Here is a 132,959-nt window from a genome sequence, read left to right on the forward strand (position 1 = left end):
GTGACCAGGCTGGGGATAATACCTGGTCAGTAAATTTTATAACCTGCTTGGCTTTGCCTCACCAGGTATAAAATTTACAAACCAGGTATCATCCTCTATACTCGGTCACTACAAAACTATGTATCTAATAGCACTAACTGGAGTACAAAAATTTAGATATTTCATATATCCTGATGCTTGATATATGTACTTGCATCAGTTGTCAGGAACAACTAACACAGATTTGCCATTTTAGTACAATTTCATTAATATTTTGGACTTTCATTAGGCAGTGTTAAACTTGCATTGCATCAACCTGGCAATAGCTCCATATGAAATAGGACACTGATATAGATAACACATAGCTTTATTTTAATCATTGTCTAGAAATCAAGAAAATCAACTGTCAGACTATCCAGTAAATGGTTTTCAGTTTTGCATGATCATTCTTTTTTTTTATTACAGAGCATTTTGAATTCACTGAAATAAAGCTAAGCATGATAAGCCATACAAAATCATAATGCACATTTTAAAGTATCTACTTATTGTGCTTTTACTTGGAATGACATTAGCTGTTCTTTAAGAAGAAAATTTTTTGAAATGAAATTTTCTATACATGCAAAATTTTGCAAGCAGTAAATAAAGAAATTAAAAACACAGTTCTTTTGGGGGTGGTTTTGTTGGAATCTTTCCAAGAGTAAAATGTGTAGCCTGAAATTCTGCTAACTCCTCAGCAGTCAATTTATCCATAGGAGTGTAGATACTAGACTCCATGGACACTTGTTGTGGACTGTGGAAAGAAGCACTAGCACCTGTATTATGTCCTATTGTCTGATTAGAGGTTCCTCCAAATACATTTGTTCCTTGGCTCTGGAATCCACTGGATGATGCACTGGCCGAGGAATTTGTTGCACTGTTATCAAATATACTTGGAGTTTTCGTGGAGTTATTTCCAAATGGTGTGGGTGTCACACTGGAATTTCCAAATGAAATAGGACTTGGAAAAGCAGATGGTTGTGCTCCAAAGGAAGATGTGCCAAATCCACCAACACCAAAGCTCCCAGATGAGGCAGGATTTGCTCCAAAGCCTGTACTTGAACCAAAGTCTCCAGATGTTTTTGCTCCAAAAGCACCAGCTGATCCAAAGACCCCATTTGACTCAGAGCTTGCACCAAAACCTCCTGCTGACCCTGAAGACCCAAATCCTTGTGTTCCAGATGCTCCAAAGGTTCCAGAGGCTCCAAAGCCTGTGGCCCCTATCAAAATTTGAATACCCATAATAAAAAATAATCAGAAAATACATTTACCAGTAAAATCAACAGGGCATAAAGTTGATCTTTCTACTTATAAAACCTTACCAAAGGACCCTCGGCTTGAGTCACTTCCAAAAGATGCAGATTGAAAAGAATTTTCACTTGGGGTTGGATTACTGAATAATGACACTGTATTATGTGCTACAAAGTAAAATGTAATTAATCATCTGATTTAGGTAAAAAGACTTAAAAATAAGATTAATGACATACTTTCATAAACATTAAAACCTTCATCAGAGAATATTCATGCAATTTAAATTTGAAATATTTTTTTTCAGATCTTCATAACGTCCATCATAATGGTCTCAACAGATTGGCATATTGTAAATTAAAATATCTTAGAAAGATATTTTTAAATAAAAATGTTAACTTACTAGAACTATTTCCAGACCTGCAGTGAAGAAAATAAATATAAGTGCATTATTTGTAATAAAATAAGCAACCAAAGGGCCTTGACAGTTACCAGAGTATCTGGAGCAATTCTACATTATCTCAAAGACACAAACCAGTTTTACATAACACACAAGTTCCTCATTCTGCTTTTCTACAAATTCATGCTCCACACACAAAAAAAAGTCAATTTAAAAAAATTCAGATTTAAAAAATTTTATGCACAATGGATAGTAATCATTTCAGTGAATCAAGTAAGATATTTTCTCTGGTACTCTGGCTATTTTATGGCAAGTTCCATTTTTTTCTATAGCTGTCACATTATGTGTGAATACATGTTTTCTACTTAAAATATTCTTTTTCTTATACAAAGATTTCAAACTCACCTGTGTTTTCGTAATCGATAGTCATCAATCAGTGATAGCTACAAAATACACAGTAATGACTTAATCAACATACAACCTATGTGATGAATGCAACAGAATATAGATATTCTTGCACATTTCAACTTGCTAAAATTTTCCTTGCTGCTTATAGATGTCAAAAAGTAAATAAAATGAATTGGATTGTATACAGACTTGTTTCAGCAAAGATTCTACTATTAAAAAATTGTAAAATACGATGTAAAAAACATACCATTTTCTGCTTTATACGCATTGGAGGGTTTGCAAGCATTTGCCGCTTTTTATTGACCTCATTCTGCAGATTTTGAACATAGTCTATCTACAATATATAATATTAAAATATATCAAAATCTACAATATACAATATTATAAAATATTGAAAGTTTTCATTATCAAGTTTAACTTTGATGTTAGATGAATTATTTTCATTACCAGCAATATTTCAAAGGTATGTATCAATGGAAAACAATTATATTCTCTTGAATAAGTGTCTTTGAGGAAATTTATATTTACTTACATATCCTTGAAAATTATTTGATTTTTGAGCTTCATAAGCAAGATGTCTCAACTCCTCTGGTGAAGTGTCCTCAAAATCTGAAAAAATATAAGTACAGTTGTACTTCGATATATTGAAATCTTGAATGCCATGGCTGTGTCGAAGTCATTTGGATGTCCCAACAACTTTTTATCTGTGTACTTGATTTTACCCTCAATAAATCAAACCCTTGGATATATCAAAGTTTTTCACCAGTCCCCTTGAGTTCCAGGTTTGCCTGTGTATCTTTATCTTCAGTGTTAAATAAATACTAACAATTTACTTCTCATCTCCTACTTAACATAGATTGAGAGATAAATACTGATACCTGGCACACAGGGACCATCTTTTTCGAATCCAATGCATGAAAATGGCCACATTTTTGTCTTCTCCAATTCTTTAACCTCTGATATTAATGTGTTTCTAAGGTAAACAAATTAATACTATACTTAATTTTTTATGTCAAATGAACACAAATAGAATAAGTCCAAACAATTAAAGAAAAGTATTGGAAAAGTGAAAGTATAAAGTAAAATTGTATCATCTGTGAAATTAAAACCTTTGACAAAGACAAGAGGTCCAAGGGCCTTAACGGTCACCTGAGTATGATGTAACTCTGTAAAGGATCCATAGATTGAATATAAAATAAAACAAAATAAGCTGATAAATGAAGCTATGTTGCCCAAAAGCAAGAGAAATAGGATGATCAGGGATCAGAAAAATAGGATCTAATTTAGTGCTCAGTAAAACAATAACAACAAACAAAACAATAATTCTTGAGCACTATTAGTAAACCCATCTCATTCCCTCTCACCTCACACTGGTCTCTCTTACTCTTAGAAATACATTTAATGTATAAAGATAAGGTATTTTTGTCCCGTTTTTATTTATCTATTCTTTAAAAGTTTACTTGACCATTAAAAACTATGAAAGTACTTTTAGTATTAAACAATATAATTTTTTTTGTTGAATTCTGTTATGCAATTGACCTTTCAATTACATTATTTTCAGTGATTAGTTATCATTGGTGAATAGCAAAGGTGAATAACTTCTTTCAGTTGAATAGAAATTATTAAATTGACCAAGTGGTGCAAAATTTCAAAATTCTGGTAAAAATACCCTTGCTTATTACAACTTTATATTCTGTGTTTGCCTCCTAGATGCCCAGGAGCAGAGAAGAAGATTTTCAAAGAAATAGTGCATTTTTACTATAGATTCAACATAGCCCAACTTTAACACCAGACCCCTGACCAAGGGGTCAAGAAATTAATAATTTTGGAAGAGGCACCCTTGCTCATCATAATTATGCACTTAATATATTTGCTAAATACCCATGGGCACAGAAGAAGATTTACAAAGAAATAATGACCCAGGGGTTATAAATTTAAAAATTTTTGAAAAGGAATTCTTGCTCATCATAACCATGCAATTTGTTTATCTGCTAAATACAAATGAGCAGAGAAGAAAATTTTCAAAAGAATTTATGCAATTTCACTTTGTAGTTAATAGAGCCCCTCCCCGCTCCTCCTGAAGAACCCCTGACCCCTGGGCCACAAATTTCCCAATTTTTGGAAAATGCATTCTTGATCATAACTATGCACTTGGTTTGTTTGCTTAATACCCAGGAGCATAGAGGAAGATTTTCAGAGAAATAATGTTCTTTCACTATATCATCAATAGAGCACCCTCTCCTTCGCACAGAACCCATGACTCTGGGGCCACAAATTTCACAGAATTTTGGCAGAAGCACTCTTGATCATTATAACCATGCACTTAGTTTATCTGCTAAATACCCAGGAGCAGAGAAGAATTTCTATGAATTAATGCATTTTCACTATATAATCAATACTAGAACCCCACCTTAACACCAGAATCCCTGACCCAGGGGGTTACAACAATGCCCAAGCAAAGAGAAAATTCAGACTACTGCACAATTTTTTTCTTCAGAAAACCTTGATACCCACAATGCAACACAAATAGACTGTTTTTCCATAACCATGGTACTGCCCTTTATCTTATTTTCACAATATTCAAAAAAAAAAGTTCACAATTAATAAAAGTAACTCACCTTGCTTGAATGAAATTGCAGATAGATAGTAGATTAAACTCTTTGTTAGATATTGCCCTTTTTAGAAACAGTTACACTTCAAAAATGCAACTACAATACGATGTCATGTGACATCAGTCTAAGACCCTCCAAAAGTCTTCTGCGATTTGAAGAGGTGGATCTATGTGAAAAGGTATCCAGTAATAAATACACAACTGCACTCACCCCAATGGTCAAACCATCAACATATTAGTAACTTAGTAATTATAATGTGTTAACAATGGGCAACATTTACATTAGGTCATTAGGAGAAGTCTGCTGGGATACGGGTTTGTTTTGTGTTCTTTGTTGATCATTAGCTGTCCACTTGTATGGATTTGGTCCCGCCCCACCTCCAAACCTTGATCCACTGCCTCCACCTCCAAAGAGCTGTCTCTGTGCAGAATATGCATAACCTAAATAAATAAACTAACAGTAACTTGTTATTCTGAAATCCCTGCAGGGGGATTGCCTCGATCCCTGGCTTTCTAACTTTTTAAACTATTAGATATAGGGAAAATGAACATCTAAGCCAAGGTAGCAAATTTTTTATGCTTTGATTCCCCCTTTGGTGGTCAAAAAGAGATCATGATGAACCCCTTTGATCTATGGACAATATTTTGTTTTCTGTGAGTCGTTTTAACTTCAACTTGCCTGCGTTTCCTCCTCGTGGATGTTCAAATTTACAGCTATCACCAAACCTACAGTATCCTTGCATAAAAAATTTGCAGACTACCATGATAGTGTATTCAGTTATTCAGTGTTTTCATTTCACAACCGGATGTTAACATTGCTTTCAAGAACGTTCCGTAGTGCTGTAACTTGTAAGTAAAATGTTTTAATAGATTAAAAATTCTCATGAGCATTTTTTGTGAATGTGCCTATAAGTACAAAAATATTGGTTCATAATATCAAAGACCGTAGACATTTGATAGTATTGTTTTTTTCTCTGTTTTTACATTTTCACAATTCGGAAATCGGTAATAGGTTTTAAATTTAGCATTATTTATTTACGTCCGGTCCTATTTCGCAGATGACAAAAACCCTGATAAATTTCAACGGCCAATTCTATTTCAATGGTAGAATATTAAAATTGATTTTTAAAGAAAGCATTTTGACTTCACTACTGACAATTCGAATTTCTTCATCTGGTAGGTAACTTTATATGTAACTGAGTTTTAAGTTAACATGCACTTACTGGCCTGAGGCTGAAAATGAGTCATGTATCAACAATGTCAACAATGAGAACGAAATATAAACATGTGCAAACATATGTCTGATCAGAATCATTTATTATAAACGATTAGACAAACTGGTAGGGGCTGTTTGATATCTACAAGTATTGTGAAGTAAGTCAGCTTTCTATTCCACAAGAAATAATCATGGTAATACAAAGACTCTTTTGTTTAAAAGAGGTCTGTGTTCTAGTGGGGGTGGAGGTCCAAGGTAATTTTTGTGTCACCTGCAGTGCAGAGCGACACTTATGGATCACTTTACCTGTTGTCTGTCCGGCTGTCACACCTTATATCTCTAGAACTGTAAGAGCTAGGTATGGATTTGATTATTTTGCATATATAGTTTGGCATTATGGCTTTTGTAAAATACCATGGTTACCGACCTCATGACACTTAAACAAGACCTTTGCCCTTTTTATCAAAATAGTTCATGGTGCTGATGTACAGCTTATTTTTACATTTAAGAGGCAAGTCTATGCTATTTAGCATGTGCACCATTTGTCATAATACATATTAATGAAAAATACTAGTGTTACAGTCCATTCGACCTTGACCTTTGTCCTACTTTGCAAAAATACAGAATAATTTCATTGGTGAAGAGATTCTAGTGTCATGTAATTAATATTAAGTGATTCATTTACAAGAATAAGCAAAGTTGGCAATAGTCAGCCATGGATTTGTGGAAATGGAATGGACACAAAACATGGCTTGCGACTATGGCCTCGCAGAAGATGCTATATTTTCCAGGAGTATGACTGAAATAGTGTAATGAAGAAAGAAAAAAGTGAACCTTATTAGACATGCATTTGACTTGTCTTTGTCTTGTATGTAGGTAAGACTCATTGTTACACCTGTAAAAGTTGTTTTCTATATAATTCTATACTTAGACTTTTTTAGTCTTAAAAAAGTCTAACATTTCCAATGTTTTACTGAGCGGTCATAAAAAAATCGATGTTTGACCGCAGAGTGAGATATAAGACCTGTCGATTAGATGTTGGACCGCTTACGTCACAGTGTGGGTGGGGTCAGCTGTATCTTATTTGCATTTGATGGAGTTCAACAGAACTTAACGGAATTGACCAAGTTTAAACTGCAGTGTGGGTAAACAAAATTTACATCATGTTATGTCAAAATAAAAAGTAAAAGGTATAACAAAATATTTATTGACTGTGTTCTCGGGCAAAATGCATTTTGTCGACCCCTCGAACCAAACTGTTTGCCTTCAGCCTAACGACCTCAAGCAAACAGTTTGGTTCTTGGGTCCGACAAAATGCATGTTGCCTTTGAACCCAGTCAATAAATGTATATTATTGACCAACTGCATTAACCGCCTGAGAGACATAATTTCTGCTATTCTACAAATTTGCTTGTTTTTGCACTAATTAAAAATTTACAATAATAAATGTCACAAATCAACTGACTGTACCGAAAAATTGTCTTTTGAATAACTTGCCAGCTGCAAGATAAAGGACGTTACAACTTATATGGTTTTACATATGTTATGAAAATAATTTTTAAAAACGGTACCCAGTAATTATTTTCTCAGGCCAGTAGCACTTTTGCAGGGCTTATAACTTTCATTAGCAATCAGCCCTGCATGTCTAGCTAATTTTACGGTCAGCTTCAAACACTGGTTTATTGCCGATATATTTTGTTATGTAGGTTAATAAGCAGTATGGACAGGGAATGGCAGCTAGGAAAGACTCTTGCCGAGTGTAACAACTACATGCTTGATAACCAGATAGACTGTGATGTGACCTTCAGAGTGGGGGAGAGTAGAGAGATGATCAGGGCACACAAGTATGTACTGGGAAGTCGCAGTGCAGTATTCTATGCTATGCTATACGGACCTTTAGCTGAGAAGGAGGACATCTTTATCACAGATATGGAACCTCATACGTTCAAGAGTCTTCTCAAGTATATAAATAATTCAAGTTCATACTTATTTTCTTTTTTTATTTTAACAAATAAAAATCAACATAAAATTCATCAAAAAGAAGTCAAAATGACTTATTATTCAAATCTGATCCTAGCATTGTGCTTTTGACAAAGAGTGCTTGGAGCAGATTTGAATATAATCTTCAAAAGGACATTTTCACATTTATTGAAAATTTGTAGCCTTGTTGTGAGAGTTTTCTTAAATCCTTTTAATGTACACATACTACAATATAAGCACTAACCCCCTGCTTATTCTGTGGTAGGGGCTTTCATTGGCATAAACATTATTCCAAATGTGTACAAATAAGTAGATCAACAAAATTTGCTTTGATGAAAAAAACACAGATTTGAAGTTAATATTTTCTAAAATTTTTGGTATAATCACTGAGAATATCATGACTTAAATGTTACTAGAACATTTCAGTCCAATATATTATAAGCATGTTTGGAAACTTCTTTTATCTGAAAATTATTAAAACTACAATTTTTGGGACACGTTCGATTAACACATATCCTTGCACTTTCACAAAGTAAAATATATCCTTAATATTTAAGAAAAGTAGAAAATTTGTGTTGCATTAGTGAAAAATATTAAAACTATAATCCATAAAATAAGAGTAGAAATGGGAGAAAGCAAAACCAATACACCAGTGTTATCATTTCGTGTTCAGAGATGTGTGCAGAGTTAACAAATTGAACACACCTGAGGCCTGTTCAACAGAGCGAATGTTTGCGAGTGCTCGCCAAAATTCCTTTTCCCTCCAACAGAAATGTTCGCGAGCGCTCGCTCTGTTGAACTGGCCTCTGGTAAAATGTAAACATTAACAATAACAGAGCTCTTGCTTATGTTCACAAACACAGGTGTTTGGTGTTAATAATGTTATGAAGAATATTGTGGTCACTGAATTTTAATGCAAGTTCAATTCATTAAAATAAATTTAATATATTAATTGAATGAAAATAGGAATTTAAAATTGTAAACAAAACAACAATGAAACCACATTCAGGCCCATGTCCTGGTCCCTTTATGGTCCACAGGCATATCGTTCAAAATTTGTATCAAGCATTGTTAAGCCATATATTTTTTAACAAAATGTGATTTCAGGTATATCTATACAGATGATGTTACCTTATCAGGAGATGATGTTCTCGCTGTAATGCATGCTGCAAACAAATATGCCATGGTGGGACTGGAAGACAAATGTGTCAACTTTCTCATGCAGAATCTCACAGCAGAAAATGTCTGTTCTGTCCTGGAGAGTGCTCATTGCTTCAATAAGGAATCAGTAAGGAGTCATTGTGTAGAATTTATAAAGGACACTCCAGGGGCATTTGAAGCTGAAAACTTCCTCTCTCTGTGTAGTGAATGTCTTCGCAAAGTCCTTCTGTTGGATGATTTGGTGATGAATGAGGAAGAGATTTTCCATCGAGTGATGGACTGGGCTTCAGTGCAGTGTCGGAATTCACAGTTAGAGGATAGTGGCCTAAACAAAAGAAATGCTCTTGGAAGCTGCCTATATTGTATTAGGTTCCCCATCATGAATATGCATTTCTTTAATGAGACAGTGTGCAAGTCTGACATTTTGTCTGAGAGAGAAATACAAGATGTGACACGACAAATGGCAGAGGTTAAAATTTGTCAGACCAAGTTTTGTGTCAGAAAACGCCGAGGAACAGACCAGTACATCTGCAAACGGTTCTCCTATGACAGAATTGATGTAAAATGGGGCCGTAAGACAGGGAGGATAGACTTTTATGTTGATGTCCAAATAATACTGACAGGGCTTTTATTGTATGGAGGGCATGGGGCTGGTCTGGGTACACTTGATGTTTACGCAGCATTGGAAGACTGTGATCATGATAGAGTGTTAACAGATGTGACAAAACAAGTCAAAATTGAACCAGAAAAAACTATTTTTAAATTGAAATTCCCTAATTCAATTAAATTAGAGCCAGATGTTCGATACTCTGTGTTTGTACAGAAGAATGGCTGGGATAGTCATTGGGGGGATGCAGGAATGGCCAGTGTTGTGACACAGAATGTTAATTTCTACTTTTTGACTACATACAAATCGGAACAAACAAACAGAGCACGGGGTCTTATTCCAGGATTGTTGTTCACAAAGGGTTACCCCTTGGACCATGAAGAACCATTGGGGGTTAAAAGAAAGCATGATGACTCTGCACATTTCAATAACTGTAAAAATTCTGCTGCCAATAAGCCAGTTATATAAAATTTTCTTTTTTTTTCATGTTTCATGTCCAGCTGTGATGAAGAAGAGGTCCATGGGCCTTTAAGGTCACCTGAGTAAAGTTAAAGTCCTTATAATTTTTTATAAATTACATTGTAAAAATAGCTCACTTTTTATCTTTGACAAATTAAAGGAATTTTTATTTATTTATGAAAGTTTTGATTTGGGAGTGTAATTGCTGAGTAGAATGTGCAAGCAACAAGATACTTAATTAATCTCGCAAGTAAATGCAACACGGATTGAACATAAATCTACATACCTGTATTGTATATGAAATTTACAATCTTAAATGTGTAAAATATTTTTGCAGGATACTCAGGCGACTTTTTAAGTCCCTGGGCCTTTTTTGAGAATGAGAAACATGAAGTTATATAAAAGGCAAAGTTTTCATAGTACCATATGTATTTTTGTTCAAAAACATGTACGATATTATTTATCATAACCAAGTGTTAATTTGCTTACTCTTGCAAGTACTAGGTATGAAAGTTGGACACTTGATCAGCTTGGATAGTGAAAATGGTACTGTTTGCAAATCTTATTTCTTGCCTTTGTTTTTCTACTGCCTTTTATTTATACTGCCAGAATCATTAATTTCCAGACCTTATTATTTAAGATATGAAGTTATCATTTTTCTTGTTTTAGTTGTTTTATATTTTTATTTGTTTTCGTTTACGATTGTGATGTGTTCTAGGAAAAAGTGTTGTTTAGAATTTCATTAGAATACAGTATATCAAGTTTTTTCTGTGTATCACATTTGTTTTGCAAAAATATTCCAAAACACAGTTATTTTTTATTTGCTTTAATAATCCTTTTTTTGCATTTTTCAAAGCAGTTCAGTAAAATTATCATTGTCATCTATATGGTTCACGATTGGTGACAATTTATGTGAATCAATTTTTTGCAGTCTTAAAATGCCCGCAAAGAAAGCGAATATTAGATTATAGCGAAAATGTGTTAGTGGTAAGTCCTACACACAATCCAGGTTAATCCCTGCAAGTTAAGTGAGGACAGTAGTTTTAGTAAAATGTGTCACCAATGTTTTGGTTAAAAATTGATAGTCCCAGATTTTATGCTTATTTTGTGTACTGGTAGAATGTGTTTTTCAAAGGAATTTAAATTTAAAGCTGTGAAGAGCTATTTGCTGATTATTTAAATGTTTTCCTTATGTTCCCAAATAAAGGCATTAATTCATAGAATCGACAATTTTGACTTGTATTAATGATTTATTGATGTACAATTTCCTTCTATGAATTAAGAAATGCTCTAAAAATAGTTACCAATATGTTCTGAAAATCCCACTATGACATCAAGGGAATAAATTTTTGTTCAGTTTTATTTATTGTTCTTGTATATTAAACCTAAACCTCAATTACAATTTGTATATATTTAGAAATAAGACCTGCCTTATCAAAAAAATTGACATATCAGACTATTGTGAATACTAGGATACAGATTTATTACATACAAGTACAGTGGCTTCCATTTTATCGGATAGCGGTTTAACGAATATTTCGGCTATTTCAATATAATATCAGAGCACAAAACCATTTCTTATATATTTATAAATAATTTCACCTGATATTCTGATGAAAAAATAGTGGAATTTCGTTTTATCCAATACAAAAATTTGGACTATCATAGTGTTTTTTGATAATCAGCACCTTGTTCACACCTCCACAGAGCTCGACATTAACGCTTTTCCGGTACCAGCGAAAAAAAATTACGGACAAGTGAATATTGCTGGGCACTTGTCCGATTGGACAAGTGCATTTTAATATAAAGAAGTCTTCAAATAATAAAAAGAACGACTATTGAAAGTTCATCGGTAAAGACGTAAGCAGTACATAAAAAAACGAACTTCGATCCCGATATGGATCGCTATATAATTGAGTTCACACTCGATCAGGATCGAAGTTCACTAATTGCATCCCAGGTAGCACAAAACATTTTCAAAACATTTTATTGCAGTTATAAAAATGTTTTTTCAAAACATTTCAGAGTAAACATTTTTAAAATGTTTTAAAAACATTTTTCTTTCCCATTGTAACATTTTAAAAACATTTTTGAAAATGTTTTTAAAAGGTTAAAGTAAAATCTTTAAGGAACATTTCTAGAAAATGTTTTTGAAATGTTTTAAAAATGATTCCAAAGGTATGTCTTCTTTACATATATCAAACAGTTTCTTATTACGTTATAATAATGTTTTTAAAACCTGAAATAAAACATTCCTCTTCTACATATATGAAACATAGTAATGTTACGTTTTCAAAACATTTCGAAAGAACGTTGTCAAAATGTTTTTAAAACATTCTCAATATTGCTTAGAGTTTAATATTTAAATGTTTCAGTGTTGGTCGTGAAAATGTTTTTAAAACATTGAACAAAACGTTTTCTCCTCCTACAACTGAAACATTTTATTTATAATTTATGCAACATTCTATAGAAACTTTTTCAAAATGTTTTCAAAAAGGTTAAAGTAAAATCTTTAAGGAACATTTCTAGAAAATGTTTTTGAAACGTTTTAAAAATGATTCCAAAGGTATTCTTGTTTGCATATATTAAACAGTTTCTTATAACGTTATAAAAATGTTTTTAAAACCTGAAATAAAACATTCCTCTTCTACATATATGAAACATAGTAATGTTACGTTTTCAAAACATTTCGAAAGAACGTTGTCAAAATGTTTTTAAAACATTCTTAATATTGCTTAGAGTTTAATATTTAAATGTTTCAGTATTGGTCGTGAAAATGTTTTTAAAACATTGACAAAACGTTTTCTCCTCCTACAACTGAAACATTTTATTTATAATTTATGCAACATTCTATAGAAACATTTTCAAAATGTTTTTAAAACATTTATATCATTGTTAATATTAATGATTTGTTTATTTTCAAAGTATGTTGTAAAAATGTTTTTAGAACATTGACTATAACGTTTATCCTTTTAAGGACTAAAACATTTTATTTAGCATTGATGCAAAATTTTTTAATGTAATTTCCAAAATGTTTTAAAAATATTCATGACTAACCCAATTTTTTCCCGAGAAAAAATATTATCCCTGTATTTTTCTTTCTTTTTTCAAAAATTCTTATTGAGTTGACAGACATGTAATCAATACAAAGTTCACTGAATAAAGTAAAGATACTTTAATTTAAAAAAAAGAAAAAATAATAAGCAAACAGTTTACAATAATTAACACAGCCTGATTTTTGACGTCGATCTTGTCTGTTTGCATCATATTTCTTAAACTCCAAGACAGCAGATTAGGAGTGGCTACACTGGTCAGTTTCAGTGTCATGATAACCTTGTTATGCAATTCTCCTGCTGGGCAGCGCGTTAGAGAGTATAGTGGTTTGCAGCTTATCTACGCCAAAATTTGAATTCTGGTAAACAGGATGTGTGCGTTTTCTTGTTGCTGATTTTCAAACAAGATTTTTGCATCATATAAGCCAGAATTAGCGCTGGATTATTAACACCTGCTTTGTGAGTATAATTTCTTCAGAGATTTCAAAAGATAATTTTTAAAAGTGACTCTTCTGTTACCAGTACATCATTTTATTTCTGAATACATGTATACATATGAGTAGCAGAACAAAGCTATTATGTATTTGAATTTGAATACTTTAGAAAACAACAAATATGCCTCCTTGTCTTATGTTGATCAAAATTCAAAATATCTTATTATTGAAACATGAAATCATATTGCAGTTAGATGACAGTTCCATCAACAGACTTGAATTTCATTCAAATAGCCACGTTTGAAAGAACCGCCTCTAGCTGATAAAGGCATTTTTTTGTACGTAAATATCATTGCTCTTCAATAATATTATTGTGTTTTAGTTATGAACATGCAACAACTCTAATTCTTTTCATTAATGCAAATGGAAAATTTTATGTGATTTTATTATTTAAAAAAATGTTCGTGTACATTTTCATTATTTAAAGATCTGATGTAGACGGATGACTTTAACACTGTTGCCTCTATGTTTACAGATTCTGCTTTACAGAAAAGAGCTTCTTGTTCAATTCTTTCCTAGGACAGACTTCTTGTGAACTTTATTAATGTGTGCGATTCCATTTATATAATAGATCCGCCACTCTGTGGAACCTACACATGTACATGTAGATACATGCTTTTTGGGGGATCGTAAATGATAACAGTGACCTAGGTCTGTTTATTCTTTCTAGTTGGAAGGATTTATGTGATTCTGCTGTTTTGAAATTCAGAGAATGGATTTTTTCCTTTAAAAATACCTGTTGGATTAAAACAGAATAACTCAAAACTTGTACTGGAAATAGAACTAAAATATGTGTTTCATATTAAATAAGGATTTGTATTAAAATTTGTAAAAAGTGAATTCATTCAGATGTGATTAATTAATTAAGCTGGAATGTATGAAAAGCGCTTTGAAAAATCATACAAATGATGTTGATATCATTTAATGAAAACGTTAAGTGACATTTTAGGAAAGAGATGTCATTGCGACATTAGGGTAAAATGTTTTAAAAACGTTTTAAAAACCATACAAAATCACGTGACTAAAACATTTTCAAAAATGTTTTCATAACATTTTAATAAAATGTTCTGATAACATTTGCTGAAACATTATGCTAAAATGTTTTAAAAACGTTTAAAAAACCATACAAAATCACGTGATTAAAACATTTTTGAAAATGTTTTCATAACATTTTAATAAAATGTTCTGATAACATTTGCTGAAACATTATGCTAAAATGTTTTAAAAACGTTTAAAAAACCATACAAAATCACGTGATTAAAACATTTTTGAAAATGTTTTCGTAACATTTTAATAAAATGTTCTGATAACATTTGCTGAAACATTATGCTAAAATGTTTTAAAAACGTTTAAAAAACCATACAAAATCACGTGATTAAAACATTTTTGAAAATGTTTTCGTAACATTTTGAAAATGTTTTAAAAACATTTTAAAAATGTTTTTGTGCTAGCTGGGATACTACTGCAAAGGAGGGCATGAAGTTACGTCGAGTTACGAAGTTTAGGTTCTGTTTGATGTTTGTGAACATTTATGTTGTTGTCAGGATAGAAAGTCTAGATAAAAGTTTGTTTTCATGTGTTTGTTGTATTTATCAATAACATCACGAATGAATCACATGTAATGGACTTTATATTAGTTTTCAAGTTGACAGTATTGTATCTTTATTGAACAAATTTCAGACCAGTGAAGTTGAAGTTCGGACAAGTAAATGTCTTGGTCACTTGCCTGATTGGACAAGTAGGGGAAAAAATTAATGTCGAGCCCTGCTCCATCTTCGTATGTGAAGCCTTTGTTTACAGTTTGACACCAATTACCTTGACTGGCTTGAGTACGACAATGAGGGGATAAGTTACGCCTGGACGCACACAGGCACCTTACCTGTGTCAATAGTGGGCATAGTAAATAGATATGTTTTGATTACAGTTGTGGTGATCAGCTTGGGTTCAATGATGCACTTCTTAATTATGACAGTTATCTGCAATTTTTTCGGCATGAAATTTTAATTATTGAACTGATTAGCTTGTGTATGACAATTTGCTTGGATAATGAAATAACCCTATTCAATCATTTAACTTGGTAAATTGGCTTAATATTTATTCACTTTTCAGTGCAAAATTTATGGTAAAAATCACAAATGGCTCGTTCTATAAAAATACGTCTCAAAATTCATACCAACTTTCTCGACATGGCTCTCAAAATCTCTCTTCAGCAGACAAGAACGAGACTGGTAAACTCACACACAGTATAAAATACGTAACCGTATTAAAGAAACAAATCAAAAGGAAACAATTACATATATTTAATATTTTTGTTTATTTTCAATTTACAATCTATCCAGGGAAAAATAGTTTACGGTTATTAGTCAAGCATTTAGTCTACTTCCTTTTCCAAAATGGCGACCATCGAAGAAGGAATGTAAACATGTGCTGAAGAAAGATGGCAATAACTATCAAAGAATATACTCTATACGTCAATTTATTTGATAAAAAATTTCATATTAAATTCATAAGTAAGTGAAATAAATTATTTTTAGTAAAGTCATTAAGTAAACATGTCAAAAGAAAACAAAAGTGCAAGCTTGAAATTTGCTAGCAACGATGTATTATCAATACATGTAGCTCTATACATCTATCTTTGGACTCGGTATGGAGCAATCGGCTATTCTAATTTTCGGCTATTCGGATAAAACTATGCTGACAACTTGACTATTCGATAAAACGGGAACCACTGTACTGTACTATAATGGTAAACCTGAATTTTCATGGCATTGGTTTGAATATATTTTTATTGTATTAATTTATAATTACAAAGGAATTGGAGACAAGTTCTAAAAACTTGTTACCCCCTCCTCTACATTTATATTACAAGTTTATATTAAGTCACAGTTACACATTCAAATTTAAACTTTACAACTACTCTTTTCCATAGCATTTTATCAGAACTTGCGCAAGAAAAAAAAGTTGTCTGCTTATACAGGTTAACATGTTTAAGAGAAATTATTCAGAATTTGAAGATGACATTTTTAGCTCACCTGAGCCGAAGGCTCAAGTGAGCTTTTCTGATCACATTTTGTCCGTCGTCCGTCCGTCCGTCTGTCCGTCTGTCTGTCTGTCTGTCCGTCCGTCTGTAAACTTTTCACATTTTTGACTTCTTCTCAAGAACCACTGGGCCAATTTTGACCAAACTTGGTACAAAGCATCCTTGGGTGAAGGGGAATTTAAATTGTTAAAATGAAGGGCCAAGTCCCCTCACAAGGGGAGATAATCAAGAGAAGACAAAAATAGGGTGGGGTCATTAAAAAATCTTCTTCTCAAGAACCACAGGGCCAGTAAAGCTGAAACTTATATGGAAGCATCCTGGGGTAGTGTAGATTCTAAATTGTTCAAATCATGACCCCCGGGGGTAGGGCGGGGCCACAATGTGGAATCAATGTTTTACATAGAAATATATAGGAAAAATCTTTAAAAATCTTCTTCTCAAGAACCACTGAGCCAGAAAAGCTGAAACTTATGTGGAAGCATCCTGGGGTAGTGTAGATTCTAAATTGTTCAAATCATGACCCCCGGGGGTAGGGCGGGGCCACAAGAGGGAATCCAAGTTTTACATTGAAATATATAGGAAAAATCTTTAAAAATCTTCTTCTCAAGAACCACTGAGCCAGAAAAGCCGAAACTTATTTGGAAGCATCCTGGGATAGTGTAGATTCTAAATTGTTCAAATCATGACCCCCGGGGATAGGGCGGGGCCACAATAGGGAATCCAAGTTTTACATTGAAATATATAGGAAAAATCTTTAAAAATCTTCTTCTCAAGAACCACTGAGCCAGAAAAGCTGAAACTTATGTGGAAGCATCCTGGGATAGTGTAGATTCTAAATTGTTCAAATCATGACCCCCGGGGGTAGGGCAGGGCCACAATAGGGAATACAAGTTTTGCATTGAAATATATAGGAAAAATCTTTAAAAATCTTCTTCTCAAGAACCACTGAGCCAGAAAAGCTGAAACTTATGTGGAAGCATCCTGGGGTAGTGTAGATTCTAAATTGTAAAAATCATGACCCCCTGGGGTAGGGCGGGGCCACAAGAGGGAATCCAAGTTGTACATTGAAATATATAGGAAAAATCTTTAAAAATCTTCTTCTCAAGAACCACTGAGCCAGAAAAGCCGAAACTTATTTGGAAGCATCCTGGGATAGTGTAGATTGTAAATTGTTCAAATCATGACCCCGGGGGATAGGGCGGGGCCACAATAGGGAATCCAAGTTTTACATTGAAATATATAGGAAAAATCTTTAAAAATCTTCTTCTCAAGAACCACTGAGCCAGAAAAGCTGAAACTTATGTGGAAGCATCCTGGGATAGTGTAGATTTTAAATTGTTCAAATCATGACCCCCGGGGGTAGGACAGGGCCACAATAGGGAATACAAGTTTTGCATTGAAATATATAGGAAAAATCTTTAAAAATCTTCTTCTCAAGAACCACAGAGCCAGAAAAGCCGAAACTTATGTGGAAGCATCCTGGGGTAGTGTAGATTCTAAATTGTTCAAATCAGAGCCCCCGGGGTAGGGCAGGGCCACAATAGGGAATACAAGTTTTGCATTGAAATATATAGGAAAAATCTTTAAAAATCTTCTTCTCAAGAACCACTGAGCCAGAAAAGCTGAAACTTAAGTGGAAGCATCCTGGGATAGTGTAGATTCTAAGTTGTTCAAATCATGACCCCCGGGGGTAGGGCAGGGCCACAATAGGGAATACAAGTTTTGCATTGAAATATATAGGAAAAATCTTTAAAAATCTTCTTCTCAAGAACCACAGAGCCAGAAAAGCCGAAACTTATTTGGAAGCATCCTGGGGTAGTGTAGATTTTAAATTGTTCAAATCATGACCCCCAGGGGTAGGGCGGGGCCACAATAGGGAATCCAATTTTTACATTGAAATATATAGGAAAAATCTTTAAAAATCTTCTTCTCAAGAACCACTGAGCCAGAAAAGCTGAAACTTATGTGGAAGCATCCTGGGATAGTGTAGAATCTAAATTGTTCAAATCGTGACCCCCGGGGATAGGGCGGGCCACAATAGGGAATGCAAGTTTTACATTGATATATATAGGAAGAATCTTTAAAAATCTTCTTCTCAAGAACCACTGAGCCAAAAAAGCTGAAACTTATGTGGAAGCATCCTGGGATAGTGTAGATTCTAAATTGTTCAAATCATGACCCCGGGGGTAGGGCGGGGCCACAATAGCGAAACATTGAAATATATAGGAAAAATCTTTAAAAATCTTCTCAAGAACCACTGGACCAGAAAAACTGAAACTTATGTGGAAGCATCCTGGGATAGTGTAGATTCTAAATTGTTAAAATCATGACCCCTGGGGGTAGGGCGGGGCCACAAAAGGTATTACAAGGGGGGAAGTCTGGTAATGAACAGCATGGCCAAAGTTACTCAGGTGAGCGATGTGGCCCATGGGCCTCTTGTTATTTAAGTAATCCATGAAGTTCTCTTTGTACGATTATATATTTGTAATTTGGTGTATATTTAAGTTTTTTAATTGTTGGGGATACCCTTAAAGGTGCTTGGACACAGATTTGAAGTTAATATTTTCTCAAATTTTCTGTATAATTTCATGACTTATATGTTGCTATAGTATTTCATGAACATTTTTAATTACAATTACCATAATCGGCTTTAATGTTCTGCAAGTTATATAAAATAATATTAATAAGTCAGAAAATGAAGAATTTACAATTTATTAGGCATGATATCAAACACAATACTAGATTTACCATGGTAATTTTACATGATGTGAAATAAAATAAAGTACATATAAAAATCCCTCTCATATTGCATTCAAAATATGCTTGCCACTGTGTGTCACAAATGTTTTATACAATAAAAAGGTATATATGTACATGTATGTTTTTGTCTATGTCCTGTGATTTATTCTGTGATGTAAATGAGTTGTACTGTATGTGTTTTTAAAAATATATGTGCTATTTCATGTAATTTAAAGTTCAATAAACTGACTGCAGATTATTTTTTTGAAAATTACATCTATTTAATATATTATAAAGTTTTCCAGTGAAAAAATTTCTTCCACTTCAACTATCTAAAAACAAAGTTTGTATGACCTAAACACTTTTCTAGCAACTGCTGTTGTCAAATTGTAACAAACTGATCTGTTCAGTCTAAGATCTTGTTTGAGAAAAGATTGGATTAAGCATGACCATTACATCCATTCAAAACACTTGCACCCCTCCAAGGGGGTTTTGCTTGCTGTCTTCAAAATATCCTTTCAATTCTAGTACATGAGCACCTTAGAGTCACACAAACATGGGTGTACATATCATGTAAAATCCTCATTTCACTTCCTCCATTTTTCTGCATGCTGGAATGAGGTCATTGGCCTACCTCCCTGCCCACATGTGCCCACTCCCACTTTTCCATTGGCTGCATCTGGAGTAGCAAAGATACTCTTTTTCACCTTTCCTTTGTTTGTTTTGGCAAAAGTCTGAAAAAAAGAGTTTGTACTCATAATGCTTGAGTTAAAACTTAAGTACCTTCGAAGTCTTGACAAGAAGTATTTTTACATACAGTATAGCTCCTTACCCCATCCTTTCACTACAGATTCTGCTCATGTTCTAGCAAAAATCTTGACATATTTTGATGACTATCAAGCAAAAGCAAAATGAATTGGCCAATATGCAAAAGAATGCAAGAAGAACAACAAAAGAAACCTGCTGTTTTGATGTGAAAATTTATGATGACAAGGTCAAATACAAGTATTCATAATGGGTAGAACAGAAAATCAGGTGATCTTTCACCTGAAAAATCATTTGTTTTCTACTCTGACCAACCTGTGTATGAAATGCGGATTACTAAGCACTGACTTTTGACGATGTATTTTACTGATCAGACATTTGGAAAGAAAGTATAGCAGAAAAACAAGAGGCCCATGGGCCACATCGCTCACCTGAGTAACTTTGGCCATGCTGTTCTTTACCAGATTTCCCCCCTTGTAATACCTATTGTGGACCCGCCCTACCCCCAGGGGTCATGATTTGAACAATTGAGAATCTACACTACCTCAGGATGCTTCCAAATAAGTTTCAGCTTTATTGGTCCAGTGGTTCTTGAGAAGAAAATTTTTAAAGATTTTTCTTATGTATTTCAATGTAAAAATTGATTCCCTATTGGCCCCGCCCTACCCCCGGGGGTCATGATTTGAACAATTTAGATTCTACACTACCCCAGGATGCTTCCATATAGGTTTCAGCTTCTCTGGCCCAGTGGTTCTTGAGAAGAAGATTTTTAAAGATTTTTCCTATATATTTCAATGTAAAACTTGGATTCCCTATTGTGGCCCCGCCCTACCCCCGGGGGTCATGATTTGAACAACTTATAATCTACACTACCCCAGGATGCTTCCATATAAGTTTCAGCTTTTATGGCCCAGTGGTTCTTGAGAAGAAGAGTTTTAAAGATTTTTCTTATATATTTCAATGTAAAACTTGGATTCCCTATTGTGGCCCCGCCCTACCCCCGGGGGTCATGATTTGAACAATTTAGAATCTACACTATCCCAGGATGCTTCCACATAAGTTTCAGCTTTTCTGGCCTAGTGGTTCTTGAGAAGAATATTTTTAATGACCCCACCCTATTTTTGTCTTTTCTTGATTATCTCCCCTTGTAAGGGGACTTGGCCCTTTATTTTAACAATTTACACTCCCCTTTACCTAAGGATACTTTGTACCAAGTTTGGTTAAAATTGGCCCAGTGGTTCTTGAGAAGAAGTTGAAAATGTGAAAAGTTTACAGACGGACGGACAGACGGACGGACGGACGGAGGACGGACAATGGGTGATCAGAAAAGCTCACTTGAGCTTTCAGCTCAGGTGAGCTAACAAGTGTTCTTTTGAACTAAAAATTATAAAGGATAATCAACATTTTATACTGGGTTGCTAAGAAAGATGACTATGAATCAAATGGTTTTTCAATACATGTATATGTATGAATGTGCATTGTTTAAGACAACATTTGTTTTCTCACAGGTGTTAATGTAGTGAATTTCAGAAAAATAAAGGAAGTGATGACATACATGTACATGTAACTACAGATCTACAGTGTTGGTATCCTCGGTGCTATGTACTAATGAGTTATTGAAAGCTATTCTACAGAGAGAAAGGTCTTTTTCAAGTACTGTCAAACCTCGTTATCTCGAACTCAATAGGACTAAGAAAATACTTCGAGATATCTGAGGGTTTGAGATATCCAGGGTAAACTACTTAAGGAATAAGCAATTGGGATTTCCAAATCACTTCGACATATTCATGATATTCGAGATATCAGTGTTCAAGATACCAAAGTTCAAGTGTATGTGTGTGTTGGAGGGATAATGTAATGCAATGTTCTTTAAATTTGTGATGGAAAACTTGCTATTTAAATACAGAATGTGTTTTCTTTTTTAACCACTGCTGCCTCTCATTAAATTTTCCATTGACTTCTATTGTTCTAATTTCTGACTTGGTGTACCTTTGCGTTAAAGTCCAGCCACTTATTCTTTTCCACTTCCCTTTCCTCCTCCATCTGTTTGAGTCGCTGAGCTTTCTTCTGTTGTTTCTTCCTCCTATATTCCTTCTGTTCTGCTATTATATCTCGTCTAGAATTTATAGATGACCAAATTAAATATTCCAAGTGGACATTATTATAATACATGTACATGTACTTATTATATTTGTCCCAATCAAACATGAGAGAAAATAAAATTCTCATATACTGTAGAAGCACAAATTTTTGTGGGGGACCTTTTGACTTCAAAATCAATAGGGATCTTTTTTCACCCATAGGGAGTTCTGACATAAAATTTCATTGCAAAATCTAATAGGCTTCTTGAGATATTGTCCTGAAATGAAAGTGTTACACACAGACAGAAATACAGACAGATGGATGGACGGATAGACAGACAGTACCAAATTAATATCCCCCACTTTCAGTGAAAGTGGGGGGAAATATTACCAAACATTGAATTCCCAAAAAAGTACATAAATCTTTGTATATGAAGTTGCTTTTACTTATTGTATGTAGTAAATACTCAGAAATTTTTAGAATCTCTCTGCACAGAATAGACAAAAATAATGTATATTTCTTACCTCATTTGCAAAAAAATTTAATTAGAGCAGATATTGAAATATTGAAAGCTTCAACCCTTGACATACAGACAGACAGAGGGTCTAAACAGGAGATTGATATTTCAGATATCTAGATATCTGTTCTCAATTAATCAGGTAAATAAAAATAATAGTTTTATTTTCATTATTTAAAATTCTTCTACTTACTTTGATTTAGTTTTCTTCTCTGATTCCTTTTTCTGCTGGGATGGATCAACTTTTCGTAATAGTTTAACCTGAATGTATATTACTGATGTGATCATCAACATAATGAGTGCAATAAATATACCGGTACATTTGTGAGAAGAGATGAGAGGCCCATGGGCCTTAACTGTCGCCTGAGTATCATAATTTTTTTTCAGACTATGACCACTTTGAGCCCACTTGGAATTGGCTTAGACTTATGTCAAATACATTTTATAGTTTGACAAGGTTTTTGTTATCAAACTTATGCAGATTGCCCCTATAAATTCATGAATAAATGAAAGGAACATTGTGAAATAAATTTCAATATATGACCCCCCATGCAAACAATTTTTAAAGATTTTTTCCTATTTACGCATACATTGTAAATTTTTATCCTCAATTGTAGCTCCAACCTTCACCAAGACCATGACTGCTGAGTTGTCCCTAAGATCCATGGGCCAAGGAATTTCCCAGCTATTAAGGACATAATTCCAGTTATTCTGGTATTCCCCCTCAAACCCTTGTTAGGGGAAAAAACTCAAACCCCTTTTATAATGTCCCCTTTTATTTCAATCCTTAGGGACAACCCTGAATTGAATGGAACAAACTTGGATCTGCATTACCTGATAATGCTGGCATATCATGACCCTGCTGTGCTCAAGAAAAAAAAATTTGAAAATTTTTCCTATGTATTCCCATGTAAAATATTTTATCTCTTATTGTTGCCCCTACTCATCCCCAGGGGTCCTGATTTCTACACTCTCTGAGGATGTTACCTTATTAATATAAATATAGCTCTCCTGATCTTGAGAAGAAATTTTTAAAGATTTTTTTCTCCTATATCTTTCTACATAAAATTTTGGTCCATAATTTGGTACCACTCTTCCTAGGGGAGAATGACTGGAACAAATTTGAATCTGCATTACCTGGGGATGCTTGCATATTTACATTTCTAATCATGGTCCTGCTGTTCTTTTTTCAGTGATTTTTAAAAAAAATTATTTTATATTCCTAGGCAAAAATTTGCCCATTGTGGCAGCACCCAAGTCCCAGGGGTCATGATTTGAACAGAAAATCACTACCTGAGAATGCTTCCATATAAATATTACTGACATGGTTTTGTTGTTCTTGAGAAGTTAAAGATATATCTTATATATTCCTATGTAAAACTTGGATGCCCTGTTGTGGCCCACCCTACTCTCGGGGATCCTGATTTTTTACAAACTTAAATCTACACTTCCTAAATTAATATGATTCATCATGGTTTTGCTGTTCTTGAGAAAAAGACAACAGAAAGACAGACAGCTAGACAAACATCAGACACTTTTCGATCAGAAAAGCTCACTTGAGTCTTTGGCTCAGGTGAGCTAAAAATAACTAAATTGTAAAAAAAAAAACTTTCATATTATCTCATTACTCAGCAAAGATGCATGCAATTATGCATAGCATGAACAAAATTCCACAAACCTCTGTCACATCTGTGTTTCCATAGTTCTCAAAAGTGACTGCACATGTTCCATCTTCCAATATCTCATCAATTTTTGCTTCATAGTATCTAAAAATATGTGGAAGAATTTGCAAGGCTATAAAATTATTTGTGATCAGTTAATCAGTGCTGACTCCTACCAAGATGACATGATGACACAATATGTTTGCCTTACATCACAGTCACATTTGCAATCTGTGTCTCCATTAAATAAGTACCTCTATTTCATCTAACTGTTGGTGTGCACATTTTTTAACAGAAACAGTTGAACTTGAAGACTGGATAATATATGTACAATAACTTTGTTATAGAATAAAATTAAACAATCCTGAACAAAATGTAATAACAATGGAAGCCACAAGTCTGCACTGAACACCTTTTCTTTGTAAAATTAAGTATGAGCGCATGTTTGTCGGTTCATATCCTTTTAATATGACATTATTTTGTTCAATATACAACTATGGTTTTTTAAAGAAAAGTTGACAAACTTGCAATGACTATGTAATAAGACAATGAAAAAAGTGTGACCCTGATCATCTATTGATATTCAAAAAATCTTCATACCCTATGCCTTCAATATTTATTTGGTTTTCCTTGAAAAAAGTGTTTAACATTCATATATGTATCAAGAATACACAGTTAAGATATCCATGATTTAAATTATGGAAAGAAATAAACTTTTTAAAACTTCAATTTACAGCTTTTTTTTGGGACTCTTAAGTTCACTCATTCTTTCACCTTAATTAAAGGTCATAGTGAACTTTAAGTAGGATGCAACACTCCTTCTACCTATTATAGATGCATTAATTGACAAAGTTTGATGATTCTAGGCCTAATAGTTTTCCAGTTATGAGCTGGACAGGATTTTGCAATATTTGGCCTTATCATCTTAATTAAAGACCGCAGGGACTTGCCTTTTAGGTGCAACAAATCTACCCAAGATGTATCTGCTGACAAAATTTGATTATTCTAGGTCTCATAGTATTTTAGTTATGAGGTGGACACGAAAAAGCTAACAGACAGACAGACGAACGGACATGAATGCCATACCATAATACTTCCTGTCTTAAGACGAGCATAAAGAAAGTCTGATAACACATAAACTTACTGTCCGTCTTTAGACCAAATGGCCAGACACGGGTCTCCGACTTGCCATTCTACAGGACCAGTATCCTCTGTTGATCCCAGACTACTTCCTGAGATACTGGCATCAGCTGCAATCGCTGCCAACTGTTTGTTTCCAATGAGTTCTTCTGTCAGATCTATGACCTCCTGGAAATTATACATCAATCTAGACATATTAGAAAATTGAATATTAAACAATTTACGATAGATCACTCACAAGTTTTTAAATGCAAATTAGGCAGATTTTTTTCATCTTAACAATACTTCATTTTTTAAAATCAATTTTAATTTATACATGTAGTTTTACTCTTTCCTTGATTTGCTGTACCATGAATTATGTTTTCATTCTCTCAACAATTTGAAACTATAGTGAAGGATGTTTTCTTGAGCAAAAAGCTTGAAATTATCGCAAGATTTGAATTTATTTTAAGCACATACCATTTGAATGTTTAAAATCAATGTTGTATACATTTAACAGAATCTAAATGTTTACTACTTGTATGTCTTTTTTTCAAAACATTTCCACCGAGAGAAATTCAATCCCCAAATTTTGGTGTTTGAACTGTTTTATGTATGAAACATACAATGGTGATAAGAAACAAAATCTTGCTATTTATGGAATTGCCTTTGTTATGTCATAATTAAATATATCAGGCTTGAAAATTTTTGTATATTTAATATTTTAAGTTATGTCTTAATTAAATGTATCAGGCTTGAAAATTTTTGTATAGCTAATATTTTAAGTATTAATTAAGAGATTCTCAATTATATTAAAGAGGTTTATACACTAAAATATACTTGTACTATAACACTGTTCACTCAAGGTAAACTTCTGTAAAAATCTATTTTCATGTTACAATATTAATGATTGTAAGCTGTAATTTAAATATTAGAGAAAAAGTCAAATAATAATAAAAAAGAAATCAATGTGTCTAAGCTCAAGAAGAAACACATCTACCAATTTTATTTCAGTGTGATTATGAAATTCTTCACAAATCAGATATAAAACATTTCTTTTTTGTGCAAGTGATTAAACCTACCTTAACAAAGATTTATCAGGGGAAAATTATTTTAAACCTACTTAATGTGCAATGCCAAATAAGACATTGCAATCTTGAACCTGTATCATACCCAACTTTGGTACAGAGTTGTGTCCCCTATCTGTACTTACTCATCAGGTTTCTCTTGACACAACGGAATTACAAGAAAATCCATGTAGCGCTCGTCTAAAAATATAAGACTCTAAACACATTAAGATGTTTTGGATTGATAATGTATCCTTTAAGACATATTACCCACCCTCCATAAACCTACTTTCAACCTTCATCAGAAAAGATATGCCAATGGCCATTACCATTTTGCTTCTTCTTTTAAAAATGTAAAATGAACATCAATTATATAAATTTGAAAATGATGTACCAAAATAATTAAAATCAAATGATTTCGATTTCGAATTCTCAAATTATTATTTTATTTTATTAATTTATACAGTGCCAAATTACATATAGTTTCTTTGCGCTGAATTTTAAATCTTAAAAACAATTCAATTTTTTTGTAAAAATTTTTCAACATAAGCAGTACAATAAGAATTTGGATATGTTCAGTTATTCACAATCTGTTTTCTCTTGTATATTTAGACAACAGTTTTCATACCTTTGGTTCTGCATGTACTATTTTGATTTTTTGAGAAAAAAGTTTGATTTGAAAATAACATTTTCCCAACCCACTTGCACCTTGGTTGATGTCAAATATGTGACAATAAAAGCTCACCTGTAGATCTTTCTTGAGCTTGTTGAGGTCTTCATTATCTGGATCTGTTGTCAAAGAAGCTTCAACCTAGAATGTTAAATATTTTGTGTCTTAGATTGAATTTCTCCTAGAAGAGTTTGTGCTTAGAGAACATTGACTATAAAAAACATGTGTAAAGGCTTAATCTGGCATCAAATCTGCAGTTCATGGTCAGCTAGTCAAAGTAAACAAGAGGCCCATGGGCCATACTGCTCACTTGAGTCTGCTTTTTTTCATCATTTAAAAATTTTTTTTTTATCTTTATACTCCTTTGAAAAAAGTTAAACTCTATTTTAGCTCCAAACCAGCAACTGAAAAAGTTTTGATTTTACCAAACTTGAACCCACATTTAATATGTTGGTGCCGTTGAAGCTGAATTGAGATCTTGCAAAAAATACAGAAGCAACTGAATTTCTTAATTTATCTAAAAGAACGAGTCACTAGCCCTAATCTCTTGGATGGTATTTGAGGATGGTATGCGTTACCCTAATCTCCCGGGCAGATGCTAGACTAACCCTAATCAGTCAAATAATGTGCGAGGACTAACCCTTATCTCATGATGAATATGAGACTAACTCTAATCAGTTGAATGCTACCATTCAAGTAGTGTGCAAGACTAACCCTCATCAGTTGAGTGACGTAAATCTTATGTCATAGTACAACGAGATCGTGGATCCTGTGGATCTGGGGACCGGTAAAGTAATGTCTACCCGAGTTGACTCCTTGTGTTTGAGTCTGTTTGTGTACGAGTCGAGTTGTGTACAAGTTGACTGGACACCTTACATATTTATAGCGGCGCAGAGTGCCGCTCGCGAAGTGAGCTCAATAGACTAACGTGTAAGAACAGAGAAAATTCGGAATGAAATCTGTACATACGTCAGGCAAATTTTCTGGTGCAACATTCTCAGAATTCCTTCGCTACCAGGGTTCCATGCGAAATTCTTATAAAACATACAAAAGACCAAGGATAATTATTCATTACCGAGAAATACATTTACTTCGCAGAGAGCTAAAAAGAAACAAAAAATAATTACATCTACTCTACAACGTATTTCATTTATTATTGCACAAGATCTTTAGTCTCATTCAACCAGACGCTCGGCTGTCTCCGTAAATTCCGATGCCCTGTGACGTCACAGTCTAGACTGTGTCTCGTGCGGTTTGACGTTTGAAGAGGCGGATCAACGTTACAAGTGTAAGCTGCTATAGCTTTTTGATGGTACAACTGCGCTCGCCCCAACGGTCACACCGTAAAACATATTAAACCAAGACCCAAGTACCTGTGGTTATTTTAGCAGTGATCAGGTCTAGGAAAATCACTATATTTAGCTATATAGCTAAATCTACCTATATAGCTTTATTTACCTATATAATATAGCTTTATTTAGCTATTTCAGAGTAAATTTCTGTTTTATGAAAAGCAGACCAAAAAGTCGCATAATGAGGCAGTATTAGTTTTCAACTTTGAAATGGACTGAAAACAATTCACCAAAAACCCACTTTTAAAAATGTTTCTCCTTTTGTGCAATTGCAATAAAAGATCTAAGAGTTTTGGGGCTATGTATAACAGTTAATCTGTGAATAAGCAGCTACTTTAACAAAGAAAAGCAGTTTTGGTCAACAAGATAATTGATTGGTAATAATTCAGCACAATGCAAGGCAATCACACTTAGTCATGCCTCATCGCACTTCCAATAATGGACAGCTATCCAAACAATAGAGATGCATTTTTTGGTTAAAAAGTGTTTAAAAGAGGCAATGTTTTTACTATCTATGCAGTGATTGTTTTATTTAACATCATCAAAAAATATCATCCATGAACTCTTTGTTTTTTTTTTTTTAAAGCGACTGGAATGTGCTAATCGATCTTGTCTCCATTGTGAATATGTCATCAATTGCAAGTAATTTATGTAAAGAAAAAAAGATACCCAAACAGAAGTACTGAAGAGAAAAAGAATAGGTCTATATCTTGTACATACTCATAACTTGCTATTCTGAAACAAATCTTCGACTGGATTACAAGTTTAAAAAATGATTTTAGTAGGTATCAGTGATAAAAGGTGTTTTACCTGCTGTAATTGCAATCTATAAGTTGATAAATTTTCTTGCTGTTCATCTGCCATTTTACTTAACAGGAAATGTCGAGAATGAGTTATATACAAAAACCATAATGGTACAATTCCGGAAAAGTTAGTCAACAACAAAAAAAAAAGAAAAAGAAGAAGAACAAAACTGGTCACTAAGTATGGGTGATTGATAACATATAAAAAATAAATATACTTTTTAATTGCTTAAATTTTAAGAAAATTAGACAACGGTCTAGATGCTCGATGCTCGTGAGTAAACACAGATCACGTGATATGTCATTTTTCCAAAATGGCGGAAGTTTAAGGGGTGGAAAATTTTATGACGAAAACACTGCCATGAGTTGTGAGGTTTTTGACAGAGTTTGATAAGCAACACACGAGGATGCATTTTTCAATACCAGATACACAAGATCTTAAAGACGAAACGGGGTCGACATACACGGTAAATGATCACAACATGTTTGTTTATCAGGTCCAGGAAAATCACTATATTTAGCTATATAGCTTAATTTACCTATATAGCTTTATTTACCTATATAATATAGCTTTATTTAGCTATTTTAGAATAAGTTTCTGTTTTATGAAAAGCAAACAAAAAGTCGCATGAAAATTATGGCTGATACTTTTTTAAAAAGGTTTGATAAAAACAACCTAGGGCATAGATAGTAAAAACATTGCCTCTTTTAAACACTTTTTAACCAAAAAATGCATCTCTATTGTTTGGATAGCTGTCCATTACTGGAAGTGCGATGAGGCATGACTAAGTGTGATTGCCTTGCATTGTGCTGAATTATTACCAATCAATTATCTTGTTGACCAAAACTGCTTTTCTTTGTTAAAGTAGCTGCTTATTCACAGATTAACTGTTATACATAGCCCCAAAACTTTTAGATCTTTGACTGCAATTGCACAAAAGGAGAAACATTTTTAAAAGTGGGTTTTTGGTGAATTGTTTTCAGTCCATTTCAAAGTTGAAAACTAATACTGCCTCATTATGCGACTTTTTGTCTGCTTTTCATAAAACAGAAATTTACTCTGAAATAGCTAAATAAAGCTATATTATATAGGTAAATAAAGCTATATAGGTAGATTTAGCTATATAGCTAAATATAGTGATTTTCCTAGACCTGTTTATAACGACTTGAAATAGGGGCCTATTAGATTTTGACTACAAGCACTTGTTTGATTTTTTTTTTGAGACCCCAGCGTTTTCTCAATAAAAGCATATGAATGTAGTTCTGGGGAGGGAGGAATGTCACATAATTTGAAGTTAAATACATTGTGTTATTATTTAGTAAACTTGAATACAGAAACAAGTTGACACAGAATATGCTTTATTAATAAGAAGTTGACGAATTAGGCAGTTATGCATCAATGATCTCAACTCAATAAAGTGTCTGAACCAAAAATGAACTAAATAAAGAATAAAACTTCTTAAACATGATGAAAGAGCCACAACACAAAGCAGCTAGAAGATTGTTATAGTTTGCTAATCCTTTTTTTTAAAATTTGGCAAGTTTAACCACTTTCAAAATTAATGCAGCCTTGATAAGAGTTCTTTTTTCCTTGATTGGGGGAGGGGGTTGGGGGGAGGCAATTATGTACAAAGATTTTTCTTTTTATTAAGGAAACATGCGCAAAATATTTAAATTGAATTATGAATTAAAACATGCGATAAATCTTTCTTCTTAGTAATATTAAAGTAGAATTTTTATTTTATTTTTTTAAATTAATTTTATTTTAGAAGATAATCAGAACTTTCATTCCTGAAATGCTGTGAGAGAGAAGTGTGATTTCTGTAAATTTGGGGTTTTAATTGGTCTATAGATATATAGTATTTGCAGACCATGAAACATGTCAGTTTTGGTTGTAAAATGATAGTTTGAAAGTATACAATGTTTGTGTACAATGGTAAAAAGGATTTTTCATTTTGACTTTCAGAGTTTCAACATACACATTAATGGAGTTTTTCACTGTAGTGTTAGATATAGTGCTTTACACCAATTTCATGAGCAGGTAATTATTAATGACTTCTGTTTATTATTTTAAATTGTTGCTTCTTTTAAACATGTAATTAAAATTAGTACATCTATTAATTTTTAATTTTCTATTTCTTATATTGTTGTTTTGTGAATTAAAAAAATGAAGCACAGTTTATCTTCTTTATTAGCTTAAAAAGGAATTTGGTGGATTATCGATGCCCCCATTCCCGCCAAAGAAATTCTTATCTTTGACGCCTGCAAAAGTGGATGAAAGAAGACAAATGCTAGAGAGATTTATTCAGATCAGTAAGGAAGATGATGTTATATAGATGAATTATCCAATTAATGAACAAATAAAACAAACTGAATGAATCATAATTATTATTATACATGTACGGTGTTTTCCCTTTACTGGTATTTCAAGGAAAAGGGTTTGAGATCAATTGTAACAGGTTAAGGGTTGAGGTTTATGAACAAAATCTCTGTGGACCTTATAACAGTTATGTTTTAAATTTTGATTTCTAAGTGGCATTTATATCAATTTAAGTGGTCAATTTGGCTGGTAGCCAGTTCTTAGGGAAAACTCTGCATGTACATGTTTATCATTGTTTTTATTCTCTACAAAATATATAAATGATTGTTCCATGTTTGTCTTGAACAAGATAGAAGATTGCAAAAGTTGCAGAAGTTAACTTTGAAAAAAAAATAATTTGGTTTTTTAGCTCACCTCGACGAAGTCGAGATGAGCTTATGCTATACCCCCGGCGTCGGCGTCGGCGTCGGTGTCGGCGTCGGCGTTAGCGTCGGCGTCCCAGGTTAAAGTTTTAGGAGCAAGTCCCATTCCCAAGTAACTATAAGCCCTACCTGGACCAAACTTGCATGGATGATGCATCTAGGGATGGACACTACCACACTTGCTTCGGATGCTGGATCTGACCTAGATTTTCCAGATGAGTGACCAGGTTAAAGTTTTAGGAGCAGGTCCATTCCCAAGTAACTATAAGCCCTACCTTGACCAAACTTGCATGGATGATGCATCTAGGGATAGACACTACCACACTTGCTTCGGATGCTGGATCTGACCTAGATTTTCCAGATGAGTGACCAGGTTAAAGTTTTAGGAGCAGGTCCATTCCCAAGTAACTATAAGCCCTACCCGGACCAAACTTGCATGGATGATGCATCTAGGGATGGACATTACCACACTTGCTTCGGATGCTGGATCTGATCTAGATTTTCCAGATGAGTGACCAGGTTAAAGTTTTAGGAGCAGGTCCATTCCCAAGTAACTATAAGCCCTACCTGGACCAAACTTGCATGGATGATGCATCTAGGGATGGACATGGCCACACTTACTTCGGATGCTGGATCTGACCTAGATTTTCCGGATGAGTGACCAGGTTAAAGTTTAAGGAGCAGGTCCATTCCCAAGTAACTATAAGCCCTACCTGGACCAAACTTGCATGGATGATGCATCTAGGGATGGACATGGCCACACTTGCTTCGGATGCTGGATCTGATCTAGATTTTCCAGATGAGTGACCAGGTTAAAGTTTAAGGAGCAGGTCCATTCCCAAGTAACTATAAGCCCTACCTGGACCAAACTTGCATGGATGATGCATCCAGGGATGGACACTACCACACTTGCTTCGGATGCTGGATCTGACCTAGATTTTCCAGATGAGTGACCAGGTTAAAGTTTTAGGAGCAGGTCCATTCCCAAGTAACTATAAGCCCTACCCGGACCAAACTTGCATGGATGATGCATCCAGGGATGGACACTACCACACTTGCTTCGGATGCTGGATCTGACCTAGATTTTCCACATGTGAGACCAGGTTTAGATTTAGGAGTAGTCTCGTTTCCAATTAACTATAAGCCCTACCTGGACCAAACTTGCATGGATGATGCATCTAGGGATGTACACTAACCAACCTGCTTCGAATGCTGGATCTGACCTAGATTTTCCACATGAGTGAATTTTAGCCATATTTTTACCAAATTAGCATGGATGATGTATCTAGGGATGGACACTTCCAGACTTGCCTTGGATTCTGAATCTGATGTACATTTTCCAGATGAGTGACCAGGGTAATTTTTTGGAGTAGCTATATAATATTATGGCCTGTTATGATTAAACTTGCATAGATGGTGCATCTAAGAATGAAAACTTCCAGACTTGCTTTGGATGTTGGAAGTGACCAAAATTTTCTTGATTACTAAACAGGTCAAAAGTTTTTTGAGCAGGTCTATAATTAAATCAAACTTGCATGGACATTGATCTTGGGATGTACCCTAACTAGAAAAAAAATATGATGTGAAATTTGCTTTACATGTAGATAACATTCGTCGAGGTGAGCTTCGTAATCTTTGATTACCTATGTTGTTGTCTAAGTGGGGGGAAAGTTTATTTATTGGCATCTTCAAGTGTGTGTTTGGAGAAGTTTTTGGAGCAGTTTTAACAAAGTACCTACCTGTATACACCTTATCTGGACCACACTTGCATGGATGATGCATCACTACCAGACTTCTATGGATATTGTATTTTATATTTATTTTATGAACCAATGTCCATTCTAAACTTTTTAATGAAGGTCAGTTTCTGAGTGCAAGCCAGTTACCAAACTTGAAATGAATGGATAATGAATGCATCTAGCAATTAGAGATACCAGACATTCATGAAATATTAAATTTATAAAATGACCTATTTTCTTATTATTTATTCATTTGGTATCAGACATAGTCTCGCAGGGTTCGACACTAACGTTAGTCCGTTAGTCTCAGACTAACACATTTTCATTCGGACTAATAAAATCTGTGGCTAATTAGTCCGAGCGGACCATTAAAAATTTCTGGAAAACAATATGAATAAATAACCGATGTCCGATTCTCGACAACTTTTACTGGAAAACCTCCGTGTATTTTTAGATTTCTCGCTTTTGGCGGGTAGTTACGCAATTCTGAGTCATGATCGATATGAAGTAAATGTTTTTAGCGATCATGATTTAGTATGACACTTTAAAGAAAGATGTTGGACGTTTTGGATGTAATGTAAAGACAAAAAAAAAAAAACGAGATCGGGAATACGATCGTACTTGCTGATTGCGAGATTTCAACGAATCTGTGGAATAATGTATTTCACGTAAATGCTTTGTTTATTTCAAAAAAAAAGTATAAAACGTCTATTAATCATGTTAATTGTCAATTTAAATTAATGTTTAAAAACATTGATGTTTCTTTTTCTGTTCTTTTTTTTTTGATGGACTCATAAAATCGTGTGCGTACTAGTAAAAGTAAAGAAGCACTAGTCTGGCCAGACTAAAGCCTAAAAATGTTAGTGTTGAACCCTGGTCTCGTTATTGACAGCATTCAAAATACATATGAATATTAACTATATTTATGTATTTTTTTAATAATAGTAAGCCAGGATCCACAGATTTCAAATTCTGACACATTTAATGGATTTTTTCTGAAAGCACAACAGGTAAGGAAATTGTCCATTGTTTTGCACACCACATTATAGCAACATTATCCTTTCCATTTTATGGAATGGATTGCTTGATAAAACTATAAAGATACATGTATATCATTTTGTTAAGGGAAAATGCATAAAAAAACATAGTTGATGGCCTTTACATCTATTTATAGTACATATATTGAATTCTTTAAGTGCAAGAATTCTATTATTTTCCCTACTCTAAAGATACTGCTAGAGTGTGCTGCTCTTGTTGATCCCATTATAAATGAATGGAGAAAAAGATAAGGTGCAATTTGATATCTCAACAAGTGGCACTTCCTACTTCATCATTTGAGTCAGTTGAGTGGGTAATTTTTAAGTGGGCTAAGCCTTTTATAATTGTTTCCTCAATCCAGAGTATTTTTAGTTATACTTGTCATATTTAAGTATAAATGAAACAAGTTATATTTACACCTGTTATCACATAGGGTACAGATTAGGATAGACCCAGAGATTTTCTGCATTGTCACCTGTTATACAAATTAAAGTGAAAAAAAATCGGGGGATAGGATGAGGCTTCATTGTTACTGAAAATTGATACATGTATAATAAATATAAAAACCATGGAAAAATTAAAATAATTCACGTTTTATTTACATGTAACAAATTCTGCACAGCTTTTATTAAAAATAACTAGACATAGGGAAGTAAATGGACCATACTGTTTAATTGCTGTACAATTTTACCTTACAAAGGAAGTTATGTAATACATAGCTTTTAGCTCACCTGAGCCAAAGGCTTAAATGAGCTCGTATTCGAATGTGTTCATTGCCCTCTGTTCATTGTGTATCTTTAACCTATCCTTTTCTCCAGCGACACTTAGCCAATTTCATCCAAACTTGCCACAAAAACCTTGGTTAAAGTGGATTCAAATTTGAGAGTAAGGAAAGAGATATTGAGAATGTGGTGAGATAATGTAAACATCTTCTTAAAAACTACTTGGCCAGAAAAGACAAAACTTCCTTATTGAGAGTAATTCAAGTTTTAGCAGAATATATAAGTTTGTTCAAATCATGACCACCAATGGGTAGGAGGGGGCCACAATAGAGGGTGAAAGTTTTATATGGGGATATATTGGAAAAATCTTTTTTGTCAAATAACAGGGCTATAGTTATCCATAATATAATATAAGCATTTCCATGCATTGTAGAAAATATCAATTTCATTTAAATCATTACTCTTGGGGCTAAGGTGGGGCCACAATAGGGGGGTTAATTTTTGACATTAAAATATAGATAAGAAAAAATCTTTAAGAATAAGAGGGATACCATTAGTCATATAAATATTGATGATATTAATCAATAATAAATATAAGTAATTCAATATACTTAATTTCTATATAGTAAATATTTAGGTTTGTTCAAATCAAAGCCCTTGGAGTGTATGCCAGTAAGGTGTCAAATTGATTAGGAGAATTTAAAAAAAAATCTGATGAAAAACATCATGGTTGTTATTATCATTTTGATATAGAATCATCCCTATGTATAGTAGATTCAAGTTTTGTGAGGTGCAATTGTACAGTCACAATAGGAAATCAAATTGGCACAGAAAAAAAAGAAAAGACTTAAAAGATCTTCTAAAGCAGGGTCAAGATGACTTAGTGGAATGCTGTGACCCATGGGCATCATGTCAATGGCTCTTTTGTTGGATATTTTGAAAATTAAGGAATTCATTTGGAAGTACATATTTAAGATTATTTTAGCATTTCTGATTTAAAATGAAAGGATTTGTATTAAATTCTTTATCAGATAATCAACTTAATAAAATAATGGTTCTATAGGCAGAATTACAATTAGAATTGTGTATAGATGCTGTTCTACCTATCTTTCTTGGATATTTTGGTGGCATATTCTGACACAACTTCTTTTTTGTAGGAGACCCAAAAGGAGCCATCTGAGGCAGTGTCCCTTGATGTCTACCTGATGAATGGTCATAAGATCACGGTCAAAATCATGTCCACAGACCAAACAGAGGATGTTTTAGAGGTAGAGAAATCACTATTACTTTTGTAATAGAGGATTCCCTATTCCTGAAGTGTAATTTAAATTAATACACTGATCTCTAATGCTGATTTCTCGAATACTATGGATATGTCGATGTGATTTGGAAGTCCCAACCACTTATTCTTAAAGTATTTTACCCTTGATATCTGGAATTCTCGGATGTCTCAAAGTTTTTTCTTGGTCCCATTGAGTTCGAGAAAATGAGGTTTGACTGTATACAAAAGAGTAGGTAATAAACACTACAGACCTTGATTCATGCTACCATCCCAGTAATGTAGACATGCTACAAGGTTTGAAACTGAACTGTGAGAATGAAATTCCACATGGTTTGAAGAAAAGGCACAGGGATTAAGTAGATGTATGCTTTGAAGAATTAGTAGCACATTTCAGGGTCTGTAGATTTATAGTTAACAATTGAATAATCACTTGGAAAATTTTGTATTTTTAGACAAAGGATGTATTTGGTCTTTATCACCTCTAATTAAATGCTTTAATTAATTATGGTAATGTTTATTGTACTTTTAGTTGTAGAATTTCAGTCATTATGAATATTTGGTTTTTATCATCTTTAATTAATGCTTTAATTAATGTTAACTGATAACTTTGGTTCCTGTTTCAGGCTGTTGCATCACAGATAGAACTGCCCGATGAGTTTGTCTATTACTTCGGTCTATTTCTAGTTCAGAAAGAGGAAGGTGGAGATAATTCTAGTAAGAATCCGATGGTCACTTTATTGATAACCAATGCCTTACTTTATACTTGTACTTTCACTTCCGTCTTAGAGCATTTTTGAAAAACTAATTATTTTTTATCAATTGATTTTAATTGAAGGAAGTCATGTCAAAGATATATTTTTTATTCCAGTCATCAGAAAACTACAGGAATTTGAATCACCTTACATTTCCTTGAAGTATGCCAACAATGTGGGCTCACACAGAATTGTCCTGCGCAAAAGGTAAAAACTTCAAATCCCACAACACCCACCAAATAGGCAGAAATAAAGTGTATTTATAAATATAATATAAGGTACAGTGTATATGTAGCAGTACCATTCTGTATATAAGTCAAAAGGTTTCTTATAAGAATAATACATACATGTACCATATGTGTAGTATATGGACACAAACATGGGATGAAATTACACTAATATTCTAGCAGAAATTAAGGAAACTGATAAAATATGTTTGAGAAGTATTTTAGGAACTTTCCAAGTACACATACTTATTTGGATTTAACGATACCGGTAATTATTATAAGCCTAAGGGCATTTTTTCCTGTTTTTGTTGTTGTTTTTTTTTGCATAATTGCATAATGTGTGTACATTTAGTTAAAGTTTGATCCCTATTTTTCAGTATCTGGGACTTGGCCTATGAAGATGACTTACTCGATAATAAAATTGCAATGAATCTCCTCTATGTTCAGGTACATGTATTCTGTATATGTTCATGTAGTGGAAGTTTTCAGTGTTTGGTACATGTATATGTTCATGTAGTGGAAGTTTTCAGTGTTAGGTACATGTATATGTTACTGTAGTGGAAGTTCTCAGTGTTGGGTACATGTATATGTTACTGTAGTGGAAGTTTTCAGTGTTAGGTACATGTATATGTTCATGTAGTGGAAGTTTTCAGTGTTAGGTTTATGTATATGTTCATGTAGTGGAAGTTTTCAGTGTTAGGTACATGTATATGTTACAGTAGTGGAAGTTTTCAGTGTTAGGTTTATGTTCAGGTATATGTATATGTTACTGTAGTGGAAGTTTTCAGTGTTAGGTTTTAAAGTCACTTAAGTACACATTTATTGTAAAGTCTATGAAAAAATATATACATGTAACTTTTATTTTTTAACTTTGATTGTAGGCAGTGAGTGACATTGAAAGACAATGGACACTGGGAACAAAGGAACAACTCCGTCACCTAGCAACATTACAACAAAGGGGATCCAAAAGGGAGGTGAGATATGCTAAGGTGTAGGTAAAATAAACAGGTTGAAAAGAAAACAAATGTGTATTTCAGTATTAATACATGTAAGTATTAGTCCATGTACATGTATTTTAATTAAGTCCTTTATTACACCGAGCTTTTTTGAATCTGTAGATATTCAACTTTGTGTAGAAAATTAATATATATGCATAAGTGTTGAATCTACCGTAGCTTTCTCTTTCAGTACTTGCGTCTTGCAAGGACCATGAAGTACTATGGTTATATACAGTTTAAACCTTGTGTAACTGACTATCCTCATCCTCACTCTCGTGTGTTCGTGGCTGCTGGGCATCGAGAACTCAATTTCAGGATACAGACAGATTCGGTAATTATCTGCTTCAATACCATCATAGAATGTATATGATTTGCAAAGAAATCTCACCTTGAATAACCAATGTTAAGATTGTTATAGTCAGATACACATCATTCTACTGAATTATGTCAACTCAGTAATTTCTGAAGAACAGTGGAGCCATAGTGACTTAGGTGAGCATTGTGGCCCATGGGCCTCCTGTTTTTTTCTGACACTTCAAAGAATATACAAAGGAAAACACAGTAAAGCTTGGTTATAGCGAAGTCCTGGGAACCTCAGTATATCTGTAATTTGTTATAACCATATGATGATTGATTGTATATTCTTTTACGTCCCATTCTAGAATTTTACACTTATATAGAGACATCACCAAGGACTTTAAATTTAGACCTATGCTCAGCCATTGAGCAGTGAAGGTTTTTTATTGTGCCAGTGCCTATTTGACACAGGGCCTCAATTTTAAGGTTTCATCCAAAAGTCCCGCTACTTTCACTTCTAATGCTGGGTGCTTGGGCGAAGGAACAGTCACATCCTATGTTTACGTCTTATGTTTGATGTAGTATAGTGAACAGAATCGAACCCAAGCCTCCAGATCACGAAGTGAATGCCCTACCACTAGGCTACTGTGACCAGTTCTATGTGACTAATTTGTTAAAGTATATATTATCACAAATTTGCAATATACATTTATCTATTTTCTTCAAATGTGACTCCCCAATATGTTCAGAGAACTATTAAATACAAAACTTACCTTGGATTACGGGTACTAAAGTTTTTTGATGAATTGAATGTTAAATACATGTATATTAATGTCAAATAATGTCAGTTTTTCTTAAAATTTTATAATCTAAAAAAAATTGTTATAAAAAACAAGGCAAATTTTTTTACTTATAACCTTGAAGGAACACAAAATCAGTTCACTATATCCATAACTTCGCTATATCAGAGTTCATTTTAACCATAAAATTTTGCAAGGAATTTGTTTAGAACTCAAAAAACTTTGTTTTATCTGTGAATTCCCTATATCCATGTTTGTACTAAACAAGTTTTACTTTTAATTAAATAATTTGGGCATGTAGAATGAGTGAGCCTCAAACTAAAAGTACACTCTATCTTACTACTTCATGAACTCTTTTGTAGAGCACAATGAAGGAAGGAAGCTTTAAGATCACCAGAATGAGATGCTGGAGAATTACTACCTCTGTGAGTAATGTACTTATTACTACCTCTGTGAGTATTGTACTTATTACTACCTCTGTGAGTATTGTACTTATTACTACCTCTGTGAGTATTGCACTTATTACTACCTCTGTGAGTATTGTACTTATTACTACCTCTGTGAGTATTGTACTTATTACTACCTCTGTGAGTATTGTACTTATTACTACCTCTGTGAGTATTGCACTTATTACTACCTCTGTGAGTATTGTACTTCTTAATACCTCTGTGAGTATTGCACTTATTATTACCTCTGTGAGTATTGTACTTATTACCTCTGTGAGTATTGTACTTATTACTACCTCTGTGAGTATTGCACTTATTACTACCTCTGTGAGTATTGTACTTATTACTACCTCTGTGAGTATTGCACTTATTACTACCTCTGTGAGTATTGTACTTATTACTACCTTTGTGAGTATTGCACTTTAAATTGTGTAAATTTGTATTTGATCTTTGACCTCAAAATAAGGTTGTTGCTTTTGTATAGCTTTACAGTTATGACCAAGGATAAAGGATGGATAGAAAGAAAAATTACTATAATGGGGACTTTAAATAAATGCCTACAAATCTTGTATATTTAGCTTAAGATAACAATTCAGCTGTTTGGTATTGATATTGATGATTTCAGTATAGGCAATATCATAAATTTCTTGTAGAAATGAAATTTAGATGTGTTATATTTTGAAATAGAGTGAAAATGTACCATTGGATAAATATCACTGATGAAATATTTTTATTAATCATCTGTACTGCAAGATTATGCCTCCTTTGGTCAGTTAAAAAATCCATTTGTATGACTGATTTTATAGATGCCTGAATCCAATGGACAAATAGCCCTAGGTGGTCAGTCAAGCAAACCCAAGCTGGAGTTGTCATTTGAATATTTAATGGCAAAGGACACATTGAAATGGATCACTATAACCACAGACCAGGTATGTGTAATTAAAAAGAAATGGTGTATTGTCAGTTTAAACAGCAATGTCATTTGTGTGTCATTAGAGAGGTTGAGATTCCATACGTGTACGTGTACGAGTACGTCTAGTAGGGGAATTCCCTAAATTTCTTGCGTATTACGTCATCAGTTTTGGTGTTGATAGGTTTTCTACACGTTCCTACAACTTGTAAAAAGGCATCTACACGTAGGTGTAAACTTGTAGCTTTTTCAGTAAAAACTAGTCAATTTATGTGTGAAACTGTTATTGTTATTAATTATTTAGGATGTTGAGTTTCATGAGCACTTATTTTAACCATGTTTTGCCCACTACATGTAACTAAAGTCAAACTAATTTCACGTAACTACAAAATAGTTGAAACAGAGACACCGATTACAGTCTACACGTTCATGTTACGCGTCATTGAATCTCAACAGACAAATTTCAAACAACGTGTACGTGTACGTCAAAGTTTGTACACACGTACACGTACGCGTACAAGTTTAAAATCTCAAACTCTCTATTGTAAACAGCAATGTCATTTGTATGTCAGTGTAAACAGCAATGTCATTTGTATTAGTTTGAACAGCTATTTCATTTGTGTGTCAGTGTGAACAGCTATGTCATTGTGTATCAGTGTGAATAGCAATTACATTATGTGACAGTGTAACAGCTATGTCATTGTGTGACAGTGTAACAGCTATGTCATTGTGTGACAGTGTAACAGCTATGTCATTGTGTATCAGTGTGAACAGCTATGTCATTGTGTATCAGTGTGAATAGCAATTACATTATGTGACAGTGTAACAGCTATGTCATTGTGTGACAGTGTAACAGCTATGTCATTGTGTGTCAGTGTGAATAGCAATTACATTATGTGACAGTGTAACAGCTATGTCATTGTGTATCAGTGTGAATAGCAATTACATTATGTGACAGTGTAACAGCTATGTCATTGTGTATCAGTGTGAACAGCTATGTCATTGTGTATCAGTGTGAATAGCAATTACATTATGTGACAGTGTAACAGATATGTCATTGTGTGACAGTGTAACAGCTATGTCATTGTGTGTCAGTGTAACAGCTATGTCATTGTGTGTCAGTGTGAACAGCAATGTCATTTACCGGTATGTTAGTCATTGTGTATCAGTGTGAAGAGCAATTACATTTATATTTCAGGCAATTCTGATGAGTATGTGTCTACAGTCAATGGTGGATGAACTGATCATGAAAAAGCAGGGAAAGAAAATCAAAAAGGTTTGCACATAACAAAGCAGAAATTACAATGATAAAGCATATATGTGATACATCACAGATTGTCTGAAAAACTTGCAGAATTTGGTAACCAAAACGTCTTCTTGAATATTCAAGATAAAAATCTCTGACACAGAAAACATACCCCCCTCTCCCCCCCCCCCCCCCCCCCCCCCCCCCTTAAGAAAAAGAAAGAAAAAGTAAGTTAAATGTACGGATAATGAAAATACATGTTAGTATGAAAATCATTGTCCTTCATGTTTATGAATTATGAATTCCTAGGCTATAAGGAAATAAACATGTACATGTATGAACTACATACAGTCATATCAGGACCCTGGTAAAAATGTGAAAACTTTATATTGAATTGTCATGTAAAACCATTCATGCTTGTGATTTTTACAGCCACAAGACAGATCCAAGATGGATTCTCGGACAGCCCAGCAAGAAAACAGTTATCAGCCAAGCAAAGCTGTGGATGTAAGGATGCTACTTTAATAATGATTGCTGAATTAAAATTTCTATAACAAATAAAAAATGTTAAGTGTTTAATGCATAATTACATGTTTCTACATTAGTTTTGTTACATTTTATTACTTATAATTTCATTAGATACATGTTAAATGGTACATATTCTTTTTATCAGGAAAAGCCCAAAGGAAAGAATAAGACTTTTGTTGAAAACAATGCATTTGATACTATTGGTGATGATGACCTTTAACCTACCTACTACGTCAACCAATGAAAAATCACCTCACAAAAGAGAGAGATAGAAGATGATATTACAATACAGGATCTAGTCAGAGATAGAGAAAACAAGCGATTTATGAATTTCAGATAAAAAGGTGCTCAAGTTGATAACCACATTATTTGAAATGTATAATAGATTGTACAATATACACGTTGGCAAACTAGCATGTTTGCTTATTTGTTGTTGAAACTGTACATATCCTTTTAAGGCACATTACACCTACATTGTATAAAAAAACAAAACATTCCAATTTTTAGTGCAACCTTAAAGGTTGTTAATCAAAATATCACTTTCTGTTACACCCATGGTATATTTTGTACAGTGACCAAGTTTTATGTTCTTGGGCCAGTAATTTGATTTTACATGTATATTGATGTTTTAATTACATGTATGTTGTGTACTAAATGTTACTTCCATTCCATAATATTCCTAAAGTAATGCCATAAATAGCTTCACTCATCAGCACTGAATTTTTTCAGAACAGTCACCCTGGTATATTGTATATTACATGTGTTTGTTTTCTACCAGTAATCCATAACTTAAGCAAAACCTATCTTTGGCACTTCTAATTTCTTCTGTGGATTCACAAATGATTCCGCACAACAAATTATTGTGGGATGTACTGTATATAGTTGTGTATGTTTCATACATTTTATTCTCTGTGGTTGCTTTCTTGAAAACAAGAATGTTTTGCATGATGTTTAGAATGCATGGTTCCAAGACACTGCATGTATCATGTAGCTGTTCCATGGCATAAACACATGTACATGTACCATAAAATCAAGCATTTATCCAATGCATTTGAGCATTTCATTTACACAACAATGGTCAGATTTGACACTCGTTAACATAATTCTGTAAATACCGGTAAAATATTTAATCATATAAAAAAATTCAAAATGAGCTTTTGATTTAAAATGCATATTTGAGTGCTTGCCTAAATTAATAAGGTAGTGCTAAACAGAGTTATACCAATGTGTAAATACATGTATTAAACTGCGTGTCATTTTAATATTATCACTTGTTTTTCTTCATGACATATTAAACTGAAATTTTCTGTGCAAAACTGCAGCATAAATATGGATTGTCAATCCAAAATAGACAACTATATTTTCACATCTTTTAACTTAATGGATAAGAATATACACATATTTTTAGTATTTAATCACTAGTAAGAGAGATTAATGTCAATCTGTTCACAAATTTTATTTAAAGCCCATTCTGTTGAAGTAAATGAGACAACAAATTTACAGTAGTTCATGTTCAAGCTAATGTTCAGTTCATATTCAAGCTAATGTTCAGTTCATGTTCAAGCTAATGTTCAGTTCATGTTCAAGCTAATGTTCAGATAGAAATTCACAAGACTTTGACACTGATTTTAAAAATTCTGTTTCTGTTCACTCTTGTTGATATGTTACCTTGACTTCATGTATTTGTTTTATGTGCAATATTTTATCCTTTGTGAAATAAGGAAATCTCACATGGATTAGAGTGTCTGTATTCTATTCATAACCAAAGGCAGGCCAAAAAATCATATCTGTCAAATTACAACTGCAAAAATTTTATTCCCACCAAAGTTGTTCACCCCTTGCATACAGAAAACTAAACAGCATTCCGTAATGCCAAGACATTTCTGGTGATTATACTAGGTTTTCTTTTGTCTCAGTGGTTCTTATTGTACACAATGAATGAATTGGAGTATTGTTTCACCATCAAGATACTAAATCCTTATGAGGCTTTTACTAGTAGATTTTTAAAAAAACCCTTAGGATATAATTCCAAGCAGAAACATTGGGAACAAATTTGAGGAATTGGTTAGGTGTTGTTTGAATGCTTCTTGTTTTAGAACAAAAGATCTTGCCCCCTTAAACACTGAAGTATTCAAACAAAATAATTATATGTTAAATATTGATTTTAAAGAAGTATTATTAGTAGTATTTGATTAAGTTGTAGGTTGTGTTTAGAACCATGCAGCTGTGAAGTAGAAAGTCTAAATTCAGCAATACAGTTATTTTTAAGATAAATTTGTGGATTGATTTGTTATTTAAAATCCTGTATGAAATGATTTTTGTTATCTAGTTCTGTTAATTATATTGTTGGAGATACATTAGTCTAAAATATGTTGTATTGTCAAACATTTTTTAAAAGTTTTGAATACCTAATATCATGAGAAAAGTGCCATAAATAATTGTTAAAATCTAGAAAGATTGTAGTCTTTGTACCAAATAACTACCTTTGTTCATTTATCAATAACTTTTTAGCTCACCTCGACGAAGTCGAGATGAGCTTATGCTATACCCCCGGCGTCGGCATCGGCGTCGGTGTCGGCGTCGGCGTTAGCGTCTGTGTCCCAGGTTAAAGTTTTAGGAGCAGGTCCATTCCCAAGTAACTACAAGCCCTACCTGGACCAAACTTGCATGGATGATGCATCTAGGGATGGACACTACCACACTTGCTTCGGATGCTGGATCTGACCTAGATTTACCGGATGAGTGACCAGGTTAAAGTTTTAGGAGCAGGTCCATTCCCAAGTAACTATCAGCCCTACCTTGACCAAACTTGCATGGATGATGCATCTAGGGATGAACACTACCACACTTGCTTCGGATGCTGGATCTAGTGTAGATTTTCCGGATGAGTGACCAGGTTAAAGTTTTAGGAGCAGATCCATTCCCAAGTAACTATAAGCCCTACCTGGACCAAACTTGCATGGATGATGCATCTAGGGATGGACACTACCACACTTGCTTCGGATGCTGGATCTGACCTAGATTTTCCGGATGAGTGACCAGGTTAAAGTTTTAGGAGCAGGTCCATTCCCAAGTAACTATAAGCCTTACCTTGACCAAACTTGCATGGATGATGCATCTAGGGATGGACATGGCCACACTTAGTTCGGATGCTGGATCTGATGTAGATTTTCCAGATGTGTACCAGGTTAAAGTTTTAGGAGCAGGTCCATTCCCAAGTAACTGTAAGCCCTACCTGGACCAAACTTGCATGGATGATGCATCCAGGGATGGACACTACCACACTTGCTTCGGATGCTGGATCTGACCTAGATTTTCCAGATGTGTACCAGGTTAAAGTTTTAGGAGTAGGTCCATTCCCAAGTAACTGTAAGCCCTACCTGGACCAAACTTGCATGGATGATGCATCCAGGGATGGACACTACCACACTTGCTTTGGATGCTGGATCTGACCTAGATTTTCCACATGTGAGACCAGGTTTAGATTTAGGAGTAGTCTCGTTCCCAAGTAACTATAAGCCCTATCTGGACCAAACTTGCATGGATGATGCATCTAGGGATGTAAACTAACCAACCTGCTTCGAATGCTGGATCTGACCTAGATTTTCCACATGAGTGAATTTTAGCCATATTTTAACCAAATTAGCATGGATGATGTATCTAGGGATGGATACTTCCGGACTTGCCTTGGATTCTGAATCTGACGTACATTTTCCAGATGAGTGACCAGGGTAATTTTTTGGAGTAGCTATATAATATTATGGCCTGTTATGATTAAACTTGCATAGATGGTGCATCTAAGGATGAAAACTTCCAGACTTGCTTTGGATGTTGGAACTGACCAAAATTTTCTTGATTACTAAACAGGTCAAAAGTTTTTTGAGCAGATCTATAATTAAATCAAACTTGCATGGATATTGATCTTGGGATGTACCCTAACTAGAAAAAAATATGATGTGAAATTTGCCTTACATGTAGATAACATTCGTCGAGGTGAGCTTCGTAATCTTTGATTACCTATGTTTTTAAAATCATATTGATTTTTTTCATATTTTAACAGATATGTATACAAAAATTATAAGAAACAAACTACACAGTATCCTAACATTTAAGATTTTTTATCACTGTTATGTCATTCCATGTACAAAGAGATAAAAATAAAACTAAGAAATGCTACTGTATTTCAGCTCATGTCAGTTAATATATTATGTCCTGAAGATCACCAAGTTTTTATGACATATTATTAAACAGGTCAAAGAATCTACCTTGTATGGCTATTGTGATTATGGTGCACAGGATGCTTGCCACAAACAATTGTTCAATCTGATAAATGAATAGCAAAGTTTACTACAAAGTTTACATTTTACAACATTTCCATTTTCTTGCTCTTGGAAAACCATTTTTAGCTCACCTCAACGAAGTTGGGGGAGCTTATGTAATACCCTCGGTGTCGGCGTTGGCGTCCCAGGTTAAGGTTTTTGGAGCAGTTTTCTTTTAAAGTACTTCTATGGCCTATATTAGTCAGAGATGCATGGAGGATGCTTCTAGTGTGTTTCATTGTACCAGTCAAGGTTTCAGATGCTTCAATTTCAGCTAAAGAATGACCAGGTTAATGTTTTTGGAGCAGGTTAAAGTTTTTGGAGCAGGTGTCATTTCCAAGTAACTATAAGCCCTATATTGACCAAATGTGCATGGATGATACATCTAAGCATGCACACTACTGAACTTGCTTCGGATGCTGGATCTGACCTACATTTTCCGAATGAGTGACTAGGTTAAAGTTTTTGGAGTAGATCTCATTTCCAAGTAACTATAAGCCCTATATTGACCAAACTTGCATGGATGATACATCTAAGGATGCACACTACTGGACTTGCTTCGGATGCTGGATTTGACCTATATTTTCCGGATGAGTGACCAGGTTAAGGTTTTTGGAGCAGATCTCATTTCCAAGTAACTATAAGCCCTATATTGACTAAACTTGCATGGATGATACATTTAAGGATTCACACTACTGGACTTGCTTCGGATGCTGGATCTGACCTACATTTTCCGGATGAGTAACCAGGTTAAAGTTTTTGGAGTAGATCTCATTTCCAAGTAACTATAAGGCCTATCTGAACCAAACTTGCATGGATGATGCATCAAGGGATGAACAATCTCAAACTTGCTTCGGATGCTGGATTTGACTTACATTTTCTGGATGAGTGACTAGTTTTAAGTGTTCTGATAAGTCTATTCCCAAGTAACTGCAAGCCCTATTAGACCAAAATTGCATAAATGTTGCATCTAGGGATGCACACTCCTAGATTATTAGTTTAGTGTGGGACTTTGCCTTACTTAAAGACAACATTTGTTGAGGTGAGCTCTGTAATATCTGATTACCTATGTTTTCTTCATGCATTTCACAGATTAAATTCTGGTTATTTTAACAAGATGCTCATGGACTACAATGCTCATCTGAGTCACCATAGTCCAGGTGTTCTTCAGACAATTAAATAATCCTCCCCTTCTTCATTCATATAAAAAAAATTCTGAGCCCATATTGTGGCCCACTCCATGGCCAAGGAGTCATGACATAATTGAACTTGAATTCACACGTCATGGGGATGCATCATTATCTATATGACTAGCACAGCCTTGCTGTTCTGGAGAAAAAGATTTCTCAAGATTTTTTCCCCTTATCTTTGTATACATGTACATGCTTTATGTAAAAATTGATTCCAATTTTAGCCCTTCCCTACCCCCAGGGTTCATTATTTGAAAAACAAAGTTGAATCCACACAACTTAGGAATGTTTGAATCTGCACAATTAACCTAATTGCAGGCGTATGACTAATCATGGTCCTGCTGTTCTCGAGAAAATGATTAAGAAATTTTCCTACACATTCCCATTTAAAACATTGATACTCTATTGTGGCCCCACCCCTACCCCCAAGGACCATGATTTGAAAAAAAAACAAACAAACTTGAATCTGCATTACCTGAGAATGTTTGTATATTACATGCTTATAACAAAGTGCCAGAGACAAACAATTTTGCTTTGTTATAAATGCAATTCGTAATATCTGTTTAGTTCACAATATTTAATTAAAGTGACTGGGAATGAAAAATGCTTCACTGTAAGTGTTAATTTATTATAAGTGTGTTCACTACAAGCATGTTTTACTCTTAATTTCTCTGATCATGGCCCTGCTGTTTTTTATGCCCCCACCATAAAATGGCCGGGAGCATATAGTGTTACCCTGTTTTTTATCATTCTATCATTCTATTATTCCGTCATCATTGACTTTCCGTTCATTATCTCAGCAACAGTTGCTCATATTCAACTCAAATTAGTTTGATATATGGATACATCATAGGAATACGCATGTCAAGTTCGAATTTGGTCATTGTCCGATGATTTTTGACAGAGTTATCCCTCTTGATTGTAGGAAAAAATAAGAAATTTTCAGTTTCCACTTTTTAGCTCACCTGAGTTGAAGGCTCGAATGAAATTTGTCCGTTGTCTGTCGTCGTCATTGTAAACTTTTCACATTTTTATCTTCTTCTCAAGAACCACTGGGCCAATTTCAACCAAACTTGCCACAAAATGAAGGGCCACACTTTCTTCCAAGGGGAGATAATTATGATTTTGCAAAAAATGAATGGCATCATTTAAAAATCTTCTCAAGAACCACTTTGCTTGAAAGTATGAAACTTATGTGGAATCATTGTAAGGTAATGTATATTCAAGTTTATTCAAATTATGACCCCCCGGAGGTAGGGTGGGGCCACAATGGGGGATCAAAGTTTTGCATAGGAATACATAAGAAAAATCTTTAAACATCTTCTCAAAAACAGCAAAGCCATGATTAGCCATATTTATGTGGAAGCATCCTCAGGTAGTGTAGATTCAAGTTTGTACAAATCAAGACCCCCGGGATAGGGTGGGGCCACAATGGGTGATCAAAGTTTTACATAGGAATACATAGGAAAAATCTTTTAAAATCTTCTCTAGAACATAGAGCCAAGATTAGTCATATTTATATGGAAGCATCCTCAGGTAGTGTAGATTCACTTTTGTTCCAATCATGACCCGGGGGTAGGGTGGGGCCACAATGGGTGGTCAACGTTTTACATAGGTAGAAAATCTTTAAAAATCTTGTTCTCAAGAACAGAAAATTTGTGATTAATCATATTAATATGGAAGCATCCTCAGGTAGTGTAGATTCAAGCTTGTTCAAATCATGATCCCAGGGGTAGGGTGGGGCCAAAATGGGAAATCAAAGTTTTACATAGGAATACATAGGAAAAAATCTTTAAAAATCTTCTTCTCAAGAACAGCAAAGCCATGATTATTACGGTAGACATATTTATATGGAAGCATCCTCAGGTAGTGTAGATTCAAGCTTGTTCAAATCATGACCCCTGGGGGTAGGGTGGGGTCACAATGGGCGATAAGTATAACATTGGAAAAATCTTTAAAAATCTTCACAAGAACAACAAAGGCATGATTGGTCATTATAATATAAAAGCATCCTCAGTTAATGTAGATTTAAAAATTTGTTCAAATCATGCCCATCCCCCAGGAGAATAGAGGGGCCATAACAGGGGATCATAGTTATACAAGGGAATATAAAGGATATACCAAAAATTTTCATCTTAAGAACAGCAAAGCCATTATGTGTCATATTAATTCAAAAGCATCCTTAGGAAGTTTAGATTCAAGCTTGTTCAAATCATACCCCCCAACCATTTTTATATTTAAACTTTTCAATACTGAACTGATTTCTGCTTTTTCCTAGCCAAAGTGCTCAGGTGAGCGATGTGGCCCCTGGACCTCTTTTGTAGGGATGTATGTATGAGGTTGAAGTTCCACATGCAGGTATTTTACCAGAAAATACAGGTCAAGTTCAAATTTGGTCGTGGTCCAATGATTTTTGACAGAGTTATCCCTCTTGAACTTAGAAAAAGATGAGAAATTTTCAGTTTCCGCTATCTAACTTCTGTAGGGATGTATGTATAAGGTTGAGATTGCATGTGCAGGTATTTTACCAGAAAATACAGGTCAAGTTTGAATTTGGTCATGGTCCAATAATTTTTAACAGAGTTATTCCTCTTGAACTTAGAAAAAAATAAGAAATTTTCAATTTCTTCTCTCTAACTTTTGTAGGGATGTATGTACAAGGTTGAGATTGCATGTGCAGGTATTTTACCAGAAAATACAGGTCAAGTTTGAATTTGGTTGTGGTCCGATGATTTTTTACAGAGTAATCCCTCTTGAATTTAGAAAAAAATAAGAAAATTTCAGTTTCAGCTCGCTAACTTTTGTAGGGATGTATGTATAAGGTTGAAATTCCATATACAGGTATTTTACCAGAAAATACAGTCAAGTTTGAATTTGGTTGTGGTCCAATGATTTTTGACAGAGTTATCCCCCTTGAACTTGGAAAAGATTTAAAACTTCACAGTTTCTAATCATTATGTCTGCTACAGATGTGCAGTTTACAATTTGCAATTTGAAATTATTGCTGCCTGAGGGAGGCATTCATGGCGTTACAACACATATAGTTAAAAGATTGTTAATTTCCTATATATTCCATGGTTCTAGAGAAGTAGTAGTAAGCGTGTCAATTTTACAGACAGAAAGATGGATAGATAGACAGACAGACAGACAGATACCAACAACAGGTATCAGAAAAGCTCATTTGAGCTAGTACTATGTAGCTCAGGTGAGCTAAGAAATATAACAAATATTTTATGCTATCAATTTCTGTTTATTTTTTTCTCTTCAAAATTAGAAACATAGAAAAGATCTTTTCCTTAAGATAATTGCCTTTCAAACAATATTCAAGGCACATGAACTTACATGTACAATATATAGTATTATGCCTTACATGTATGCCCTACATCACAACATGTACCAAAATCCATTTTTATATGAAATAATAAATGCTTTATGCATGCATATTATGCAAATAAACTTTGGTCTAGATCTGGAATGTGTGAGAAAAGTATGTGACTTACTTCATAAAGAAACTACATGGATCAACAATACATCAGTATTTATAAAACATATCACATAAAACAAACATATATCACATAAAACAGACATATATCACATAAAACAAACAAGCAAACAAACAGAACATATCAAATAAAACAAACAAGCAAACAAGCAGAGCAGCTGTTAATAAATGAAGTTATCTGTAAAGCACAGTGATGTCATACATAGCACTTATTGTATAGAGATGTCAATTCATAGGTGTTTGAGTTTTCATATTTTCTATCATGTTTGTTTGAATCTGCTGTAGTGTTTAACAAGTCTTTGAAGTCAAAAATCATAATTTTATTTTACAGAATATTAACTTTTTAAAAAAGTTTTATTGAGACTGTGATTTTTTTTACCCTCTGGAGAATAAAGGCAAGTACCAATCTGATCAGGAACAAATGTAACATCATACAGAAGTAGGAAGATTAATTTTTTTTAAAGCTATCAAGAATATTGTGTAATTAGAATGTGCAGGATTAATCATCTCGGGCTTTGATTGCATTTGCCTAGAATTTTCATACTTTCAAATTATGAGTAAGAGAAATACAACTTAGGTTTTTGTTTATAGTTTCACACAAATTGTTTTCTCATTTGTAAAGAATTCAAGAGAATCGGTATTGCCCTCAAATCCGACCCCTGAATTCTTGACTCCTCCAAATGGCATGTTCAGGTCCCTCACAAGCCAACAGTTAGCCCACACTGTCCCAACCTGTAAAATGTTAAAACAGCTTGTAAAATACATGTAATGTCTAATTCTTGTAAAACATCAAAATGGCTGCTATGTATTTCAATATACATGTACAAGAATCAGAATTTTTTCTTTAGTTGGGTTGGTTACACAGTACCATACCGTAAGCTTTGTAGAATTTTAGCCTGACATATTCCTCCAATCTTTTGATTTTTTCATGGCTTCTGGGGTAGGATACACCAATACATAGTAAATACTGATAAAAACAATACCTGTAGAGACTTGGAGACTCTGTGAAGTCGAGATGCATTCTCAGTCCACACAGTGGCTGATAAGCCATACTCCACGTCATTGGCTCGTCTTATTGCCTTCAAAGGGAGAAATAATCATTTCACATGTCTAAGAGGCAGAACTAACACAATGTAAATCTCATACACAGTGTGTTTACCATATACTGCACATGTACGTAGCACACTGACTCCATGTAAATCCTACCTCTTCCTCTGTGTCAAATGGCACAATACAAGTCACTGGGCCAAAAATTTCTTCTTTCATCAAACGAGAGTCATCCTTCACGTCAGTTATGACAGTGGGTCTCATGAAATATCCCTGTAAACAGATAAATTATATTAATTAAACAGTCATCTTTACTAGGTCTCATGAAATATCTCTGTAAACAGATAAATAAACATTGGTCCTTACTACGACTCATGAAATATCCCTGTAAACAGGTAAGTTAAATTAAACAGTGGTCCTTTCTATGACTCGTGAAATATCCTTGTAAAGATATAATTATATTAAACACTGGTCCTTACTACAACTCATAAATTATCCCTGTAAACAGATAAATTATATTAAATAGTGGTCCTTACTATAACTCATGAAATATCTTTGTTAAAAAAGAGATAATCATATCACTTGTCCTTACTACAACTCTTGAAGTATCCCTGTAAACAGATAAGCTTTATTAAACACTGGTCCTTACTACAACTCATGAACTATCCTATTCACTGGAAAAAGTTTACTAGGTATTTTGATAATTTTCTAATGAGTTGTGCAAAGTAGCATTCAATTATGATGTTTAAAGACAATTCTGTTGGAGGAAATCTAGCTTTCCCAATTCACTGTATAGGTGTTAAAAATTTGCCACAGTAGAACAGAAATAATTCCCTTGTTATTGTAATTATTGGAGAAAATACCCTGATAGTCAAGAGATTTCGTTTGAAAATAAAAACCTTGCCCAAATTCTTATGACAAGGAAATTCTTTCTTAAATAAAAGGTGAATAATAATAGAGTGAAGCAATTAGTATCCTTCCAGAGATAAGTTAGAGGAAAGGAAAAGAGCTCAATTAATGGCATATGCTTATAATTTTGACACTTACATTCTTGTTGCCATCTTCCAGATTCAAATCCTCTTTACCACATGCAATTGTTGCTCCTTCTTTTTCAGCCAAATCCACATAACCTTTGACCTTTGTCAAATGTTCTTTACTTATCAAAGCCCCCATAAATGTCTTCTCATTTCTTGGATCACCAACCCTTATTTTCCTAAATTTATAAAGAAACAGAGAATTACTTTACTTCACGAAAAAAGTAATTACTAGCATTATACCAGATGGAATAAATTAAATGCAAATTAAGTGTTAATCAAATTCTGACACTTGATCATTCTTTCCACATTCTGCTCCTTTTCAAGTGAAACTGCAATATATCGGTATGTATATAAATGCATAGGATAACATATTTTATTATACTTTTGTATTAAATACCGAAATTTGATTGGTTTAGAAGCATTAACCAATTTTTAATGTTACCCTCAGCATTAGCAACACACATGGCAATGGACAACATAATGGAGACACATGCCTGTGATGTGTCGGTTGACAATAGTTTTCGGAGGGATATCAATTTCAGCTGTTACTCTTCAAAATATGGACTATTTATACATGTGTATATTATCCTCCTAAGGTGTTTTTAAACAAAAATGTAGCTGCAGATCTGTAGCTCAATTACCTGGAAAAAGTGAACTACAGATCTGTTGCAAAAAAATGTTGACAATTTGATTAAAAAAAAAACAAACTTTGTAACAATTGAATTCATGAAAGTTCACATACATGCTACTGGTATATCTGGGTTTTTTGTAAATCAGTCCTTACTTGGTTTCAGTGACAAATTTCTCTAGAAACTTTGGATAAAGTTGCTTCTGTACGTAAATCCTGCTTGTACAAAGGCAGATTTCCCCTTGATTAGCAAAACTTGATCTGAAAAATACCTGCATGTTTCAGAGAGTTATCCAAAAAACATTCTGTCATGCCAATACACTGTACTTCATAAATAAAGAAAAATAAGTAACTTGCATACCTAAGTGAAGTTGATAAACATTTCTCCAAGTCAGCATCATCAAAAATTACTGCAGCATTTTTTCCACCAAGCTGAAATGAGGATAGTCATACATGTATCTAATGAAAGATAAAACAAGTAAGAATCTAGAAAATTAGCTACGTAAAGTACATGTAGGTAGGGCATGCAGAATCTCAAATTTTTTAACTTCCTATTAAGTGACCTCAAAGTGTATACATCTCTATCTTTCTCTAACAATCTTTGTTTGATAATATTTTAAAATATTGTAAGTAGGCCAATATGTTTTTCATATGTAAATATTGTAAGTTTATGTTTTTCATGTGTACCCCTTCTTTACCTCCAAGGAGAATTTTTTGCAGTAAGGAGCAGCAGCTTCCCGAATTTTTTTGGCAGTAACAGTCCCGCCGGTAAATGATATCAGGGGTACATCAGGATGTTTGACGAGAGCTTCTCCTGCCTGGGGACCAACTCCAAATACAATATTAATCACTCCAGGTGGCACACCTGTCAAAAAAGGGGGGTAAAGATATACAGTTGAATTCATTATCTTGGACTTGAATAAGTTGAATACCATGGACATGTTGAAGTGGGGTGAAAGTCCCAACTATTTTTCATTATGTATTTAAATCTCGATGTCTCAAATTCTTGGATATCTGTTTTCTTCATTCCATTGAGTTCGCAATAACAAGGTTTTACTGTCCATGTAACTTAAGAATTTAAATGTTTTATTCTTCAAAGTAAAATGGTTAGGGTTATAATGCAATGGCCCAAACCAGGATTTCAACCCTGGAACCCTTAAATCTGTATAGGAGCTTATTGAATTATCTTGCTCAAGTCAAGGGGAAGGTCTGACAGTCACATCCCCTACCCTCCATTAAAAATATCTTTACACCTTAAAGATATCACTCAAAGTTTCTCCTCATGTTTTTTGACTGTCTGTCATGTTAATGGCAAGAACACTAACCATTATAGAAAAGGAAAATTAATATACCAAGCTTAAGCTTATCTTTATCAACTATATCTCTTGCCAAACTTGTAGCTATAAAAACCTGCTTTATTTCCACACCTATTCTAAGCATCTTTACAGAATAAAAACAAGAGGCCCATGGGCCACAACTCTCACCTGAGTAACTTTGGCCCTGCTGTTCTTCACCTGATTTCCCCCCCTTGTAAACCTATTGTGGTCGCCTACCCCCAGGGGTCATGATTTGAATAATTTAGAATCTACACTTCCTCAGGATGCTTCCACAAAAGTTTCAGCTTTTCTGGCCCAGTGTTTCTTAAGAAGATTTTTAAAGATTTTTTCTACATATTTCAATGTAAAAAATGGATTCCCTATTGTAGCCCCACCCTACCCCCAGGGGTCATGATTTGAACAATTTAGAATCTACACTACTCCAGGATATTTCCACATAAGTTTCAGCTTTTCTGGCCCAATGGTTCTTAAGAAGATTTTTAAAGATTTTTTCTACATATTTTAATGTAAAAATTGGATTCCCTATTGTAGCCCCACCCTACCCCCGGGAATCATGATTTGAACAATTTAGAATCTACACTACTCCAGAATGCGTCCACATACATGTAAGTTTCAGATTTTCTGGCCCAGTGGATCTTGAGAAGAAGATTTTTCCTATATATTTCATGTAAAACTTAGATTCCCTATTGTGGCCCCACCCTACCCCTGGGGGTCATGATTTGAACAATTTAGAATCTACACTACACCAGGATGCTTCCACAAAAGTTTTAGCTTTTCTGGCCCAGTGGTTTTCTTGAGAAAAAGATTTTTCCTATATATTTCAATGTAAACAAGAGGCCCATGGGCCACATTGCTCACCTGAGCACTGTGGCTAGGAAAAAAGCAGAAATAAGTTCAGTTTTAAAAAGTATTAATGCAGAAGTGGCCCTGACCTACCCCTTAAAAGGAGGGGGGGGGGGGGTATGATATGAAGAAACTTGAATTAACACTAAGGATGCTTACACATTTCTTTGCCAAAATGTGGCTTTTTTCCTATAAGTTTGAACTTTCATTGTGGTCCCACCCTATCCCCATGGGGGCATGATTTGACCAAATCTGAATCTACACTACCTGAGGATGCTTCCATATAACTAATCATGGCTCTGCTGTTCTTGAGAAGAAGATTTTTAAAAAATCGTATGTATTTCCATAAATAACTTTGCTCGACCATTGTGGCCCCACCCCCCGGTAGGGCTGTATCAATATATTGATATATATCGATACGTATCAATATTCAAGAATGTATCATATTGAAGAAATAACTTCCAATATGTATCGGGCAGGCAGTTTTTCTTATAATTCTGTGAAAAAGTTAGGAATTTCAATTACCAAAGATTATATTTGACTGTTTTGAATTAAAACAGATCAATAATGATATAAACATTAAGGAGATAGGACATCTTAAATAATTATTATAAAATGCATAGATAATGTTTTTTAAACATGTTGGTTTTACAGTCATTAAAAGTTTGAATTTGAAGTGTATTTTGTAATGACAGTAAGACAAAAATTTGGAAATGGTTTATAAAACACTCATTTTTTGATAGACTTGTTAAAGTATCCAATATATTGCATAATGCTTTATAAAATATTGTATCGTATCGAAATTTTTTGCTCAATACACAGCCCTACCCCCCAGGGTCATGATTTGAACAAACTGGAATCTACATTACCCGAGGATGCTTCCAAATAGATAATGACAAATCATGGCTTTGTTGTTCATGAGAAGATTTTTCCTATATATTCCTATGTAAAACTTTGCTTGTCCATTGTGGTTCCACCCTACCCCAGTGGTCATGTTTTGAACAAATTGGAATCTACACTACTTGAGGATGCTACCATATAAATATAACCAATCATGTCTTTGATGTTCCTGAGAAGAAGACTTTTAAAAAAAAACTGCTATGTATTCCTATGTATAACCTTGCTCATCCATTGTGGCCCCACCCTACCCCCAGGGGTCATGATTCGAACAAACCTGAATCTACACTACCTGAAGATGCTACCATATAAATATGACAAATCATGGCTTTGCTGTTCTTGAGAAGAAGACTTTTAAAGATTTTTCCTATATATTACTATGTAAAAATTTGCTTGTCAATAGTGGCCCCACCCTACCCCCAGGAGTCATAATTTGAACAAAATTGAATCTACACTACCTGACGATGATTCCACATAATTTTCATCTTTCCTGGCCTAGTGGTTCTTGAGAAGAAGATTTTTAAAAGATGCCATTAATTTTTCACTAATTTGTAATTATCTCCCCTTGAAAGAAGATGTGGCCCTTCATTTGAACAAACTTGAATCCCCTCCACCCAAGGATACTCTGTGCCAAGTTTGGTTGAAATTGGCCCAGTGGTTCTGGAGAAGAAGATGAAATTGTGAAAAGTTTACAATGACGCTGCCGCAGACAACAACAATGATAGAGAACGGACAAATTTCGATCAGAAAAGCTCACTTGAGCCTTGGGCTCAGGTGAACTTAAAATGAATTCCCTATTGTAGCCCCACCCTACCCCTGGGGATCATGATTTGAACAATTTAGAATCTACACTACTCCAGGATATTTCCACATAAGTTTCAGCTTTTCTGGCCCAGTGGTTCTTGAGAAGAAGATTTTTAAAGATATTTTTTACATATTTCAATGTAAAAAATGGATTCCCTATTGTAGCCCCACCCTACCCCTGGGAATCATGATTTGAACAATTTAGAATCTACACTACTCCAGAATGCTTCCACATAAGTTTCAGATTTTCTGGCCCAGTGGACCTTGAGAAGAAGATTTTTCCTATATATTTCATGTAATACTTAGATTCCCTATTGTGGTCCCACCCTACCCCTGGGGGTCATGATTTAAACAATTTAGAATCTACACTACACCAGGATGCTTCCACAAAAGTTTCAGCTTTTCTGGCCCAGTGGTTTTCTTGAGAAGAAGATTTTTAAAGATTTTTCCTATATATTTTAATGTAAAAGTTGGATTCCCTAATGTGGCCCTGCCCTACCCCCCGGGGATCATGATTTGAACAATTTAGAATGTACACTACTCCAGGATGCTTCCACATAAGTTTCAGCTTTTCTGGCCCAGTGGTTCTTGAGAAGAAGATTTTTTAATGACCCCACCCTATTTTTGTCTTTTCTTGATTATCTCCCCTTGGAAGGGGCTTGGTCCTTCATTTTAACAATTTAAACTCTTCTTCACCTAAGGATGCTTTGTTCCAATTTTGGTCAAAATTGGCCCAGGGGTTCTTAATTGAGAAGAAGTTGAAAATGTGAAAAGTTTACAGACAGACAGACGACGAACAACGGGTGATCAGAAAAGCTCACTTGAGCTTTCAGCTCAGGTGAGCTAAAAATTTTTATTATGCTTCTAATGACATATGTGTACAATTGCTATAAGTTATAAAGTATGTGATATATTATCATATTCTCTGATAAGGCATAACAATATTTTGTCAGTCTTGTCTTATTTGTGAGATACGAGGGGTGATCAAAAAGTTCGCAAACTAATTGAATTACTTCCCTAAAAGAAATAAAATGAGGTTTCAGTGTTCATTATTTTTTAAAGTAGTCCTCTCCGATTTTAATGCACATCTGCCATTGTTCTGCCCAGGTGTGAATCACGTGATCCAGGTTGTCATGTGACATGCTCTGTAGCGGTCTGTTCACAAAAGCTAAAAAAATTTTCCGAGTCTTATACTACTTACCGTGCAAGTTATTTTTTAACAAGAATAGTCCATCTGTCAGAAATGGCCATCGGCAATAGGATGGGTGGATAAGGATATCCCTTCCAAGAATTAGTATGGTGACCTTCATAACCCGAGTACTCTGTCTCAGGAGCGTCGTTTATCCAATGTGGATAAAGTATGGACGCCTTCTTTTTATCATATCTCATATGTTTAAAGTCTAAAGTAAATGATATTTTAGGGATTTAATAATTATATTATTGTTAAGATACTCAACTATTTTTCTAATTGTAACTTGGCGATCTTTCATAACAAATTGCTCTTGTAAGGACACATCTTTTCCCCGGCTTGCTTTCGCAAGGCACAGAACAAACATCATTTTTAACCATCTCCCTGCCTTCACTAAAACAATCAACCCAATTAATGATTGAACTTCTGGTAAGTCTTTTGTCTTCATAAACCTTGTACAAATCATCATACTCAACTGAAAAGGAATTTCCAAGATATACATTAAACTTTACAGCTGTTCGTTGCTCGAGTACAACTGAGAACCATTTTTTGTCACAAGTCACGCAATATTGACATCATTTTCACATTGTGACGTCACAAGCACAGAGCAAAACATTATATAGCATCAGCTATTTATACAACATGTGTATGACTATATGTGTGCCAAATTTCATTCTGATATGAATTGTGGCTTTTTAAATATAGAGATAGTTCGTGAATTTTTTGATCACCTCTCATATTACAAAATATTTATTTGCCTGCTTCCTCAAATATCTGACAAAGCTTCCAAGCAGTGACTGATGTCATCTCACTGGGTTTGGCCACAACAGTGTTACCACAGGCAATGGCGGGGGCAATCTTAAAGGACAGGAGGTATAGGGGGAGGTTCCACGGACTGATGAGTCCAGCCACACCCACTGCCTCCCTCACAGTGTAATTAATGGCTCCCACAGGCTCCATCACTGTGGACCTGTCATTAAGAAAATGTTCCATGTTTTACTATACATATATTCTGAACATTGTATTAAAAAATAATTAATCATCTCTGAAAGATAATTCACTATGACTATTCTCTAACAAACCATGCAAGTCTTACACACCTCACAGACACATTACAAAGAATAAGTGCACTTTAGAGTGTCATCTGGAACCTTTTCGGCCACCCATTTTAAGCCTTAAATTAGACTATATTGCTAAATTAATCTATGATTATTGTGCATACATATGCGTTTGATATTTATACTTCGAATTTTTTGTTAAACATATTCCTATAATTCCACACAACGTCATTGAAAATAACATGTATAAGCCTTAAATTCCGGAAATTTGAACTGGACCACTTTCGAATTTAAGGTACCCACAAATGGGCGGAGTTATTTAAATCGCATGGAAGTGGAATGTAAACATTTGCACATCATTTCAAGATTGATTCCTCAGTATGAATTTAAACGGAGGAGAGAGAGATTATGTAGTTTCATGATTCACACAAATAATACATAATTCATGGCCATACATATTGACCATTTTCATGATTCATATCCATAAATTTGCTGCCTAGCACCGAATCAGCTTAATCTCAAGTTTTCTTACATATATATGTATTAAAAAAATGCCCCCCCCCCTTTTTTTTTACTTTAGCTTTATCATTTTTCATTTTATATTCTGAATGCTTTTCAATTTAAAGAATGAATGTATGTATTAGGAAAGATTCACATTTACATGACTTCAATGTCACACTAGATTTAATCGTTATTCACTGTACATGTAATACGTAGTAATACAAACATGTGTAATGAAACAATTAAAGTATACATGTATGTAGTACTCACGATGATACATATTTTATTATATGCATGTATAGATAAACAACATTCAGAAATGAAATATAAAATTTTAACTAATAATTTGAGTTGCTAGGTTAACTTGACAATTCCAAGAAATACAAACTATCTGTAAAGATAATGCACTTCATGTAATGCTATTGATGATGAATTTCATTTCTTTTTTACAATGTAAATTGAATATACAAGCAAGGAATATACTTATAAAAACCATGCTAGATAATTATTGTTCCTCATTCTATCTCAAATCACCCATACAGAAACTTGAATATATACTTAGTCCAACATTTGAAGTTATACTGACTGTTTGCACTTTTATAAAACAATCATTAGAATTAAGAAATAAAAGGTCCACATCAATGTAACATATATTGAGTAAATTACTTAAATTGTACCTATTGTTTATAAACATTCAATGTTCTCTGTTTTTTTTTTTTATTTTGTATTGTATTGCTTGACCCATATGGGTATATTATGCAATAAAGAAATTATAAATGTAATTTAAATTAACATTTTATTGACGGAACAAGTATATTCGATATTAAAAACCATGGTCAAAGAAAACTCTACAACGTTACTATGTTCATAATCATTTCAATTTCTGTTTCATTTCGGCAATTCAAATATTGTCAGGTATGATATAGTGTTTAGGGATGTGTCTGTAGATGCCTGCAGGCCATAATACGGAAGCGACATGAGCTAGCACAGCTACCTACTAATCGTGCACCTGATTTGCACTGGCAATACCAGAATTTCCTTCAAAATTCCAAACGAAAAGCACAATTTAGTGAAAAAGACAAGGTACATGTAAACTTTAAGACCCTAATAAAATTTTCGCAAAATTCTTCAATAGTTTGAAGTCGGTACACGTTGCAAGATTTGTAATATTATGCAAGTATTGCATTTGTATTATTATACTTTCCTGTGCCCATGTTTATACATGTCTTATTAGATTGTTAATAGACTTTAGGTATTTTCTACATGTTTCCCTCGCAATATATTTTTTCTCTCTCTCTCTCTCAATAATGGATGAAAAACGAGGTTCCGTCAGCATTATCTGTTATAGTATTATGCACTGCATTAAAACTGAAAAGACCATCATAATGGAAACAACAGCGGAACACTCGTAAATGTACTTGGTGAACATAATGCATCGCAAGATGAGGTACAAAGAGAAGACCCCAGAAGTTATAAAAACTTCTTTAGAATAGATAATGCAGCATTTGAGCAACTTTTACAATCACATGTAGTTACTCCTTTTGATCTCCTTCCCATAAAACGTATGTGTACTGCTGAAGTCGAGCATTATGTACCATGTGCTTTTTTGTTATTATAAAAATAGGATGACCCCAATGTGAGTACTTTTGATTGGTTTAAAAATGAAAGGGTTAAGACTTGTACAAGAAATAGAGCATTGTCCTATTCTTAATACAGTTTTATAAGATTAAAAAAATCTTATGATTCACTGTATTAAAAGTCTATACATAGTAAGATTTTGTACTTAAATACATATATGTGTGTACAGCCCTCGATTGACAGACACAATGAAAGTATAGCGAACAGTGGAATGTCACATGAGTAAAGTGATTATGATATCAAACGGTTGACTCTCTTGACCTGCTAATTTAGTAGCCAACTCGACCGAAGTTTGGAGAATTTTTCAAAAAATTACATATGAGCCGCAATTTGTCCAACATTGACCTTTGGATATGTATAAGTTTAGATCAAAATACACATTCTGTGCAAATGAGACAAATGGACAAGTTGCAGCTCGATGTAAACAATGTCATTGAAAACTGCCTATGAATAACAATAGAAATGTGACAAAACTGCTAGACCCCCGTCGCAAAAACCAGTGTCGCTCGGCATTATTTAATATTTCCATGTGATATAATATATCAAATCCTGCTCTTAAGATATTGTTTAATAATTCTGATTCAAAAAGTTTATAAATTTCGGAAATTTATTTTTTGAAAGATTCTCATGAGTGGATACCATAAACTATTCTTTATTTCTTTATTAACTGTCTAATAAATTTTGATTTTATTTTTTTTTACGATGACAGTATTACATATTACCTGTTCACATCATGTAAAACTGATGTTGCGTAGCTTCGAAAATTGTGCATCAAGCGTGGAATGTCAACAGTTTTAGCCAACCACACTGGCTTTCCTTGGTCTTTTGACTCAAGTTCAGCAAACTCATTTTGCCTTGCCTCAATCAGATCAGCAATTCTTAGCATAAGTTTAGACCTGTCTAAAACTGGAGTGCTGGACCATCTAAATGAAATCAAAAAGCATTAGCATGTGACATGGAATACACATGTGAAATAAGCCCATCAACCATTTAGAGGTTATGGCCAAGTTAAGAGTAGGTCAAACTCAAAGGTCAAGGTCACGAAGTAAAAAAAAAAAACTAAAGAAAGGTCTTGTCATAAGGAATACACAAGTGAAATACAAAAGCCATAGCTCCAACCATTCAAAAGTTTTGGGCAAGGTTGCAGTTTTGGCAGAAAACAGACAGACCAAAAACAATATACCCTGAATATTCTAGATGTCATAACTGCCCCCCCCCCCCCCCCAAACCAATAGCAACAACAACAAGTATGTCAAAATCTGAATCTTCAATACTAAATTAAAATTTTATAAGATCTATACTTTGTATGATTACTTGTAATTGGGTTTTTTTTTCAGTTTGAAGTGTGCACGACAGGCGATCATCTGATTGACTACTGACATACATGAAATTTTAATTATAGCCAAAATTGCGCACCATATTAACATAGATCAAGTAGGTATGTGGATTTTCTACATTCCGATTGGTCCATCATTTAGTCAGTCACCTATGACCCTATTGATTAACTCAGAAAGTTATCAAAACTATAATCGCCGTCTTCTTGCAACAAACTCTAATTATACAGGTCACTACGGTATCGTGGATCATGTATATATATATACTTCGGACATGGAGGAAATTCGGTTCAGAATGCACGAAAAAGTCTACTTTCTTACTTCGGAAACGCTGCCTTGGCGGCGGTGACAGCATCGTTAATTTCTTTCTCTCCACTGTCTGGTATCTTTGCCCAAACTTCACCTGTCGATGGATCAAAACTATCGATATATTTTTCCGTCGGAACAAACTTTCCGTTGACAAAGTTTTGAACGATCACCTTCTCCATTGCTCAAATTTTCATACGGTGCCTAGTTATGGACAAAAACTTATAAGCATTACGAAAATCTTGGATACTATAAATCAAAGTTGTTACCAGCATTTTTAAAATCCTGTCTCACATGATTTTTATTAAAATTTATTTTAAAAAAAATCCCTTTCGTAGAACCTTTGACATCAGAAAAATGAAGGGATTTTTTTCCACATAAAAAATTTATTTAAAATATATCAGGAAGCATGGGAACGGAGGAAAACTTATGGCTGGACCGTGTTGCTTTAGTATTACCGTATACGATTTTTTTAAATAAATAATTATTACACGCCGGGAGCAAGCCCCTGTGGCTGGACGGAAATTGAAACCGGGACCCCTGCATTACTAGTCGGCCATGCACTCAGGCCGATATCCACGGTCCTTATAGCCCAGACAATACATTCCTCCCATTAATGCACCCTCGAAGACAACCAACCATTTTCTTTAGTACAAGTTGAAGGAACTTTCACCTGCGAGTCCAGGGATGGTCAACTGCTCGAAATGAAACAGAAATGAAGGAAATTCATAGCTAGACCCGGAATCGAACCCGGGATCCCTGCATTAATCACTAGTCAGGTGTACGAGGGACCGTTTTACTATCACATATTCGAATAAGTGACATCACCCCCCATTCAACGTGGCATCACCCATTCGAATAGGTGATATCACCTATTCAGCTTTTGATCTGCGCAAGTGAGTTAAGGCTATAGGTATAGGCATTTCTATGTAAATAAACTAATTGAAATGCCTAAGGACTATATATATATATCATGTATATATATATATATATATATATATATATATATATATATATATATATATATATATATATATATATATATATATATATATATATAGATGATATTCAATGTTTTGTAGATGAATATGGAATTTATTTCACGAGTGGGACAGCATTTTTTGATATTTTCACGAGTGCGAAGCACGAGTGAAAATATCAAAAAATTCTGTCTCACGAGTGAAGTAAATTCCATATTCATCTACAAAACATTGAATTTTCTGTTTATTACATTTTCTTTGATTTTCCCTTTGCCTCTGTCTTTTCTTAAAACAGTCATAGGCTTGACGTCATAGTTAAGCGGTTGAGACGTCATAGCTTAGCAGTTGTGTGATTGAAAGCATTACATAGCATGGATTTTAGCAACATATTTGGGAAGAAATTTGCAATTTTAGCTCTATCAAGATGCTTAGTTGCTATCTCTATCTTATGACAGGCCAGAAATTATTTTTTACTTACTTTGATATCCTTTCACACTGTGAGAGAATATCATTTTGGTATCCTTTCACACTGTGAGAGAATATTACTTTTATTCAATAAATAAATCACGGTATTTCACTGTTGAAAATGTAATAATATATATTATACAGAGAAAGTTAAAAACTGATACTTGGTACCCACGACATGATATAGCCAGTACGCATTATGGCGTCATATTATGACGTCATTGGTCTTTGCTACACAAGATTATCAAGGACATCAACAAAAGTGCTTCGGCACAAGAGTATGCTCTATTTTATTTAATTGAAGCAAGGTATATTTAGATGCAAAATATTCCAAGGAATGCTGGTATTGCTGCACAAATATCAACAGCTCAGTTGTTCAATTATTACTTGTAAAGTTTTAAGTTGAATCAGGATAAAAACAGCCTCCGGTATAATTTTCCTCAAATTCTGATCAAATGAGAAAATGCCTAGGATTTGTGAAGCAGTTTTATTAATCTAAATAATATTCTTCTGAGCATTATACAATTTTTGTGTAAAAGTAAATAGGGTAATCCCTTGCACCGAAGCTGTTTTGAAGTCATTCTACGAAAAATAGACCAACGAATTCAGGGTATCAAACATGAAAAAAAAAATTGTTTAGAATAGCAAAATGAACATCATAATATTCTCTAGAGGACATATCAGAGAACTTGAAAAAAGAGAATTGTCTACAAATCTGGTATCGTTAACATTTTACAATTTCAATATTCTACCATTGATTTAAAGGTAATGTTACGGAAGTTAATGCTCCATCAAGTCTTTTATTATTTTTAAATAAAGCTGAATTTGACCAATTTTTCGTTTCTGATGTTCAGTATAGAACGCTAAAGTATGATTCATGAAGTCTCGCATGAATCCGAAATTAAGTTAAAATTTTGGGGAAAATATCGTTACGGAAGTTAATTCCCAGCAATAAAAGTTAAAACTATCGGTAATAGTTAAAATCAAAGTTTGTTTTAGGATATTGAAAGTATGAAGCATTTCTTTAATGCACAAACTTTCCTGAATTACCGTTACGGAAGTTAACTTCTTAAGAATTGGAATTGAGGATGATCATCAATTTGAATAAGTGATATCACCTAGATTCAATAGATGATATCTATGGGAAGCCATAGGGGACCCCCATGTCATGTTCTATATATTTCATTGTAAATCAATCCTGGCCAGTCAGGATGGTAATCATGACCATGTCAAGATTTCAAACATGACCAAGCCATGATTTTCATCATCTTAACCAAGTCAGGATTGATAACATGACCAACCTATCTTGGCCAAGTCAAGATTTATAACATGGCCATGCTATCTTCACATGGCCAAGTCAGGATTGATAGATATCGCCCATTTGAAAAGATGCTATCTTCTATTCTACGAAAAATAGACCAACGAATTCAGGGTATCAAACATGAAAAAAAAAATTGTTTAGAATAGCAAAATGAACATCATAATATTCTCTAGAGGACATATCAGAGAACTTGAAAAAAGAGAATTGTCTACAAATCTGGTATCGTTAACATTTTACAATTTCAATATTCTACCATTGATTTAAAGGTAATGTTACGGAAGTTAATGCTCCATCAAGTCTTTTATTATTTTTAAATAAAGCTGAATTTGACCAATTTTTCGTTTCTGATGTTCAGTATAGAACGCTAAAGTATGATTCATGAAGTCTCGCATGAATCCGAAATTAAGTTAAAATTTTGGGGAAAATATCGTTACGGAAGTTAATTCCCAGCAATAAAAGTTAAAACTATCGGTAATAGTTAAAATCAAAGTTTGTTTTAGGATAATGAAAGTATGAAGCATTTCTTTAATGCACAAACTTTCCTGAATTACCGTTACGGAAGTTAACTTCTTAAGAATTGGAATTGAGGATGATCATCAATTTGAATAAGTGATATCACCTATTCAATAGATGATATCTATGGAAAGCCATAGGGGACCCCCATGTCATGTTCTATATATTTCATTGTAAATCAATCCTGGCCAGTCAGGATGGTAATCATGACCATGTCAAGATTTCAAACATGACCAAGCCATGATTTTCATCATCTTAACCAAGTCAGGATTGATAACATGACCAACCTATCTTGGCCAAGTCAAGATTTATAACATGGCCATGCTATCTTCACATGGCCAAGTCAGGATTGATAGATATCGCCCATTTGAAAAGATGCTATCTTCTATTCGAAATGAATGGAGAATATCACCCATTCAAACACCTTTGCTAAATGTAAAAGGAATTCTGGGAACCAGGGTCTTTTTGTATAAAGACGCCATTTTTTGACCCCCATTTGACCCTTTTAGGACACCACTTATCATATTCCAAAAGATTAATTGAATTCTGCTTAAAATGTAGGAGTAGTTAGATTAAGAAGAAAGTGTGACAGACGGACGGGCGGACCAGGGTAACAACAATATACCCGAACTTTCTCTTTTTTAGAAAGTGCGGGTATAATAAACGTTCTTTCATTTTAAAGCAAATCTAGTTGAAATAAAAAGAAAAATGACAGAAAAATTCTTGATTAAAATCTATTTTTCATTTGAAAGAGAAAGATAGTGAAAAATGCGTTTTGATGGTTTGTAATAAATTTTTCTACATCAGCAACGGAATAAATCACAGACATTTATCCTTGCCGTCTTTCCAACCTTTTGCGCTGATCAAACAAAAATGACTGAGCATTGCTAGTATCAAAAGAGTTGATGAAATCTTGACCTATAAATTCAAGATTACAAAGAAAAGAAATTATCCAAGTAATTCTGTTTATATGAAGCAGGATTTGTTTTTCGTTTTTATATAGAACTTACGGCAATGACACACATTCAGTATTTCCTCTCGCGATTGGTGCCGCGAGATTTTGAATTGAAAACTATATCGTTCAAAGTTAACAGGTGTTTAGATTCATAAACTATATTTAACAACTCTTAACTATAGTTTACGAGTGTGAAGTATAGTTTAGGACGATAAACTATGATTGGCAAATGTGAATTATAGTTTATGAAATGTATGGAGATAACGAACAATATTCAAGCTCAAAAGTCCATTAAACAATACAAATTTTGGAGGAGCGCAAACACGGACCTCCAAAACATCAGAGGTGGGGTCAGGTGCCATGGAGAAGTGAGCATCCCCTGCCGACCGGTCACACCCGCTGTGTGCTCCTTGTCATGATCGGGAGATAACGGAAAAAAGCCGTCGACAATTCAGTGTGTAAATAATGGCCTAACAATAAGTATGAAAAACGTCAGTCAGCATTTTACTTAATGATATATTGTATTTGCTGACAAGGTCATTGTATAGATCATAGAACTTACGAAATGACGACTTTAAACGAGACTGCTGATATTCTTGTTTCATCAACTTGTTTGTCAATAACTTACCTCGTTTTAAAAATTGTTCATACGTAGAGTATGCTCTGGCGTATCGAATCAACTGAGAGATATAAACCCCGTATGCAGGTGATGAAGGTATATTGCTGCATAAGTAAGGGAAGTTGACGATTGAAAAGTTAAAGTCATCAAGTTTATCATAAAGGTATAATAAATGTTCTCATGTTCATTTACCTCTCATAACTATAATAGTATACGATCCATAAGTATAGTTTACGACTGTTAAATACAATTTATATGTATTAATGACAGTTAACTATAGTTTACGACCGAAATCTATGATTAAGGAATGTAAAACATAGTTTATTAGTCCGAAATATCTGACATTTTCCAGGCTTTTTTTCACGGTTTTGATATTTTACGTGCCAGAAAAACGTCAGAACCGGCGCCATTACGAAAACTGGAAATTCGCCGCCTCCAACTGGAGGCGGCATTCTCGGGTTGATTTTCGATACTTGCGAACCGAATTAAATACTGAATTCACAACTTATTAATAGTACAATGCCCTTTTGTATTCACCAACATCGGTTTTATGGGTTTGTTTATGAAATATACAATCTGGTGAAAACATTTTATCAGACGGTTCCAAGAGTTTTCTTTTCATTTCGTGCATTTTAAAATCTTGCAAGATCTGTATCAAAATGTGGAGTGATATTTTCTTTTCATCGACATTTGTGAGTACTAGAAGCATTGTACTACTGATTAATTGTAAGTTCGGCGTTTAATTCGTTTTAATCGCGCAGCATAAGTCACGCCAGGCGGTTTTCAGTTAAATAGATAAGGGAATTTTAATCATATGTGACCAGTAAACAATTATGTATATATAATTCTATTTTTGCAAAAATCTCCGAACTTAACAACTCTTAACTCTGGTTAACGAATGTAAATTATAGTTTACAAATGAGAATCTATATTTATCAGCAAAATATATTTGTTAACGTTTATTTACAGATAGATAAACTTAGATTAGAATTCGTAAACTACACTTTACAACCGTTAAATATAATTTTGCAGATGAAAACTACAGTTAACGAATCGTTAATTATAGTTTATAGTTCGTAAACTATAGTTTACAATCGAAAAACCTAGTTTATCAAATATTAAACTATGCTTATCTAATTTTTGTGAATTTGGCGTGCCATACATATTGCAATTGAACCATTTCAACATATTAAACTTGAGCTTCAATGTGCATCCATCTCCTGTGCACTGTGATGTCTTCAATCCGTTACTAACAGAAATCATTCCTTGGAATGTACTGCAGAATGAGTTATGACCGAATAACCCAATTCTGAGCGAAAAAGATAGCTAATTCAGGACAAAGGTTGATTCATATTTTTTAAAATTTTATTCAACACATCGAAGAGCACAAAATGAAGCAACCACCTCTGGTCTGGTAGTCAAACCCCTGCAAAAATAAATGATAAATAATTAAAACAAAAATTAAAGGGATCGTATAAAAACAAAAAGACTGAAACGACTTGAAATAATTACATGAGGTATTAGAAATTTACATAATAGTTGTGATAATGGTTTAGTCCATTTGATATAAGTATACTATGTTTCCTTATTTTACGGAAGTGAACGAAAGTACTAGCATATGGCCGCACCTGTCAGATGGACTTTCTAGATTATCTTGACAGCTTCTTAACCAGCAAGGGTTCCAGTAGTGTTGGTGGCGATCATTGCCAGACCAAACAGAGAGACTGAAAATAAAAAAAAAGGTTTATTATTAACCAAAATCTTTCAATTATTAGAGTTTACAATATCTAAATTATAAAAAGGAATGTTTACACACGTTTGCACTTTTGATAGCAGAGAATGGTAAATCACCTTATAACTCAATTTTAATTTTACATCATTTGCAAAGAAAAATTGATTAGAACACATTATTACGAAAAATTTGTGTTTTTCTGCTGAACACAAACTTACAAAGACTGAGGAGAGCTGAGGTCTGAAGGCCGTTAACAGACTTGTTGATAGTTCTGGCGGCCTGGGCACGGTTGTAGCGCTCGTATTGTCGGTAGTAGTTGTCGTAGTAATTGCTGCGAGCGGCAACATTTCCTACACCCCCGACCATGGAGGAGGGGTATCCCACACCGGTGCCGAGCATCATTGTGTTGCCATAGTAAGCGGACACCTGCGCAATGGCAATGGCAAGAAGACAAGTTGTGCCGATGAGGATAATTGCCTTGTTCATGGTTGTTGTGTTTGGAGACTGGACTGAGCAAGTGACGATGGTTCGATGGTTTACTCTGTTTTTATACCATTCTACCTTCCTATAGCAGACGACCGTGATGTAATTTGTACGTTACGCGAAAAAGGCGTAATGGTGTGAAGAAATGTCTGCTGCTTGCAGATGTCGTAATATACTGGTTTCATAGCTGTATACTTTGCTTGAAAAAGGGCATTCAGGATGTGTTCGTTTAATGCCGCTGGACATAAAATGGGAGCGTTATCACTTCCCGGATTATTATTTGTCAAACAAACTACCCAAGTTTTTTTCATCGGTTTATAATACAAGAAACGATCATTTTTATTTTTTATTAATACTGATTTAAAAAAGATTCTACGGGTTTTTGTGCTTTATGGAATCTGAACATTTTAAAGTGAGTGATAAAAACGTTTACGTTGTTATTTACAGTTTATGTAAATGAATTTTCTGCAATTGGACTTTGATACCTTTCATAAAAATCTGAATCAGAATATTTGATATGCAAATGAAATGCTCCAATCCAATTTTTATTTATTTATTTTCTTTAAAATATTTAATAAAATATATGTAGTTCCAGAGAATTTGCAACTTTTCTAATTAATTCTTGAAAATCGTGAAATATATGCTAAATATTACTATAAATAGATCGTTTTATCTTTTAGACATAAAAAAATGACCAACTATTTTTTCATAATTTTTGTAATTTATTATTCAGTTTTAAAACCTATTTCGACAAGAATAGCATGCTTTTTTATATGAATAAAATTGAACGAATTTTATTTAGTGTTAACTTAATTAAGGTACACCCGGCCCCCTTCAGGTGCCATCATATAGTATAGATAAAGGAATTAATAATTTTGGTAACAAATTGATAAATTTATGTCAAACTACAGGATTACGCATTGCTAATGGTAGAAAGGAAAAGGATTGTAAGGGCAATATTACTTTCTTCAATGCAAACGGTATGAGCACCATAGATTATTTACTGACAGACGTGAATAGATTAGATACTGTTTTTAATTTTCTGACAGGAAATTTTAATATCTTTTCTGATCATGCGCCACTTACTTTTGTCATAAAAACTATTTTTTTAAATACACGTGTCGTATACACTGAAAATATCCAAATATCAAACAGATCTAGGATTTTGTGTAAATCAGTCAAATGAAAAGAGGGTTCTAGCTGAACTTGAAGCTATTAGTACAGTAAGAGAAAATCAGGATGTATTTCTGTCGTATGTTCATAATTCATTTAATAAGTAGAGGAGGTAGATATTTGTGTGGAGAATTTCAGTAAGACATTGTGTGATATTATGACCCCCTTTTGTAAGGTCACTGACGGTCTGATACATACAGATAAGAAAATGAATAATGACAAACCCTGGTTTAATGATATCTGCAAGTCTAAATATCAAAATTACAAAGAAAGTCTACACAAATTTAATACAAATAAATCTACTGTTAATAGAAACGCACTTTGTGACAAGAAATGTGATAATAAAAAACCATAAAGAAATTTAAGCACATTTATGAACGATACCAATGAAATAACATGGAATATTTAAGAAAGTATAATCCAAGACAATTTTTCATGTTATTTCAGAGTAAGAAAAAAATAGGTAATGATATAACAGCAGATCAATTTTTTGAACATTTTTAGAGTGTCTTTGAGAACAAGAACGAATCCAACAATATTGATGACAGTGTTGAACAGCACTCAGCATCTTGCTATGAGGAATTAGATATACGTATATCTGAATTAGAAGCAGAGTAATGCAGATGATGGTGTAATTAATGAATTTCTTATTAAATGGAAAGAAATTATGATTCCTATTCTATGTAAACTATTTAACAATATTTTGATTCGGGTATGTATCCAGATAGTTGGTCAAAGGGGTGTACTGTACCAATTTTCAAAAAGGGCGAATTACATGACCCAAATAATTATAGAGGTATAACTTTGGTTAGTTGTTTAGCAAAACTGTTTACATGTGTTTTGAATAATAGATTGTTAGAATGGGACCAAAAATACAATATCATTACAGACGCTCAGTTTGGTTTTAAGCCCGGTGCAAGTACAATTGACGCTATACGTATTTATTCTACAAAGTTTAATTAGCAGGACATTGAGAAACAAAGAGATTATACTTTTGCTTTGTAGATTATTCAAAGGCTTTTGATTTAATTGACAGATCTAAGTTATGATTCAAGATACAAACAGAGGGTATACAAGGAAAAATGTTATGTATTATTAAGTCTCTATATAAGAATGTTAGAACCTGTATAAAACACCAAGGAATATTGACAGACATATTTTGTATTTTTGTCGGTGTTCTGCAAGGGGAAATATTATCGCCTGTATTATTTTCCACGTATCTGAATGATTTTGAACGACATTTTATTGAAAATAATTGTGCTTCAGTTGAACTTCAAATGATTAATTTGTTTCTGATTATGTACGCAGATGATACAGTCCTAATATCGGAATAAGTTGAAAGTTTACAAGAAATGTTAAACACTCTTTATAGCTATACAAAAGAATGGAATTTAACTGTAAATGTACAAAAAAAAACACAAAAATTGTAGTTTTTAGAAATGGAAAGTATGTAAAAGATGAAGAAAAATGGAAATATAATGGTAACAATGTGGAAGTTGTGAATCAGTTTAACTATTTAGGAATGTTATTTAACTATAATGGTAAATTCTTATCCACATAGAAACATTGTGCAACACAAGGTAACAAGGCAATGTTTATAATTTATAGTAAAATGAAAGATTTAAATTTCAATGTTGAGACTCAGATTAATGTGTTTGATACTTATGTTAAAAGTGTGTTATACTATGGAGCTGAAAAATGGGGGTTTCATAAAGGTCAAGATGTTGAAAGAGTGCATATTAATTTTTGTAAAAGAATACTTGGTGTAAGAAAAAATACTTGCAATAGTGCTGTTTATTATGAGTTAGGTAGAATACTACTAGATATATATAGAAAGCGCAGAATATTACAATATTGGTTAAAATTAAGAAAAAATAATAATTGTATATTGAGTGCATGTTATCAAGATATGATAGAAAATAAAGATCCCTGGATTATGAATATAAAATATGAAATGTACACTCTAGGTTTGGGTGACTTGTACCATAGTAATCGAAGGTAGTATTATATTACACATAACATACAAAAGAATGTGTGATGTTTTTAAACAAAAAGCTATATCTGATATATGTAGATCACCAAAATGCATGTTATATAAGCATTTAGTTGACTATTTTTGTTTGCAAGGTTATTTAAGAAAAATATTCATGTAAAATACAGAAAAGCAATTACATGTTTTAGACTTTCAGCACATAATTTAAAGGTAGAAACTGGAAGGTATGGCAACTTAATAAGGAGTAATAGGAAATGTGATTTATGTAATTTAAATGATATTGAAGATGAATTTCATTTTTTGTTCATTTGTCCAGTTTTTCATGATTTAAGAGACAAATTCATCAAACATTACTACTCCCGAAGACCAAGTGTCTTTAAACTAATACAACTATTTTGTAGTACAAATACCAAAGATGTAAATCAGTTAGGGAAATATATATATCATGCTAATAAATTACGATTAGGATGTTTAAAACAATTAGCTAAATAATAGAATGTATGTATCACAAGTTTGTAAGTGTATATCATGTCATTGTACTATGTATGTAATTGATAAATATATAATATTGTACTGTAATACTTATGGGATGTACGTCTCTTGGAATAAAGAACTGAAGAGGTTTACGCAAAATCTTTCATTGATTAAAGTTCGTGAACGATAGAAAAACTTCTGTTAACCAGTTTTATGTGTTTCTAACTTTCTAGTAATGCTGTTTACCAAGAAAAGTATGGAAAAAATATATAATTACTCTATTTACAAATCAGTTATCCGCAAGTGAGATACATGTAACTCAAAATATTTTTTACGGAACAATGTAGCAGAAGAAAAAAAAGAGAGAAAGATATAGTTTGAATATCAAGATTTCAAAATGCACAAAATTAATTTGTTATATACATGCATCCAAGTCCAGGAAATACACAGAAATACACAGAATGCCTCGGCGTTGCGTAATAATATATAGGATTGTATACCGTCCAACCTCTACCGTAGAATAGGTAATTAATTAAAAGGGTGCTGTCATCTTTCTTTCCTCGATTTCGTTGCTTAAGCCAATGCTTTTCTATTGTTGCATTTTATGTTTGATTTGTCGATGAATGTAGAATTTATTAGAAGTTAGTGGCTGAATAACTTAAATAGCATGGAAACTTCGGTAAAATACACTTGAACGGTCTTTTTGATACTCATTTTCCCAAAAGTTTCATGATAAATAAAGCTTCTATAAATCTTTTTTGGTCCCTAGTATTATTTAACTTTAAAAAAACCCCAAACATTTTAGTCAAAAAATTCTTTATTAGAAGTATTCAAAAAATAGAAAAACAATCAAGCAAATAAACAAGTGATACATGTATTCTTTATACAGTATTAATTCTGGGGTTTGGCAATGGATATAGCTGTGAATTTAAGCAAATGTTTTGCATACAACATTCATATTAATTAAGTGACAATATTATTTATATCAGATTTCAGATTTTTGATGGCAAACCTTCAAAAGATTACTTGATTATAAAGCTTACCATGGGACACCATATTAAAAAATAATGACCCAAAGATAGTTTTACAAATGATAAAATGGGTTTATAGAGTTGACCGAGATTAAAATATATAACTAACGAAGTTAATCTATATTTAACATCTTTTGAAATAACATTTGCAAATTTTTATAAACTACGTAATTGATAAGGTAAGTAAATTATTGTAAAGACAATTACAATGGAGATTTCTGAATTTGTCACTTTTCAATCATTCAATTATAATCTACAATAGATGTATATTATATACAGAAATAAGATGTATATTATGTTTGAATGGTTATATTTAACGAAATAAGGTCAGAAGAAGAATTATGTGCGTTACGCCCTTTTTTCTTTTTCAAAAAAATCTGTTGTTGCAAAAAGTGCATCATTATTGTAGCCATATTTGCTACCCGAATCTTAAAACTATTAAGACATAAAATGAACTTTTACATTATCAGAACCAAGTTGATCAAAGTAATCCTGGATTATTCTTGATCCCAAATTCTGAGATCATATGTTTTATGTAACCGAAAACGTAATTACAGTCACGAGAAAATTTGACGTAACTGCAGGTGGACAGATGCTCCGTTTTCATTGGTTCATTTCCTGGTCATTTTACTTGATCAGAAGGACATTACGTGACCTACCCCGAGGGTGACTGATGGATATATTTTGGGTTCCACAAATGAGTTCATTTAGTTTAGGTTGCCCACACGTACATGATCACAGTGAAGTGTTCTACATTAAACAACTCTTATGTCTTTGTAGCCAAGATTTTTGGGTATATGCAAATATACCCAAATATATACTGACCTAGGTTAAGTACATGGTAATATTTGTGGTTTCTGATGTAAAAACGGACGCATCCATTCGTATCTAAAAAGCATATGTGACGCTTTTTATAATGAAATGCTCAGATATGTAACAGTTATTATTATTATTTTTTTTAAAATCACTTGCTTTTTTACCTATTTCAAAGATATTTTAATAATTTATTTTGAAGATATTTTTAAGAGGAATTACTTCAAATACGTCTCTGAGTATTAAAATTTGAATGATGATTAAGTGTAACAAGCTCTAAGCATATCATAAGACAGTTGTTTCATCTATCACGCTGAGCATTTCAGTCTCGAAATTATTTGATTTTACATTGTGGGTGCACTATTATCTCTATAACTTCCTCATGCATGCAGAAAAGGAATAAGCCTCCTTCCAAACCGCGGAGAGAAAGGTCAAACGCAATTCATATAAAGCCATTCTACAACAGTTTATCACTGTCGCACTTGGATTTAATAACAGTCTTAAAATGTTTCTGTTTATGTCATGAGTTTGTGAAACGTGTCATACAAATTTTTAACAACAGTTTAACTGTAGATAGCATCATTTTAAAAAGTTGTACAGGAATGGTAAAAATCCTTCTGTCATCCAAACGTGTAATATATCTGCTTGTTTATTATAGCGATACATGGTAAATAGTTAAATAATTAATCTTCTTACAATATTTCACCGTTTGAATATTGCTGTCTTGTGAATTCATCACTCTGCATTTAAAATTAAAAAGATAATCGGGTAGAGTATTGAAAAATTCAATTGTAAAAACAGATCGCATTTTTTATTGGACACAAATTACAATAAAATATTTCATTAATATAAACAAGAAAATAAGAAATAAATGAAAGTGACCTTCACTTTATTGGAAGAAACATATTGTTAACATCACGCAGTTACTTTGGTCGCCCATCCCTGAAATCAAAAAGAACGATTTAGTATGCTATATTGCTATAATAAACTTAACATTCCATAAAAATTGCATCTGGAGACAACAACATGTTGACATCGATGAAGAAAGAAATGCATTTTTAAATAACTTACCTTATAATAAAATTAGATTCGACAAATCAAATAAATGTCTTAACCAGCAACAGCTCCAGTGGAGTTAGTAGCCAGCAAACTCAACGCCACGGTGAAGGCTTAAAGAAGATTGGAAAGAACATGATTTTGTTTTTCCGATTAAGAATTAACCTTAATTACTTTATTTTACATTTAATTTGTATTCTAAACAAAACAAGATGGGAAGTCAAATATTTAAGGGTAGGAAAGGAATGAAAATAAATCCGAAAACAAGCAAATTTGGGTACAGACATGTATTTTATTTATGCACAGATCAATCGTGTATCTTAAGATTTTTCCACTGGTTTAACATTATATTAAAATCTAAGACTTACCAAGGTTTAGCAAGCCTCCTAATCTAGTGTCGTAAGTTGCTTGTCTGATGGCCTGAACAGTCCTCAAAAGATTCTGTGCTTCATTGGCTTGTGTATACTGTTGATTAATGGCGAGGGCATACAGATATCCGTCTTGCTGAGAGAAGGATGAGGACTGAGCGGCATTGGCTATTGGCCTGTACATATTGTACATTGGGCGAGCCTGAGGTCTAATCACCATAACTCTTGACCCCTTATGCTGGCACTAGAATTTGAAAAAAAAAATCAATTGTCGCAAACAATTTTGGCTTTTCCTTTTATTGTGTGAACCATTTTCATCTCAAACAAACGCGTTTTAGAGAAATAATGATTAAAAATGTAACATTTATCAACTTGTTTTCATGTGGCGTAGTTTAAACTTTGCAAATCAAAAATTCTGTACACAAGAAAATTTCCCGATATCATGAAAAAATTATTAAAATTGAAATGATTTGAATTAATTATCACAGAAAATAATGAAAGAAAAGAAAAAAATGACCCAGAATTAAAAGATGCCTTACATGGACAACGACAAAGACCGCCAACAGGGTCCCAACGATGAATAAAATTGGTTTATTCATTGTGCTGGCGAATCCCCCCTTCGGTTGGTGCTAACAAATTGGAGATTGATGAACTATTGCTATGGTAGTTTAAATACCGCCAAAAATCACGTGATTTCCGTTTTCGTTGGCTTACGAACGTTTCAGGAGAGTGGCTTTGTAACTACGGGATAACAGGGACACGAAAGATAGATGAGATCTATGAATATTCTGCGATATTATTAAATAACGAGCGGTAAATGCGTAGGGTCTCTCTCGCTATTTTGTACTAGCTTGTCTCTGTTGTACGAGAAGCAAAATATCCCGTGTGAAAATTACGTAGTACATTTCTGTCCGACGACTTTGGACTAGGAAACGTTGTCTCTAGAGCAAAACATTTGCAAGTAATTATTGCACTAGTTAAAAAAAAGAAAAAAGAAAAGTTATGGAACAGGGTACTTTTATGATAATATCCCCTCACTTTTCATTTTGAAAATTCTTTCACTATTAATTTGGTTTGGAAAGCCTCCATCTTTTTGTCGAAAAGGGAGAGGAAGCCCCGCCCACGAAATAGGATGTTCTTTTTTATTTTGCTTGTTGCTTCCATTCTCTGATCGCATAATAGGAGATATATCGATATTTCATTACAAATAATGACATACACGCATCTAGAGTGGGAACAGGGTTTAGATCTTAAACGCTTCTCTTTTCACCCCAATTTCATAATACAAAAGCCTGTCCTCATTAATATCCAGTTTCTTTTTTTCAACTCACAAATATCTTATCATCTTTTCGTGTTATGTTTTTTGGTTTTAATTTGTGAATTGATTTCATCAAAGAAATTATGATATTTATTGAAATGACAAGCAGTAGGGTGGTTTTTTCTTCTTGTTCTTCGTCAAATGGCACCTATACATCGAAGTAAAAAGTTATTCTTATGAGACTATTGTGCAAACTGACAGAGTTAGATTGATGCTAGGAGAAATTATTACCACAGCGATGTATCTGTCCCAACGTTCATCAGAAGCGGTTACAAAACCGATCACGATACGCTGCGGGGTCGTGCTTTCCAGCTACGCAACAACCCCGCTCATATATAAACCAATGGTATCCATGTTCTGAGATCTCCATCAAAACGGGAAAGCAGGAGATTCGTTCGATCATTAAGCTTTGAAGATGAATAAACAATTTTTCTTCTTAGCCGGAGTCTGCCTGTTGGCTTATGTGGCAGTGGAAGTGAGTGCCCAGTATGGAATGGGCTATGGATATGGGGGATACCCCTCCATGTATCCAGGCATGGGGGGAATAGGAGGTGTTTACGGGGGAAACGCTCAGGAGAGAGCTAAATATCGAAGGAATCTGATAGCTTATAGACTGGCACTGAGAGATTGGCAAAGAAAAGCCTCAAGGACAATTGTCGTACGAAATGCTCTCAATGATCTAGCAAGGGCTTCTACTTTCAACAAATGGACTGCTTTGGGTATGGCGTTGTATTTTCCTTTTTTCTGTCCCTTTTCTCTATTATTATTGGTATTTTGTATTGTTCTTAAGCTGACATAAAATAAGAAACGAAATTAATTTTCAGAGACAGGGTTTTTAAATTATATGACTTTCCCCTTGTTTTTTAGTGCCTGGTATTCTGACGTTATTGGCCTTCTCCAACTCCACATCCATTCCCCTCACTGGATAAATTATTCACCAATACAGCGATTCTATTAACACTTGGTAAATAATTTATTTCAATTACATTCAAGCAACAAGTATCAGAATGATACTTGTTGAACTCAAACTTTTTTGTAAATGGGATACTCATACATTGCAATTATGTTAAGACTTCGTAACATAATTATGACAAAGACAACGAAACAATGTCTTCAATATTTATTACGCTAAACAGATAATTGATAAAATGCACTCAGTTTCTTATACATGTATTTTAAACGTTTATAAACAAATATGAATAATTTATTTGCTATATTTAGATTGGGTTTCTTTTCAGGGGCGGTGACGTTGCGATGCGCGATATGCAGAAATATTACTTTTGTGTCATTTTATTTGAATAAACACCCTTCTTATGTTGTACTCATTGTGACGTTATTTTATTCATTTTACTACAATATCTTTCCTCTACCTTAGGTAATCTAGGTAATTATTAATCTCAAACACAGGTGTATTTTAGCGGAATGATGCTAGAAATGAACACTCATTAAACCTTCAGTATCATAACTTGATATAATGTATGTACATAGTCTTCGAAATAATGACATAACTTGTTTACTTATTTGCACATTTTTATTCTCAAGTTCAACTCTTACATGCACTCTTACATGCACAATAGTTTGTTGCATTAATCTCTACTGCAGAGGAAATAAAGAATGTCTGTCTGTCTGTCCTAGCTACCGAAGACCCACTCATATCGAAAAATTGAGGAACACTTGACCAGGGGTATCACCCCCCAATTTAAGCTCACTGAGAGTCTTAGATTTTGTAATGTATGTTATGTTATTTTTGTAAACTGGTGGGCTGTATTGCCCAAAGTTATATCCTGAATAAATTTATATATCCGGATAAAAAAGGCAATTGTAAGGACATGGAACGCATAGCATTTTGTCGAAAATAGACTTTAGTCCAACGTGTCGGAAAGATAGAGAAAACAGGGTTAGGGCAATGCAAAAAAGATCTTTAATACACATGCCATATATACCAATTAAAAAAACAAAAACAAAATAACAAAACAAACAAACGGACAAACACAACAAAACAAAAAATCACCCCCCCCAAAAAAAAAAATAAACAACAATAAACAAACAAACAAATTAAAAAAAAAAAAAAAAAGAAGGAAAAGAAAATTCGTTTTTTAATGCTAGGAGACCAATAACTATTTGAACAACAAAGCATGTACACTTTTCAATGAATACATAATAATCATAGTATTAAAGCCCGAAATTTAATTTCTACTTTGAAACTTTATCATACACGTTCCTATATCTAATTTCGTCAGCCATGGGGATGGGGGTCGCCGCCTGCTCCCTTCTAGAAAGAGTCTAGAAGAAAAGGCGTCTATGTGTAGTTTACGTAATTTCTATCCGTTACAGTCAAAACCACAGGCATTTGACGTTTTAAATCTTTCTCTTTATTGATAAAAATATCCCTATACTAGTATGAGGATATTTTTATCAATAAAGAGAAAGATTTGACGTTTAAATCTTTTTCTTTATTGATAAAAATATCCCCATACTAGTATGGGGATATTTGTATCAATAAAGAGAAAGATTTAAAACGTCAAGTGCCTGTGGTCAAAACATTTGAATGTCAGAAAATAAAGTTTGCGGAACATACATCGCGGCGGTCTATGTAAAAATGGGGTTGAATTATAATTTCAATTGCTCGGTGCATGCCTTCAGATCGCTTTAAGGACATGTAATATTAAAAAAAATACGATATAGAATTTTGTAAAACAATTTGTGCAGACTTTATTATTGCTGAAAAACATATATTCACAACTTTTTCATTAAACAAATTACACACTTTAGTAAAGTTCAATGCCTTTTCTGAAGCTTGTTCTTGTTGCTTAAACCACTTAAGGAAAACAGAAAAACTTAAGCTGAGTGAATATGTCATTTATTGCCAAGATAAATGACGAGAAGTGAAACAAAAGCATGTATAATATACAATTACAATAATGTACATTAAAAGCTGGGATAAGGTCAAATGATGAATAATTTCAATTTAGATATGTTACATTGCAACTTAGTGCTTATCCCAGCTATTGTTATATATGTATAATGATTACAAAGTTTGTGCAACAAGAAGGTGGCGTACAAAAAGAGGCGCCACGTGTATGTTACTAACAGGAATAATTTAAAAACAAGTTCAAATATATTGTAAATCGCAGAGAGAAAACACAGTTTACATGAAGAATAAGTGCATTAAACCTATATAATAAGGATACTTAAAACATAAGTTTCTCAATTACAAACATTTCCCACTAACATAATTATACATGGGAGGAGGAAGGGAGGTGGTGGTTAAAATTACCATAACCTCGTGTTTCCACCGGATTTAAATATTGGGAACTCGATCCCGATTTAAGTTGAACCCGACCTTAATACAACATACTAATAATAACTACAAAATTTAATTGACTTGACATTAACAATGTAAAAAGCTTGCATATAAAACATTTTATGAAACATAAAATTTTATTTATATTCACAACTTTTTCATTAAACAAATTACACACTTTAGTAAAGTTCAATGCCTTTTCTGAAGCTTGTTCTTGTTGCTTAAACCACTTAAGGAAAACAGAAAAACTTAAGCTGAGTGAATATGTCATTTATTGCCAAGATAAATGACGAGAAGTGAAACAAAAGCATGTATAATATACAATTACAATAATGTACATTAAAAGCTGGGATAAGGTCAAATGATGAATAATTTCAATTTAGATATGTTACATTGCAACTTAGTGCTTATCCCAGCTATTGTTATATATGTATAATGATTACAAAGTTTGTGCAACAAGAAGGTGGCGTACAAAAAGAGGCCACAAAGCATGCTAAATGCTTGCATGACGCATGCAGCGCCACCCAAGGAAAAGGCATTTTCATTTGAATTACATTGAACTGAAAGTTGCCAAAAAGGAGTTTTTGTGAAAAGTATTTAATTGACTATGGTAACACTAAAATAATCAATTTTACAATTAACTGTATAAAATTTTAGAATGTATAAAAACAATGTTTATTAATATAATGTATACAAAATGGTGCATAAACCTGAACCAAACATGTATACCTCAATGACTAAAAATATACATGCATGGACTAAATACAGTTTATATGAGCAGTTATATGCTGACCTCATGCACATTATTTATAAACAAATTTATGTTGAGCTCATGACTAGAATACAGATTATATGAGCAGCCATATGCTGACCTCGAGTACCATGCAGGCAGATTTTATAATACAATTTACATGAGCAGCCATATGCTGACCTTATGTATCTTAACTCAAGTCAATGCAGGCAGATTTTAACAAACATTTTACATGAGCAGCCATATGCTGACCTCGTGTAGCTTAACTCACTGTCTATGCAGGAAGATTTTAACATACAGTTTACATGAACAGCCATATGCTGACCTCATGTATTATAGATCACAGTCAATGCAGGCACATTTTTAAATACAATTTACATGAGCAGCCATATGCTGACCTCATGTATCTTAGGTCAAGTCAATGCAGGCAGATTTTAACAAACAATTTACATGAGCAGCCATATGCTGACCTCATGTATCCTAGCTCACAGTCTATGCAGACAATTTTAATGTACAGTTTACATGAGCAACCATATGCTGACCTCATGAACATTGGTACATAGTTAAACACATTTAGAAGCAAAACTATGCAGACCTAACTGACAAAATACAGATTATATGGGCAGCCATATGCTAAACTCTTGTGCCTTAGCTCACAGTCTTTGCAGATAAAATTTAAGATCACAATATGTGGAGCTCATGATTAACATACAATTTACATGAGCAGCTACATGCTGACCTCACGAACATGGTACATACTTTAAGTAACACATTTTGAGCAAAGCTATGCTGACCTCACAGACTAGATTACAGTTTATATGAGCCGCCATATGCTGGACTCATTGACATTAATAAGCAGTCTATGTAAAACATTGTAAGTACATCAATGCTGAGCTCACTTTCTAAAATACAGATTATATAAGCAGCCATGTGCTGACCTCCTATCAATTTAAACTGAATTATACAGAGTTGATGACTATAGAGGATGTACAACTATTTGAGCAGCCATATGCTGGTCTCATGATCAAATTTATGCTGGTCTCATGATCAAATTTACAAAATTAATGATAGAGCAATGAATAATGTTACATCAGAAGCTAATACATTGCCTAATCTTACTTACCAACATAGAGAACTGCCAGATGCTGACTTCTCTATTTATGATGTTCGGTGGCAGTACATGTTTAACTTTGCAATCCTTAAGACCAAGTTTGGCAAATTTGAATTTGAAAGTATTTATCCTAATGTAATGCCTACTTGCATTATAGTGCCAACAATCAAGTTGGTGAATGACATTTTCAGACAATTCGTTCTGTGCCACCTCTGTGGCAGCACAAATGCAAAACAATATCTGAATTAAAGGAGGAATCAAAGCCTTTAAAATTTATAACATGTTACAAGGGATATGCCATAAAAGTGTGAGGAACTGGTTCACCAGATTTGAAGGTGAATAAAGGGCCAGATGTGTGTTGATATTGAGCAATATACAGTTTCGAAACTTGAATGGACAAACTGACAATTCAGGTTATTGTCTGTCAAGGTAATTGTTATCGAGTGCCTATCATTTGATTTTGGATTACCTGAGTGCGATCTGTGCTCAATTTGCATTGTTCACCTAAGTGCATGAAAGCATGAAAGGCAAGGAGGTAGAGTGCCAACAAAAAGATTCCTATCTGCTTTTTGATATAAAGCAGATAAAAATATGATAAGAATAATGTTGTGATTGAAAATTTAGTGTCAGCAGTTGTCTCTAACTGTTTGGGGACCTTTGATAACTTTCCTTTAGATATGATTGAAATCAAATGCAGCAACAACTAATTCATGTTTTGTCCCTGCTTGACAATTTTTTATTGACAACTCCAACAACAGCTATAATATCAGCCAAAATTTTTGATTACTCAAATAAGGAAGCTAAATTTCCATCCAGAAGACAATATGGAAAAGCTCTTTATAAAAATGTGATTAACTGTTTGAATGCCTAGCCAAGATTGCACAGACCATAATGACCCATATACAGATGCAAAGCCCAACTACCAGATGCATAGGTATACATACAAAATTTCTGTGAAGAAATCCATTCATCCCAATAAAAAAATAGATTTGCCATCAAAATGATCAATAAGGAGATGCCATGTTTAAATGTCAGCACACTAATTTTAAGTACTGAGTTTATTTAGGAACATGACAATTTTAATCTATTAAGAGTATCAAAATTCATGAGTGCTACCACTTTACAAGCAAAATTAAACAAACCTAACAAAGACTGCAGTTCATTTAACTGTCTTTCTTTCTATGTGCTGTCTTTGCCAGCAATTGTATCATATTGAGAAGTTTGTCCACAGGTACTGACATCCCAAAAACTCCATATTCAAACAAGTTGTTGGCAAGACAGTTTGACATTTTAATCTCTGACACAGGTTTTCCAAATTCTGAACATCAGAGAGTCATTTTTGTGGTAATTCTGGTCCTAAGTAGAAAAAAATCATCAATGAGATGAGAGAAACCAGAGGCCCAATATTTATTTAACATAATCCACTGTAAGACTGTGCTTAACCTCTCAAACAACTGACCTGATGACCTGGCCCCAAATGTAAACATTTATCGCAATAATTTTGATCATCCTACATAAAGCCTTAAAAATGACAGTCTGAAGGGTGGAATGGGATATTTTGAAACCTGTCCATTATGTCTAACTTGACTAAATGTGTCCCGTCCCAAACGTCTTGATTAGCTGTATTACACATGTTACATTTCTATAAAATGATGATGCACAGCAGTATTTATCACGAAATGTGTTTAATTACTGAATTACCCTCTGGAAAGAATAGGTAATGAATAATTCTGAATTCTACAAGTAGCTTCTTAGGCACAAGCCCTGATGGTGAACAAATAAGATTATCAAAAGGTTTGAATGTATGTAGACCTGAAATATGATTGAGCCCAAGTTCCTTACTATCCAACATTTTGTCGGCTATCATCAGACTCTCTTTTTTTAACAGACGGATGATTGTTCCTGACAGAGGTGCAAAAAAACTCAATGTAACCAAGTTTAAAATCATATTTAAAACTGTAAACTTGAAAGTCAAGTAAAACCTTGTCATAACCCTGTAACTTTTGAAGTAGCACTTCATGTTCTATTGTTGTTGAAAGTGTTTAATTTGCTGTTAGATTTGCTTCAGTCGATTTGCTCCATTTTTTATTTTGGGTTGTTGTTTACTGTATATACTTGATATATTTGGCAGTTGTATTTGAGCAGTTTGCGGTGTATTGTAAGAAGCTAAAAGAACGAGTGAGGATGCAAGTTTTGACCATGTATTTGGTAATAGGAAGGTGCCAAGGGACCTCAATTAACTGACGAGCTAATAGCATTCTCTTCATAATATCTCTATGGGCCATCCCATTGGAACTCCCAATTTTCCTAACAGTACAGCAATTTTTAAGAAGAATGGCATACTCTTGGGGATAATTTTCTGTGTATATGGACACAAATATCAGAGAGGCTGATGTCCATTGGTACCATGATATGATTGTTTTGATGACTGTGAGTTTAACTAGATGGCTTTTTTGTTTTTTTTTTATTTGAGTTGAAATATTTTATTTGGAATTGGGTTATAAGCATTTAAGGTCAATAAATTGACTGTATCTGCCACCGACTCACCATAAAACAAATGTTGAAGTGTGTTGACAAAATTAGTTATCTAAGTCACCACTGGTGTCAGAGCAGCTTACTGGAGACAATGATAATTTGTCATCCAACACAGATATGTGCAGTAAAATCCACAGGAGGAGCTTGAGCATTTTGAGTGTGTAACTTGTCCTTCCTGGTGGTTGTGGATCTGCAACAGGTTTCCTTTCCTTAATCTTTGGTGGTATCTTATTCTACAATGAGTCCAAGCATGTTGTAATTTTCACACATGAGAATGTAATATGATACTAGTTGTACCCCACCCATTTATATGCACAGAATAATGAGACAACATGCTTACATCTTCATCATGTGAAAGGTGGGGTTAACTCTTGGTACAATGAAAGTTGTTTAGATATCAGTATCATTTTAAGAATTAGCATGAACAGGTCAGGTATAATTAATATTAGCTGCAGCTCGTAATAAATAAAAGTTGAAAAAGTATATTCTCATTTCAGTTTAACTTAGAAATGAGCTAAAATAAACAAAATTAGCTGCAACTATGTCATGACAATTATGGGCAACCAATTTTATAAATAAATGAAAAGATCCTCCCAACTTCTGCAGTTGTTAGTAAGAGTAAAAAATAACATACTTGTTGCCTTTACATAAATCATACGGATCCATAGGTGATCCCCCACAAATTGACCAAAACTGACACTGACATGCCAGTCATCATGGCCCACATTCATATTAGTTGCAGCTCATAATAAATAAAAGTTGAAAAAATTCTCATTTCTGTTTAACTTAGAAATGAACTTAAAAAAAACAAACTTAGCTGCAACTATTGCTCATCATTATAGGCAACCCCATATTTTAAATAAATAAACAAATCTTTCCAACTCCTGCAGTTGTCAGGAAGAATAAAAAAAAAAAAAAAAAAAAAAAAAAAAAAAAAAAAAAAAAAAAAAACTTGTTGCCTTTGCATACATCTATAGAAATCAATACAAACTGACCCGACAGCTTACTATGAAGACAGCTGGCATAATGTGCAGAGCACCTAGTAATAAATATGATTAAATATAATCACCAGCACTGTCTTACATGAATTAATATCAGCACAAAGCCAGCATTACCACTAACATAACAATCCAGTAAACATGGGTAAAAATCTCCATATTGAGATTTACTAAACACTGTGTGTAATGCACTAGTATTGATACTTATCTAGTCCCGATTCTTTGCCTGTCCTGTCAAATTGAGAGGCATGGACATGTTTGTAGACATTTGCCCAAGAACCGGTGGTCATGCATATGGTAACTGTCTTTTAAGCAAACTCCATCACAGACCAAATACTTCCTATCTGAGCCACAGAATTCCCGGTGGTGACACTGAAGCAGTTTATTGGTATCAATCACTTTGGTATTCTCGGAGGGATGTCTCCGTAACAAATGTTCAATTATTACATTAGAAAGGTTATAAGTTAAAATTATAAACCGTGTCAGTCCCATGATTCGTCGCTTCGTGTTGCCTGTGAGTCTGATAAATCATTACAAGCAGAAGGCAGAAGCCACCCTCAGTGTGGATATCACGAAACTGGAGTTTGCCAGATCGCGGGTCCTAGGGTCACTTCTCAAGCCGACTCACAATCAAAGTGTCTAAATTTTGTTTACGCAGTTAAATGGTATCACTGAAATGTCAATACAACCAATTCTTTGATAATTATATGAATCAATTCCTCATATTGTAGCTCAGATTAAAATTACCATAACCTCGTGTTTCCACCGGATTTAAATATTGGGAACTCGATCCCGATTTAAGTTGAACCCGACCTTAATACAACATACTAATAATAACTACAAAATTTAATTGACTTGACATTAACAATGTAAAAAGCTTGCATATAAAACATTTTATGAAACATAAAATTTTATTTATCATAAACTTTTCCTATCAAACAGCCTTAACCCCCCCCCCCCCCCCACACACACACACACACAAATCCATGTCTTCATATCGATGTCAAAATTCAATGCAAAGTCATGAAAAAATTAATCCCCCCAATAATAATAAATTTGCTAGTATTTTACCATGTATCAAATAAATAATTTAACCTAAAAACAATGAAATACAAGAAGATTAGATAAAAACCGATTTCCTCCTTAATCAGACTTACGTAATGGGGATATAAAAAAATACCCACCCACCCCTTTTCAGTCGGATTATTTAAAGCAATCTGAAAACCTGTGTGGAGAGTCAATAACAAATATGTTTGGAAGAACTTAGGACCTTTGATCTCCGCTATAAGATCAAAGAAGATGGGCGAACAAGACGAGCGAAGTGCCTACAGTGCGACAAACATGAAGGTGAAAAATTAATCTCAATAATAACAAAATTTTCTTTGATATTTCATCTAACATTAAAGATACTTCATGTAAAATTTCCACAATTTGCAAAAATCGAACAAAGATTGAAATTATTTGCCTATGAAAAAGCATACACACACTAAACAGGGAAAAAAGGATCATTTTCTCATTTTAACACAATTTTTCGATATGAGTGGGTCTTCGATCGCTCCATTTTTGGGAAAATATCCTCAAAGTTTGCATAAAAATATACATTTCTTGGTTAACAAAAACACAGAGCAAAGACCCACTATACCTACAAAATACACTTTTATATCTTCCGAGAAATACTTGAAGTCCATTTAGTCAAGGGTCATATCACAAACATCGCCACTAATCATCAGGAGCTGTGTAGCGTAGTGTTTAGCGCGTTAGTCTCAAAGGAAAAAGATACTTAGGCATTTTAATGCTAGGGTACAAATACCACATTGATTTAAAAAAAAAAGAATAATTTTTGCCCAGAAATTTTTCCGCAGAAATGTTTTGTGGATAATAATTTTGTAAATCTCAATAACGAGAACTTTACTCTAATACTTAATTCATAAACTGAATATGACTTACATATCTGAAGCTAAAGGCATTCTGCGCGCCTTGTTCACCCATCTCCTTTATACAAAATAATGGTAAAATCTTGTCATTATTACTTTTTTGAAAAAGTATTTGTGAAGTTCTTATAGGGAATTTTAGGTAAATCCAAATGTACTGGTTTCAAGAAACCTTCTATTAACCATGTAATTCCTTAGCACAGAAAAATAAGGCTCTGTCGATGTCTTATTCTACTGTATTTTACATCTAAAACAAATTGCTGAATAAAACTGCATAAAACAACGATTTTTAAAGTTATAATTTTTTTTAAACAGACAGGCAGATACCAAACAAAATGTAATCAGAAAAACTTTTGGCGAAGGTGAGCTGAAAATGGTCGACACATGGAGCAGCCGATTAAGAACCACAACCTTTACAATGTATACCACTCTAACACAGGGAAAATTATACAAGAAAATTTAAAAATATTTTTTTTTTCAAAAAGAGCGGCCAATTATTACACCCAACATAACACTAATAACATTTGTCTCGTAAATAATACAAAAAAAAAAAAAAAAAATAAAAAAAAATAATAATAAAAAAAAAAAAATAAATAAAAAAAAAATCTTTATAGTGACTGAAAACTAAAACCAATTGAATTCAATTTCTTTTCAAAATCCAAAAAATTGAACATTAATAGGTTTTGTTTCCATGATAGCACCAAACTACGGAAGCCGGTATGTGCCAGGTAGAAACATATTTTATATGGCGGCCGCCAAATAATTTTCTGGCGGCACAATAGTCTTAAAGATTGAACGTATTCAACACATTTAGAAAAACGGATGAAATACGTCAGTACAATATCCAACAACTACACTGAAAACACCTTACTGCCTCCGTTTTCAACTGTTGAATACTTGTACAGATTCCTGAAAATATGAGAAAAATTGCAAAAATTATTAAGTATTTAAGGCTTTTATTAAAAACAAAGTGTGAAACATGTTAAAGGATTTTTATCACGTCTCAAAGTTTTTTGATATGACAAAATACCAAATAAAGTGAACTTTTATTGATTAGTTTTACATATTATGTCCTTTTCTATCTTTAAAACAAATAGCATTATTTTAAAAGTCATTTAGGTGCGTGAATGGGAAGTTCATCCAATCATTTTAGTGTAATGACCTGATATTTAGTGTAATGTCCTGATGAACAAATATTTTGTTTTATTCAATATATATCCCCCTTTTATTTTAAATCTTAAATGCCAGTTTCTTTTTTTATAATGTTTTTATACAAACATAAAAAAATTGCATGCACTTTGTTTTTACAAACTTTTATATACACTTACAATTTTGCTATGGTGTAATGACATGATATGGAACACCTGATGAGAAGTTTTATATTTAGTATAACACAGTTTTATATATATTTATATATATATATATATATATATATATATATATATATATATATATATATATATATATATATATATATATATATATATATATATATATATATATATATATATATAAAAGAAGGTTTAATGGAATTAAACTGAAGTAAAGTTATTATTTGTCAACAAATGTATTATATGATTATGTTTAATCCATCCATATATTATATAGATCTATATTATTTTCTAGGTGTTAATCAATCCGACTTTAATGTGATCCAATTTTTTAAATAGCAAAGTTATATAACAACATCAATAATTATGTAGCTTCACATCAAAAGATGATTGTTAATTCAAAAAATTAGTAAAGGACAGGTTAAATTTTGATTTTCTTGTATGAGATGTTTTCCTGTTTTGATGTGTTTAAGTAATACACTGGAAAAATAAATCAGTGTATTATCTGGCTAACTGGTGCAGTCCATTGAGATTTGTAGAAGTTAGCTGGCTAAATTAAATTCTTTAAATTAATTATTTCTGTTCGTTATGATTGCATAAAATTTCTTGCATAGGTAATCTTTTTATTTTTTATTTCATTGGTTGAGAAACAAAAATATGCATGCGAGCTGGACAGAGCAAGATGCAAACATAAGGAATTATAATAATATTATCTCAAAATTAATATTTCTCTTTATTAGTTTCTTTTCTTGATTTGAACTAATTTCTTATAACTTAATAGTTCCTATCTATATTTTACAATTATATCATGCAAATTAAAAAAAACCAATAGCATTGCTACAAATGACAAGCGAGTAAAACATATCTACATGTATCTACATCTTTCTTCAAGAAATTTATGAACAGCAGAAAAGATACTGTTTTTCTGTAAACTAAGGCAAATTTACATCACCATATGATAAAAGGTTTTTTTTATTTTACAATAAGCAACACCCAAATATGCATAAGACAAACTTTTTGAAAAAAGAGGCCTTAATCATTCGATCATTTGATTAACACTCTTAGAAAGACATGTTCAGAAACTATAATATTTGTTTTTAGTATGAGAAATTTGTTAAATAGTCTTATATAGTCCAACTTTGTTATCGTCTGACCTCTCTTTCAGCGACCAACAACAATAAACATTTTTTAAAAATACAATTATAATTTTAAAAACACAAACACACACACTCACACACACACACACACACAAACAAATAACTTGTGTGCACAAGAAAACTAAACAGAAAATTAAAAAATAAAATAAACAACAAATACATGCAAGATAATTTACTCATGACAAATCCATCAGGTCATTACACCATTGAATAGGAAATGCATTAAAATGCTCCTCTATAGTTTGAAAAAATCGAGTAAATTCGTACGATATTTACATCCCATCAGCTGTGAATATTTCCACTGTAAATGTACACAATGTCTCTGGAACGAATTCAGTAGTCTGTAGTTACCTTTCGGTTGTAATTCTCAGAAAATAATCAGACATGATTGCCGACTTCTGAAGACACTTGTTTTGTTGTCTGTAAACGATTGCCCAGTGTCGCACGTTCAGCGACTGCAAGGGTTAATTCGAAACTTAAAATTAAAATTCAGGAAATATCCACCTCGTATTTACAAGTATATGCGGACAAGATATAAATATTGAATGATATAGGACTATTATACATGGCCCACATCAAGTTTATTTGTTTTCTATAGACTGTGAGTTTTCTAAAAATTCTTTCCTACTTTTGCTATTAATATATCCTAAATCAGTTGTAATATCGTTACTAGTAAGCATATTACGCAAAACAAGCTGCTTCTATACAGGAATTATAACCCTAGCCAAGACCCTGGAGTAAATAAATAACAACAGCTTATAAATCACAAGTTAATTTTTTTCAACCTAACTAGATTTGGTAATGAGCTAACATTGTTTTCAAATATCCTTTTTTAAAATAACCGTATAATTCTTTTCAGAGAATTTTAGTCTTTACATGTGTTGGGTCCTCATTTTCCTTGATCAGAAACATTTGTGGATCAGTGATGACTAATATACATTTCTGTCTGTGGAAATGTAGATCGGACACTGACAAAAGATTAAATTAAAAGAAATACATGTACATAACGGAGAAAAAAAAAATGAAAAAAGGAATGTTGAATTATTTATTGTTAGATATTCAGAATATGTAAGAAAAAAATTAAAAGAGCAGAAAAAGAGTATAAATACACAAATAATGTTCCATCAAAGTGATTAAAACTATTTTCTGTAGAATTGTAAATTTAATATAAATAAATAATATTAATATAAATAAATAAAATAAAATAAAAAATATATAAAAGGAAAATCTATTCAATTACCCATCATGGGAAATTTAAACATTGCAATTTTTAAGCATGCATTATATAATAATTTCAGGAAATTTTCTTTAAGACGCCTTCCTTTGCATCAACAAAAGTTTTCGGGTGTGGAAATCTATAAGGAAGTGTTCTTTTAATACACATATGTATGAAATGCCCTACAGAAAAATTCAATATTACTAATTACGAGAGAGAAACCTTCCCTACATAATGTTACGACATACGGACTACCTTTATTCCCGACAGACAACTTTAACACACCCGTCAAACAGATACGTAACATGCAAAAATGATCTTCACGTAACTGACCAAAAGACTTGGTATATATAGCCCTTCAGATCAATACTTCCACAATCTCCTCTCTTCATTTGAGTATTCCACTTGCCGGGGATTCGATTTCATCAAACCAGCACCATGAACAAGTCCGTCATTTTGATGATCCTGCCATGCGTGATTGCTCTGGCTGTTGTTGCTGTGGAGGGTATGTACTACTACCCTGGCGCCCAGACCTCAGTCGTGGGAGGAGTCGGAAACACCGCTGCCAGACAGGCTTACCAACAGAGATACCTCCAGGAATGGTTCCAGACTCGCCAACAGAGAAACCAGCTGAACAAACTCGCTAAACAATCTACCTTCTCAACCTTTGTCAACTACAGTAAGTCTCTAATCACATGTCTATAATTCAATTTTTAAAGATATAGTTACTGGTATATGGGCATCTTTAATTTATTTCGTTTAAAATATGATACTGTTATCAGGGGGTAGAATTAAATAAAGCAAACAATTTTTTTTTTAAACTTCAGTATTTTATTTTTATAACTTTTTGGTTACTAATGGTATTGACACTTTCTTTTCAGTTCCTCTGGTTCTTCTGTTGACCACCCTGACCAACAACACTGCTCTCCCCATCATCGGTTAAACATCTTATGAACTGCGGAAAAAGAGAGGCGTAATACTCTAACAGGTGCGTGATGATATAATCATTTCAATTAAGAGCATTTCTTGCTTATTTAATCGAAACCTTCTAACGTTTAATTGCCTCAAAGTTAGCAGTTTACAAAAAAAAAATTCTGAGTGATATGATGAATGCCTAAAGAACATGTCGAATAAAATATTTTTTTCTAAAATATTTTAGTCTTTATGAAAACATTTTCTTTTATTTTAACAGGGGTTGACGACCAGATCAGTAGGGGTGTGCTGTTAAATGGCTGTTGAATAAATTATTATAAAAATCTTATTTTATCTTATGCTTTTGTCTAAAGGATGATAATATATTGGTATGAGAAATTTTATAATCTCTGGTATGATTTATAAAAAAAGCATTTTACTTATTAATTGAAATGCATGTGATTCAAATTTGTTTAAACTTAGTATCTATATTTTTCGACAAAAAACGGATAAAAAGTCACACAGTATAAATCTAAACCCATCATTACAAAATCAAGGGTTGAAAACACTCAAACAATGTACAATACTTCATTACATTATGCTTTGCGATGCGGCTTCGAGAGACTGCTTCTTAGAAAATGTAAACTTACAAAAAATCTTCACATTGCAAGGTACACTACATGTTTGCCAAAAAAAAAGGAAAAAAAAGGTTTTTAGTTTCAAATCAAATTTTTGGAAATTGCCTAATGATACACAATGGTTCATGTACGATGAATAAAAATTGAAGATAATAAGCGGTGATCGATCTCAAGAAAACCTACAAAAAATACAAATCTGTGAACAGGGCAAAAAACACAGGCCCCCGGAAATTCCCGAGATGGGATCAGATGCCTGGGAGGAGTAAGCATCTCCTGTTGACCAGTCGCATCCGCCGTAATCCCTATGCATTGATCAGGTAGACAGAATACATGTATTCTGCAGTCGATTTAAGTATAAAAACAAAGGCCTAACAATTGGTATGAAATATGTCAGTCAAAATACGATATATTGACAGGTTGTATTTGCTAAAAGGGTCATTACAACAACCATAGAATTCCCAAAATGCTGACTTTAAACGAGATTGTTGAAATCCTTGTAACATCAAGTTATCTATTATTAACCTGCCTCGTTTAAAAATTGTTCGTACTCAGAGCATGTTCTTCAGTATCGAATAAGTTGGGAGACATAAACACCATGTGCATGCAGGTGATAGCGGAATATTACTTCATACATGTGAATATGACGATGAAAAAGCTGAAGTCATCTTGTCATACAATTTACCCTCATAATCCTTTAAGATACAGACATTTAAATATAAAATTACAAATATCAAATACCTATTTGTCTAAGGTTTCTTTTCATTGTAAGGTTTATCATTATTTATTTATTATTTTTTTTTTTTTACAGATTTACAATCAAAATATCCTAAATCTGACTAATACTATGAGTAAAATGGAAAACAAGTGTTTCTTTACAGAATTGTACCCCTTGCCAAGTGCGGGATTAATGAAAAACAAACAATTACTTAATATATTGCTTGAAGAACTAGTGTCACTCGGGCATATTTTACATTTCTTTTTTTGACTTTTCTTGATTTAAGTTTTAATATCTTTTATTAATACATGTACACCTCAGATTCCCCATTTTCCTTGAAGACTAAGGATACATTTTAATCCATGAAAGTGCAAGGATGTATGGTATAATCAAATTAGTAGTTCTGATAATTTTCATATAAAAGAAGTTTCTAAGCATGTTTTTATAATATATTGGTCTAGAACGATCTTGCAATAAGCAAGTCAAGAAATTCTACCGAAAATTTTGAAGATTATACACTTCAAATCTATGTCCATGCCCCTTTAATATCATGTTGCGATTAGTTTGACTTTTTTTTGGCATGTCAAACGTTGCAATATTCGATCTTTTCCATTTGTATTGTATAATTTTCCATTTGTATTCTAAAATTTTCAATTTGTAATGTATAATTTTCCATTTGTATTTATAATGTTTATTTGTATTCTATAATTTTCCATTTGTATTCTATATTTTTTCATTTGCATTGTAAATTCTTTATTTGTATTCAATAATTCTCCATTTGTATTGTATAATTTTTATTTGTATTGTATAATTTTCCATTTGTATTGTATAATTTTTCATTTGTATTGTATATTTTTTCATTTGTATTGTATAATTTTCCATTTGTATTGTATTATTTTTTCTATTTGTATTGTATAATTTTCAATTTATATTGTATAATTTTCCATTTGTATTGTATATTTTTTCCATTTGTATTATAAAATTATACGATATAAATGGAAATTTATAGAATACAAATAATTTAAGAATTATACAATACAAATGAAATATTATACCATACAAATGGAAAATTATACAATACAAATGAAAAAATATACAATACAAATGAAAAATTATAGAAAACAAATGGAAAATTATACAATACAAATGAAAATTATAGAACACAAATAAAAATTATACAATAGATATGAAAAATTATGCAATACAAATGAAAAATTATAGAATACAAATAAACATTATACAATACAAATGAAAAAATATACAATACAAATGAAAAATTATACAATACAAATGTAAAATTATAGAATACAACTGGAAAATTATAGAATACAAATAAACATTATAAATACAAATTATACAATACAAATGGAAAAGATCGAATATTGCAACGTTTGAAATACCAAAAAAATGATATAATAATATTGAGTATAAAGTGAGTATAAAGTCTACCATATTTCTGATGTTATACAAGTATTTACAATGATTACAATTTTGTTAAATAAATTAATTTCATTTTTTTACGCATTCCATACAAGGTCAATTCAAAGACGTTATGGAATATTGCTACATAAGGGATGCTGATGTCATCCCGTATATCATGTATAGTTAGACATTAATGTGTATATTTAATAAAACATCCTATCACTGAAATGGTGTGGCAGACTCATATTTATACAATGTAAGGTGCAGATAGCAAACAGTGATCAATCTCAGAAATACAGTGACAAAACGAACCGTGATCAAAACAAAAACACGGACCCCTGGAAACACCAGAGGTGGGATCAGGCACAGGCACCTGACGAATGGATGGTGTAACCTCCACCCCCCCCCCCCCCCCCCCAACTCCCTTAGCTTCTGAGAATTTTTATTGGACACAAAAACTTATCAAAAATACATGAATTCTTACTCTGTCATTCCTATATTTCGATATCTGTTATCATTTTCCGCTTGGCGGGGGTACACAGACCAGGTAAATTTGAGGGGTGGTGCTTATTATCTTGGGCTTTAAGTTTTAGAGATTGGCCCTATACAGTATATAAAAATATTAAATATCGAAATATAGGAATGATAGAAAAGGAATTTTTGTGTCTAATAAAAATTCTCAGAAGCTGGGGGGGGGGGGGGTTACACCATCCATTCGTCAGGTACATGTGGAATCAGGCGTCTAGGAGGAGTAAGCATCCCCTGGCCACCGGTCACACCCCGCCGTGAACCCTATGTATTAATTGATCAGGTGGACAGAGTACTCTATAGTCAAATTTAGTATAAATGTAACGACTTAACAAGTGGTATGAAACGTGTCAGACAAAATAACACCAAACGATAGGTTGTATTTACAAACAAGAGGCCCAAGGGCCACATCGCTCACCTGAGCACTATGGCTAGGAAAAAGCAGAAATCACTTCAATCTTGAAAGGTTGAAAAGTTTAAATATAAAAGTGGTTGGGGGGGGGGGGGTGTCATGAATTGAACAAATTTGAATCTACATTATCTGAGGATGCCTCCATTTAAATATGACCAATCATGGCTTTGCTGTTCTTGAGTAGAAGATTTTTAAAGATTTAACCTATGTATTCCTATGTAAAACTTTGATCACCCATTGTGGCCCCACCAGACCCCCTGGGGTCATGTTTGAACAAACTTGAATGTACACTATCTAAGAATGCTTCCATATAAATATGACCAATCATGGCTTTGCTATTCTTAACAAATAGGTTTTTTTAAAAGATTTTTACTATGTGTTCCAATGTAAAACTTTGATCGCCCATTGTGGCCCCACCCGACCCCCGGGGGTCATGATTCAAACAAATTTGTATGTACACTATCTGAGGATGCTACCATATAAATATGACCAATCATGGCTTTGCTATTCTTAACAAATTGGTTTTTTTTTTGTTTTTTTTTTTTTTTTAGAATTTTTACTATGTGTTCCTATGTAAAACTTTGATCGCCCATTGTGGCCCCACCCGACCCCCAGGGGTCATGATTTGAACAAATTTGAATGTACACTATCTGAGGATGCTACCATATAATTATGACCAATCATGGCTTTGCTGTTCTTGAGAAGAAGATTTTTACTATGTGTTCCTATGTAAAACTTTGATCGCCCATTGTGGCCCCATCCGACCCCCGGGGGTCATGAGTTGAATAAATTTGAATGTACACTATCTGAGGATGCTTCCATGTAAATATGACCAATCATGGCTTTGCTGTTCTTGAGAAGAAGATTTTTAAAGATTTTTCTATATATTCCTATGCAAAACTTTGATCCCCCATTGTGGCCCCACCCGACCCCCAGGGGTCATGATTTGAACAAACTTGAATCTACACTACCTGAGGATGCTTCCAGGTAAATATGACCAATCATGGCTTTGCTGTTCTTGAGAAGAAGATTTTTAAAGATTTTCCTATATATTCCTATGTAAAACTTTGATCGCCCACTGTGGCCCCACCCTACCCCCGGGGGTCATGATTTGAACAAACTTGAATCTACACTACCTGAGGATGCTTCCAAGTAAATATGACCAATCATGGCTTTGCTGTTCTTGAGAAGAAGATTTTTGAAGATTTTTCCTATATATTCCTATGTAAAACTTTGATCGCCCATTGTGGCCCCACCCGACCCCCAGGGGTCATGATTTGAACAAACTTGAATCTACACTATCTGAGGATGCTACCATATAATTATGACCAATCATGGCTTTGCTGTTCTTGAGAAGAAGATTTTTACTATGTGTTCCTATGTAAAACTTTGATCGCCCATTGTGGCCCCATCCGACCCCCGGGGGTCATGAGTTGAATAAATTTGAATGTACACTATCTGAGGATGCTTCCAGGTAAATATGACCAATTATGGCTTTGCTGTTCTTGAGAAGAAGATTTTTAAAGATTTTCCTATATATTCCTATGTAAAACTTTGATCGCCCACTGTGGCCCCACCCTACCCCCGGGGGTCATGATTTGAACAAACTTGAATCTACACTACCTGAGGATGCTTCCAAGTAAATATGACCAATCATGGCTTTGCTGTTCTTGAGAAGAAGATTTTTCCTATATATTCCTATGTAAAACTTTGATCGCCCATTGTGGCCCCACCCGACCCCCAGGGGTCATGATTTGAACAAATTTGAATCTTCACTATCTGAGGATGCTACCATATAAATATGACCAATTATGGCTTTGCTGTTCTTGAGAAGAAGATTTTTTAAAGATTTTTCCTGTATATTTCCTATGTAAAACTTTGATCGCCCATTGCGGCCCCGCCCTACCCCCGGGGGTCATGATTTGAACAAACTTGAATCTACACTACCTGAGGATGCTTCCACATAAGTTTCATGTTTTCAAGCACAGTGGTTCTTGAGAAGATTTTTTAATGATGCCATTTATTTTTCACGAATTCTTAATTATCTCCCCTTGGAAGAAGGTGTGGCCCTTCATTTGAACAAACTTGAATCCCCTTTACCCAAGGATACTTTGTGGCAAGTTTGGTTGAAATTGGCCTAGTGGTTCTTGAGAAGAAGTCGAAAATGTGAAAAGTTTACAGACGGACAGACGGACAGACGGACTACAGACAAAATGTGATCAGAAAAGCTCACTTGAGCCTTCGGCTCAGGTGAGCTAATAATGTTATTATAACCGTCGTATATGAAAGTAAGTAACTGTTATTGTCTATGATGTCAAAAACCATGCTCTTTAATTTATCTTGAGGAACAGTTGTACATGTATAAAGCGTAGAAAAGTCACATGTTTTGATGCTATTTATATTTGAAAAGTTTTGATTGAATATGCTGTAGTACAATACGTCTGAAAACGAAGAATATATAACTTCATATATATGATGATATATGATAATGTTGATGCCCAAGGAAGAAATTCCATTGATGTTTGGTTTGGTACATAAAATACTTCATTTCAAAATTCAGAAAGTTTTATACGCAATGAAAACTCATAAATTAATGTTCTCTTTACGTCCATAAAACAAATAAGACATGGAAAGAAACAAACATTTCCAACCCAATAAGACATGGATTAGGTTAACTTCTTAGGTTATTTTTATTGTATGCATAGATATAACTAGTTTATGAAGCATTTAAAACTTATTAGATCAGAGAGTCCTCTTTGATATCGTCCAGATTCTTTGATATCGTCCAGATTCTTTGATATCGTCCAGATGTTTTTCTAATATTTAATTTAAAATTTGGAGATTTAAGCAATTTGCACTAAATTATTATCAATACTAAGAAAATCATGTATTACGTTTATGTTTTGATGGTTATCTTCTCTCGTCGGGTGTAAATTTGTAATAAATTGGTAATTTTCTTTTTGCCTTTGGGCTTTGAAATTAGCAGATAAATGAACCATGTAATAAAAGTCATCAATACTTGTATATACCAGTAAACATTTCCATATATGATTTTATTTACATATGTATGAGAAGATATTATCTTCGGTGTTTTAGCGTTATTAAAAACTGAAAGAATTAACCTTTAGAATGCTAGGATGTTATATTCGTAATCTCTTTCTGGGATTTCCTTAGCTACATATATTTTATATAGGAATGCACAGCACATCACATCAATTCACTCAAGAATCATCATTAAACACAATTGATGATGACTGAATCCAAGAAAAAAATTCCCAATCTTTGATACAGATTGATACAAATTATATTTGCAAAAAAACTGGAACAAATATGTTACATTAAGAAATGAATTTACCTGCGATATTAACTTCCTTTTACGAAAAAATCCAGACAGCGTTATCACACCCGTAAAAATATGATGTAATTTATGCAATCGCACTTCACGTAAGTGACTGATACATTAGGTATATATACCCCTGAAAACTTGCACGCCAATAATCTCCTTTTTTCACTGTGGGATTCGCTATCAGCTCGCACCAAACAGCAACATGAACAAGTCCGTCATTTTGATGATCCTGCCATGCGTGATTGCTCTGGCTGTTGTTGCTGTGGAGGGTATGTACTACTACCCTGGCGCCCAGACCTCAGTCGTGGGAGGAGTCGGAAACACCGCTGCCAGACAGGCTTACCAACAGAGATACCTCCAGGAATGGTTCCAGACTCGCCAACAGAGAAACCAGCTGAACAAACTCGCTAAACAATCTACCTTCTCAACCTTTGTCAACTACAGTAAGTATTCATTCCGATTATATCAGAAATTAATTCTGTTATGACTTTTGATTTACTCCTTCTGATGAAAGAAAATGAATAATCAGACTAAAAAAAATACTGAAATAAATTTAAAAGATTTTTTTTTATTTTTTAAAGACAGAATTGTGTAGTGATCAGTTTTATAGTATAAATCTTTTATTTCAGTTCCTCTGGTTCTTCTGTTGACCACCCTGACCAACAACACCGCTCTCCCCATCATCGGTTAGATGTGAAATGTAGAAAGAGAGGGGCGTGATACTCCAACAGGTGCTTGTTTTAATTTTTTGTGATGTTTATAAAGTAATCCTCTTTGTTAACTACTACTTTTGTAAATAAAGTAAACATCATAAAAAAAGTCAATAAACTGCATTAAATGAAAAGAGCAAAAATAAAATTGTTATTTTTCTTTTTTAACAGGTTGGAAGAGAAACCAGTTGGAATGATTTTTGTTTGTTTGTTGAATAAAAGTTGACATAGAAAATATATATGTTCTGTATATTGTTCTGTAAAGTAAGTAATTAACCAATCTATTTAATGGTTCCTTTAAAAAGTTATTGCTGCCAAATAAAAAAAATCAAAATAAAGGTAACTTTAATGAGAAGCATTTTCAAAATGAGAAATGTTTAAAATGTAAAGATGAAATACATTCAATATAGCGTGCAAAAATCAACCAAAATAAAGGATAAATATTGCAAATGTTTTCAAATTAAAGTACATTCTTCAATCAAATTCTTACAACAATGGTCACTTTTCGACCACCGATGAGAGAGAATCGCTCATGCAAATGTATTTAACTGGTAATTAACATATGTCAACTAGTGAACATACATGAAAACACGTTTTTTTTTTTGGGTTTTTTTTTTTTTTTTTAGAAAACAATGCCCTGAAGGCTCATTGTTAACGATTTACATGTAATATTGCTCTTTATGGAAGATCTGATCAAATTAGTTATAATAAGTAGAGGAACTAGTCAATTAAAAGAACTTCTTTCCAATCTGTTGATTATTTATCAATAAAATATGTTCAAAACATCTGATCAAGAGTTGGTTGTTTCAAATGATGACCATATGACTATATTAAAATTACATAATATCCAATAAACAAGTCTTATTCAGTACATTTTCAAGGGGAACTTCCTCGACAGATTTTCATGTAATTATTATGTAAATGTTACGTTGTTAGGTGACAGCAAATACGTAATCAAGCAAACCTATAAATCGCTTTTCTTTTTTGAAACCACCATTAACTACCTATTTTAAGATATACAAATCTGGCCTTTCCCTGCTTGCCCTCGTTGTGACTCTTGATGAAGTTGAAGGTTTCGGATATAGAGTTTTACAGCATAAAATTTGTGAACATTTCAAAAATAAGTCAAACTCAAAGGTCAAGGTGTAAAGTAAAAAAAAAAGATATTGGTGCCAAAAGAAGACTGCACTCACGAAATACACATGTGCAATATAAATCAATAACGCCAACCGTTCAAAAGTTATGATCAAGGTTAAAGTTTGGTGAATTTTTGCAAAAGAAGGTCAGACTCCAAGGCCAAGAGGTCAAATATGTTGATAGACAAAGAAAGGTCTTGTCACAAGGAATACACAGGTGAAGTACGAAAGCCTTAGCATAAAACATTCTTAAGTAATGGACAAGGACAAACGGACAGGCATACGGACAAACAGACCAAAAAGTATATGCCCCCGAATCTTCGATTACAGGGGCATAAAACTATCATCTATATGAAAGCATCCATTAGAAGTAAAAACAAGAAGTAAGCAAGAAAAATGAAGTCTCTGAACAAAATAACGAATGAATGTATCTGGGTTATAAAAACTATTTATTTTCACATCTTTAACAATTTGTTAAATTTTCTCTGCATGAATAATTGAGGAAAGCACAATGGATTTAGAAAGTATGTGCACAGTTTTTAAATGAATTAACTAAAATACGATCAGATGATCTATATCCAGATATACAATGTAGTCGTGTACTTATTTTTATATTAAAATAAAAATCAGTATACGACAGTTTGTTATTCATCTCCTTAACCTCAGTGGGCCGTATGGTTTTACAGATAAGTATACATTATTTGATTTTGTCTTTTACAAGACATCAAAATTGGGGGAAATTATAAACTTAAAATGTAGACAACAAGAAATCATTTTTCATTGTTAAAGAGAATTCTTTGTACTTGATAAGAGCAGTATTATTTAACAATTCAAAATTTTGACTTTTATAGAAGTGTTTTATAAAATAAAAACAAATGTGGTTTTTGTCATTAAATGCAAAAAGAAGTGTGGCAGAGGATATAATAAGTCAATAAAATTCGAAATGTTAAACTTTCAGAAATTTGCACACTCTTCTTGGTTTAAAGGGTTGTAACCAATTTCCTTGTGTTTAAAAACAAGAAAAGACAAGCAGTATTTTTATTAATTATACGATGTACTCTACAAAGAAAAGCATCTACAACAGCCATTAATACACTGATGTACATGACCAGGTCCAGCAGCTCCCGGACAATCGGATGATGTAGTACATGCTGTACATCCACCTGTTAAATATATAGGATAGCTGTTTGTTATTCTATCGCTAATAAGAAAAAAATTATAAGAATCATTTTTTCATTAATAAAAAAAGATTACTTTACCTGAAAAACACCTAATCTTCGAACCAGAAGCAAATGGTAGTCCCCAATTGTCAGCAATAGCTAGAATGATCAGTTATAAATAATTATAGAAGTCAAGGGATCTGGAAATCGTATATTTTGTTTTAAAAAAAGCAGAATATGTTTCTCTTTTATTCTATTCTACATATACTGTCAGGCTATCAGCTGAATACAACTAATGTATGTAGACAATTTTATGGAAAGCATATTTTGAGTGGAATCGTCAAATGAAGTGAAAAATCAATTTTCATATGAATTTAACTTTAGTACGATAATTGTAACTATTCGCAGTAATTAAGCAAAAATACATTTTAACAAAAATGTAGGGATAAACGATAGTACTCATGCTCAAAGTCCTATCAAACATGGACCTCTGAAAACAGAGGTGGTATTAGGTTTCATGAAGGAAAGAGCATCCCCTGTCGATCGGACACGCCTACCGTGTGTCCCTTGTTATGTTAAACGGAAAAAATGGCCAAATAATTGGTATGAAATACGTCAGTCAATATTCAACCTGACGACAGACTGTATTTGCAAGCAAGGTCAATGTATCGAACGTTATCATTAAGTTGATTACTGGTATAAAATATATCCATTTAAAGAGGAAGAGAAACATCTCCAAAGATCGATCTACTCTGTTGGATTCATTTATTAAGGTGTTGAAAATTGTTTAGAACTGTTGATTTTCTTTCAAGCATGTGTAAGCTCAAGAAAAGGGCGACAAAAAACTGATTATTTGGAAGAACATTTTTAAAAAACAAACAGACAAACAAACAAACAGGCAAAAACAAACAAGCAAAACCCCAAAATAAAAACAAACAAGAATAAAACAAACAAATTATAAAAAACCAACAAAATATAAAATCTACAAAAAAAAAAAAAAAAAAAAAAAAAAAAAAAAAGACAAGAAAAAAATCAATAGCTCCAAATCTATATATTATGTTCAGTAGCTAATAATATACTCAACTCGACGTTTTTTTTTTAAATATAATTTAGAAAAAAAGATTGGAGAATTTTATTTGTAGGAGTCAAAGGTATCAATATTAAAAGTACATGTAATTGTGAAAACCTTAACAGTATCATTTACTGTATAATGCTATTACAGTACCATTCTATCTAAAATGTTCTTAACATGTTGACTTAATTCATGGAAAAATGAATAATTTTTAAATTTATAGGTGAAGATCAGGAAATTGGAAAACCCCGCTGTGTCGTGTAAGGATCTCGGATTAAACTTGTAAAAAACTTTACATCAAAAATACTACTTCTTTTATCAAAATATAAACGGCTAGATAGGCAAACGCAAACAGATAAATACAAAAAGTTTAAATTATTAATCTCCGAAAGTGAGTTTTAGTCCGCATCACAACTTTTAAAAGACCTAACATTTGCTCAACAAAGCAGCCTTGAATCTTGGCATCTTATAGTTCTGTTGATCTTTCAATTAATATTGATGATTCTTACATATAAGATCATTTTAACAAATATGAAACAATTAATAAGGTAAATCTGTTTTTCATATTTCATATGAGAAAAAAAGTAATAAAAAATTTATAAATACCTGCAAGAACAACAATAACTAGAATAAAGTTGGTCCTCATGATGAAAATAATTTGGTGGCTTAGGTGTCAAACTATTTAGAGTCAAATTATTATCGTTCCTATATATACTGCTGTCTGAGTGTGGCATCCTGCAACTGTTATCTGCATAATCCATATTTTCTTGCCAAAAAAATGAAAATAATATTTATAGGGAGGTCTGCGAACACTTCTCATTCAGAAAGCTGCTCTATTATTTTGTCTGTCATCGTAAAAACCACGGCATGATTACATCTAAAGAAAATAGGCGAACAAGGCGTGCAAAATGTCTTTAACTTAAAAAAAATGTATAAAAATCAAAGTTGAACTAAGTATTTAGAGCACAGTTCTAATTATTGAAAGGTATGAAATTATGACCAAAAACTTTTCTGCGGAAAAATTCTCTCGATAAAACAATAATTTAAAAATTCTATAGTAAAAATAAGTAAAGGATTTTTGGGATTTGAACCCAAGAAAACATCCTGAGTATGTTTTCCTTCTTAGATATTGACACACTTACTATTACACCATACAGCTCATAAGATTGATTGATTGTGTGTTGTTTTACGTCCAGTTCGAGAATTTTTCACTCATATAGAGACGTCACCATATACCGGCGAAGGACTTCAAATTTAAACCTATACTCAGAGCCATTGAGCAGTGAGGGTTCTTTATCGTGCCAACGCCTACCGTGACACGGGGCCTCGGGTTTTAAGGTTTCATTGGAAAGACCCGCAACTGTCACTCCATAGTGCCGAGCGCTTGGCGAAGGAACAGTTGCTACCTATTTTTTATCGACTAAGGTCAGTCACGGCCGTGATTTGAACACACGACCTTCCAATCAGGGAGCGAGCGCTCTACCAACTGAGCTACCGTGACGGTCACAGCTCATATAGAAGTAGCGGCACTTAAATCTGATATGACCCTTGAATAACGGGACTTGTATTTTTCGGAAAGATACGAATTCTTTGTCATAGAAGTGTGTTTTTAAGGTAGACTGAGTCAATGCTCCATGCTTTTGTTAAGCAAAAAAAAAAAATATATATATATATATATATATACTTTGAAGATATATACACAGAGAGAGAGAGAGAGAGAGAGAGAGCTAAAAATTACGTTGTAGTATGAAGAAATGATAATTTTTTGCCCTCTTTAGTGTACATGCTGTTTTACAGACGAATAATGTTAAAACTTGCAAGATTGTTACAAATATTTTTGGGGATTTTACGTAAAGTAAATATTAAAACTGAAATACCAAAGAAAATTGAGACTTAATTTTTCACTTTCTCATTTATCGAACCATTGTCCCTTGAGTTGTTCACCCTTCTTTTATAAACATCACGCTTTAACTTTCGATTGGTACAAAAAAAGAGAAAGGAAAGTTTTTCCCTGTTCAGTTTAAGCATGGATTTGATATACATGTTCTAGCATGTTTTATAGTTATATAATAATCATTTGATATTGAAATCACTGTTATCAAAAGAGAGAACCCTGATGGATTATTATAAGTTTTCAAATTAAATCATGTTGGGCCAGGGATTTCAATTCATCAAGTTAATTGTCTGAAGATTATACTATACATGTATTCAAGAGAAATTCAAAAGAAAATTTAAAAAGAAATATTGAACACTTCAGATGATTTTTTTTCCCAGAATCCCTCTGCATAAATTGCATATTATGCTCTGTTTCAACATGTGAACTGTAAGCTTGTGGGGGTTTATTATTTATCTTATTATCCTCAATGGACCATATGGTTTATGCAGGAATGTATACATCATTTTATTTTGTAGCAGATATCAGAGCTTAGGCATTGTGCAAATATACAAAACACATACATTCAAAAACCGTTTAGGCTGTTACCATTGTTGTTGGAACTGCCACGGAGTATTCAAATAGTCAACAAAATATGAAGCATACAACTGCCAAAAAACTGCATAATTACCTTGAGGTTAAATCAAAAAGATGTATTGGTAGATTTTATAACAACAAAAGTACCAATAAGCGATGGTAACTACAAGTCTGAATTAATGAATTTACAGCAATGATTAGTGTACATGTCAGCATAAAATGCGCCATGTATGTAACAAAACGTTACAATGATTTTCATGAGACACAAGTAGAAAAATTATTCCATTAGGTTTACATGTAAATTAACTATATAATATCCATGATATAGAATGAAAAGGAATGAAAATAAAAGACCTATACCGACTTTTTCAATAGTAGCAAGTTCAATGAAAATCATATATTGAAAGTAGCCCAATTACTGGTCCCAGACCCAGGAAAAAAAAAACTCAGTTTTCTGAAGCGGACTTCAAAAATCAAGGCTCGACCATTTGTCTGTAAGCACGTGCTCCATAGGACTTGTGCATGTCAAAACTGAATGAATTCGGGAAAAATGACCTTGCATATAGTTAACAATCTACAAAATCCTTGTTTCATCAGCTTGCTTGGCAATAACTTACCTCGTTTTAGAAATTGTTCATACATAGAGCCACAGGTACTTGTGGACAGGACACCCCTCCCCCCGAATATACCCCACAGGTCAAAAAATATTTTTATGTATTTTTTTCATAAAATATTCTTCTAGTACACATTTACAATGTATTCCGTAAGAAAATCCAAAAAATAACGCAGAATTAATGTTTTAGTAAAAAATCATACCCGCGGTATTATAGCGAGCGCAGCGAGCGGCGCGAAGCGCCGCTCGTCACTGCGAGTTCTAACGACAACGCCTGGGCGAAGAGAAAATTCGGACTACTGCACATTCATTCAATAGAATTTTTTTCCGCAGTAATTCTGACCCACAATGCATCGCTTCTTGTTCTCGCTGCTAACTTCGTTCACGCGGTGACAACAACTAAAAATTCACACAAAATAAACTCACCTTAATTTAATGGATATTGCATGCAGATAGTATATTAACCACTTCTGTGCCACAGGGCCGATTTTGGGCCGATCACACAGTTGCGTAGAGTGCCACGGGGCCGATTTTGGGCCGATTTTATTGAACTGAATTGTGACCATCTATTTCTTTTACTTTTATTCAACGTAAATAATTGTTAAACGTTTGCACCTTTTTATTGCATAACATTTAAGTTTTTCATGACTTATTTGTAGAATATCATGAAAATTTCGGGCAAATATATGGATAAACGAAGTAAAATTCATACCACTGATGACGCCATGAAATTTTTCAGATAAATGAGTTGTTATTTATAATTGTTACTATTGAATATGCTCAATGAAATGTATATTGTACACTATTTCATTTCAAATGTATTTTTTTCATACTATTATAAATTCAGTTTATGAGGTACACTCGTCTATTTTGCAGCAACGGTTAGAATCAACGTCATTTTACGTAAATGACGTCATAATAACTAGTACGTGTAACCCAAACCTTGAGAAAGGTTCCGAGTTTATCGTTTACCAGTAATTCAGGCCGTTAGATTGTCAAGATTGATTAATTGTTTATTGTTTAACGCCGAGTCGGTAATATTTTAACCATAATTCGGCGGCAGGCCCATAGAATATTCCACAAATACGACTAGGCGAGGAGGGGCGGTTCGGACCCCCCTTTACTTACTTAATTTATATAAATAAATGGCGTCGGACCCTTCAAGAAGCGCAGACCACATACGGGAGTGTAAGATATACAATAAAAGTGGCTCCCACCTCTCTCTCTCTCTCTCTCTTCATGAAATAGGATTTTGTGATAAGAGGATTTTTCCCCTAGTAAAAAAAATCTAATATGGTATAATAGGACATAAGTGATGTAATATTGTCAAGTTTATTTATTTAATTTTGTTACATATGTAGAAATTGCACATGTAATATTTTATAAAGAACAAATTAAATATTGTTCCCTGTATTGTCTCGTTTCCTGCTTTCGATTACGTTGTATGTTCAATCTATTTTTTCTGGGTGTTCTGTATGCCTATATGCAGATATTACACGCGGCTGCTTAACTAAAACACCTATAATAATTAAATATATTGTAAAGATAATCAAAGTTAATAGGTTTGTTTTTGCTATAATTTTCGTCTGAAATTCTCATCTTTACCAATACTTGTTTTTTGTTGTTGTTGTTTTTTTTTTGTTCCGTATTAACTTTATATTATATATAACTTTTAATATTTCATAGATTTTTTTAGCTCTGTCTCCAAGACGCATGAATACAATGTAATACAGTGAAAGGGGTAATCAGATGATTTTGATATCCATGCTTGACGATATGCCTGATATGATCATTTTTCTTCCAGAATTTTAATGAAAAATAACAACGTAATTTTACTGAAAACTCTAACGAGGAAATACATGTACGGCCAATGAATGAAATTGTTCTTATGACAAAATGTTTTGGTTTTTGTTTGTTTATTTGTTTGTTTGCTTTGTTTATTCTTTTTATTTTATTTATTTTGTTATTAGGCAAATGATCTTTTTTTCTTTGTGTAGGATATCCTAAATATTTCCCTATCAATTTGACCGGAAGTACAGATTATTTAGATTTTTGCTACGGAAATTGCACCTCCCTCTGATGATGACTTAAAGATCAAGTTACCACGTGTACAAAATACAAAGTGTGGTTATATATTTTGCTGATTTTTTTCTTTTGAATTAATGCTAATCATGCATCAGGTATTGCTATTTTTGGGACTATGAAAATTAAAAAACAAAAACAAAACAATTCAATTATTTGAAAATCTAATTAAATCTTTGGTAGAAACTTTTCTTAAGCGCACTCTGGTGAAAACGGAAAGGGGAGGGGGGGGGAAGAAAATGAAAAGAAACAAAACCAATAAAAGGCAAACTGAAAAAATACTACAAACGTCTTTCATTTTGAGGTGATTGTTCTGATCATTCTCACTTGTTTTTGGCCTCAGCACAAAAAAGGGGGCGTCTTTGAATTAAAAAACAATAAATATCAATTTAATACATAGCAAATGATTATTACTTAAAAATTATTAAATTAAAAAAAAAAATCGTACCTCGATCCAACCTCCCCCCCCCCAACCCGTTAGTACGTACCTGCAACGAAATACGCGTTTTTAAAAATCGCCCTTCTCCTCACAAACACGTGAGTTCCACATACATTCGTATCGCACGTTTAAGTTCAGTGTTGTATTTTATTTCATTGTTATTACTTTTTTTGCATTTCGTTGAACGAATTCTTTCCAACTTCTATCCTTTTCAATCCAGTTTTCTATAATTCTGCCTCCACTACACCATACTGATCATGATATAGTCGACATGATTTTCAATATGATATTTTGTTCAAAGTACAAAAAAGTGTTTAAGATTTTTAATTTTTTAATCGCAAGTGAAATTCTTAGATTACCATTCTCTCTGAGTGTTTTTCAAATATATCCGGAAATGCAAATTAAAGGTTGAGAAAACATGAATGGAATATGTACATGTGTGTACGTGTACTTATGAGAACGAATAAACAACGACAATTTCAGAGTGAGAGAGAGAGAGAGAGAATATAAACCCAGTTAATAAAACATTATACAGTTAACACTTGTCGAAGCGTACCTAGGTTTTTTATAACCAAGCTTACAATCTTTTTATAATTGTGTTTCCATACATAATTATTTTTATTAGTCCCCTACCGGTGAAACCGGAGGGGACTATAGGTTTCCTCTGAGTCTGTCCGTCTGTCTGTCTGTCTGTCTGTCTGTCTGTCTGTCTGTCCGTCTGTCTGTCAGTCTGTCCCACTTGATTTTTCGCACTTTTTTCCTAAACGCTTGCAGATATTGAGCTGATTTTTGGTATGTGAGTGTATCTTGATGAGTTACAGATGAAGTTTGCATTTCGTTCCGCTTCATTGATTTTTGACGGAATTACGGCCTTTTCAATTTTTAGGGGTTTTCCGCAATTTTCTTCTAAACGCTTTCAGATATTGAGCTGATTTTTGGTATGTGACTTTACCTTGATTAGTTATAGATCAAGTTTGCATTTCGTCCCGCTTCATTGATTTTTGACGGAATTATGGCATATTCAATTCTTAACGGGAACCAGATTACACTTGCCGGTAGGGGACTAGTATTGCTAATGCAATACTTTCAGAATGCTTGTTTTTTTAGATACAAAGTACGAAAATATGTCGACGTTTGTTTGTGTTAGTTTGTGTGTGTGTGTGTTAAAATATTTGATTTAAATTATAATATAACTTGCTGTCGTAGAAATCTTTACATTTATTTGAAATATTGATAACGCCCAATATTCGGTCTCTCGGAATAGGGTTGAACCGCACCAATTAAGAACCGGGTCCAAAAAAATTAATGTAATTTTTTCTCTCCTATTAAAAGATCGCAAGTGGTGTAAGCGATTGAAAAATAAATTAAGAGATGATTGACTTCCTTCGAATATTGTTGATAATAAATCCACAAAAGTTTTTTTTTTAATTTAATGTACTAATGGAGGGCGATCTACATGATTTGTTGTTGATCTACACTTGACCATCCATTAAAAATGCAGTTTTTGTTTAATCTTATAACAATAGTAGCATGAAATCGGATACGAAGCTTACGGATTGCAGGTAACTTGGGATGTAAAATACTAAAAACGTATGTTGGATTCATGGAGCGAGGGTGGGGGATGTCCCCTCCTTTTGAAATTTTCCATTGCATGCAGTTATTAAATTTCTATGTAAAAATAACAAAACCGAACCATCCCTAGAAATACAGAGCCCGCTTAAGAGGTAAGGGGGAGAGAGTCATGTATTTAAAAAAATGACTTAAGAAAGCCCCCCCCCCCTTTCCCCTCCACACATATGCATAAAATATGTTTTTCAGCTTTGAGCAGGTTGCTTCTTTTTCTTCTTTTATGCTTGTCAAAAATTTCCGAGACTGACACGTTGTATCCCCCTCTAGAGAAAAAAATTGAACCCGCCCCTGATTTCTGAGATTATTGTAAATTGTATACAAGGGCAGGTCGCTGTTTGAGGCCAGAAAAGCGCTGTTTTAAAGGCGTTTATTTTTTTTTTTTAAAAAAAGAAGTTACGCTTTAATCATTTATTTTTTCAAGTTAAAAAAAAGAACATCGGACACTGCACACGTTAAATTTAGTATGCGCATCCACTTCGTTTAATAATGTAATTGTTGCATAATGCTTTAATATTGACATTTCTGGCAAAAATCTTTGTATGTTAATTTACGTTTATGTACTCTATACAGATTGAAAATAAAGTAACAAAACTTAAAAAGGTTGAGGATGGACTCGCACAATTTACTTTGGAAAAAAAATAGAGGCATACAATGCGAGGACTATTCTATTTCCCACCCTCAATTTTCAAAGTTCGTACTAGAAAACAAGTTTTAAAAAAATATATAGTCAGAAATGTTTTTGACACATTTGATTTTTTATTATTATATGGCATAAGTTATTGATAGAAATTTTATTTCTAAGTTGTTTTAAGGTATGGTGATTCATGAAGACAACAATTAAAATCCTAACAGTACTTGATCTCTCTAAAGCACAATTTTTAGCAATTAAATACACTCGTTTTGTTTTAGGTTTTTAATTTTTTGATAAAGGCGTTAAGCTCTCTACTCTGCACAGTCTTCTTATCAGTGTAGAGTGTCAAACTGGTTATTAAGTAAACGGGTTTGTTGTTGAAGCATGTCATTTTTCTTTAGAATAAAAAATCAATTTTCATACAGAATGTGTTCAGATTCCTTTTCTTTTTAAACAGCAGGTATATTTTACATTCATATTTCCGTCATTTATGCTGTAAATATGTACATATGCAAAATGGAAACCTAACCCATTCATATTCCAAAATAATCTTTATGGCTTTAACATACACATTTTCCACTAAATATACTTAACAGTAACTTTACCAAATTATCAATCATTAAGTAATTTTATATTTAAAAAAAAAAGAAACGATGAATAGAGCGTGCATTCGCGTACGTATTGGCGTTACAGAAACCACAATTGTTTGGAAAATACATCTTTTCTTAAAAAAAATAAAATTACTTTGTATCAGATCATGTTCTAAAACAAGGGATTTTTCCTTGCCTTGTACGCCCTCATTTGTTAAGAATTATACATAACGCAGGTGCGATTTACGTCATGGATACAACGTAAACCCGCAATATTTTTAATAACGTCATAACAATTGTAACGTCATGTACGTATGACGTTACTTTTTTGGCAATTCAAACATTTGCGTTGGCAGCGAAAGGGTTAAACGTTCTTTGTTAAAATATTTGCACTTTTTAAACTTTGTTTATGGAAATGCAGCTAACATACGACGTCATGTGACGTCACAGTCTAGACGTTCCAAATGTCTCGTGCGGTTTGAAGAGGCGGATCATAATAATGAAGTGAACACTGCGCTCGCCCCAACGGTCGCACCGTCAACATATTAAAATAGAGAAGGTAAGTCACTTCCATTTGTTTGTACACTTGACCCCTCTTGGATATCAGGTCCGAAATATCATCTACCTAATACATGTCACCAAAATGTGTCATGATATCTTGTTTCGGTAGATAATTTTGTATTTAATCGTGCTATTTAATTGCCCAAGCATTCCATAATAATCCGAGTATTCATCGTCAAACGTGAAAAATGCTACAAGATTTGGAAATGTCAAAGTAGAAATTACGGAAGTGATGCAAAAACGACACCTAGCGTGTAACTCTCAAGTTCCGAGTGTTATAGAACTAAGGGAAAAGTCGGAGGTCTACGAAAAAGTTCGAGAAAATTTTGATAAAGAAGTCGAAATTGATTCATTAGAATTAAATTCTGCTTAAGATTTTCGAGATGAGCGAAGGTAGTCGTCAATATTCCCTTTAAAGGATGTTATCACTGATACGAAGTAGCGGTTTAAAAATCGCTTAAAGGCAGAGATTTTAAGCACCGCCTTCAAAAATACCTGGTCTGTGTACCCCTGTCAATCAAGTGCATTAAGCTTCATCACTGGGTGCTAGAACTTGATTGACATTTACTTACCAGTCGCTGTGTATACCCTGTACACCTTGCCTGGCACTCGTGGTGACCCCAAATTAACTTCTGATCCTTTGATATTTACCACACCTGGTATAAACAAAAGAGAAGATGTATTACCATGATAACTATGGAATTTTTAGCTTGATGATATATATACAACACCTTTAGTATTTAAAATAATTATGATATTCTTTATGATAATATATATCAAAATTTGGTATTTAATAATTTTTTGTCAAGGCTAAACAAATACTTTGAATAATATTTTTTAATGGGTGGGGATGCTTTGACACACATTCAATTACAAATTAATAAAAATTATTGAGATTAAAATTTATTTACAACTTTTGATTTCTAATTCAAAATCACCTCAAAAACCCAACACAGGTAAAGATTGACTTCTTGGGTACTCTACTGTGTATTAAATCACTTTCTGTGTATAGGGATTAGGAGACAAACGACCACAGGTAGACTGCTAGCCCTCAGGGCATTCACACCTGTACAAAATAAGCCCCTCCCTCACCTGGAATTTACCACCCGGTAAAAAATCTCTTTATTTACAACTTACAAGACTTGTAACCCCCCCCCCCGGGGGTCCTGTCCACAAGTACCTGTGACATAGAGCATGCTCTTGCGTATCGAATCAACTGGAAGACATAAACTCCATATGCAGGTGATAATGGTATATTGGACATAAATAAGGGAAGTTGACGATAGAAAAGTTGACGTCATCACGTTTATCATAAAGTTTTGTTGTTACTACTAACGTTTTTTTTTTTTAGTAAAATATGCAAATATGAAACAGCCTGATTGGTCCAGCGTACACATCAACCTTTGTCAAGGTGGTGAATTCTGTGTGTTTACCGTTTACGTATTCCGTGATGACTGCCTGTTGGGTACAGCGTCCACTTAGCCAATATCGCGGTGGTAATTCTGTGTGTTTGTGTATTCCGTCGCACCTCAACGGAACTGGAGGAGTGCAAGAAATATTCTTACGCTCATTCCATTGTTTATCCCGTTGCACGTGTAAATTGAAATTCAGGATTTGAATTTGTGCGTTGGCTTGTAATTGACAAGCAGTTGACTTGATTGATATTGAAATGATTGATTGATTGATTGATGATTGATTGAACTGGATTGATAATTGAATTGGTGACGTTCATGCACTTGTGACCTACCCAGTGCATGATCCGCCCGATTTGGGTCGTCACATTTGTTGTATTGATTGTTGATTGTGGGGCAGCCCTGTGGTAGCCCCAGCAAATTGATCACCGCGGCCAGAAGCGCCAAATGAAACAAGCAAAATAATATCTATGTTGTTTGTTTGATTAATAGGGAATCTGCAATAATATATTATTAGTGATGAAAACTGTTTTGTGAATTGACTTTAAAATATCCAAAAGAGATATCTGTAATTTGTTGATAGACATACTGATTTCAACTACAAATAGGATCAAACATTTTCTGCAACATATTGTTTAGTGAAGATATATGAATTTCACTGATAATTATAAAACGGTTTTGTTACACTCCTGACTGCATTAAAATTTAAAATTAAAACAAAAGTACACAAAAATCCATACATGTTGGCAACATCAAGTTATAATGACATTGTGCAATATTTATAGTCCAATACCTCATGATTAAAATACATAAAATTTTTAAACTTGGCTTTATGTCTTGTATGGTGGCATATTTCTGCCCCTTATGTGCAAGTTATTTTTCTATCAAATATGTCTACATGCAAGATAAATATGTTGACATGCAAGATAGTTATGTCAACATGCAACATAACTATGTTGACATGCAAGAAAATTGTAATCAAATAAAAATAATAAAAAATCTTCAAAAATCTCAAATATTGCCCACATGTGACATCCAACATGCTAGATGCTACTTATTTATGTCAACATGCATTTTATTTTTATTTAGTTATGTTAACATGCGAGATAATTATGTTGATATGCAACTTATTTATGTCGACATGCAACTTATTTATGTCGAAATGCATCTTGGTTATGTTGACATGCGAGTTAAATATGTTGACATGCAACATATGTATGTCGACATGCAACTTATTTATGTTAACATGCATTTTTCAGATACAGTTCTGCTATGACCTTAACCTTAGACCTTAAAACATAGTTCAAGGTCACTGCACACCCTTTAAAAGAGACCTCAGACGAACAGATGGACGGACGGACGGACACACTTATTACTATAGGTCGCTCGCAGAGAGGTGCCCTAAAAACGTTTTATAATCTACGGTCCCGTTTCTAAATCGCCAGGACATTTAACTAAGGAAATTCAATTTATACTTTGTTGTCCACCTCATATTATAGAAAATCATTTAAACTGCAACATTTGCTTGAATAAATTTTCGATCATTTAAATCAATTTCAATTTTACCGACAAAAAACAAACAAACAAACAAACAGAACCGTGCCTCATTGCACGTGTCTTGGGTAGTAACGAGTCTGCAAGCTCGCACAAATGTTCAAATTGTGTATCACATAATTTCTTTTGCATTTAAATTTGATCATTTAATTCAAAATCTTATTTTGAAAATCGATCATATTAAAAAAAAAGTATATATCCAAAATAAAATCACAAATCGATCATATTCACTGTAAACTTTTTCGCCATTCCTGTGTCTTAAGACATTCACATCGAAGTGTAATTTCATTTTGGATATTTACTTTTTTAAAAATTATATATATATATATCTGTTACTCAACATAGCTAAGTTGCATGTCAACATATTTATCTCGCATGTCAACATAACTTAGTTGCATGTTGACAAAAACAAATTGCATGTTGACATAACTAAGTTGCATGTTGACATAAATAAGTTGCATGTTGACATATAAGTAGCATGTTAACATATCTAAGTTGCACGTTGACATAAATAACTTGCATGCCAACATATTTATTTCGCATGTCAACATAAATAACTTGCATGTCGACATAAATAAGTAGCATCTAGCATATTGGAAGTCACATGTAGGCAATATTTGAGATTTTTGAAGATTTTTTATAATTTTTATTTGATTACAATTTTCTTGCATGTCAACATAGTTATGTTGCATGTTGACATAACTATCTTGCATGTCAACATATTTATCTTGCATGTCGACATATTTGACAGAAAAATAACTTGCACACATGGGGCAGAAATATGCCACCATAGTCTTGAATTGTTCCCTATTAATGTATTTTCTTCGATAAAATTGAAAAAGAGAAGGATTTTAATAATAAAACTGCGATAATTTAGTGTGTAATAGTCATGATTTTAAATTGATTTTAATTATAACAACAATTTTCTTTCAGATGCCATTGAAAGTTATGAAATAACTTTCAATAATAAACTTGATTTAAAATAAAAATGTTTTATTTAAATATCAAACAGTTAAATAAATTTATAACAACTACCTCTAATTAAAGTCTAGAAATCTCTAGAGTTCTAAAATTACAGTTTAAACTCTTAACCTTGAATAAATAAATAAGTAAGAATTGCCATTGGTTAATATTTTCCCACCAAAACCTTTAACCCCCTTTGTCCAGAGTGTCCAGATAATTACTAGCCTAGGAGCAGTCAGTGTGTAAAGTTGTATTTTTGATATTTGGAGTATTTTATAGACCACTGACAGTAGGTTGACTTTTTGACATTCTTATTTCACATTAATACTTTCATATTAATAATTGTAAGAATGAAAAGTGGCATATGAGAGAATTTATTAAATTATTTAAGTTTGTCAAAGCTGATGAACTAGTTGATTTTAAACTTTGTATTAATGAAATGTATTTTATGACACAAAAGAATATATAGTGTATAAATGTTATTTATGAATTGTAGATATTAAATCCATAGCAAGACATATATATACACTGTATTAGAAATAGAGATGGATTCATACCCATAGTTTGGTATGTAGCTATATGTACATGTATATTGTAAATATTTATCCATTATATGAAGTGAATATATAAAGAGAAATATCATTTGTCAAGAGATATAACTCATTGACCTGTGTCAATATTATCTTATGATCTAATTAATATGTAGTAATTATTTGATTTTATGATAACAATAGATTCTGCTGTTATGTGTAATATCAAATTTAGTTAATGTATTTTATATTGTTTTGCAGAATCTGGTACTTAAGTATATAATCCATGTAATAAACATCATACTGATTTCAAAACCATCTTGTCTTGATTGCTGCTCCGCTACAAATTTAGTACTTGATTATTAAAATATGTCATAATTATTAAAGAATATTTATTAGTATGAACAGATATCTTTTCATCATTGAACTTGGATCTTAAAAAGACGTGTTGAGCTTGAACATAGAAATATAGATCTGAAACACAGACAGATCCTGTTATTGATAGATCTATTTAGTAAAAATGTTCTTTGTGTCTTTATTTTCCAAAATAAACTCAAGAATCATACTGATAAAGGGTTTTTCATGTTGGGGAGCAAAACATCAAATGTTGCACTCCTGACATAATTGGGTATGCACAGATACTCGACTCTCATTAATGCTGCTTGTGATTTTATATAACATTTTATTTTAAATTGTATATCAGTTATTGTTTTACAGTTTGAAATTTTTTTTTTTTTACTTAATTGTCATAAAGCATTTTTAAATCAGTGTTTTTTTCGGCAACACTACATTTTTTTCTGTTGCACTTCTGACATGGTAAAGCATGATCATAACTTGATCAAACAAAAGTTACTACAGTCTAAATTTAAAGCTCAATACATTGAATTTTATCAGGAAAGTCTTTTTTTCCAACATAAACCATTATTTTTTATTTCACAGATCTTATAATATTTTAAAAAAATAATTTTTTTCAAAATGTCACAAACAGATGTTCCACTCCTGACATTTTAGCATCACTTTTGAGCATAACTTTTTTGTGACTTGAGATATCAATGAGATATTTGAGTGGTATTTAGACAATATCAAAAGACATATGCTGAGTCATAGAAATTTAATCACATTTTCTGTATTTTAGTGCAGGTAAATAAAAATATGTGTCCAGTCATTTTTTTAATTCACCCATATACACCTGCCCTCAAACCTATGAAGCATGCATTAGACATTTCAGCAACAAGCCAGCGTTGAATCTTTGAAAGCATCTTTAAGTTCTGTTGATATCTCAATTAATTTTGATGCTTTTAAGAAAGATACATGTACGTACACTAATTAAAGCAATGAAGTAATTTTTAATTTTTATATTGTAGCATATTTCATGATATATAAAATATATAAGACCAGCAAAAACAACAACAGAAAGAATCAAGGTGGTCCTCTTGAAGAACGTTTTATTTGTCGATTTTCGTGTGAACAAGTAAGTGTTAATGCATTATCGTCTATATACTGTTACCTGGGTGTAGCATCCTGCAGCTGTCATGGAAATTGCTTCAATACTGGGATACGTTAGCTTAAACACAGAATGCAGAGTCCTTAAATACGGGTACATGTTTATGTAAGTCTTAAATATAGGTACATGTTTAAATTATTATGTTTTTTATATACAATGTGTCCTGTTGTCTGGACGTAACATCCTGCAGTTGTATGGAAGTCGTCAGATATACTAGGATGCTTCAAAGTAAAACACAGAACAGTTCCTGTAGTGAGTCTGTGTCAAAAATGAAAATTACTTCTATAGGGATGTCAGCGAACACTCCTGTTTTAAAAAGCCGCTGCATGATCCAACGTTTAGTCTAATGAGTCGGGCTTTTTTAAAATAATCTAATATAATGTTTTCTAACGTCTTATAAATTGCAATCAAAATCATTGATTTCAACTTCGGTTCAAAAATTTGTTAGCAAAGAATTTTCCTGTTCAGTTAAAGCAGGAAGTTAACATGTTAAATTGATAAGGATTCTGTTGTTAATATTTTTTTTTCTTTTAAAATCAATTCTTCTCATCAGTACTTTAATTTATGATAACAGCTGCAAAACAGGATATTGGGAATCAGAAGTCGACAGAACATAGTTTGATATAGTTTACATATTTACCGGATTTGAGACACCTGAGTGAGATCCTGAGTTTCAATGTTTTAAATATTTTTTAATAACTATTTCATTCGTCAGAATGGGATCGGATAACAGACTGAAGACCTATGAAAGTCCTCCCGTGTCCAACTTGGACTTATTTTGGGTTGATATGTGGTGTCAATTTTCCTCAGTGTTGGAAGGAGCAATGGAAGATTTAATCTTAAATTGCATTTTAAGCAACTTTCTTTAAAGACTTGTGCAAATAACCCTTTCAGATGAAAATTAAAAAAAAAAAAGCACCTGCCAGACGGAAGTTTCAGGGTTTTCTGACCCTTATTAGACCGGTGCCCCTAAACTCATTATTCATTTTGTATACGCATTTTGTCTGCCTTATAACAAGTATTTTGTATTTCTTTATAAAACATTTATTGATTGTCTTTAGATTGGACGACAGCGACATCTCTGATCAATACAGTGTCTGTACTCCGCTGGACAGAACCAATTTTCCATATTCAAGCAATCATCTCTCGTGTCACAATCTGTAAAAACATCAATATTACATGACTTAAAATGATAAAGTATAAATTTGAAAAACCAAATCAGATCTAACTATGTCTGCTCTGTTGTACAAATTAAGACAATGACTACAAGAAGCTCGCAAGGTTATTAATGTAGCTTAAAATCCGAATACATCATTTTAGAATACTTACGGCATTAGAAAGAAAGAAATATTTAAAAGAAGTGAGCAAAATATGCTAAAGGTGTGTCACAGTTTTTTTGACACGGACCTAACAAGGCGGAGTGATAAGAGAGAAGAATATATGCATTTTCTTACATCCATCCACGAGTTCACATGTACACGTCCCGTTGGTACACTCGACAGTAGTGACGCTGTCACATTGTATGGAGACACAGTCACGGCTGGTGATACACGACTCGGAAAACACAAGACCTACACAGAAACAAGAAAAATTTGAAGCAAAGCATCAAATCGGCCGAAAACAAAAGTTAGCTTTTTCAAAAAGTACTTTCACAATTTTAAAAATCATCAATGCAAGGAAAGCAAAAGACATTCAAAGATGAAAAAGAGTTATCATTTTTATTTCAGACTGTCTTCAAAGAAAAATAAATAAAAAATAAAATAAATAGAAATTTTAGAGCATTTGCTCATCAAATTGATTCATCGATGTAATAAAGTCAATGATAAATGATAAGAATTTATTGCCATCAAAATAAAGATGTAGGCCTATTTATATTCAGATCTCAAGATGAACCACTTGCTGATACCCCGGATCTTTGTCACGTGATAATGCCCATGATTCTGCAAAATTCTACCTTGACTTACCCTAGGTGAAAAATGTAGAAAAAATTATCCTTGTGTCGTTCGCAGCTGTAGCATATTCAAAGCAATTTTTACTAGTTAAATATCCTTTCAATTTTTATTCACCATGCACTTTTACCACTTCATTATTATCCGGAAAATCATAACGATTTGCTTTCATATCTTACACACTCCCAGGTTGGGGAGTACCTATTGTAAACTCTTTTTATATAATCATAAATTATCAATTATCTGATGAGAAATGATAATGCAATTGAAACATAATAACAACAATTAAGACTTAGTTTAAAGCAAGTTTTTTAACATATTTTACTCATGATTTTATACATGTTATCATTTAAGAATTATTTAACTGAACTAATAAAAAAAATAACGTCTCATTTCCCCATGTGCACTTTAATAGATCGGCCGCTGCTGCGGCCGATAACAAACATTTTACCAAATCAACTGTACTGAGGAACCAATGAGATTGCTTAGAGGTCACGTGATGGTCAGTGTTTAGAGGTTTCTCAAGATGTAAAGACGTGGATTTTTCAGTGTTATATCAAGTTTATTAGAAATTTACAGGATAGCAGAACTTTCCAATTCTTCAGTGCAGATACAAAATTTTTGTGAATTGGCCGGGGAAAAAACGCAAATTTAGCTAACGCAACGGTGAAAACGCATTAGAAGTTGGAAAAACATTTTATGTACAGGCACTTGGGGTATGGAACCCCCCCCCCTTTTCTATTTTTTTTCTTTTTAAATCTGGGGTCGAGTCACCTTTTTCTTATTTTTGTATTCTAATATGCACTGTATGTTATCAATAATGTAACTCTTTTGTCTCTATATGCTGTTTTTAAATATATCGTTTTCGACTGATACATAAAAAGAGAGAAGGCTTGCAACTCTTTTCTCATCGTCTGCCTCACCTCGCTTAAACTTCGCCTGATTATTTATCGAAAGAATGAGAAAACTTGGAATATGCATACATCAATAAATTCGTTATACATTCTTCTTCCTTTTCATATTTCCATTCAATTTTTATGTACCCCCGATTTGTAAATATTTCGATTAAATCACCCGCATCTAGGGTCAATTTTGTTGATGTGCACCAGCTGGGACGGAAGTGCAATAACGGTAACTCTAACTTTATAAATGTTCTGCATTAAAAAAAAAATTCCAGGCTTTGCAATAACAATATTGTGAAATTTGGTTGTCTAGATCGTCTGTTAAAAGTTAATATTCATCCATTAGAATTTGCTAGTTAAAGTTATCTTGTTATTCACAGAACTTACCGTTACATGTTATATGAAGAGAAAATTCGGGATTTATTCCTTCTCGCATTTAATATTCCGAATGACATTACACGTAATGATGATACCCGAAAATACCGGGCACTTCCGTCCCAGCTGGTGCACATCAACAAAATTGACCCTAGATGCGGTTGATTTAATCGAAATATTTACAAATCGGGGGCACATAAAAATTGAATGGAAATATGAAAAGGAAGAAGAATGTATAACGAATTTATTGATGTATGCATATTCCATGTTTTCTTATTCTTTCGATAAATAATCAGGCGAAGTTTAAGCGAGGTGAGGCAGACGATGAGAAAAGAGAACTTTGCAAGCCTTCTCTCTTTTATGTATCAGTCGAAAACGATATATTTAAAAACAGCATATAGAGACAAAAGAGTTACATTATTGATAACATACAGTGCATATTAGAATACAAAAATAGGAAAAAGGTGACTCGACCCCAGATTTAAAAAGAAAAAAAAATGGAAAGGGGGGGGGGTCCATACCCCAAGTGCCTGTGCTGCTTACGTTCTATTTCCGTTTTTATATCAAATGATGAAAGCCCCGATCTTATTAGTACATGTACCGGTGTTTCTCAATAAGAGAAGCAAGCCCGTAGAGTATCGAATAAAATTTGTCAGGGGTCCAACGGCAACGAGTTGACTCAGGACCCCTGTCTTGTGAGGATGGGTGGTAAAAGGCTCAGAAAACACAACACCTACAGAAAGACACAAAAGCATATCAAAATCATTGCAGTTTCGCTTTGCATCTTTATTTACAAAAGTTATATAAATAATATAAAGCTCACGTTTACTGGAGAGTAACTTAATAACATTTTCCAGATCAGAGATATGTATGCGGTAAACAACAATAAACTTATATATATTCAACCAGGACTTGTTCAGCAGATGAAATACTCTTTAAAAGTTAATGTTATATATTCTTGGAGGTGATCCACAGGGTGCAGTTGTTAGCGTGTTTCGTTTGGGTCGGGAAGAAAGGAATTAATTTTTACGTTGAGGTTCGAAATCCCACTGCTCTTCGAATGAGAGCATGTAATCCCCGTGTTGCACTTAGTGTTGGTACGAAAAAGATTCCTCACTTTACAGTACAGGTCTAATTTGCAGCCTTCCACCGACAATGGGTGGCGTCCCAATTTGAGTGAAAAATTCTTGAAGGGACATAAAGCAAACAAACAAACACATTTTTAGTCGTGTGATGTAAGGAAATATCGTTCAGGTTGGTTAAAAATTAATTTTCAAGAAAATTATCACGAATTTCGCTTGGTGAGATTCATTTGCGTTTAAGAGGTTGCAGTAAACAAAGACGCCATGAATAAATATTCAAAATAACTTCGAATGTTTCCACGTGGCACCGTGTCGACGAATATGTGAAACTTGTTGGGCGCTTTTGTGTCACGTTTAACCTGTTTTTTAAATTGTATTCTCGCAAGAAATGTACTTCTTTAACGGTGTTGTACGTATGCTCACGCATTGCTTTGTCTTCCACAAATGGCTTTCGGCGTCACCAAAGAAAAAAAAAAAACATTTTATCCCATTCAATTCTACTTTTTCTCTTGACATTTGAGGTTTGAAATTCTGCAATTTTTGTTATTACAAGCGAGGTAAAGAATTTGTTCAAGGGTTCATAACCCCCCCCCCCCCCCCAGCATTTAGTATCTACATAAATATAACAATTCTGAGGAAGCAAAGTGTAAATACGGGTTTATTTCTTTTCATAAAAAAAGTATTTCAATATTTCAAATTCATTTTTGATCATGATAGATTTTCGTTTTATTGCTCATTTCATTATTCAGTGCTTTTTGATCATGTTTCTGAGGTTCAACAAACTGAAAAGATAAAGAAGATCACAAAATTAATAAATCAGTTAATGTAAAATGAAAAAAATACATACCAAGAAACACCGCAAAAAGAGCGATGACACACACTAACACGGTTTTCATGTTGTATGGTGAACTGTGATGTGAATTGCGCTGGTGTCAGTTTGGATTATAGATATATAACTCCTTATTTTCGTCAAGGTAAATGTTAGATAAATCATGCTTATTTTACATAACAAATCACGAGGAAAATTAAAGAGTCACGAGTTACAATATTCCGTTTTGCCAAGTAATATGTTTCAAAATGGCATCTTTACTTTGATTAGAGAGAACTACCAATATATACTTTACAAGTCCATGCTGTTCGCCAACAGATTGGGCGCAAAAGTGCACACCTGGAAAATTCTTTTAAAACAAAGTACTCATGTATATCAACGCATGTTTTATCAATATTTGTTCTTATATGGTTACTAGAACCATAGACCTTTGCTTTAGGTCTATGCTAGAACATAGTAAATATTTCCATTACTCTTTTTTCCCTTTAGAGTACTTGAGGCTTACCTAAAACCTTTGTCATTTCGTTGCCAATAATTCAAAGCATGGAAAACAAGTATGTTAAAAAAAAAATAAAACTAATAATTTTATATCAAAAACTTTTTTATCTTGATTGACTAGATATTTGCAAACTCGCCCATTTGACATTAGTTGAAAGTATGCTGAAGTTTAAAACATTCTTTTGGTTGTTCGTCAAAATTAAAACAAAAACTCTTGAAAGCTTTTAATGTATGGAATCATTCATCTCTCAATATCAATTTAATGAAATGGCCCTACACTTGTATAAAATGATTTAGAATACCTCTCTTTGTATTCTGTTCCAAAAACGTGAATCCAAGAGTTAGTATCGTGACGTCACGGTTTCTGAACCATAAAAAATGTGTCTACAATAAAGGAGCTATCGCAGCATGCTGTAGTGTCTTTGGGCATCTTAAAAAGATTTTTAAATAAGTTAAGTTTTCAGTTCCTCGTTATAAAATTAACCTTATCGTGATCAGCCATTTTTCCTCTTAATATTTCCTCTTTAAAAGTTTGGTTTGTTTTGTTTTCTAGTTATTACAATAAAGTTCTGGAGGCTAATAAATTGGGGGAAAAAAAACTATTAAAAGCTGTTAAGACTTCAAGCATATAAGCTCACTCAAGTCTATGATCCTGACAGCTTAAACCACCATTCTGAAGTCTATACTTTTACAATGAAATGTAGTTAAATTGATTGACCAAATATACAACACTTATGACTGCGATAGAAATGGAACAATGTAAGTAGTATACTGTCTTTAGGACACCTCACTCTAAATCATGTCAAAGACTAGATAACAAACAGTCCTAATCGAATATAAATATTTCTGAAGACGATTCCGGTCATTACTTCTCAATTATCAGCGAGGACACAAAGAAAATGAAGTGCTTTGCCGTAGTTCTCCTTTGCCTTATTGGTAAGTAATGGAAATACTGTATTGCTTTTTTTTCGGGCATTGATTTATTTACGTCTCTCTCTCTCTCTCTCTCTCTCAACTGCCATTTTAAAAAAAAGAATATTAAATATTATATATAACCCCCAAGAGAGATTATTTTAATAATATTTTGAAGCCAAAATAAAATCGTTTTTGTATTTTAGATGTAGTTGATTTATACTTCAGGACCTGAGAAAAAATGTATGAAGTATATTTACTGTAGTGTTTAGAATTACATGTATTAACAAGTTGTTCACTGGCTTCTTGATACGTTTAGCGGATTTCTAATATTAAAAGTAACCCAGTAAACTAAGTGAATTTTGACTATATTGGAATTCCATTTTTAGGATATGCCTGGTCCGAATCTTGCACCAACTCCGCTACAGACTGCGTTCATACATCATGCTCAGACGGCTGGGAGATGCACTGTGTTGACGCTGTCTGTACCTGCACTCAGTCAAACAACATGCGTAAGCAAGCATCAGCAAATATGAAAATCGGTCACATCAAATAATTATGTCCCGTCAATAAGCGATAGGCGGCAGAAAGGTGTCATGTTGTAAATTTTGAATTTACTGGGTGGCAGTAAATACAAAATTTACAACATGTTTTGTATTTTAATGCACAACGAACAATTCATTTTCAAAAACATTCTGAAATATAAAACAGACTATTTTTTTTTTATAACTAATTAAAAATCAACAGAATCAATATTGCAAAATGAACAACTGATTTAACGGTAGATGGTGTGCTAGTCTGAAAAAGGATTTAACTCTGTAAATTTTTAAATGCTTATTCTGTACATTGTAAAAATTTACAGAATTTGTTAAGTTCCAAGGGACAGGATGTGAATGAAGCTAAAATATACATAAATTAAACAATCAGCTTTGTAATAACATTGATATAAAAGTAAGCAGAGTCATTAAAACTTGAGTCGCAGCGATTACAGTAACAGGGGTTGTCAAATTTAATTACTCACAGATCGTTGATAGACTCGAAATTCATTTCTTTTCAAAGAAAGACCCACGATTTATCTTAAATTTGAAAATTTTAGGGAGAGAGGTGCGAGTTTCTGATGTTCTTTCTTAGTTTATACGACTTCTAGTAGTAAGCTGCGACTATCCTCTTTGATTTTTTAATTAAAATGTGTTCATTTATAAACTTCGACTAAATTATAGAGCACTTGGATAGGACATAAAATCTTGAAAATCACCAAATATAGATGTGAACATGTAACAAATTGCAATCACCTATATTTAAAGCATAGTCACATGCATAATTCTTCCTAATGTTCAAGTTCCAATTTTCAGAAGGAAATAAGGATGGGGTGTGGTCAAAGTCATTATGAGCATAAATTACTCAATTTTATAGCATTGAAAACTTTACCTCACAGTCATATTGTAAATTTTGAATTTACCGAGTAGCATTAAATACAGAATTTATACTATGCTATATATTTGCATTTACTGCCACCCAGTAAATTCAGAATTTACAATATGACACCAACCCACACCTTGTCCACTGGAACCTACATCAACATATATCTTAGTAGAGAAAATGCATTAAGAGTGACTATTTTTTGTGCTTCAGAATGTAACACTATTTTCTGTGCTTCAGAATGTAACACTCTCCAGGACTGTCTGGATTTGAATACCTGGGACTGCCCAGCCAACAGACGCCATTGCATTGACAATATGTGCAGATGTACACGATTCTAAATAAATTCAAAATCTTACAATGGATTCATAAGAATCTCGTTCATGTAGAAATTCAGAATACATAAATTAGCTGATACTCTATTTAGTGAAGTACAGTTACTGTGTACAGAGTGACTACAGACAGATGAAAAGGTGAATTTTTTTTTAATTTAAAAAATAAATTGAAGGCCCGGAAAAAGTTTCAATAAGAATCAAGAAACTGTGTAGAGGATTTGTATATTGACTATGACTTGCTTATCAAGGAAGTATTTCTATTTTATTTAATTGTCGTAAACTATATCTGAGTATTCCCCTCGTCCTTTTTGCTTTATTTAGATCACGTACAAATTTTTGATATTGATAATTCCATTATTGAATACAATATTCAGGTCATCAATCTTTTCTTTTGTATTTTCGGAACTCCGTATCGAAGGCATTAAGAAATAGTAATATCATATAACTATATTTAAACAACAAAACGCTTTCTTTGATTTTATGGGCATGAAAGGTTGCAACATTGCAAAAAAAAGTACCTAACTCGCGTAAGTGGTGTGTTAATAGTGATAAAACAATCAGCATTACCAAGTCTATAGCCCGAGTTGAATCTCTTATCCTCTTCGACTATCACACAATGCAAAATTAGCTAAAACGTGCTTATTAGTTAGAACATAAAGTACATTGACATTCTGATAAGGGAGATCACTCTCAGTAAGGTAAATATTATCCCTGTAATAAAGGGTTTTAATCGATTATAAATGGAGTAGAGATTTTGAATTATAATTTTAAGAACCCTCTCTACACTGCATACTAAAGAGTTCTGATTCTGTGGTATTTTTCTGCAGTTAAAGTGATTTACCCTTAGATCTGAATTCAATTAAATTGAAATTTTCAGTGTATTACTCAATTTGTGATCAATTGAAGTATTCTAAATATTTTAAAAAGCCAAGATAAATTAATTGAACGCTTTATTTGCATGCATTTTCTCCACTGTAGTAAACAACACTGTTTTCTGTTAAATATATATCATTATACAAATAGTGTTCTAAATCAATTTAGATTTTAAGTTTAAATATTTATGTAAATAAATATTTCACTCTATGGAATTTAATACGCTTTACGTGTAAAGGGAAATAACTTTTACAAGCTTAATCTTTAAAATTACATTCCACAATTGGGAAGAGTTATCTTTCTTATATAACCAAAATAGCAATTCATACCGATTTATGGAACCAAGTCCATCTGACAAACTGTATGGGTCTTTCAAATATGATGATACACTATATTAATAATAAATAAATACCTAAAGATATGCTCTTTACAAAAACTATGTATTTACAAAGAAACTCCAAAATATTTCTTATAAAAATATTTATCCATATACATATTTATTAGGATCTTGATATATTAAACTTAATAGAAATATCAGATTTATCCATATCTGATTTAATCATAGGTATAAAATATTCTATACACATAATTTTTACCAAGTAACAAATTCTTAGTTTCTCATGTATATCTTATTCTAATTAATTAGATTAAAATATTAGTACTTACATTTCTGTCTCTGTCCAGGAATTTAATGTCAGGAAATATAATTACAATACTGTAGATTTCAATAAATTCAGTAATTCACAAGAAAACCTTCTGCATGTCTACATGACTATGAAATTTAAATCTGAGTAATATTCACCCTGGACAATGTAAAAACTCTTGACCAATAGAAAGCAAGTGTACAACCAATGAATGAGTGTAGGTATGAAAATAGAAATGTGTAGGTAGATCTAAAGGGATGGGTGGTATAACTTAATACTTTATTGGTAATAGAAAGACTTAAGATTTTATTTATTTATTTAACTATTTTAAATTTATTTTATTTATTTATCAATTATTAAATTACTTATTAAAATATGCATCTACTACAGTTATACTTTGTTGTCTTTGAACATTTTTCCTGGGGGTAAATGTCACGTACCATATATTAAAAATTATAAATAGATAAGCTCAATATTTACACATTTATACAGTATAATTTTCTCAGTGTCCAAAAAACATTTTGCACTGGTAAGGAAAGGGTCCTTAAAGCTTTTGTTTTACAAAGTGGATTTTTATCTAATCAGTTTGATAAACAGAGATTGCAGACAAGGTGGTCCCGTTTCTCCATCTTTATTTATATCATTTGCAGAAATTATGGCAATTTTAGTTAAACAGAATAAAGATATAAAAGTTATAGTGGTATAGATAATAAGGGACATAAGTTATTCCAGTATGCCGCTGATAACTTTTCTTGCCCTAATGGTTCACAAATATCTCTTTTTGCTGCTCTTGATATAATAGACTTCTATTTAAAATTTCCAGGACTCAAAAATCAATATATCAAAAACTAAATTATATGTACATGTACTTATCAAATAACTATAAAAAGACCATCGTATTAGGCGGTAAAATTATTTTCAATAAGCATACAAAGTCGATGGTATCCAAAGAAAGTTCTTGTCACAAGAATTACACATGTGAAGTATATGAAAGCCCTAGCTCCAATCATTCAAAAGTTATGGCCAAGGATAAGGTTCAGTAAAATTTTGCAAAACTGGGTCAAACTCCAAGGTCAAGGTCAAAAGGTCAAATTTGATGGTACTCAAAGAAAGGCCTTGTCACGGGAAATACACATGTGAAATATGAAATCCATAGCCTCAGCCAATCAAAAGTTATGGGCAATGTTAAAGTTTTTGCGGACAAACAGACAGACAGGGCAAAAACTATATACCCCCGAATCTTCGATACGGGGGCATAAAAAGAACAAGAAAATTCTAAATACAGTAAAATACAGTAAAAAGTATAGGAAAGTCCTTAGTACCGGTGGGTACATTGAATTTTAGTTCTTTTAAACTTGAAAGTCCATTTATGTCATTGTCATAAAAATCAAATAACTAATGACCTTTTCAGTGGCGGATCTAGGAATTTCATAACGGGGGGGGGGGGGGGGGGTCGCAGTAGAAGGCAGGAAGTCTTGGGGCTGTAATGAAGCCCCCAGTGGGTCCAGGGCAAAGTGATGGGGGACTGGGGCGAAGCCCCCGGAAGCTGACGAACTCTTACAAATAACAGGTGATTTTTCCTTGATTTTAGGATAATGAACATACAAGTTCTACATACAACAAATTCAAACGGGGGTGGGGGGGGGGCACACCCGGCGCT

General features: G+C 33.2%; 12 protein-coding genes and 3 long non-coding RNA genes across 17 annotated transcripts; 8 read left to right on the forward strand and 7 right to left on the reverse strand.

Annotated features, from left to right (window-relative positions):
* Window positions 1–330: 330 nt before the first annotated feature.
* LOC133190119 (nucleoporin NUP42-like) lies at window positions 331–5,470 on the reverse strand. Its single transcript, XM_061325594.1, has 9 exons — window positions 5,362–5,470; window positions 4,964–5,123; window positions 2,950–3,044; window positions 2,604–2,680; window positions 2,319–2,405; window positions 2,069–2,106; window positions 1,667–1,683; window positions 1,338–1,433; window positions 331–1,235 (listed from the first exon to the last, which is right to left on the reverse strand). The coding sequence occupies exons 1-9, from the start codon at window positions 5,444–5,446 to the stop codon at window positions 628–630; spliced, it is 1,263 nt and encodes a 420-aa protein (XP_061181578.1). The 5' UTR covers window positions 5,447–5,470; the 3' UTR covers window positions 331–627.
* A 307-nt stretch (window positions 5,471–5,777) lies between these two features.
* Window positions 5,778–10,904, forward strand: LOC133190120 (BTB/POZ domain-containing protein 6-like). Its single transcript, XM_061325595.1, has 3 exons — window positions 5,778–5,858; window positions 7,605–7,859; window positions 8,986–10,904. The coding sequence occupies exons 2-3, from the start codon at window positions 7,618–7,620 to the stop codon at window positions 10,112–10,114; spliced, it is 1,371 nt and encodes a 456-aa protein (XP_061181579.1). The 5' UTR covers window positions 5,778–5,858; window positions 7,605–7,617; the 3' UTR covers window positions 10,115–10,904.
* A 2,418-nt stretch (window positions 10,905–13,322) lies between these two features.
* Window positions 13,323–14,232, forward strand: LOC133190121 (uncharacterized). Its single transcript, XR_009721567.1, has 3 exons — window positions 13,323–13,617; window positions 13,843–13,930; window positions 14,128–14,232. It is a non-coding gene; the product is annotated as an uncharacterized LOC133190121 (long non-coding RNA).
* A 5,156-nt stretch (window positions 14,233–19,388) lies between these two features.
* Window positions 19,389–29,543, reverse strand: LOC133189998 (survival of motor neuron-related-splicing factor 30-like). The gene is made up of 7 exons (XM_061325473.1): window positions 29,475–29,543; window positions 27,388–27,453; window positions 25,601–25,764; window positions 24,474–24,561; window positions 22,989–23,056; window positions 22,186–22,312; window positions 19,389–20,165 (listed from the first exon to the last, which is right to left on the reverse strand). The coding sequence occupies exons 1-7, from the start codon at window positions 29,526–29,528 to the stop codon at window positions 20,019–20,021; spliced, it is 714 nt and encodes a 237-aa protein (XP_061181457.1). The 5' UTR covers window positions 29,529–29,543; the 3' UTR covers window positions 19,389–20,018.
* Window positions 29,544–29,764: 221 nt separating this feature from the next.
* On the forward strand, window positions 29,765–47,375 carry LOC133189999 (sorting nexin-17-like). 3 transcript variants are annotated; one of them, XM_061325474.1, is made up of 16 exons: window positions 29,765–29,934; window positions 31,434–31,508; window positions 31,663–31,780; window positions 34,894–34,958; window positions 36,866–36,976; window positions 37,614–37,704; window positions 37,859–37,949; window positions 38,347–38,416; window positions 38,851–38,943; window positions 39,158–39,298; window positions 40,427–40,489; window positions 41,317–41,439; window positions 42,619–42,696; window positions 43,099–43,173; window positions 43,340–44,705; window positions 44,747–47,375. In XM_061325474.1, exons 1-15 carry the CDS (start codon window positions 29,875–29,877, stop codon window positions 43,412–43,414), a joined length of 1,329 nt encoding a protein of 442 aa, XP_061181458.1. In that variant the 5' UTR covers window positions 29,765–29,874; the 3' UTR covers window positions 43,415–44,705; window positions 44,747–47,375. The 3 variants fall into 3 exon arrangements, with proteins under 3 accessions (XP_061181458.1, XP_061181459.1, XP_061181460.1); XM_061325475.1 differs by having other exon boundaries at window positions 44,770–47,375; XM_061325476.1 differs by having other exon boundaries at window positions 43,340–44,601.
* A 4,568-nt stretch (window positions 47,376–51,943) lies between these two features.
* LOC133190001 (2-aminomuconic semialdehyde dehydrogenase-like) lies at window positions 51,944–65,012 on the reverse strand. Its single transcript, XM_061325477.1, has 10 exons — window positions 64,840–65,012; window positions 63,907–64,107; window positions 60,746–60,957; window positions 55,616–55,782; window positions 55,279–55,349; window positions 55,074–55,178; window positions 54,300–54,465; window positions 53,412–53,525; window positions 53,189–53,284; window positions 51,944–52,937 (listed from the first exon to the last, which is right to left on the reverse strand). The coding sequence occupies exons 1-10, from the start codon at window positions 65,004–65,006 to the stop codon at window positions 52,791–52,793; spliced, it is 1,446 nt and encodes a 481-aa protein (XP_061181461.1). The 5' UTR covers window positions 65,007–65,012; the 3' UTR covers window positions 51,944–52,790.
* Window positions 65,013–71,052: 6,040 nt separating this feature from the next.
* Window positions 71,053–72,076, reverse strand: LOC133190122 (uncharacterized). The gene is made up of 3 exons (XM_061325597.1): window positions 71,628–72,076; window positions 71,306–71,401; window positions 71,053–71,103 (listed from the first exon to the last, which is right to left on the reverse strand). The coding sequence occupies exons 1-2, from the start codon at window positions 71,893–71,895 to the stop codon at window positions 71,343–71,345; spliced, it is 327 nt and encodes a 108-aa protein (XP_061181581.1). The 5' UTR covers window positions 71,896–72,076; the 3' UTR covers window positions 71,053–71,103; window positions 71,306–71,342.
* Window positions 72,077–78,289: 6,213 nt separating this feature from the next.
* On the reverse strand, window positions 78,290–79,399 carry LOC133190123 (uncharacterized). Its single transcript, XM_061325598.1, has 4 exons — window positions 79,340–79,399; window positions 78,801–79,044; window positions 78,448–78,545; window positions 78,290–78,318 (listed from the first exon to the last, which is right to left on the reverse strand). The coding sequence occupies exons 1-3, from the start codon at window positions 79,397–79,399 to the stop codon at window positions 78,487–78,489; spliced, it is 363 nt and encodes a 120-aa protein (XP_061181582.1). The 3' UTR covers window positions 78,290–78,318; window positions 78,448–78,486.
* Window positions 79,400–80,490: 1,091 nt separating this feature from the next.
* On the forward strand, window positions 80,491–81,047 carry LOC133190124 (uncharacterized). The gene is made up of 2 exons (XM_061325599.1): window positions 80,491–80,837; window positions 80,986–81,047. Exons 1-2 carry the CDS (start codon window positions 80,534–80,536, stop codon window positions 81,045–81,047), a joined length of 366 nt encoding a protein of 121 aa, XP_061181583.1. The 5' UTR covers window positions 80,491–80,533.
* Window positions 81,048–82,961: 1,914 nt separating this feature from the next.
* LOC133190002 (uncharacterized) lies at window positions 82,962–88,740 on the reverse strand. Its single transcript, XR_009721546.1, has 2 exons — window positions 87,832–88,740; window positions 82,962–86,640 (listed from the first exon to the last, which is right to left on the reverse strand). It is a non-coding gene; the product is annotated as an uncharacterized LOC133190002 (long non-coding RNA).
* Window positions 88,741–94,736: 5,996 nt separating this feature from the next.
* On the forward strand, window positions 94,737–95,687 carry LOC133190125 (uncharacterized). Its single transcript, XM_061325600.1, has 3 exons — window positions 94,737–95,131; window positions 95,334–95,440; window positions 95,645–95,687. The coding sequence occupies exons 1-2, from the start codon at window positions 94,891–94,893 to the stop codon at window positions 95,393–95,395; spliced, it is 303 nt and encodes a 100-aa protein (XP_061181584.1). The 5' UTR covers window positions 94,737–94,890; the 3' UTR covers window positions 95,396–95,440; window positions 95,645–95,687.
* A 6,850-nt stretch (window positions 95,688–102,537) lies between these two features.
* Window positions 102,538–103,365, forward strand: LOC133190126 (uncharacterized). The gene is made up of 3 exons (XM_061325601.1): window positions 102,538–102,868; window positions 103,055–103,156; window positions 103,307–103,365. The coding sequence occupies exons 1-2, from the start codon at window positions 102,628–102,630 to the stop codon at window positions 103,114–103,116; spliced, it is 303 nt and encodes a 100-aa protein (XP_061181585.1). The 5' UTR covers window positions 102,538–102,627; the 3' UTR covers window positions 103,117–103,156; window positions 103,307–103,365.
* A 16,593-nt stretch (window positions 103,366–119,958) lies between these two features.
* LOC133190130 (uncharacterized) lies at window positions 119,959–122,630 on the forward strand. The gene is made up of 3 exons (XR_009721568.1): window positions 119,959–120,014; window positions 121,342–121,448; window positions 122,543–122,630. It is a non-coding gene; the product is annotated as an uncharacterized LOC133190130 (long non-coding RNA).
* On the reverse strand, window positions 122,509–126,733 carry LOC133190127 (serine protease inhibitor Cvsi-2-like). The gene is made up of 3 exons (XM_061325602.1): window positions 126,637–126,733; window positions 122,936–123,052; window positions 122,509–122,639 (listed from the first exon to the last, which is right to left on the reverse strand). The coding sequence occupies exons 1-3, from the start codon at window positions 126,683–126,685 to the stop codon at window positions 122,539–122,541; spliced, it is 267 nt and encodes an 88-aa protein (XP_061181586.1). The 5' UTR covers window positions 126,686–126,733; the 3' UTR covers window positions 122,509–122,538.
* A 1,245-nt stretch (window positions 126,734–127,978) lies between these two features.
* On the forward strand, window positions 127,979–129,808 carry LOC133190131 (serine protease inhibitor Cvsi-1-like). Its single transcript, XM_061325603.1, has 3 exons — window positions 127,979–128,052; window positions 128,418–128,540; window positions 129,688–129,808. The coding sequence occupies exons 1-3, from the start codon at window positions 128,016–128,018 to the stop codon at window positions 129,786–129,788; spliced, it is 261 nt and encodes an 86-aa protein (XP_061181587.1). The 5' UTR covers window positions 127,979–128,015; the 3' UTR covers window positions 129,789–129,808.
* The last annotated feature ends 3,151 nt before the right edge of the window (window positions 129,809–132,959 follow it).

Source organism: Saccostrea echinata, unplaced genomic scaffold (assembly GCF_033153115.1).
Source record: "Saccostrea echinata isolate AGI-Se365-2 ecotype Australia unplaced genomic scaffold, CSIRO_AGI_Sech_v1 ptg000020l, whole genome shotgun sequence".
Taxonomy (NCBI): domain Eukaryota; kingdom Metazoa; phylum Mollusca; class Bivalvia; order Ostreida; family Ostreidae; genus Saccostrea; species Saccostrea echinata.

What these genes read in the sequence shown, in the direction of transcription:
- LOC133190119 (XM_061325594.1), bottom strand. Translation starts at nt 5,446, where the DNA reads ATGGTAGTCTGCAAATTTTTTATGCAAGGATACTGTAGGTTTGGTGAT. An exon ending in TCCACGAGGAGGAAACGCAG is followed by an intron (nt 5,124 to 5,361) that starts GCAAGTTGAAGT and finishes TTATTTATTTAG; the next exon opens with GTTATGCATATTCTGCACAG. An exon ending in AGATGGTCCCTGTGTGCCAG is followed by an intron (nt 2,681 to 2,949) that starts GTATCAGTATTT and finishes ATATTTTTTCAG; the next exon opens with ATTTTGAGGACACTTCACCA.
- LOC133190120 (XM_061325595.1), top strand. Translation starts at nt 7,618, where the DNA reads ATGGACAGGGAATGGCAGCTAGGAAAGACTCTTGCCGAGTGTAACAAC. An exon ending in ACGTTCAAGAGTCTTCTCAA is followed by an intron (nt 7,860 to 8,985) that starts GTATATAAATAA and finishes ATGTGATTTCAG; the next exon opens with GTATATCTATACAGATGATG.
- LOC133189998 (XM_061325473.1), bottom strand. Translation starts at nt 29,528, where the DNA reads ATGGCAGATGAACAGCAAGAAAATTTATCAACTTATAGATTGCAATTA. An exon ending in ATAGATTGCAATTACAGCAG is followed by an intron (nt 27,454 to 29,474) that starts GTAAAACACCTT and finishes TTAACATTCTAG; the next exon opens with GTTGAAGCTTCTTTGACAAC. An exon ending in GAGAAGAAAACTAAATCAAA is followed by an intron (nt 22,313 to 22,988) that starts GTAAGTAGAAGA and finishes TATAAATTCTAG; the next exon opens with ACGAGATATAATAGCAGAAC.
- LOC133189999 (XM_061325474.1), top strand. Translation starts at nt 29,875, where the DNA reads ATGCATTTTTCAATACCAGATACACAAGATCTTAAAGACGAAACGGGG. An exon ending in TACACCAATTTCATGAGCAG is followed by an intron (nt 31,509 to 31,662) that starts GTAATTATTAAT and finishes CTTCTTTATTAG; the next exon opens with CTTAAAAAGGAATTTGGTGG. An exon ending in TCACTATAACCACAGACCAG is followed by an intron (nt 41,440 to 42,618) that starts GTATGTGTAATT and finishes TTTATATTTCAG; the next exon opens with GCAATTCTGATGAGTATGTG.
- LOC133190001 (XM_061325477.1), bottom strand. Translation starts at nt 65,006, where the DNA reads ATGGAGAAGGTGATCGTTCAAAACTTTGTCAACGGAAAGTTTGTTCCG. An exon ending in TGGAAGATGGCAACAAGAAT is followed by an intron (nt 53,526 to 54,299) that starts GTAAGTGTCAAA and finishes ATCTGTTTACAG; the next exon opens with GGATATTTCATGAGACCCAC. An exon ending in CATTTGACACAGAGGAAGAG is followed by an intron (nt 53,285 to 53,411) that starts GTAGGATTTACA and finishes CTCCCTTTGAAG; the next exon opens with GCAATAAGACGAGCCAATGA.
- LOC133190122 (XM_061325597.1), bottom strand. Translation starts at nt 71,895, where the DNA reads ATGAACAAGGCAATTATCCTCATCGGCACAACTTGTCTTCTTGCCATT. An exon ending in CTCAGCTCTCCTCAGTCTTT is followed by an intron (nt 71,402 to 71,627) that starts GTAAGTTTGTGT and finishes TTTTATTTTCAG; the next exon opens with TCTCTCTGTTTGGTCTGGCA.
- LOC133190123 (XM_061325598.1), bottom strand. Translation starts at nt 79,399, where the DNA reads ATGAATAAACCAATTTTATTCATCGTTGGGACCCTGTTGGCGGTCTTT. An exon ending in CGGTCTTTGTCGTTGTCCAT is followed by an intron (nt 79,045 to 79,339) that starts GTAAGGCATCTT and finishes TTCAAATTCTAG; the next exon opens with TGCCAGCATAAGGGGTCAAG. An exon ending in AGGAGGCTTGCTAAACCTTG is followed by an intron (nt 78,546 to 78,800) that starts GTAAGTCTTAGA and finishes ATCTTCTTTAAG; the next exon opens with CCTTCACCGTGGCGTTGAGT.
- LOC133190124 (XM_061325599.1), top strand. Translation starts at nt 80,534, where the DNA reads ATGAATAAACAATTTTTCTTCTTAGCCGGAGTCTGCCTGTTGGCTTAT. An exon ending in CAACAAATGGACTGCTTTGG is followed by an intron (nt 80,838 to 80,985) that starts GTATGGCGTTGT and finishes CTTGTTTTTTAG; the next exon opens with TGCCTGGTATTCTGACGTTA.
- LOC133190125 (XM_061325600.1), top strand. Translation starts at nt 94,891, where the DNA reads ATGAACAAGTCCGTCATTTTGATGATCCTGCCATGCGTGATTGCTCTG. An exon ending in CTCAACCTTTGTCAACTACA is followed by an intron (nt 95,132 to 95,333) that starts GTAAGTCTCTAA and finishes CTTTCTTTTCAG; the next exon opens with TTCCTCTGGTTCTTCTGTTG.
- LOC133190126 (XM_061325601.1), top strand. Translation starts at nt 102,628, where the DNA reads ATGAACAAGTCCGTCATTTTGATGATCCTGCCATGCGTGATTGCTCTG. An exon ending in CTCAACCTTTGTCAACTACA is followed by an intron (nt 102,869 to 103,054) that starts GTAAGTATTCAT and finishes CTTTTATTTCAG; the next exon opens with TTCCTCTGGTTCTTCTGTTG.
- LOC133190127 (XM_061325602.1), bottom strand. Translation starts at nt 126,685, where the DNA reads ATGAAAACCGTGTTAGTGTGTGTCATCGCTCTTTTTGCGGTGTTTCTT. An exon ending in TCTTTTTGCGGTGTTTCTTG is followed by an intron (nt 123,053 to 126,636) that starts GTATGTATTTTT and finishes GTTTCTGTGTAG; the next exon opens with GTCTTGTGTTTTCCGAGTCG. An exon ending in ATGTGAACTCGTGGATGGAT is followed by an intron (nt 122,640 to 122,935) that starts GTAAGAAAATGC and finishes ATGTTTTTACAG; the next exon opens with ATTGTGACACGAGAGATGAT.
- LOC133190131 (XM_061325603.1), top strand. Translation starts at nt 128,016, where the DNA reads ATGAAGTGCTTTGCCGTAGTTCTCCTTTGCCTTATTG. An exon ending in AGTTCTCCTTTGCCTTATTG is followed by an intron (nt 128,053 to 128,417) that starts GTAAGTAATGGA and finishes TTCCATTTTTAG; the next exon opens with GATATGCCTGGTCCGAATCT. An exon ending in CACTCAGTCAAACAACATGC is followed by an intron (nt 128,541 to 129,687) that starts GTAAGCAAGCAT and finishes TCTGTGCTTCAG; the next exon opens with AATGTAACACTCTCCAGGAC.